This window comes from Manis pentadactyla, chromosome 9 (assembly GCF_030020395.1).
Source record: "Manis pentadactyla isolate mManPen7 chromosome 9, mManPen7.hap1, whole genome shotgun sequence".
NCBI classification, from domain to species: domain Eukaryota; kingdom Metazoa; phylum Chordata; class Mammalia; order Pholidota; family Manidae; genus Manis; species Manis pentadactyla.
In genome coordinates, this window is record NC_080027.1 from 91,750,637 (window position 1) to 91,892,235 (window position 141,599).

The 141,599-nt window shown below is 47.9% G+C and overlaps 4 protein-coding genes and 1 long non-coding RNA gene across 18 annotated transcripts; 3 read left to right on the forward strand and 2 right to left on the reverse strand.

Annotated features, from left to right (window-relative positions):
- Positions 1–10,260: 10,260 nt before the first annotated feature.
- Positions 10,261–14,524, forward strand: LOC118920846 (left-right determination factor 1-like). Its single transcript, XM_036902325.2, has 4 exons — positions 10,261–11,665; positions 12,468–12,714; positions 12,865–13,107; positions 13,442–14,524. The coding sequence occupies exons 1-4, from the start codon at positions 11,416–11,418 to the stop codon at positions 13,812–13,814; spliced, it is 1,113 nt and encodes a 370-aa protein (XP_036758220.2). The 5' UTR covers positions 10,261–11,415; the 3' UTR covers positions 13,815–14,524.
- Positions 14,525–15,776: 1,252 nt separating this feature from the next.
- Positions 15,777–45,339, forward strand: TMEM63A (transmembrane protein 63A). Of its 9 annotated transcripts, none has more exons than XM_057507802.1 (24): positions 15,777–16,012; positions 18,968–19,126; positions 20,615–20,825; positions 22,700–22,779; positions 24,620–24,686; positions 25,617–25,654; positions 28,261–28,403; positions 29,130–29,181; positions 29,556–29,664; positions 30,333–30,403; positions 32,326–32,406; positions 32,646–32,769; positions 32,853–32,986; positions 33,926–34,063; positions 35,211–35,364; positions 36,984–37,090; positions 37,217–37,303; positions 37,701–37,763; positions 39,583–39,799; positions 40,473–40,578; positions 41,711–41,878; positions 42,733–42,848; positions 43,179–43,241; positions 44,511–45,339. In XM_057507802.1, the coding sequence occupies exons 3-24, from the start codon at positions 20,628–20,630 to the stop codon at positions 44,667–44,669; spliced, it is 2,475 nt and encodes an 824-aa protein (XP_057363785.1). In that variant the 5' UTR covers positions 15,777–16,012; positions 18,968–19,126; positions 20,615–20,627; the 3' UTR covers positions 44,670–45,339. The 9 variants fall into 9 exon arrangements, 8 of the variants coding, with proteins under 8 accessions (XP_057363785.1, XP_057363784.1, XP_057363786.1 ...); XM_057507801.1 differs by having other exon boundaries at positions 18,992–19,126; XM_057507803.1 differs by having other exon boundaries at positions 19,030–19,126.
- A 520-nt stretch (positions 45,340–45,859) lies between these two features.
- On the reverse strand, positions 45,860–77,398 carry EPHX1 (epoxide hydrolase 1). 5 transcript variants are annotated; one of them, XM_036901893.2, is made up of 9 exons: positions 77,256–77,398; positions 58,829–59,016; positions 56,981–57,161; positions 50,651–50,878; positions 50,097–50,226; positions 49,418–49,626; positions 48,642–48,750; positions 46,792–46,917; positions 45,860–46,207 (listed from the first exon to the last, which is right to left on the reverse strand). In XM_036901893.2, exons 1-9 carry the CDS (start codon positions 77,329–77,331, stop codon positions 46,006–46,008), a joined length of 1,449 nt encoding a protein of 482 aa, XP_036757788.2. In that variant the 5' UTR covers positions 77,332–77,398; the 3' UTR covers positions 45,860–46,005. The 5 variants fall into 5 exon arrangements, with proteins under 5 accessions (XP_036757788.2, XP_036757867.2, XP_036757947.2 ...); XM_036901972.2 differs by lacking the exon at positions 77,256–77,398 and adding an exon at positions 72,817–72,967; XM_036902052.2 differs by lacking the exon at positions 77,256–77,398 and adding an exon at positions 65,520–65,541.
- On the reverse strand, positions 76,276–90,004 carry SRP9 (signal recognition particle 9). 2 transcript variants are annotated; one of them, XR_008999308.1, is made up of 4 exons: positions 89,804–90,004; positions 84,204–84,272; positions 77,256–77,762; positions 76,276–76,433 (listed from the first exon to the last, which is right to left on the reverse strand). XR_008999308.1 is itself a non-coding variant. In XM_036902463.2 (3 exons), exons 1-3 carry the CDS (start codon positions 89,873–89,875, stop codon positions 80,521–80,523), a joined length of 261 nt encoding a protein of 86 aa, XP_036758358.1. In that variant the 5' UTR covers positions 89,876–90,004; the 3' UTR covers positions 78,514–80,520. The 2 variants fall into 2 exon arrangements, 1 of the variants encoding a protein (XP_036758358.1); XM_036902463.2 differs by lacking the exons at positions 76,276–76,433; positions 77,256–77,762 and adding an exon at positions 78,514–80,640.
- Positions 89,991–99,985, forward strand: LOC118921062 (uncharacterized). Its single transcript, XR_005028190.2, has 3 exons — positions 89,991–90,250; positions 97,839–97,983; positions 99,615–99,985. It is a non-coding gene; the product is annotated as an uncharacterized LOC118921062 (long non-coding RNA).
- The last annotated feature ends 41,614 nt before the right edge of the window (positions 99,986–141,599 follow it).

The window sequence follows — 141,599 nt, forward strand, 5'->3', positions numbered from 1 at the left end:
TCCCCAAACTGGGGGAGGAAATAATCGCTCAGACCACGGAAGCACACAGAACTCCCAACAAAGGGACCCATGGAGGACAACACCAAGACACATAATAATTAAAATGGCAAAGATCAAGGACAAAGACAGAGTATTAAAGGCAGCCAGCAAGAGAAACAAGGTCACCTGCAAAGAAGGAAAACCCATCAGACTATCATCAGACTTCTCAACAGAAACCTTACAGGCCAGAAGAGAATGACATGATATAGTTAATGCAATGAAACAGAAGGGACTTGAACCAAGAATACTGTATCCAGCATGATTATCATTTAAATATGAAGGAGGGATTAAACAATTCCCAGACAAGCAAAACTTGAGGGAATCTGTCTCCCACAAACCACCTCTACAGGGTATTCTAGAGGGACTGCTCTAGATGGAAGCACTCCTAAGGCTAAATAGATGTGACCAGAGAAAATAAAATCACAGCAAAGAAAGCAGACCAACCAAATACTAACTAAAGGCAAAAAATAAAATCAACTACCCACAAAAGTAGTCAAAGGAAACACAAAATAGGACAAAATAAAACACCTAACATATAAAGAATGGAGGAGGAGGAATAAGAAGGGAGAGACATAAAGAATCAGCAGACTGTGTTTATAATAGCTCAATAAATGAGCTAAATTAAACGGTAAGATAGTAAAGAAGCTAACCTTGAACCTTTGGTAACCACGAATCTAAAGCCTGCAATGGCAATAAGTACATACCTTTCAACAGTCACCCTAAATGTAAATGGACTGAATGCACCAATCAAAAGACACAGAGTAACAGAATGGATAAAAAAGCAAGACCCATCTTTATGCTGCTTACAAGAGACTCACCTCAAACCTAAAGACATGTGCAGACTAAAAGTCAAGGGATGGAAAAAGATATTTCAGGCAAACAGCAAAGAGAAGAAAGCAGGTGTTGCAGCACTAGTATCAGACAAAATAGACCTCAAAACAAAGAAAGTAATAACAGATAAAGAAGGACATTACATAATGATAAAGGGGTCAGTCCAACAAGAAGATATAACCATTATAGACATATATGCACCCAATACAGAAGCACCAACATATGTGAAACAAATACTAACAGAATTAAAGGAGGAAATAGAATGCAATGCATTCATTTTAGGAGCCTTCAACACACCACTCACTCCAAAGGACAGATCCACCAGACAGAAAATAAGTAAGGGCACAGAGGCACCGAACAACACACTAGAACAGATGGACCTAATAGACATCTACAGAACTCTACATCCAAAAGCAGCAGGATACACATTCTTCTCAAGTGCACATGGAACATTCTCCAGAACAGACCACATCTAGGCCACAAAAAGAGCCTCAGTAAATTCCCAAAGATTGAAATTCTACCAACGAACTTCTCAGACCACAAAGGTATAAAATGAAGTAAATTGTACAAAGAAAGCAAAAAGACTCACAAACACATGGAGGCTTAACAACATGCTCCAAATAATCAATGGATCAATGACCAAATTAAAATAGAGATCAAGCAATATATGGAAATAAATGACAACAAGAACACAAAGCCCCAACTTCTGTGGGATGCAGTTCTAAGAGAACTGATTTCACTGAATCCCATATTCTATATATTCTAAGTATATAAGTATATAGCTATCCAGGCATATTTGAAGAAGGAAGAACAATCCCAAATGAATAGTCTAATGTCACAAGTATAGAAATTGGAAAAAGAAGAACAAATGAGGCCTAAAGTCAGCAGAAGGAGGGACATAATAAAGATCAGAGAAGAAATAAATAAAATTGAGAAGAATAAAACAATAGAAAAAATAAATGACACCAAGAGCTGGTTCTTTGATAAAAAAAAAACAAAATAGCTAAGCCTCTAGCCAGACTTATTAAGAGAAAAAGAGAATCAACACACAACAACAGAATCAGAAACGAGAAAGGAAAAATTACGACGGAACCCACAGAAACACAAAGAATTATTAGAGACTACTATGAAAACCAATATGCTAACAAGCTACAAAACCTAGAAGAAATGGATAACTTCCTAGAAAAATACAACCTTCCAAGACTGACCAAGGAAGAAACACAAAATCTAAACAGACCAATTACCAGCAAAGAAATTGAATCAGTACTCAAAAAACTACCCAAGAGCAAAACCCCCAGGCCAGATGGATTTACTGTGGAATTTTATCAGACATACAGAGAAGACATAGTACCCATTCTCCTTAAAGTTTTCCAGAAAGTAGAAGAGGAGGAATACTCCCAAACTCATTCTATGAAGCCAGCATCACCCTAATACCAAAACCAGGCAAAGACCGCACCAAAAAAGAAAATTACAGACCAGTATCCCCGATGAACATAGATGCAAAAATACTCAACAAAATATTAGCAAACCAAATTCAAAAATACATTAAGAGGATCATACACCATGACCAAGTGGGATTCATCTCACGGATGCAAGGATGGTACAACATTCAAAAATCCATCAACATCATCCACCACATAAACAAAAAGAAGGACAAAAATCACATGATCATCTCCATAGACGTTGAAAAAGCATTTGACAAAATTCAACATCCATTCATGATAAAAACTCTCAACAAAATGGGTATAGAGAGCAAGTACCTCAACATAATAAAGGCCACATATGACAAACCCACAGCCAATATCATACTGAGCAGTGAGTAGCTGAAAGCTTTTCCTCTAAGATCAGGAAAAAGACAGGGAGGCCCACTCTCCCCACTGTTATTCAACATAGTACTGGAGGTCCTAGCCATGGCAATTAGACAAAACAAAGAAATACAAGGAATCCAGATTGGTAAAGAAGAAGTCAAACTGTCACTATTTGCAGATGACATGATACTGTACATAAAAAAACCCTACAGACTCCACTCAAAAACTACTAGAACTAATATTGGAATCTAGCCAAGTTGCAGGATACAAAATTAATACACAGATATCTGTAGCTTTCCTACACATTAGCAATGAACTAATAGAAAGTGAAATCAGGAAAACAATTCCATTCACAACTGCATCAAAAAGAATAAAATACCTAGGAATAAACCTAACCAAGGAAGTGAAAGACCTATACCCTGAAAACTACAGGACACTCTTAAGAGAAATTAAAGAGGACACTAACAAATGGAAACTCATCCCATGCTCTTGGCTGGGAAAAATTAATATCGTCAAAATGGCCATAGTGCCCAAAGCAATCTACAGATTCAATGCATTCCCTATCAAATTACCAACAGCATTCTTCAACGAACTGGAACAAATAGTTCAAAAATTCATATGGAACCACCAAAGACGCTGAATAGCCAAAGCAATCCTGAGAAGGAAGAATAAAGTGGGGGGGATCTCGCTCCCCAACTTCAAGCTCTACTGGAAAGCCACAGTAATCAAGACAATGTGGTACTGGCACAAGAACAGACCCACAGACCAGTGGAACAGAATAGAGACTCCAGACATTAACCCAAACATATATGGTCAATTAATGTGTGATAAAGGAGCCATGGACATACAATGGGGAAATGACAGTCTCTTCAACAGCTGGTGTTGGCAAAACTGGACAGCTACATGGAAGAGAATGAAACTGGTTTATTGTCTAACCCTATACACAAAAGTAAACTTGAAATGGATCAAAGACCTGAATGTAAGTCATGAAACCATAAAACTCTTAGAAAAAAACATAGGCAAAAATCTCATGGACATAAACATGAGTGACTTCTTCATGAACATATCTCCCCGGGCAAGGGAAACAAGTGGGACTATATCAAGCTGAAAAGCTTCTGTACAGCAAAGGACACCATCAATAGAACAAAAAGGTATCCTGCAGTATGAGAGAATATATTCATAAATGACAGATCCGATAAAGGGTTGACATCCAAAATATATAAAGAGCTCACACACCTCAACAAACAAAAAGCAAATAATCCAATTAAAAAATGGGCAGAGGAGCTGAACAGACAGTTCTCCAAAAAAGAAATTCAGATGGCCAACAGACACATGAAAAGATGCTCCACATCGCTAGTCATAAGAGAAATGCAAATTAAAGCCACAATGAGATATCACCTCACACCAGTAAGGATCGCCACCATCCAAAGACAAACAACAGATGTTGGTGAGGTTGTGGAGAAAGGGGAACCCTCCTACACTGCTGATGGGAATGTAAATTAGTTTAACCATTGTGGAAAGCAGTATGGAGGTTCCTTAAAAAGCTCAAAATAGTAATAGCATTTGACCCAGAAATCCCACTCCTAGGAATTTACCCTAAGAATGGAGGATCCAAATTTCAAAAAGACAGATGCACCCCTATGTTTATCGCAGCACTATTTACAATAGTGAAGAAATGGAAGCAACCTAAGTGTCCATCATAGATGAATGGATAAAGAAGATGTGGTACATATACACAATGGAATATTATTCAGCCATAAGAAGAAAACAAATCCTACCATTTGCAACAACATGGATGGAGCTAGAGGGTATTATGCTCAGTGAAACAAGCCAGGTGGAGAAAGACAAGTACCAAATGATTTCACTCATATGTGCAGTATAAGAACAAAGAAAAACTGAAGGAACAAAACAGCAGCAGACTCACAGAACCCAAGAAAAGACTAACAGTTACCAAAGGGAAATGGACTGGGGAGGATGGGTGGGAATGGAGGGATAATTATGGGGGGAAAAAAAAGGGGGCATTACGACTACCATGTATAATGGGGGGGCACGGGGTGGGCTGTGCAACACAGAGAAGACAAGTAGTGACTCTACAGCATCTTGCTTCGCTGATGGACAGTGACCGTAATGGTGTTTGTTGGGGGACTTGGTGAAGGGGGGAGCCTAGTAAACATAATGTTCCTCATGTAAGTGTAGATTAGTGATACCAAAATTTTTTTTTAAAATGAAAAAGTTGTAAGGCTTTATAGCTAGGCCCTCTGAAAAGACTGTGTGTGTTTATATGTCCCAGAAGAAATAAAACAAAATGACAGTAAAAAAAAAAAAAAAAAAAAAGGGAAGGAGAGGGAATGATTGGTTTATTCTGATCCGCACGAGCACGTGACCACCGTGGAGAAACTGCACAGTTACTTCACTGTCATGGACACAGATCCCCGTGGGTATCCATGGTGCCCTTCTCCACCCATTTATTCCTCATAAATGAACTGTAACTGCTCCGGGTTCCAGAGTGGACCAAACCTTCAATATTGAGACATGTGATTCCTCAGTCATCCCATCTTTTTGGGTTGCTTTAGTTTTCAATTAGGGATAAAAGTCCCAAGAGGTTCCCCAGAGTGTCCCCTGGTCTCAGACATAGTCTTCCTTGCCTCCACTGTGTAGCAGTAACCTACCTCCCCCCCTCCCCTGTCATTGGGATCAGTCACACCAGCCAGCAAGTGGCTCCTTTTTTTAGCCTTGGGTCAGTGCATAAGGAGCCTAAAATGGCCAGGTAGATGGCACATGTCCTGATTCTGGGGAACCATTGATAAGTCCCCTTGTGGAAGGGTGTTTTGCTCCATGTAGGACAGTGGGACTTCAGTAGGAAGATGTACAGGTTTTAACTGTAGCAAATGTTCACAGGCAGGCAAGAGCCAGGTGTTTACTCAGCATTTATTGAGCCTGTGGTATGCCTGCCACCATGCTAGATCCTGGGGTCTATCAGTGAGCAATTCAAGGTCTTCCTTGCAGAGCTTGCTGTGGGTGGGCAGGGGTGGTGTGGGTGGAGGAATGGTAGGAGGAGGTTAGACAAGTGGGAGCTAAGAGGGAGGGAGCCTGGGCCTTGAGTAGAACATCCGGGATGCCACATGAGGCCAGTTCTCTGACCAAGGGCCAGGGTAAAACCCTCTGAGTCTGGGGTCTCAGAAGGAGAGCTCAGGATAAAGGCTTTCCACAAAGGCTGACCCAGTCACTCAGGCTAAGAGCCAGGCCCACTCTTTGCCAGCCCCAGGGGAACAGCAGTGTGTGAACAGTTCCCCCTCACCCTGGAGCCTGCTTGGCTATGAGCAGGCCATACATGGATATGGGTGCGGGCCCAGGGCTCCCGTGGCGCTGACTCCCCTCATCTCCTCAGGTCACTGGTAGGTGGGGGCAAGGGAACAGTAGTACAGTATGTGTATTATTGATAGTACAAAAAATTGTAATTGTATTACAAAGCAGTTAAGAAGGAAACTGACAAGTCAAAATCACTGCTAGCCTAGTGACATTTCCTAAAAAATTTGTGTATACAATGACCACAAATACTCTAAGTGAGCGACTAGAGAAAGAAACTGGAAGTGTAAATATTAGAAACAAGAAGCAAAATTATCATTATTAGCACTATTTTTTTCTTTCCTAAGAAAACACAGATGTATCTCCTAGGAATACATCTCTAAACACTATAGGATGGCCTCATTTGATTCTCAATAAATGGGATCATACATCTTTCATATCTGGCCTCTTCTGCTCAATGTTCTGTTTGGGTTAATCACTAATGTTATATATGGCTTTGGTTCATATTCTGTGTAAGACTAGACTACATTTTATTTACCCATTACACTGTCAATAGATGTGTTTGGTGAGTTGTTTCTGTTTAGGCTCTTAGAAATGGTGTGGCTGAAACCATCTGTGGACATGCATTTGTGTCCAACTGAGCAGGCTTTCTAGGTCTTTGGGTAATGTGGCATCTTGAACTGTAGTAGATGCTGCCTGGGAGTTCTCTGGAGCAGCCACAGCACTTTACACTCTCAGCAGCAACACAGGGGAGTTCTTGCTGCCCCAGATCTTCACTGATCTTCTTCAATGTCCATTCTTCATTTTATAAAACTATTTTGGATACTTCCTTAACATGATAAAATGCATTTATTTCAACTGTAAGACTCACGCTTAGTGGGGAACCAGGAGTCTATTAAAACCAGCAACAAGACAGTGATGTCTACTATCAGCACTCTTCCTTAACATTGTTCTGGAGATACTAGCGAATGAAATAAGAAAGAAAGCAGAGGGATAAACTTTGAAAAAGAATTAAATTATCATTATTGGCAAACATTAAGATTTTGTACCTAGAAAAAATAAAAGAGAAGCAACTAAAACTACTACAAATGATAAGATTATTCAGAAAGGAGGCTGGGTTTAAATTGGTACAGAGAAATCAATAGTCTTCAGTGATGCAATCAATACTCAAGGAGTGCCATGGAGTAAAGTTGCCATTTCCAATAACAACAAAAAATATAAATTACCCAGTAATTGATTTGACAAGTTACATTTAAGATGTAAGTAAGACCAAGAACAATTTTTAAAAAGACAATGAATGAAGAAAAGACAAACTGTGTCCTTGGATGGGAAGATGTCAATGTTTCCTAAATTAATCTATAAATTTAGCACAGTTCAATAAAAATATTACAGTGTGGCAAAACCCAGCAAAAACAAGTCTGATAAACCAGAGGGAAATACTTGTAATATTTGCAACAGAGAAAGGGTTACATCCCTAAATCAATAAGAAATCTATCTATAAACAATAAGAAAAAAGGGCAACTCAATAGAAAAATGGACACAATGTATGAACAAACAGTTCTCAGGAATGGAAATATAAATGGCTTTAAATGTGTGAAAAAAAGCTCAACCTCAAAATAATAAAATAAATGCAAATTAAGACTACAGTGAAGTGCTATTTTTCATCTATTATTTCAATTATATTTAATTATTTTCATCTATTAAGTTTGGTCTTTAATGACTATTAAAACTTGAAGTTTTGGTCTTTAATGCTTCTCTTACATTTTATATGTACTGATGAGGCTGTGTTCTCATTTGTTGCTCATGTAAATGGAAGTCAATTTGGCAATATCCCTGAAAATGAAAAATACTATTATCTTGTAACCAGTGTATCCACTTGTAGACATTTATCCAAAAGATACATTCATAAATATATAAGGCTGCATTTATATTAGACGATTTATTGCATCATGATATGTAACAGCAAACAGTTGGAAACAATCGTAAACAATCTGAATAACCATTTAACGGGATTTTGTTACATAAATTGTGGTACATCTATACAAAGAAATTTTACGTAGTAGTAAAACAAAAGCCAAGATGAAGCAGTACTATAGGGAAGGTTCTACAAGATGTTAAGTAAAAGAGGAAAAAGTATAAGACAGTATGTGTAGTATGCTACCCATCAAGTTATAAAAGAAAGGGAAAAATGCATCTGCTTGTATGTGCATAGAAAATCTCAGAAGCAGTAACAATGGTATTTCCTCAAACCCAAGTGCTCCCGATGCTGGAGCTTACTTTGTCCGATCTGTGTCCTCCATAAATCCCTATTTTGAAGTACTAATGCCCAGGACCTCAGAGTGTGACTGTATTTGGAGATGGGCCTTTAAAGAGGTGATTAAAGTAAAATGAGACGATTAAAGTAAAACGAGGCTGTTAGAGTGGGCCCTGATCCAGTATGACGGCTGTCCCAAGACAAGGAGGTTTGGATGCAGGGACAGCAGGGAGGTGTGTGCACAGAGGAAAGACCAGGTAAGGGCACAGCGAGAAGGTGGCCATCTGCAAGCCCAGGAGAGAGGTCTCAGAAGAAACCAACCCTGCCAACCTTGGACTTCAGCCTCCAGACCTGTGAGAAAATCAGTTTCTGTTGCTTCAGCCCCCAGTGTGTGGTTATCTTGTTCTGGTAGCCCAAGCCGGCTAATATACCAAGCGTCATCAGAAGGCTGCTGCACTGATGTGTCTCAACTGTCACCTGGCTGGCAGCAGGTGAGGTAAGTGATGAGATAAATTCTGATGTCAAAGAGGCCAGGAAAAACAATAAGGCCCTTCAGATCAATTGAACCAATAACACTTGCTGTCTCTAGAGAAGGTGGGCCAGGGGTGGGAGAGACTTTCCACTGTACCATTTAAAAAATAAAATTATCATGATAAAGTAAAATTATAATTTCAAAAAGAGGGTATAGGTCATGTTGATAGATCAGTAAGGTTTATGTGGTGGGAAAAAATATTTGTATGTTTCTTTGTAAAGTGCAGCCTGTCCAGGGAAGTGAAATGGCAAATGAGAACAAAGAAGAGAGATTGGCCTTTCATGGCTGCCTTTCTCCACCTTGTGATTTTGTACCAGGTGTGTTAATCATAAAAATAACCAAGAAACATTCTTACATTTTTAAAAAGGGAAATATAAAAATTGATAATGGTGTGAAAGGCTCCTATTTCTTGAGCACTACTGTGTGTGCTGGGCACTCTGTTGGCAGCTCCATTAGTGCAGCCAAGCTCCTTGCAAAAAGGTAATTACCTCCATTTTATAGGAGGACACATACTGAAGAGAGTTGAAAACCCACCTGAGGCCACAGGCCAGTACCGGCCTGCCAAGGACTGGACCCAGGACTCAGCCTTGCCAGGAAAGGCCCAGTGAACTGAACCATAGGCCTTATTTCTGACCAGGGAGCCCCAGGGAAGGGCCAGCCTGCTGAGCCCAACTGCTCTGGGAGAAAGGGGGGCCCACCCAGGGCATCTGAAGACCCTAGGGAGCCACATGGGCCCCAGGCCTGGGGTCAGGGAGGCTAATGGGTGGGGTCTTGGGGCAGCCCAGAGTAGTGTTTGCTCCTGGCCAGGAAGGGGACAGGAGCCCCCCTGCAGCCGCCCAGATCCAGATCCAGATCCAGATCCAGACTCTGGCTGTGATCCTGACATGAACCTGCTCCTGGGCTCCAACCTTCACTGACCTCAGACCTCAGAGTCCCTTTTAGTTCTGAGGCCTGGCCCGGGTCCAGTTTGTCCTCCACCCGTGGAGAATGACCTCTTCTCTGACCTCCACGTTTTCTTGAGCCCTCACCAGGCAGCCTGGACTTCGGTTGGGGTCAAATCCCGGCCTAATAGGGGCAGGAGGGTGGTTATGGGTACACGGCCCTGCTCCTCACCTGCCCCAGTCCCCCTCTCTCCAGGACTATGTGGGTGCTGAGCACACCCCAGCACAACCAGGCCACGGCCCCCTACATTGTCTTCAGCTCTGGGCCCAGAGCCAGGTCCACGTTGGATCTCAATCAGGGGTACTGGCCCCCCCTTCCCTTGCCCCCTCTTCTCCCTCAGGGCAGCCTATTTACCATCTCCAGCAGACCTGACCCAGCAAAGAGTTGGGCCAGACAGGTGGGGGGAAGTGGGGGAAGCTAGCTCTCTCCTCTACATGACAAAGGGTGGGGACTACCCTCCCCCAGACAGCTAATCAGCCCATTGTAAAATGTCTCCCAATCCACATTTGCTTTCTTCTTTTTGACCTCTGGCTAGGGTTGCTAGATTTAGTAAATAAAAATACTGGACTCCCAGTGAAATTTGAATGTCAGATAATCAACAAATAATTTGTTAGTCTAAGTGTGTCCCAAATTGTATCCTGTATTATATCTAGCAGCCCTGCCTCTGGCTGATTGCCCAATTGTTTTATTTCCCTGTTAAAACTCATCAACCATCTGCAAACCCACATTCATGTTGGGGAAGCCTCAGGACACTGGGGTACTAGCCCCCTGCCCCCACCATTTGAGTCCGTTTGGTTAGCCTCAGGGGTCAGGGAGAGCTCAAGCAGGAAATAGCTTGAGGGTGTGGAAAGAACTCAGGCCTGGAATTGGAAGACCTGACTTTATGCAGGCATCCACCGTTAACTGTGTGAACTTGGGCAAGTCATCACCTCTCTGAGCCTTGGTTTTCTTGGCTCAAAAAATTGGATGAGGCGGTGAACTGGAAGGTCATTTCAACTCTAATCTCTGAACACATGAAAAGCCAGGAAGGGGGAGAGGACGGTGTTCGTCATTCGACAAAACCCCGTTGGTGCTAAATTATCCCAGACTGCCTTGCCTAAGAAGGTCCCTCAGAACAGTGGGAAGCACTGGATTTCCCAATGGTGAACAGCCCAAGCTCTCACAGCCCCAGAGGCCCTCTGAACAATAAGCCAAACCTCTTTTCAGGCAGTATTGGCCCCTGCTGGGAGAACCCTGGTGCTGAGTGGGCAGCTTAGTTGCAGCAAAGAACAGAACTCTGGGGCCACACATCAGGACTCTAGTTGGCTCTGCCTGTGGAGACTAGGAATTTGCCAGAGCATTAGATCCCTACTTCTACTCCAGGAAACAAGCTTTTTTATTTAACTGGTCAGACACCCTAGAGCAAAGTAGAGGTTCATGACCACTGTACAGATGGCAGCAGCCAGCTGTCCACGTTGACATAGCCCTCTGTGCCCTTTGTAGACAGCCCCCTCCTCAGGCTCATGGACCAGTCTGGCTGCTGAGCTCCCAGGAGGTCTGAGGGTGTGACTTCCCTCCCCCTCAGCCTCCCTCCCTCCACCCACGCCCAGCCCAGGGCTGCCTATAAAGTTGGCCAGCCTGGCTCTCAGCAACCCAGCTGGGCCCCTCTTGGAGCCTCTTCCAGGGACACTTCTGCTCCGTTCCTGCTCCTCCCGAACGGCACCATGAGGCCCCTGTGGCTCTGCTGGGCACTCTGGGTGCTGCCCCCGGCCGGCCCCGGGGTGGCCCTGACAGGGGAGCAGATCCTGGGCAGCCTGCTGCAGCAGCTGCACCTCAGGGAGGTGCCCACCCTGGACAAGGCCAATGTGGAGGAGCTAGACACCCCTGGCCACGTGAGGGCCCAGTACGTGTCCCTGCTGCAGCGAGGCCACGGAGCCCGATCCCGAGGGAAGAGGTTCAGCCAAAACTTCCAAGGTGAGGCCTCCTCCCTTGCTGCAGCCTGGTCCTTGCAGGGGGAGGCTGCCCGAGGGCCAGGGGCCACGTGGGTGGGGGGAACCTCGGCCTCTGAGGTGGCTGAGCGGGGTCCCTGGTCTGGTCTCTGCCTGCACCAAGGGCCCCATATCTCAGGGTCGGGAGGAGGTGGGCCCCTGGGACCCACTGCCCAAGTGGAGGATTCAGGGAAGAGGAGGGTGGAGAGGATGATGCAGCCCGGTTCTGCCTCAGTGCTGGGGGGAAGCCAGGGTTTCTGGGGTTCCCTGACCTTGAGCAATTGGTTTTAAAATAAGGCTCCCAACCTGCTCACTTCTCTGCAACATTGGTATGACAATGTCTGACTGGTCTTCTGGGGCTGTGACTGTAAAGTGCATGATCATGGAGAGATCATTCATGGGTAACCGAAGAATTAACTACAGTGTAACACCTGCCACTCAGCAGTCAGGGACAAGGCTGGCTTGAATTCCATTCCGCCTATCACCCCCTGGGCCTGGGGCTCACCTCCAGAGCCAGCCCCAAGGGCAGGTGCCCCAGGTGAGGATTCTGACACTTAAATGTCAGCTGAGGTAGGCCTGTCAGCTCTGGGTTCCAGAGCGGCCCCTGCCTGCTGCGGGTAGACTGTACGAACCGGGTCCCAGACCCGAGGGACATGCCCATGTAAAGGCTTGGCCCAGGGAGACAGAACAGGGGCCGGTTTCTCCCGCCTGGCCACCCACTCTGTGGCTCTGCCATCCTCACACCCCCCGAGTGCGGAGGGCTCCTCTGACCCCGGCCCTGTCCCCAGAGGTGGCTGGCAGGTTCCTGGCGTCCGAAGCATCCGTGCACCTGCTGGTGTTCCACCTGGAGCAGCGGCTGCCGCCCGAGAGCGAGCTGGTGCAGGCCGTGCTGCGCCTCTTCCAGGAGCCGGTCGCCAAGGCTGCGCTCCGCAGGCACGAGCGGCTGTCCCCGCGCAGCGACCGAGCGCGCGTCACCGTCCAGTGGCTGCACGTCCGCGACGACGGCTCGAACCGCACCTCCCTGGTGGACTCCAGGTGGGGCGGGGCAGGTCCGGGGCGGGGCCTGGAGGGCGGGGCCGGGGCGCGAGGCGGCGCGGCCAGGACACCCCGAGGGGCGGGGACGCCACCCAGTCCCCGCCGCAAGGGTCGCCCTCCGCTCAGGCCTGTGTCCGTGTGGTGGTGCAGGCTGGTGTCCGTCCACGAGAGCGGCTGGAGGGCCTTCGACGTGACGGAGGCCGTGCACTTCTGGCAGCAGCTGAGTCGGCCCCGGCAGCCACTGCTGCTGCAGGTGTCAGTGCAGAGGGAGCACCTGGGCCCGCTGGCCTCCAGCGCCCACCAGCTGGTCCGCTTCGCCTCGCAGGAGCCGCGGGCCGCGGGGCAGGGCGAGCCCCAGCTGGAGCTGCACGCCCTGGACCTCAGGGACTATGGGTAGGCGTCGCGGGTCAGCCGGGAGCCCACGGGCCAGCTAGCGGGGAATTAAGCCGGTTGGGGCGGTGTCTCCGCAGGTGCCCTGGGGAAGAACTAGCACGGGAAAAAGGTCTCCTCTGCCTCTGAGGAGCGGTATCACTTAGGATTTACTCTTTGGTTGTTTCTAGCTGTCCACCCTCATCACAAACACCCTGCAGTTAGGGGCACAATGAGAGATGGATCATGAATCTCACTCCCAGACGGTCCACTAGCCGCGCCCCACCCCTCAACTCCCGGGGCCCTTGACCTCGGCCCTGCCAGCTGACCAGTACCCCTGCCTCTCCTTGCCCCACAGAGCTCAGGGCAACTGTGGTCCTGAGGAGCCAGGGCCCGTGCGCACCCGCTGCTGCCGCCGGGAGATGTACATTGACCTGCAGGACATGAAGTGGGCTGAGCACTGGGTCCTGGAGCCCCCGGGTTTCCTGGCCTACGAGTGTGTGGGCACCTGCCAGCAGCCTCCGGAGCCCCTGACCTTCAAGTGGCCGTTTCTGGGGCCAAGGCAGTGCATCGCCTCGGAGATGACCTCGCTGCCCATGATTGTCAGCGTCAAGGAGGGGGGCATGCTCAGGCCGCAGGTGGTCAGCCTACCCAACATGAGGGTGCAGAAGTGCAGCTGTGCCTCAGATGGGGCGCTGGTGCTAAGGAAGTTGGAGCCGCAGGGAGGGTAGTCCTTGAGGGATCTGATTCCTGTTTGCCTCAGAAGTGTTCTGAGCACCAGGAGAGGTGGGGATTACCAAATGGAAAATGGGCAAATGCTCTGTCCTCCAGCTGAGCGCTGGACTTGCTTTCTCTGAAGTCAGTTCCTCTCCTAATTACCACATCCCTGGAACAGGACGCCTTGGTCACTGGGTAGCTCCCACCCAGTATTCTCTGCTTTAAAAATTTTTTACTGCACTATGTCCTAAGCACTTACCTGTGTAGATTCTCTAACCTAAGAGCAGAACCCTTGATTTGGTATTGTTTTCTTGTCCTTTCACTGGATCCTGGCTGAGGTCTGTGCTGTGGGTGGGAGATCCAGCTGCCACTCTGGGCCTAGGAGCTAGGGTCATGTATGGGTTGTCATTTCTAGCCCAGATAATAGCATTTTGCAAGAAACAAACAAAACACACTTAATCTGTATTTCTCTGTTTTACCTAGAACCCTGCAAATTGTGAGGGGACAGAAAGTTCTATAGGTATTAGGTCTCCCTGATTAGAAAACTAGGGAGATGGCTAAATGCAGGAAGCCAGGATTGACATGCATTCAGATTCTAGTGTACCCATCTCTTAAAACCGAGGCAGAAATCTTGTTATTGTTGACATTTTTACTTTTCTGGGCAGAGTAAGTGGGCTTTATTTCTATTCTGTTTGCAACAAAATAAAGTCTGTGATCCAAATCATCCCTACTGCAAGAATATGAGTCATTCCTTTAGATTTTGGGGCAGGTGGAGGGAGCAAATGTTGAAAGTGTTGGGTGTAACATTTTAGAATGTTAAGATTGCAAGGGCTTTTAAGCTGTGACTTGGATGTAGGAGACATGTCAAGGCATTTGCTGGGAGGGACAGGGACAAGGGCTGAGCACAGGGTCTACTGGCAAACTTTGGGAAACAACTAGTGGCTGGAGTTTGGGGGGTGAGGGGGGTAAGCCAGATGGAACAGAAAAGACGGAGAAGCAGGAGGAGACCCCCCAACTCCGCACTCCAGAGAGCCGCAGGCTGGTGCTAGAGTCAGGGCAGGAGGTAGGGACAACTCCTTTACCATTACGATGAAAGGCCAAGCCCAAGTGGGGAAGAGAGACCAGAGAGCCTGCACAGCAGCACCTGTGCGGGTGAGAGCTGGTCAGGACTTAGGGACTTAGTGCTGGTGGGGACCTGAGGTGAGTTTGGGTCCCAGACCTCACTCACAGATGGGAAACCCAGGCCTGAGGGACAAGGCATGCAGCGGTGTGCGTCTGTTCCTCTGGGCGCGCGGTCCTCGCTGACCCAGGTCTGCCTCCTGGCCTGAACCGGGTTCCACGCCCTGGTCCCTGCGACCCCTGACCCCTGACCCAGAGCTTCCCGTGTCCCGTGCCTCATTGCCCCGCATCTTTCCCGCGTTCTTGTGCTCCCGGCCCTGTGTGTCCAGGGCGCTCCCGGCCCCGCTTGCAATCCAATCGCGGTGGCTCATTTGCGGTCTTGCAGGAAATGCGCTGGTGCCCACCAGGCAGACACGCAGCGCTCAGCTGGGCGCCGCGCACTTGTGGGACGGTCGGGGCCAGGGGAGCCTCTGGAACCAGCCCCACTTCCCCTTGGGGACACACATGGAACCACCGGGCCTTCGAGTTCCTGGCTGCTTAGAGCGGCGGGGAAGCGGTCCGGTAGCCGCGGGGACTGGGGTCCCGTCGAGGAAATTCAGAGCCCTACAGGGACCAACTCAAGCTTGCAGAGGCTGTTCCCGCGCGTCCCCGGGCCGCGCCCACACTGAGCTTGGCCCGGGCCTCCCCGAGCCGCTCCCGCTCGGGCTCTGGAGACGTGCCGAGGCGGATGACAGGACCCCTCTCTGGGGACGCCCCCTTGTCGCAGGAAGCGAGCCGGCTGCGCGGGGACTGCACCCACCGCGAGGAGCTCAGGCTCGGCGGGGCGAGGACCGCGGGGCCGGGGGAGGGGTGCGGCGAGGATCAGGGAGCGAGGCCTGTGAGGGAGCCCCGGGGATGGGGAGCGGCAGGGGGTGAGAACCGGGACGCGAAGGGCTTCAGGGTCCCCACGGGGCAGCGCGGGTGCAAATTGGGCAGGCGGCGCCGCAGCTCTGCGCATGTGCAGGAGGCGCCGGAGTTTCACTTCGTAACTTTTAAGAAGTGGGAACACAGCCCGCCCGGCCAAGTGAACCGGACAGCCACTTGCCCGCCGCAGGTAGGTGGGAAGGGGCGCCGAACGGCACTGCTCCTGCTTCCCGGACCGGCTAGACAGGGCTCTGCGAGGGACGCTGTGCCAAAGGTCCGGCCAGAGACGCAGCCCCCACCCACGAAGGCGCCGGCAGCTGGGAGGTCGTCTCCTCCCGGGCCGCGCAGAACCTCGATCCCCGCCCCCCAGGCTTCCTGACAGCCTCTCCGGACCTCCCTCCGAGGCTCCACGGGCTTTCCGCTTTTAAGGCTCAAGCCTCCCTTCTCCTACCCTTCCTTTTAAGCACTTGTCAGCGGGAATCCGAATTCCAGCCTTGCCGGGGGTGGGCCTTCCTGCTCTTCCTTCCGGGGCTGTGCGCGGGGCAGGCCTGGGAAAGGTGGAAACCACTTGGGCTGCCCCTCAGCAATCACTGGCACCAGCCCCAGTGGAGTCCTAGGAAGCAGATGGGGGCCTGAGGAGGGGAGGGGAGGAAGAGCTCAGCCAAGAAACCAGAAATGCTAGGTTCAGGGGCCTGATAAGACTGGCTACCTGGGGTGAGACCTGTGGCGGCCTCCATCTTTCAGTCTCAGGCAGTGTCTGGAAGGGCAGGACTGGATACCATGGTAGACCCCATGACCACCCGGCTTCCTTACACCCTGAAGTTGTGTGGCTGTATTCCGGTGTTGGTGGCTTCAGGCTAAGCCAGTGGATTGTGCTCACTTGTGCAGGAGCAGTGGGCATCAGGGGCTGGGGGGCATCCTGGGGCCTTTCTGAGGCCCTGGCTCCTGCAGGGTCATGGGAACTCACCCAGGCTGAGGGAAGACTCCAGGTCATCCCTTACTGGAGAAACAGCCCAAATTTCTCCCTTTTCCCTCCTGCATGCCCCCTGTCTTTCTCCCTTCTCCTCTCCTGACACCTGTCAGGGTCCTGAGTCTGCTTGTCCTCGATGTGAACAGAAACTGAGGCCTCCTTTCCCTTTGCACCACCCTCTTGTTTGTTCAGTGTTGGGGGAAAGATCTCTTTTGGCTGTTCTTTGGGCTCTAACAGGGAAAAAACATCAGATGGGGTCCTGCCATTAGCTGGAGGGGTGACTTAAAATGAAACCAAACAGCTTTCAAGCGATCACCAGGGCCCGGGCCTGGGCGAAGGGCTTTGTGACATTGTCTCAGGTGTTTGCTTCCCACAGCCCTGTAAGAGAAACATCTTTGGCCTATTTTATGGAGCAGGAAGCCAAGGCACAGAATGGTCAAGCCACCTGTCTGAGTGACAAGGTGCCGGGACCCTAACGCCAGAGCCTGTTCAGGTGACTGCCTGGCAGGTACACTGCCTCTACCTGCAGCCAGAGGCAGTTGCATTTCCTGGGTGCTCCAGGGCAGAAATGTGTGGAGGCAAACAGCTGGCCCTGTTTGGTGGTGCTTTAAGGAGAAGTTTGCTTTTACTTGGCAGCCTTCTGCATCCGGAGGGACAGCATTAACCCCTGTGGCAGGAGGGCTGGAGCTGCTTGTTGTTTCCCTGTTATCATAACAAAACCGGAAGAGATTGCATGGTGCCTTCTTGCAAGAGCCAGTAATACTCACACACTCCCTGCAGCATTTCTGGAAGGGTGGCCTAGGGGTCATCAAGTGCGTGGCCAGAACCAATTCAGGGATTGGTAGTTTACTTGGTGGTGGTACATTCGAGACCAGCTGTTGGATTCAGCTCTCTGTCCCACAACCGGGGTCTGGGGTGCACATGGGCTGAATTTTGAGTTGGGGGCTGAATCACCTGCTGCTCACCTGGGTCCTGGGCCTGGGTCCTTGGCTTTTCTACCCTGGAGGAATTGTCTAGGAATGAGATGACGAATGGAGAGCTCTGGAAGGCAGGGCTAAGTGCTAGGCCTTCACATATGCATACACAGCAAATGTGGGATGTAGAGTCCTGTGGAGGGGAGGAGCAGAGGTGTAAGCCAGGCATGGCACCTGTGACCTCAGGGCCTACTTGCTGGTCTGGCCCCTGCCCGACACCATCAGCCTTTTGCCCCCTGAGCCAGCTCCCCTGGTCACTGTCAGGTGAGTCCCCTCTTTCCCTCCTCCCCCTCCTCAGCCTGGCAGGCCATGCTGTGGTGGGTGAGTCCCAGCTGCCCTCCCAGGGTGTGCCTGTGCAGGAAGATGCAGCAGGGCTGGCCTGGAGGGATGGCCATGTCTCAGCAGCATCTGGACTTCACATGTGTTCCATGCGGGGACAGGCTACCTCTGGGCTGGAGGGTCTCAGAGAGACAGCAAGCCCCCAGAGCTGTGCCCCACCAGTGTGCCTCACCTGGAGGAGGCAGATGGGACAGGCCTCTGTCTGGGGAGACCTAAAGCTCCCTCTCCAGCTGGCAGTTTGTGCTGGCTGATATCACACTTTGTAAAAGTTCTTATCACACTTTGTAAAATCACCCCTGGGAGCCTGTTTGTCAAGAGGAAAATGACTCAGAGGTGTGACTGGTGTGGAGGATGAGGGGCCCAGGTACATCCTCCAGGGGGCCCCTGCTGTCCTAGAGCTGAGGTAGAGCAGCCTTGGCCAGGGCAGCACCACCCCTTGTGCCACTGCACCACCACCCATCAGGGACAAGGCTCCCTCTGTGAGCATTTTATGGGGATGAGGTTTTCTCTCCACTTCCCTCGTCAGGCCTTCCTTGTTTGGTCTGTGCTCCTTTTCCCTGGTTCTAGCCCTCGGCAGACCTTGGGAAGCCTTTGGGCACAGCTGCCCTCTGGCTGGCTGTGTGACTCTGACCCAGAGTCCACAGCCCCACTTTGGTGGGGAGGTGCTCCAGGGGCCATAGGGCCCCACTGGAGAAGAGGGGGAGCAGGCAAGTGTGGACCTGGTCTTGTTCTGGGGGATGGGGAGAGAGCCAGGCAGAGGGAGCCCTCTGGGAAGAGCCAAAGGCTCCATATGAGATGAGTTCAGAGATGTGGGTATGGGTGTGCTGGAGTGCTCAGGCCAGACTGGACTGGGAGAGGGCAGTTCTGTCCGTACCTATTCCTCTAGGGAAGTCTGTGAAGGCTGGTGCCCTTACCACCCTGCAGGCAGGAAATGAGCGGTGGGCCTGAGGCAGCTTGGGAGGTGGCCAGAGTCAGCGCCAACTGAGAACCTCTCCAAGGGACACATCCACAGGCCTGTCTGGTAAGTGTGGGGTGGGCAGCCTGGGTGGGCATTGGCCTCACAGTGGCCTGGGGCCATCAGTTGGGGTGGTACCCCTGGAGGGGTTTAGAGGAGGGGAGTCTCCCAGAGGGAGCTTTCGTGACTCTTTAGAGCCCTCAGCTCAGTGGCTCTGGTATTACACCCTCCAGCCATTGCCAAGTCTCTCACAGGAGCGAGTGACTCAGCTTTCTGGGTCAGGCCCAGGACCCGCCAACCCCCCGCACTTTCTGTCATGTGTGTGTGAGTCTGTCCCAGCCCAGCAGTCCTAGTGGTCAGAAGTGGGAATTCCCATTCCCACCCTACACATTAGCATTGCCGGTGGTTCAAACAGCTGTTTGTGTTCCCCACAACTATGCTTCTGGTCCCCAAGATTTTGCTCCCTGTAACAGGTAGAAAGACCGTCTAGACCTGGCAGAAGTCTCCTGGGAATCTAACCAGATCTGGGGAGGTGGGAGCTTCAGGGAGGGTCTGCTGAGCATTTTTCCTGGCTCTTCAGCCACAGATAGTGTGAAAAGGGGGCCAGCACTTGGGCACTAATTCTGGGCCCTTTGCTCTAAGGAGACAAATCCTGGAGATTTCCACTGGCTGCACCAGGGATGCCAGGAGCCTCAGAAAGAAAAGGTCAACAAGCAGCCCAGAGCGATATTTGCTTTGGAAGTGCTAGGCCTTCCACTTAGACCAAAGGTAGCTAGGAGTGTAAGGGTGAGAGGACAGGGCTGTGGGGCATCCCTGAGGACACCCGGAGACTCCCTGCCCCTCCACCCCTCCCCTCTCTGCCTTCCCTGTCTTCCGTGTTCCCACAGCTGCTCCCTCCCCAGAGCAAGGTATAGTAGAGAGCGAATTGGGAGTGAGAGATTGGATCTGAGCCCTGATCCTGCCCGACCCGTTCCTTAATCTTGGGCAGGGTATTAGCCTCTGAGCCTCAGTTTACAAGTGTAGGGAATGGGCCTCTCTCTGAGGTCCTGGCCAGACATTCCATGCACAGTGGGAGCAGGGTCACGTCTGTGGCTCCAATGGGCCAACAGTTGGGTACTTGGATGTCTCTTCTTCCTTGTTTATCATTCCTGGGTCCTCTTCCCTGCCCTTGTCTCATCTCCCTCCTTCCCCTGCTGTACTCCAGATCTTCTACTTGCTCCCTGGAGTGGCTCCCAGCAGCAGTCCTTGGGGGCTCTGCAGCAGCCCCGTGCCTTCCTTTCCTCCTGTCCACCCTGACTCCCCACCCAGTCTAGAGGCTGCCCTGATGAGCCTTCCACCATGCCCATCTGATGGATTGATCCTACAATGGGGCTGTTCTCTGGAGACTCTGCCAGGCAGACGAGTCTGGTGCCTGCCTCACCCCAATTCCTTGCTGCTAGCTCCCTGTGCCCCTCCAGCCCCTGGGAGAGACACCTGCTTTTGGCTCTGCCAGCACTGGCTTGAGGGACAGGGAGGAGCTGGAGCCCTGAACATCTGCCTGATCCTGTTCTCCAGGGAGGTAGGCGCAATGACTGACCCCCCTTTCCTGGAGCTGTGGCAGTCCAAGGCTGTGTCCATCCGTGAGCGGCTGGGCATTGGGGACCGGCCCAACGACTCCTACTGCTACAGCTCGGCCAGAAACAGCACCGTGCTGCAGGGAGTCACCTTTGGTGGCATCCCTACTGTCCTGCTCATAGATGTCATTTGCTTCCTGGTGAGACACCTTGTGAGCCCCCCAGCCCTGCCCCAATTACTTGTTTGTTTAACCCCACCTCCCACCCCACCCCACCCAGGGTCTTTTGGGGAACTCAGGTGAGTGGCCAGACATACCTCGGTTTGAGTCCAGCTCTGCTACTTGACAGCTCTGTGGCCTTGCTGTGTCACAGCTGCTTTGGGCCCCTGGCTTCTGCTCTGCAAAATGGAGGTAAAAAAAAAAGTGTGTGGAAAGAACATGCATTGCTGGTCCTTTGATTGTTGCTATCAGTACTGAGTGATCAGCTTGTGTCTTCAAGGCTCTTGAAGGGTCAGTCCCCGGGGAGAAGAGGTGTGAGTGGACAGCAGGGCTGGGAATTAGAGCAGTTGCAATTCCCAGCTTAAGAATGTCAACTCCAGTTTCCCACCAGGGTCCCTGGGCCTAGGGTCAGATCTGGGATCAGATGTGGGAAAAGGAGAAAACTGGGAAAAGGCCACCTTCTCAGAGCTGACCCTGTAAGTGGCCTTTCATGTAGGCCTCCTTGCTCTAAAGGATCCCCCGATTTGAAACGTGCTGTTTGCTTCCCTGTGCTGACTCAACCCTGCTGGGCAGGGTTGCTGGGACAGAAGTGCTTCTCTGCGAAAGCACTGGGATGCTGGCCCTGTGTTGCCTTTGCTGGTACTACCGAGACATGTGAGGAAGGGGCAGGAGGGCTTAGGGGCACAGGGTGGCAGGAGGCCCCAGGCCCTGAGGGCAGTAGTCCCAGGAAGGGTAGAGGGAGTTCTTCCTGCTCATCCCAGGTTCCCTCCCTAGAATTCAGGACTAAATTGTGGCTTTAGAAATTTACCACATTGTTGGTCTTTCTGGGCCCCTGTGGGAACCTGGTCTGGGCCCCTGTGGGAACCTGCATGCTACTCATTTGCTTTTATGTAAAGGAGTGTTTTAAGCGCCAAATCACCCATTTCTTGGAGCTAAAACCCATTTGTAGGGTGAGAACACAGTCGTATCTACCAACCTTGGCAGAAAGGGGAGAGTGGACAGGATTGTGGTGATGGTTGGTGAGGTTCATGGAGGAGGCAGTCCTGGAGCTGTGGTCCAGCAGCCCAGAGTGGGAGGGTTCCCCAAGGTGAGCAGGCTGTTGGGGACTGGTTGGGGCCCTGCCCCAGGACAGCTGTGGCTGGAGCAGGGTTGGTTGAGAAGAACGAGTCACTCTTCAGTGGTGTGAGCTGATGGGGGCAGATTTTATTGTAGGAGGCGATGGGGGGTTCACATAACAGCCAGAGGGGCCTGGAAAGTATGGACAGGTGAGCAATGCCCACACCTCAGAAGCCAAGAAGGTGGCATGGGGATAGAGAGGGCAGGCCCTTGCTGAGAAGCCTTGTGTTATCCTACGGCTCACCTGCCTTTGAAAAGATGTCACCAACTTCCGATCCACCTTGAGAAAATTCCACAGGAACTCAACCTCTCGAATTCCCTTTATGAAAACAGGATACATGTTTAAAACCCCAGTTCCTGACTGATGCAGGCAGGGAGATGCTAATGAAAATGTTTCTCTCTACTTTCCTAAACCTGGAAGGGAGGGAGCCTGTCAAGGGAAGGGAGAGAGGCAAGAACCTACCAAGTGGAGGGGTAGGGCGGGAAGAGACAGTCTAGAATTTACAGATTTTTTAAGAGCTAAAACCAGCTTTGAGAGGTAAGCTGAGGGCCCAACTCATGGAGGCCAAGCCTGCTGGAGCACCAGGTCCTCACGTGCATCACAGGCAAGCTCCACGCTGGGCACCCAGAGGGCTTATCTCCGGGATAACCAGACTCCCTTCCAGGCCCCACTGAGTCTAGGCCCCAAGACAAGTTTCTTCTAATTAGAAGTCAACCAATTTGGTTTTACTTGGTTTCTTTTCTCCTTTTAGATTTTAGTATTGGTGTTTTCCTTCATAAGAAGAAGATTCTGGGATTACGGCTGTATTGCCCTGGTGTCAGAAGCTGATTGGTAAAAAAGACACAGCACCTCCAGTATGAGAGAGAGAGAGAGAGAGCGAGAGAGAGCGAGAGAGAGAGAGAGTGTGAGTGTGTGTGTGTATCACTGGTGTGGGCTGGGGGCTTGTGAACCCACCAGGCAGGGCTCACACATGATGCTGACGTTAGATCATGTTCACTGAGTATACCTGGCAGGCCTGTACCAGAAACTGTGTTGTCTCTTCACCACAGACCCAAGAGGTCCTCCTTATTGCCCTTGTAGTGCCCGTGGGAAAGCCAAGGCCCCGGGCCCAGCTATCTTGGCCATTGGCCTGGCTGTGGCCATGAACTTTGTCGGTTCAGGCTGTGGAGAAAACCTCACTGCTCCTCATACTTAGGGCTTCATACTTTGTTGAGGAAGATGCCAGTTTCCTTTCTCACCTTGAGTACTTTCAAGTGTATCTTTGAAATGGATGAGTTTGGGGCCAGGGCTGAGGTGAGGCAGATTGAGATGGACAGCAGGACCGTGGGCAAGCTGCTCCTGCCCTCCCTCCGGGCAGGCCAGCTGATGGCCCCAAGTCAGCCAGCTTCTGATGGATCTGGAGAAAGCACAGGCTCCCTTGGCCAGGCCTCAGGTCCTTCTGGTTCCACCCTGGGCTCTGACTGTTCTCAGCTCATGTCACCTCAAGGGGGTAAATGGAATCTAGTTCTGCACAACTGGAATTTCCAGCTGCAGCTGGCTGTCACACACCCCAGGATCCTGTGTCAGATACAGCAATAGGAAGCATGTGGGGAAACACATGGTTGGTCTGTGCTGCTCCCCTGTTGCAATGGTCCCAGTGGGAGGGGCAGGAGTGTGTCTGTAAGCACCCTGTCTTTCCCCGGGCTCTGCTCTGGCATTTGCGACCCTTGGGCTAAGGTGGTGGTCCCTCTTGCTTCAGCTGTGTTGGGGCCTTAGATTCTTTGGGGATGGAACCTTTTAGGGCTTCTGATGCATTTTCAGCACATTCACTACTAGGAGGGGCCATGGACACACTAGAATAGAACACTTGGAAGTCGGGAGGCCCACCACTTCCCTGGTTGTGATCTTGGTCAAGTCCCCAAATATTTTGGGGTCTGTCTCTTTCTGTCCTCTCTTCTCCATAGGTCAAATGAGTCAGGCCTCTAGAAAGGCTTTGAAAGTTAAGTTTCACCATGTCATGTGACATCTGAAATAGGATGGTGCAGCTAGGAGGAGGAAAACAGAGGCCAAAATTAAAATGCTGTAAACACCTGAAATTCTCAAATTCCAGCACATAGGACAGCCTTATGGATTACTCAGAAGAAAGGATCTGATAAAAATGCCACAGTATAAAATGCCATAGTTTATCAACTCTAAAATGTATTATTTAAAAATTTTCTCATCTCTGAAATGAGGATGTAACTTATAATCAGTGCTGGTCAGTTTAACTGGCAGCATTTCTTCTTTCTCAGTGGTTCATAAAATATATGCCCCTTACAGCCAGTGGTGTCTTAGATTTGTTAAAAGTACAGTATTTATTCCAAATTTTACCTGATATCTTGGGAAGTAAATTGTACACAGGCAACATTTTGATGTCACTTTCAGTCCCAGTGCCAGGGTTCTGGGCTGTGGGGCACAGGGCTGGGCTACCCCGTGGCATAGTCCCATGTAATGGAGGCCTCTGTGTCATGCCCGATGCAGGAATGGTCACGGCCCTTGTCTGTGGCTGTCCCAGGGTGAGTTCTGTTTTGTCCCAGCTTCTGAGGAGGGCTAATAACTTTGGTCCTGAGCTCAAAGAGACAGCAAAATACTGGACATGGTATTTAGACTTCTTAAAATAATGATCTATCATTCTTTCCTACTGTGTTTTTAGTGAGTCCAGATTCCAGAGATTGTCATCATCTTCCTCCTCAGGCCTATGTGACTTTGAAAGCGAGCTGGTTGGTGTCTGGGGATGAGGGGCAGCTCTGCTTTGGCTGTGGGGTGGGCAGGGGTGGGGGGCACTAGTGACCTGGGTGGGCCAGTTGGCTGGCCGACAGTGCTCTGGATATTGAGTGGCAAGTGCTGCTGAGAGCTCTTTCCGGCATGGACAGAGGCCCCTGAACTTGGGAAGAACCATGGGGAGATGGCAGCTGGTGGCTCAGGATCAGAAGATGTGAGTGAGTCTCAGGCAGAGGGCTGTGGAATCCCCCATCCCCAACCTGTGGTCCCAGCTCTTGTCTCCTGGGATGGTTAATTATTTACTTGCCTATTAGCTTGTGGACCAGATGTGGGCAGGAACTGTGTCTTATCCAGCTGTGTTCCCACCACCTGGCACCCAGTAGGTGCTTAATGATTGTTGAATGAGGAGCAAACAAATATTTGTCTTTCCCAGCTGGGTGACAGTCAGCTTTAGGGAGTATTCAGTTTGAGATGCAATGGACAATAAAACCTACAGATACCCACTTTCTTCTCAAAATCCCACTCCAAGGGACTGTCCAGTTAGCTAGGCGTGTTCCCTCACTTTGTCCCACATCTCACACAATCATTGTGAAAAAGCCGACAGAAGCCCGTGTTGGTTTCTACAGAGCTGGCCTGCACTTTCATGAGCCCTTGATGCAAGTTTCAGGCTGTGACACTGGAGCCTGTATGATTCCACAAATTGTCAAAACTTGGGCTGTTTTTGCAAGAATTCCAGGCACAGGGTGCATATTACAAAGGAATGGGAGCGCACAGACTCCTTTGGGGCAGGGGGGAGCTTGCTGATTGGGAACAGAAGTGCTGTTTTTATTACAAGAAGGGCTCAGATGGGTGTTTCATGTCAAAGATGATTATATCTCCCTCCCAAAGACAAAGGTTTTTGAAGCTAATCCCAGATATTCTGTTTCCAGGGATGCTGCCCCTGGCTGACTGCTATCTTCCACCTGCAGTGAGTACAGCATGAGTGACCCGTGTGTGTGTGTGTGCACGCGCATGTGCGCATGTGCACCTGCCTTAGGGTGGGTGGGTTTCTTTGGGTGTTTGGTGATCAGGAGGAAAGTGCCTGATTTTGAGATGGGATCTCTTGGATACTTTCCAGTTTGGGTCCAAAGCAGTATGTGGGGCTGAGAAAAAAGGTGGCCCAGGCAGCCCTTGCACAAGCTAGTTGAAGCGAACTTTTGCTCTAGGCACAAATTATACCTACTTAGCGTTCAACAGCAATATATTTGGGTGGCAGCTCTTCTAGGCAGTTGTACATGTCTTTGAATTAGTGAAAAATGGATGAATAATTGCTTAATACATTCGGCTCATTTGGTTAAAAGTTTTCTCATTTTCAAAACTTGGGGCCTGTGCAGAGAAATTCTGAAAGAGGTACTTGGTGACGAAGAACCAATCAGTCACCTCCAGTGTGGTGGAAGGACCCAGGGTGTGGGTCTTGGCTTTGCCACCTGATACTGTGTTACACTGAATCTGTAAAGCATCATTGTAAGATGCACATTATTTTTCATACACTAAGAAGGACATCTTCATGGTAGTTACAGGATGTTGGGTAAGACCGTCTCTCTGGGCCTCAGTTTTCCCAACTGTAAAAGCAGCTGAGGATAACACCTGCTCCCCTAATTCAGATGAATTTATACATGTCACAGCATATTGTAAAAAGTGGAGTTTGGTGGGACTGGTTCCCAAGGGACCTGTCAGGAGGCAGAGTTTCTATAGAAGAAGCCAGTGGTCTCTGGTCTGGAGCAGGAAGAAGCAGAGGGGGGATTCCAGGGAGGGAGGAGACCGTGGGAGAGGCAGATTTGCCAGCCCTTCCCTGCCCACCATAATCATGTCACTAGGATGTGTTTCCTCCTGAGGTTGGAAGTAATACTCTGCAAAAAGTCCATCACATGCAGAAAGAACCAGTAAGAAGGCATTTTAGGTCACCGTGACCTTCCCTCTCAAAGATGCCCATGCACACTTCCCTCTGCTTGGCCACCCTACATGGCCCCTGCTGGCTGGGGCTCAGGCCACTCCACCCACCCCAGGGCTGTGGACCCCACCCTCAGTCTGGACTCTGGGGGGCAATACGGGAAACTGTGGCTCATTGTTTTCTTGGTAACTAGCAAAGGCTGTTGGCAAATGCACCAAGTCACTGCCCTCTCCACACCCGCTGTTTGCGTTGTGCCCCGTCCCCTCCCAGTCCCCCAGCGTGGATCTTCTCTCCTCATTGGTGGGGCTGCTGATGGCACAGCCGTGTATTCTGCTGTTATTCTGAAGCTGTATCAGACATATTTTTCCACTTCAACTCCTAGTGTTTTATCTCTTCTAATCCTGCCACAGAAAGGACTACCCTTTGACTTTTTTGAGGCTGCAATTAAATTTTAACAGCTGTTCACAGCCAACATTACAAGTGACATTTAAAAAGACCTCTCAGTTTCCTTCTGAAAGGAGTCAGGGGTGTGTCTCAAGAAAAACTGTTGATGAAAACTGCCCATTTGTTGGGTTAAATCTTCACCAGTATTTGTTTAGTAAGCACTCATTGCAGCAAAGCCTGTGCATTTTGATAGTTTATTTAGAAGTGCAAAGAGTATAGGCTGATGTGTAGTGTCATCCTCCAGGTAAACAGTAAGGGGAGCAGCATTAGCAGATGCGCTCCCGAGCACCAACCAGGTGCCAGGGCAGCCTGGCTCTTGGCTCTTGTGTTCCTGGCCAAGTCACAAGGTGGCTGTGGGCAGCCCTTCCTGGCCTTAGGCCCCAGTCTCAGGGCAGTCCCAGGCCAGCACCCCAGGTGGCTGAGCTGGGTTCCACCCTGGTCTGTCTGTCTGACAGCTTGCCTTCAGCCTCCTCCTGTTAATGCCACACAGTGTGCTTCCCTGAGCAGTTCCTGGCCTTTTGGGAACAGGACCCTGTCAGGACAGTGGGGAGAAGGGAGACCTCCCTTTTCCCTCTGTATATTGGAAGTCTGGCTGTCAGAACCCAGAACTGTCTGGGTCCAGAATTACCCAGAGCCTCCAAATACAGCCAAATTGAGGGTGGGAAAGGGCGGAGCAGGTCACCTCCCGTCTGGGCCTGGCAGGGACACAGGGAGGAGGTGGGGCAGGGGTGGCCTGAGCCTTGCCCTGTTTATAGCAGGGGCTCCACCATCTCCCGGCTTGCCCGTGGAGAGGCGGAGGAGGAGTGGGACCCGAAGCTGGCCACAGCCTGCTTCCTTCAGGAGGTTGCCAGAAGCCCCCTGGTCTGTGGCTTTGCTTATTCATAGAAGCAGGAAAGGGCTGTGGGGTAGTTGTGTTTGCACACCTCACCCACATGTCAGTGTGGGCACAGGTGTTTCTGGAGACAGACGAGTGGAGGAGGGTGGGCTCTGACATCCTCAGTGCGGCTCTGCTCTTACAAGCTGTGCAATTGTAAAAGTTGTGGTTTTTCTGTGCCTCTATTTCCTCATATGTAAAACACTAGGAGAAAATTAGAGCCACCTCATAGGATGGGCATGAGGATTAAACAAGACATCCGTGCAGGGGCCTGGGGCTGGGCCATTCCTCCTGCTCACTAGGATCCCATATGTGTCTTCACCAGTGATGACCAGATCCTGGAGTGGTGTGGGGAGGACGCCATTCATTACCTGTCCTTCCAGAGACATATCATCTTCCTGCTGGTGGTGGTCAGCTGCTTGTCCTTGTGCATCATCCTGCCCGTCAACCTCTCAGGCAACTTGCTGGGTAATGACTCTCCATCCTTGTCTGAACTGAGCCTGGGCAAAGGAGCGGAGATGGGCTCATGGTGGATTAGACTCCCAGGATTCATGTCAGATTCAGAGGCAACTTTCTCAATTCTTCCATCTGATTAAAGATATGGAGAAGAATCCATCCCAAACTGGGCCAAGAGCTGGGCTCCTAACACCAATTTCTGCCTCTATCTAGGAGGGGGGAAAAGCCCAAGATTTATAGAATAAGAATTTCAGAGAGTGTCTTATACTTTCCTGCCCCCACCCAAATCAGGAGGCCACAGCTCGTGGATCTGGAAGATGTTTGTGATGCTCAAAGTCAAAGTCAGTGCAGGGAATGATATTTCCAAGCCAACTGCAGAAATCCAGCTTCCAAAATGCTATCATGGGTCTAATTCTTGTGCCCAGTGACTCCCAACCATGGCTTTGGGAACAGCTTAAGATGCTTCTAGATTTCTCATGGGATGCCACCAGCATTTTAAAGAAACATGAATTCAGAGTTTGACTTTACTTCCATGGTAGACTGGGCAGTTGTCAGGTGGTGTCTTGGGGGAAAGCAGAGGCTGTGGCCAGTGTGGCTCTGAAAAGCCTGGGTGATGCCATTGTTCTCTGACCTGCCTGACTGTCTTGTGCTCCTCCTCGAGCTCCACAAGCCAAGGCTGGTTATGTCCCCCTCCTGCTTCCCTCGTATGACCCTGGAACTGTCTCTGCTTCTCTGCAGACAAAGACCCTTATAGCTTCGGGAGGACGACGATAGCAAACCTACAGACTGAGTGAGTGTGTGTGGTGGTGGGTGAGACTGAGAGCAGCCAGACTCTGGAGCCTGGGGAGGCCAGAGGTTGTCCAAAGTGAGCGGGCTAACGTCTGAAAGCATAGTGCGTGCTGCAGGGCCATGCGTTGGGCATGCCCCGGGCAGCTACTGTTTTGCAGTGGTATTAGGAAACATGCAGGGCCTTGTGGGTCAGGGCTCTTGTCAGGACAGTGCCCTCTCCAAGGGTCACTGGCCACACAGCCCCTCTCCAAGGCATCTGTTGTCATGAAGCCATTGGCCCTCAGTTCTGTGCCATGAGAGAATCCCAGCACAGCCCTAGCACCCCTGCCCACTGCCTGGAAGCCCAGCCCTGATAGCAGATGGTGTCCCCCTCAGCAATGACCTCCTTTGGCTGCACACCATCTTCGCTGTTGTCTATCTCATCCTCACTGTGGGCTTCATGCGACACCACACCCAGTCCGTCAAGTACAAAGAAGAGAACCTGGTGAGTGAGGCTGGAGGATGGGGCACATGCTGGGGAGGGGCTCAGGGGGCAGCTAGAGAGAAACAGCACCCAGGCTTACTCCCAGGACCAGACGGCAGGCAGCTCCTGGGGAGGAGCAGCAGGCTCAGAGGAATCTGCCTTTTGCATATTTGCACTCAAATTGGCATTATCTTTTTTTTTTTCTGATAGATTGTTTTAGGATTTGGATCCCCCATTTTTCCAGCTAGCCCTTAGACTTGTGGGTTTGGGCTTGTAGTTAGGGATCGAAGTGACTTTCAAGAAGCTCAGATTGAGAACAGCCCTTTATCCTGGAAGCCAACCGCTTTACAGGACAATGGGGGAGCCTCTACTACTTGGTTCAGGCCTGGGTCGTGCTCTGACCTGCTGTGTGACCCCACTGAGTCACTTCCCTTCTCTGGGTTCTTCCACAACCCCTTGTCATGTAAAGGAGGCTCATAGAATGGCTTTGGAAATTATTCTTTGTACAGCCTGTAAGAAGATGCTATGGAAAGAGCAGGCTGTAGGGTTCTGCCCAGCCACAGGAGAACCTCTGAGTCTCTGAGCCCCCATTGTTTGCTTTGGGGAGGCTTGAACAGGTGGGAAACCTGGGCCCACCCACGGACTGGTTTGTCCTGGTGACTTTTCTCCCTGGTGTATCTCTCTGGCAGGTGAGGCGGACACTATTCATTACTGGACTCCCGAGAAATGCCCAGAAGGAGACTGTGGAGAGCCACTTCCGGTGAGCAAGCCCCCTGCACAGGCCTTGGCTGAGCTCTCTGTCTCCCATGTGGGCACCCAGAGATATCCAAGAAGAACGTGGGCCTGCCACATGAGCATGGCAAGGGCTGCTTGTGCCAGCTCTGCTGGTGTCAGGGCTGGGACCCTGTCCTCTGCCAGCAGCCATGGCAGCTGCCTCATGTGACTACAGTGGCCAGAGTCCAGGCCAGGGAGTAGGTGCAAATAAACAGCTTGAGAGCACATGAGACAGGAACATGATTCACCCTGGGCGCCTCAGTGTCAGCCTTGCAGAGTAAGAGATACAGGAGACAGAGCCAGTCTCTGAAGGGGAGGGACCTGTAACAGGCAGAGTCACTGGTTCACAGTCTGCTCAGCAGGTGTCTCCTGAGCAAGAGCTGTGTGTCTGAGCCTTGTCCTCACAGAGCTCCCATCAGCCAGCCCAGGCTCTCCCTGGCAGGGCCTCCTTTCCAGCAAACCCCAGTGAGCACTGCACTGAGGGTTCCTGCGGTTGGCAGTTGGCGGCTGGAGGAAGGGCTTTCCTGCCAGAAGGGATTGTGTGTCATGAGCCATGAGCTCAGGCTTCATGTGGAGTGGCAGGGAAGGGGGCGGGTGGGCAGGCCAAGGCTCCTGGACCCTGGGCTTGTCCCCAGCTGGGAGCTGGTTTCATTCTGTGTCCTTCCTTATCAGTCAGCAGTCATTGGTCCAGAGGCTGGCTGCGGTTTGATTTTACACTGTTTATGAAGAACACTTGCTAAGCAAATGATGAATAGAAAAAGAATTGTAAAATGAATTTTTAAAATTTATTGACTCACCTCTTCTTCTAAGACTCCAAGTAATTGAGGATTCTTTTATATAATAAACACTGGATACTGGAATCATTTTTCTCTAGTCTTGAAATACCTCTCCCGAGTTGCCTGCTAGGTAACATTTGGAAACAGTATTTCCACTTAGTCCTCACATTCTGACACAAACACTGAATCACACTTTCTCCTCTTATAGGGAACTTTTCTCTCCCTTTTAGTAAACACCATTGCAGTTCATGGAATCCACATGTGGCTTTGCCTCTGCTGGATTCTCTTCCTCAGTGCTCTCACTGGGACCTGAAATTTCCCTGATGGGTGGAATGAATGACGTCTCTATGGGCTTTCGCTTTCTCACTAAAACGTAAACTAACCCAGGCTCCATCCCCAGTACCCAGAGCAGTGCTTGGCACTTAGTAGGTGGGATTTACCTAGCCCAGGAATGCCCCAGGCTGTGTGTGTGATTTTGAGTTCATGGTGGCTACCGGCCCTGGAATGCCTGGTTCACATCCTGGCTTGAACATTACTAGCCATGGACCTTGGGTACAAATCATGTAACCTTTCTCACTCTTATTTTCCTTATCTATAAAATGGGGACCAAACCTCACAGGTTGTGGTGAGATTTAACTAAGTTAACACTGTAGCAGTGGCTGGCCAATGGTAAGCCTATGTACAGCATACTTAGTGATTGTTACCCTGTGTGTAGACCTTTCTGGGCTGAGGGTCCTTTGCTGTCATTAAAGGTCTGTGATCTTCGAAAGGGTCACAACCTGCGCAGGATTCAGTGAGTTCCAAGGTAGACAGGACCTAGAGCAAATAATAATTCTCTCCCTTTGGGTGGGTTGAGGAGATAATGAACAGTGTTAATTTTTTCCCAGGAGAAGTGCCAACCAATTTAAAGCCAAGTGGGTACAAATGTGTCAGTTTCAGGCAGTCACTTTCATGCTATTAAAAAAGGCCTCTTTGTATTAAATTTCAAAATTTCCCTTCTTGGTAAAAGAAAGGTGTCTGTGGGTACAGAAGTGAGCAGCATGGTACTCTGTTCCCTTGGAGCCTGGGGTCTCCTGCCTGGGGGTTCTCTTTCCAATGGCCCTCTCTTGCCCCCGGCCCTTCCTGCACACAGGGACGCGTATCCCACATGTGAAGTGCAGGATGCCCAGCTGTGCTACAACGTGGCCAAGCTGATGAACCTGTGCAAGGAGAGGTGAGGGAGGCTGGTCGGGGGGAGTGCGTGGGTAAGCCGGCCTGCAGCTTTCAGACCCTCCCCTGTGAGCTGCCCGCCTCCTGCCTTGTGGGCCTTGGACCCCCCGCTGGGCAGGGAGGTAGCTCTGTCATTCCCTGTTCAGAAAGCTGAACTCCCTGTTTGGGGGGTGACCCATGGTGGAAGGGTGGGTGTGGGGCTGCACCACAGGACTGAGTCTGAGTTCCCTCCCACCCCTGCAGAAGACAGATTGAGAAGAGCCTGACCTATTACACACATCTGCAGGTGAAGACGGGCCAGCGGACCCTCATCAATCCCAAGTCCTGTGGCCAGTTCTGCTGCTGCGAAGTGCCAGGGTGTGAGAGGGTGAGTACCCATGCAGGGGTGCGGGTGCTTGGGTCCCCCCCGCTGCCTGGGGCCATGTCATCATGGAGTGTGCCCTCTGGTAGGAAGACACCATCTCTTACTACACACGCATGAAGGACAGGCTGATGGAGAAGATTGCAGAGGAGGAACGCAGGGTCCAGGACCAGCCCCTGGGGATGGCCTTTGTCACCTTCCAGGAGAAGTCCATGGCCACCTAGTGAGTGTGTGCATGCACCAGCCCTTCTCGTGACTGTCGCTTGTCTCCCAGATAACTTACTGTCCTAGCTGGATAGAGATGGAGCTTCTGAGTCAGCACAGCTGGGATATCTTGGTCGCTTTTCCATCTCCCTCCCATGGGCGGCTGGGAGGCAAGCCATCCATACCCACTCCCTTGGGAGCCCAGTGCATGTCTGTGCCACAGTTGGGCATGGGCAGCTCTGGCTGAGCCCCTGTCACCCTGCAGGGAAGGGTTCACCTGCTCAGCTTGGGGTTCAGCTCTCAAAGTGCTCTCAGGCCTGGGGTCTAGGGCCAGCCCCTTGAGAGTGGCTGGGGTGGGGTTGTGGAAAGGAGGTGGCCAAACAAGTGCCCTTGCCCTGTGCCTCTGCCTCGGGCATCGTGGGCCCTGGGAACCGACTCCTGGAGGTACCCAAAGTCCCCTGAAAGGGGCTGGGGGTCCAGAGGAGAGAGGAGGGAGGGCATTCTGAAGCAGGCCTAGGGTGGCTAGTGAGCTCTTCACAGGAGGAAAGCAGGAAGGAGCAGACCTGCAGAGGTGGCCGGGGTCAGGGATCTGGGATTGATGGGGAGGAGGCCAGATGTAGGAGACAGAAGCGGCTGTGGGGCCTGGTGGGGCATGGGGCAGGATGGCCCAGGAGGCCTGGAGTCAGGTGGAGCACACAACCTAACTGGGGAAGCCTCAAGTCCTTCTCTGTGTAATCAGATTTGCAGTCGCTACTCTCAGGTTGTTCTGAGGATTAAACAAAATGCTCCACACAGTGTGCTAAGTGTAGCCTCTGTTCCATGTGCTGCTGATAAGAAGCAATTAATGAAGCACCGGTCCCATGCCAGAGGCTGCCACCCTTACGGGGTCCCATGTGCCATGTGTGAACGTGGTGCACCAGCTGCTCTAGGCCCTGGTCATTTCCCTATTACCTGGCAGCATCCTGAAAGACTTCAATGCCTGCAAGTGTCAGGGCCTCTGCTGCAAGGGTGAGCCCCAGCCGTCTTCCTGCAGCAGAGAGCTCCGCACCTCCAAATGGACCGTCAACGTTGCTGCTTACCCTGAGGACATCTGCTGGTGAGTCCTCAGGCGGGAAGGGGTGGGAAGAGGCCTGGCACCTGCCAGCTGGAAGCATAGGCGCGACCTGGCATTCTGGGAGATCCACATGTCTCCTGCACTGCTCTGGGCCAGGGGTCAGGGCTGATGTGGGGCCATGTCCACACTCAGTGTAACTCCTGGCATTAGCCATGTCCAGTAGCAATATAATGTGAGCTATGTATGTAACTTTACATTTTCTTATAGCCATGTTAAACAAAAAGAAACTGTGGAAATTAATTTTAATAGTCTTCCTCTTATATCCAAAATAGTATCATGTCAACATGTGATCAGTTTTCAAAAAATTGAGATGCTTCTCATGCTCCTTTACATTCTTAGTCTTTGACATCAGTGTGTGTTAATGTTTCGCACATCTTGATTTGGAGCAGCCACAGTTCAATATGTCCAATGGCCACGTGAGCCTCATGGTTACTGATTGGACAGTGCAGCCGTAGGTCAAGGATCAGCACTCTCCAGCCTGGGGGCGCACTGGTGAGCTATGGTATGTCCACGGGGCCCATTGGCAAGCCCTGAGCATGATGCCTGGGTGAGGGTGGCAGACACCCTGCATGGCTGGCCTCAAGTCTGCACCCAGCGTGCTCATCTCCACAGGGCTTGAGGTCTGCCGCTGACAGTTCTGGTCTTTGGTTCAGAGGGCTTTCTACATTTGGGATTGTTGGTCCCATCTTGGCGGAGGTGAGAGGCCAAGCCAAGCACCTTTGCACCTTTGTCTCCTGCCTCCCTCCTCTTTATACCTCAGGCCACAGCCCCACTGGGGACAACATGTCAATAGTCATTAGGCATTACAGGCAAGTTTAAGAAATTCCATGTCAGAGCCCATCTGGCTGGATTGGGTGCTCATGGCTTTGCTGTGGGAAGATGCTGGTCTAGCAGAGAAGCCGTGTTAGCTGTTATCCCTCTGACTTCAGAGGGACCCAAAATCTGACCTTCCCATAACTGAAGGTCACTTGCCTGTCCTCCTGAGGTCAAAATGAGCCCTCAGCCTAGTCTCTTGCCTTGCTAGCTTTGACCTTCTGACCCATCTCAGCTAGGGCACGTGTATCCACATGTTGATACAGCAGGCAGCACACTGGGAGATAATCCTCCAGGCCGTGTCCTCCCTCTGCAGGAAGAACCTCTCTACCCAGGGTTTCCGCTGGTGGTTCCAGTGGCTGGGCATCAACTTCACTGTCTTCCTGGGGCTGTTTTTCCTGACCACCCCCTCCATCATCCTGTCCACCATGGACAAGTTCAATGTCACCAAACCCATCCATGCACTGAATGTAAGTGACCATTCCACAAGGCCCATCCCAAAGGGACTGGGGATGAGAGGGCGAGCTGGGTGGGAGGGGGCTGGAGAAGGGGTGCTAGGCCAGGGGCCATGTCACTCAGCTCCTTGCTTCTAAGCCTCAAGTGGGCATGGCCACTTTTATTACACTGTCTTTATAGTAATGACATGTGTATATACATATTTTGTGGAGTCACTCTAAATGTTCAACAGAAGGGGTCATTTAAGTTGAGTGAGGTATATTCAGTCTGTAGAATGTTAAGCATCCATTAAAAAATTGTATCAACTTTGTGGCAGACAAGGGGGTTTAGGATAAATACAGAATGTAACTTGTCTCTGAGCAGTGGTCATGGTGATAACATGTATGATGGGTGCTAAGGGGAGCAGGCAGAAAGGAATGAAAAGAGCTTCTTGATATGGATGGTGGGATTGTTAATTAATTATTTTATTGTTTCAGTTTCTGCTAATCTTGTTATAAAGTCTGATAGTAGGTAGGGAATGAATGATTTTTTAAATCTTAGTGAGTGGATAACTGCTAAACACTCCCCAAATTGACATCTACTTAAAAAGATGATGGTTTCTCAAAATTAGCTTTGTTGAAATATCAACCTAAGTCTTTTTTTTTCCAGTTCCACTTGGCATTTAGCTAATCCTGCTCTGGGGATGCACACTGGGCTGGAGGGCCTGAGGTCCTGGTCCTCACTCTGCCATTCCTTAGCTGATGAATTCTGAGCCTTGCTTTCCCCCCACAAAACTGGAGTAAAAATACCTGCCATTTTATACTCATGGGGCTGTCATGATTATCATAGGAGGTACTGTGGGTTAAAGCTCTCTTCTCTGGTTCAATCTATAATAAAAAATAGTATCGATTCAGCAGTTTGGTTTAGATTTAAAGCATGTAAATGTTCATTCTTGTGTCAGTCTTGATATATGTCAAGGCTTGTTCTGTGGATGACAGACCTGAGTAGAGTTCCCCTTTGTGTATTTTACGTAAACCACACCCTTAGTTCATTGTTTGCCATTCCAATTTAGATTTCTTACAGTAAAGCAATAATTTAAAGACTCTAAGCCAGTCTAAGTATACTGCCCTCTGAGGTTTTATTTCCTCCTTCCACAGTTGTCTTCCTCTTCTCTAATTGAACAGCATTTTTCACAAATTAGCCTTTATCAAGTCTTAACATAGTATCCAACTCAGTTTTTGAAGAAATTTTCTCTCTATTGTTATGATCATTTTATCAGGGAAAGTATTCAGATCATGTGATTACATAGTAAGTACAAGGGGCACAGACAGGCTTGGAGCATCCCCGAAGCAGTGGGAGCTGAGTGGGCAGGCCAGCCGGGGAGGGGCCGGTTTTCTGTAGGGAAGGGAGGAGGTTATCTTTCTGGCCAGTAGGGCAGGTGGAGTTTGGTGGTATGTGAAGTTGCTGTCTTGTCTATTTGTCCAGCATTATGAAACACCTACCCAGAAGCAGGCACGGTAGTAGTTCTGGGGGTCAAGGGTGACTAAAATCTGACCTCAGGAGCTCATTGAGTTGCAATGCCAGCAGTAATGCGCTCAAAGCCTCCGTGGCTCACAGCCCTTCCACTCGCTCTTGTGTGGACTTCATTTTCCAGGACCCAGTCATCAGCCAGTTCTTTCCGACACTCCTGCTGTGGTCCTTCTCTGCCCTGCTCCCTACCATCGTCTACTACTCCACACTGCTGGAGTCTCACTGGACCAAGTGAGTGCCCAGAGCCCTTCCCTGAGGAGGGCATCCCCCCCAGGGCAGTGGGCACACAGCAGGGGCTTTTCTGGAGACAGCCGGAGCATGTGCAGGACGCGAGGGCTCACCTCTGACTCCCTCTAGGTCAGGGGAAAACCGGACCATGATGACCAAGGTCTACATATTCTTGATCTTCATGGTGCTGATCCTGCCCTCCCTGGGTCTCACCAGGTACACCCCCCAATTCCTGATTTAAATTCAGAATCAGGGTCACATCTGGAGGGCTGTGTGCAGGAGAAATGGAAACGTTTCCGGAGTGTTTGCAAATCCCTAAACAACATTGAAACCTATCACACCCACGTGCAGGGCCCTTGTGCTGGCCCATTGACTCCCTGGACATATGATCTCTCCTCCTTTAAAAAAAAAGCTTGAAAACCTTCCTGTCACAGATCTTCCACTTACAGGGAGGGTCTAATCATGACTTTGTTTACTTCAAGGAAGGAAGTTTCTGTTGAAGCAGGCCCTTATCAGTTACACTGTTGTTAGTGGCATTTTAGAGAAAAGTGAAAACGTAGTGATCATGTGGAGTGTTGGAATAAATTCTTATGGGATTCATTTTTCTTTTCAGTTTGGATTTTTTCTTCCGGTGGCTCTTTGACAAAACTTCCTCAGAGACCTCTATCAGGCTGGAGTAAGTATTGGTCGGCCATGTTGAGATTTGGGGCCAAGGCCCTGGGTCAATGCCCCACAGGGGCTCAGGCTGGGGCTGCATGGAGGGGAGGGTTGTCTGTGCTTCAGAGCCAGTATTTTCCTTCCTGAGATCGCAGGGCCTAGGACTTCCCACCTCCAGGGCCTGGCTGGGTGGGGCCAGGCAGAGCCTGTGGCTGCCCGAGGGGAGCTGCCCCACTTTGTGCCATGCGTGCAGAAAGGTGGTTAATCTTTTGGGCTCACACTCCATTAGCGGCGATCTCATTCATTCTCTGAAACTTACTTACTGAAAACAGAGCCACTAGGGGAGAAGAACTGCTGGAAGTTGCTGGTGCCTGGAGGGGAGAGAATAATTACAGTGTGACCAGGATGCCTGCCTGGGCTGGGTTATCTTTGCTGGGAGAATGGAGTTAAACTTCTTTCTGACACGTGTCCTTTTGGTGTTTGCAGCTTGAACCACACCATTTAATAGTAATACCTATCATTTAAGAAGGCTCTATGCTAAGTGCTTTATTCTTTTTCTCAATTAAACTTTACAACAAGCTATGAAGTAGATATTACTATTAGCATTTCTATGAGACTGAGGCCCAGAGATGTTGAATAACTTGCCTAAGTTTACCCAGCTAGTTAAGAGACCGAGCTGGGATTCAACCTCAGACCCCACTGTGCTATAGTTCCTAATAAATCCCTAGGTCTTGGGATTGACTTTTCCAAAGCACTGCTATAGGGAAGGCTGGCTGTGCTTACTTGGAAGGATAGGGTGAATTTTAATGGTCTCTGGCTGGATGAGCAGAGGACTTGGGGGCGGTAGCCACAGAAAGACACAGACAGCCGAGCCAGCTCTTTCTAGGATGCCAGTGACTTCCAGACTGCCATGTGCAAGTCGGCTCCTAGGCCTCATCCTATGTCCTGTCCCTGCACCACCTGTGGTGCTAACCCTTCTGTCCTCCCTGAAAGGCTGTCCTCGCTCCGCTCAGACCTCATATTGGTTCTCCCATACACGCGTCTGCTCCACGCCCACTGGGCGGGTTCTGCATCCCCAGGCTCTGTGTATCACCACCTGCGGGCTCAGCCCTGGGTCCTCTCCCACATTCCCTCAAGGCAACCTTGGTACTCCTGAGTTAGAATGGCTGTTGCACGTTCAGCTCCAGTAGCCTCTCCTGGCTGCAGCCCCGGTCCTAATGGGCATTTCAGACTTTACCTGCCCCAAATCAAACTCCTGACTTTTATCCCCAGCTCTGCTCCTCCCACAATTGCCCCCAGCCATGACTGTTTCTGGCACAAGTGCCCTGGAGTTCCTGCCTTCTCTCCCTCCCACGCCACACAGCTCCTCAGCAAACACACCCTCACAGACAGACCCAGTACCCCACTGTTCCCGCCCCCTCCACAGCACAAGGGCCGTGGCACCCCCTCAGTCTCCTGCCCGGGACCCTCCTGCAGTCGGGGCAGCTCAGGGGCCAGCATCCCACATGGGGCCTGCCCCCTCCCTCCCTGACCTGCAGCTCCCCACTGGGCGTGGCTGATGGCCCCATGCCTCCCCTGAGAGCCATGATCTGTTGTCCCCCAGCTTGGGATGCTCTCTCCCAGGTTTCCAGGTGACTCACTCTTACCTTCTCCCGTCCCACACACATCCGTGCTCATCAGCATGCCCTGCGCCACCTTTTGTCTCCGTGTGGTACTCAGCACCTGGCACGCCTCTTGTTTGGCTTGTGGGCCTGTGAGAGCAGGCAGAGGAGCCTGGAGCCGGCTGGGCTCACGAAGGGGCCACATGGGGCCTCTGGCTTCTGCTCTTGCATGCCCAGCCTTCGCACTCTGCGGAAGAGGCGCTCCCAGCTCTCAGCCCACCCGCTCCCCAGGTGCGTCTTCCTGCCAGACCAGGGTGCCTTCTTCGTGAACTACATCATTGCTTCGGCCTTCATCGGCAATGGCATGGAGCTGCTGCGGCTGCCCGGCCTCATCCTCTACACCTTCCGCATGATCGTGGCCAAGACAGCAGCTGACCGCAGGCATGTCAAGCAGGTACAGCTGGTGGGAAAGCCCCACTGTCCCCTGCCGGAGCCTGGCTCTGTGCCCAGTGTGTCTTAGTGGGGATACAGGAGTGCTGCATGAACACGCCCATCTTCATAGCTCTCCACGCTTGCTCACAGCTTCAGGAGTGAGTTCACAGTTTTGCACCTTAACTGGTCACGTTGCACACATACAACTAAAATCAACATGCTCCTTTTCCATGGGCATGCACTGGCATAAGTTCCCAATATTACCACAGATATCAAAGGCCTCTGGGCAAGCTTTCTTGAAGTTGGGTGGTGGGGTCCCTATTCACCTTCCTTGGCCATTGTGGGCACTGTAGAGGAGAGTTGGGAAGCCTGCATGCTTCCATCCACTCCTGAGAGCCCCGGAGGTGAGCCCTGCAGTACCCCTGCTTGGCAGGGCAGACTGGCCATTGGAGGGAGAGCATGGGCCCTGGACGCGAGGGGCAGAGCTGGCATGGTCTCACGCAGTGCCTGGTGGGGGTCACTCTACCATCTGCGGACCATTGTGAGGGAGGGAAAGGACCTTAGGAGGCAGTTCTGGGTGTCTCCATTTCCAGAGCCCTTCTCCACGCTGCACTCTCCTTTCTACCTGAGGAGCACTGGGGTGGGACGACTGGGGTAAATGAAGCCGTAAGTGCCTCACTGCCTCCTCCTCCCAGAACCAGGCCTTCGAGTATGAGTTTGGAGCCATGTATGCATGGACACTGTGTGTCTTCAGCGTCATCATGGCCTACAGCATCACCTGCCCCATCATCGCGCCATTCGGTGAGTGGCTCTGGGGGTGGTCCCAGGGCAGGTGGGTCCCACTGCCAAGTGTCTCAGAGAACCATCACCAGGGCCCCATAAACAGAGGACCTCCTGTGGCCACAAGAACCACAAGCTGCTGAGGAGCCACAGGTGACCCCAATGTGATCTCGCCTCTCCTGAATTCCTTCCACATGACGGCCTCTCCTAGTACTTGTCCTGGTCTGAGGTTCTTGGCCAGTTGACCACTTTGTTCTCAGTTGGTTCCCCAGTAGCAGCTGAGAGGTGCCGGAGGTAGTGACTGAGGCTCTTGTGGCTGTGCTCTCTGGCTGGTTGCCTGTTGCTTTCCACATGGGTAATCCCACTTACTTCTCACACTGCCGTACAGGCAGAACTTGGTTGTTCCCTGTTTTCACAGATGAAGCTCTTAATACATTGTTCATAGGAGAGTCAGGATTTGAACTTAGAACCACTTGGTTTAAAGGTCAAGGTCTTGCAATTAAAAGAAAACATCAGCAACTGGGAGACAATGGAAGACTCTGGAAGGAAGTAGAATACCCAAGACACTGTCAGCAGGATACCTGAGGTGTAGGAGTACAAGGAAGTTTTAGTTTTCCCTGTACACACTCTCCTGCTACTTTAAGAATCCACAGTATTACTCTTTCACAACAACAAAAATTTTTTAAAGAAACTAACATAAGAAAAGACAGCACCCATCCCTTGTGGCAGCCTCAGGCATCTATTGACTATGATCAGTGAGGGGGTCAGCCTGGGTGGGAGAAGGGAAGGAAAATGGAGAGTGGGGGGCCCAGCCTGGAGGCACCTAGGGAGAAGTGAAGGCCAAGCATCTGGGTGTAAAATGGCCTTTTTCCCCAAAATGATACTAGAATTTCACTGTTCCATGAGGACAGAATCACAGACACTTCTATTCCTTTGGGCCAGAAAGAGGCTGGGAAGGTGGAAGGGAGGGAGAAAGGAGAGGGAGAGAGCAAGCGCGTGCCAGAGCGAGCACCAGAGCGCTGCAGCAGGTCTTATTATCAGCTTCAGCTCCTCAGTTGAAAGCAGTGCCAGCCCCAGGCACAGCCACCCCAGAGGAAGTGGGCAGGGGTCCTTGTGGCCAGGAGGTCTCCAGCTCACAGCCTTGTCTCTGCAGGCCTCATCTACATCCTGCTCAAGCACATGGTGGACCGGCACAACCTCTACTTTGTCTACCTCCCGGCCAAGCTGGAGAAGGGGATCCACTTTGCAGCTGTGCACCAGGCCTTGGCCGCTCCCATCCTGTGCCTCTTTTGGCTTTTCTTCTTCTCTTTCCTGCGACTGGGTGAGGGCTCTTCTGCCTTAGAGTGGGGGTGGGGGCAGGAGGAAGCCCTCACCTCACATTCCTGCATCCACACTGCAAGTCAACTCCTTCCCTGCTTTAATAGCATCAACTCAGTGTCCAATCAGAAGCCGGGAGCCAGGGTGAGGGCTGGTTAGGCGTCCAATCAGAACGTGGTACTCAGGGTGAAGCTGGTTCGGTGTCCAATCAAAATGTGGTATCCAGGGTGAGGGCCAGTTAGGTGCAGCCCAGTTCCCATGCTAGCCCAAGCTCAAGTGTAACTTGGTAAAGTCCAGATTGATTGTCCAGTCCAGGTTTATAGAGAAGATGTTTCCTTTATCAGCTATGAAGAGGCGGAACTAGAGGTGGGGAAGTTGGTCCAGAGTGCTCTTTGCGTTGTCAGTGGATCCAGGTCTTCACACTTCACAGTATAGAGGAGGTGGGACATGTGGGAGGGAAAACTGACGCTCTTGAGAAGAAGAAAAAGGCAGAAGAGATGTGTGGCTCTCCCCAGTCAGGTGTGTGTGGGGGGGGACGGGGGTCTCCATCCTACCTAGCCCAGGGCATGGAGACTGGAGAGAACTCACCCAGCAAGGAAGCTGGCAAACTGCCATTGAACCTGAACTCTGGCCAGGGATAAATGCCAGCTGTCCAATGGGTCACTGTATGCTTTTGGCTATGAAGACCCCATCCCAGCTGCTGGAGGGATAGGAGTTGGTGCGTTCTCTTTATTTTATGCCTGAGGGAGAAATCTCACAGCTGCCGAACCAGGTGTGGCTCTTCCTCAGCAGGGTGAAGGTGAGTGCTGGCAGGGCAGACCCCGCCCCCTGCCAAGACTGGCACCCCTTCGTCCCCAGGTTTGAAGGCCCCTGCCACGCTGTTCACCTTCCTGGTTGTGCTGCTTACCATCCTGTTCTGTGTGGCCTACACCTGCTTTAGCTGCTTCAGGCACCTGTGCCCTCTGAACTATAAGGTAAAGGGCCCTCCCTGCACCACAGCCCAGCTGGGGCCTGGGAGAAGCTGGTGGGCTGGTGCTCCACCTCCTCCACCTCTACAGGTAGCAGATCAACAGCCCTCTCCAGATTTTGTTCATCCCTGGAGAAGGCATGGGCAGTTGGGTGCAGCGTGGCTTCCCTCCTACCCCCTCCCCTGCTCCCTGCACTGTGCCCCGCCTTGGGCTGCTGCTGGGAGCCTGGTGCCAGCTGGTACTATTATTCTGGGTGTTAATAGTCTGTTTGTTTGGAGGGTGGTAGCAGGAAGATCCGTTTTGTTTATCACTGCAAGTTTTTGCTGTTATCTGCAGACAGAGGAATCAGCAAATGACAAAGGAAGTGAGGCAGAGGCCCGTGAGCCTCCACCCTTCACGGTAAGGTGCTGCCTTCCTGAAGTGCGGTGGTTCCAACTAGAAGGGCCCTGCAGACTAGCTTTGACCTTTTCTTGTTAAGATAAAAGTCCCTTGATCCCATGGCAGGCAAGATTCTGAATTAATGTACCTTGAGAAGGAATCTCTAGTACCTCTGGATGTTTTACATTGCATTTGTGAAGCTACATCCATCACTGAGAAGAGAGTTAATTTTGCCTCCATGTCTGCCCATCCCCCTTGGTTTCAGTTCCCTGATCACTTTCTTTCTCTGCATCTTTAATGCCTGGGGAGTGTGGGCATTCAGTGAAGCACTACCACAAGGCCCTGTGGTTTGATGAAGCTTTATCCTGAATGTTTCATCAGCACCTGCCAGTGTGAGGCCCTCCGCCAGGCATCAGCAGAGTGTCAAACTAGTGCCCCTTTGAATTCTGCAAATAAACACTGCAGCTGCTTTGGAGGAGGGCACCATATTAGAAAGATACCAGGAGGCCTCTCCTTTCTGGTTCTCCCTCCTTCCAGACTCCAGGGACCTGCCCCAAGGGGTGCTGGGAAAGGAAACAGAGCCATGGGATCCCAGAGCTGGGCTGCCAGCCTTCCTGACAGAGCCGGGGCAAGGACAGTGGCCAATCCTGTCAGCAGCCTGCTTCCCAGTGGCTGCCTCCCAGGTGTCAGGCACTCTCACCAGTGTCTGTCCTTGGACCAGCCCCAGAGAAGATTCTCAGAAAGATGCAGTAGCCTGGGGCACACCTGTGACCATGCCTGCCAGACAAGGGAGGAATCAGGCAGGTGGAGGGTGTACATCCCTCCTCCTCAGCCTGGGTCTGGGGAGGAACAGAGGAGGGCTCTGTCCAGTGGGCAGCTGGGGCCTGGGCTTGGGAGGAAACAACCTTCATAGACTCGCTCAGCTCCACAGAGGTCCCACTGACTACACTCGAGGCCTGCCCTATGTAGAGAGGCCTGTTGCCCATATAAAGAGGAAGGCTCCTAGACTCCAATGCCAGGAAAAGTTTTGTCTCCTCTGAGAGATAGGTATGCTTCCTTCTCTGTGATCATGAGAGCCATTTGACTGTGTTTTCTGTTTTGCTCTGGCTGCTAGGAAATTCTGCAGTTGACATATTTTATGGGGCAATGTTCTGAGTTGATGCCATTATTTCTTTATGTGTCCTTTTTGAGCATGGTGTGTCCTCCAGTGAGGAGAGGCAGAAGGGGAGAATGGGATACAGAATCTCATGCCCACCCCACCCAAGCACTAATGCCCCCATTTGCTGGCAGCCCTACGTGCCCCGGATTTTAAACAGCTTGTCCTCGGAGAGAACAGCTCTATCCCCGCAGCAGCAGACCTACGGTGCCATCCACGACATCAGTGGGGCTGTCCTGGGGCAGGGCCTGGCCCAGACCCCTGCAGACAGTGAAGCCTACCAGGAGGTCTGAGGGCGGTGAGGCTAGGACCAGAGGAGACACAGGTGGAGAAGAAGCTTGATTTTGACCTCTGTCAAGTTCAGGACTTTCCATCTATGTTAAGCACAACTGCTCCGAAAAGATGGAACCAGAGAAGCGATACAGCCCTTGGCTGAGATTGGTGGGGGAGAAGGACTTCCATCAGGGGGTGGTCTTTTCCAGTCACAACAGCAGTGATGGGAGCAGGGGCAGCTCTGGCTCCTACTTGCATATTTCCAATTCCCTCTCCTGCTCAGGCATCTAGCTCTGTGGTTGGCATGAAGTTCCCAGTGACTTTTAGCAAGACCAGGTGTTGGAACAGTGCCCCTGCACACCTATAAGGAGGGGAAGACCTCCCTTCTCCTGAGCCCCAAGTGTGGCCCAGCCCTCTCTAGGAACACATGGCTAACCTAAGATGGGCCCCAGATGGGGTCCAGGTTCATTCCAGTGCCCCTGCCCCAAATTAAGCCGTTCACCCTGCACTCCCCCACCCACCGCCCCAGGATTGAGCTTGGGGGGACAGGAAGCAGCAACTGCACACACCCCTCCACATCCTCACTGGTTGTTCCTGTATCATGTTTCCAATGACACTTGGCTGGGTCAGGGTCACCCTGCAGTAGGCAGGGGCCGTGAGGACCACTAATAAAGTGCCCATTCATCCAGACCTGAGGGATGCAGCCTCGCCTGCCTCTTCAGGGCCGTGCGTGGGGCTCCGACTTCAGCCCTTGACTCTTATCTGTCTACTGCCTCCCAGGTGGAGGCAGGTGAAGTGCTCAGGGTCAGCGCGGAGCCTGAGAACTGGCAGAGCCTGGGCCGTGCAGCTGGGGTCTGGGGTGGGGCGGGGCCGCGTAATGGGAGGATCTGGACGGGGCGTGGGGAGGCAGGACTCAGCTGGGGCCAGATGCAGGAGGGTTGGGGTTGGGGCAGGGGTGGGGCGTGGGGGGCGGAAGCTGGGCTGGGGTGGGCCTGGCACCACGCCGAGAGCGGACAGCCGGCTCCTTTTCTCTCCCCGAGGCCCTTTTGGCACGGTGGGCCTGCCTCCGCGGGCCTGCCTTCAGCCTCAACCCGGCGCCGGGACGCACGTAGGGCACCTTGAGCCCGCGGGCCCTCTTCCCCAGCCCGGAAGGTGGTTCTGCGGGGAGGGCGCCCCCATGGCGTTGGGGCGCCAGTGTCTGGGTTCCAGCTGCTTTCAGAAATAAAGCCCTTTATTCTCAAAGCCGGGCTGCGGGTAGAAGGGTGTCTTCCCGTCAGCCTGCTGCCACCGGAGCGGGCAAAGGCACTGGGACTTCGGATAAAAGGGCAGGTATCAGCGAGGGGGCCGGACCCGTGCTCACTGCCGCTCCAGGAGCCCCACAAACTTGCAGATGTCCCGGGCAAGCAGCTCCGGCTCCTCAAGGGCGGCGAAGTGTCCCCCACGGGGCATGTATGAATAGGAGATGAGTTTCCGGTACTTGAACTTCAACCATTTTTCTGGGACGTGTAGTAACTCACAAGGGAAGGCAGCAAAACCTGTGGGCACGTGGACCTTCATCCTGGAAGGGATAGACTCCACTGAGAGCTGCGCCTGCACTTGCACCCCACAGCAGGGGCCTTGGGCCTGGGGTGGGTCAGGTTGTCCACCCACACGGAGCCATGAAGAGAAAGACCCAGAGCTTTCACCCTTCTTCCCCCTCAATGCCAACCCACTAAGGGCCTCCTCCCTGAAAGGGCAGCCCAGGCTGGAGAACATAGCCACAGTGTGATGGGAAAGCCTCTAAATGCCCTCTCTGGTCCTTTTCCCTTGGCTGCCACCTGAGTGTTTCCTTATAAGATTTAGAAAGGGCAGGAGGGAACCCCAGAACCATCAGGGCAGCCCAGGCCAGCATCTTGTTCCTGGGAGAGGTCCAGGAGGTGTCTGGGGGCCAGTCAACTCCATGAGCTGACTTTAAAAGGTTTCTCTGAATAGTCCTGATCTCTGTAAAAATTGCAAATTACCCCTGTGCACACCACAGGCAAGGCTGTACTTTTCCACCATCAAACAACCTCCCTTGAGTTTAAGACCAGGTCCTGATCACACCCTGCCCCTAAAGCTCTGTCTTGGAGCCCCTCCTCAGAAGCCACTGCTCAGGTGGCTCACCGTTCATGCTGGATGGCCAAGAAGTTCTGACCCATGTTCTCCTTGTAGAAGCGCTGGGAGGAGGTGATGGTGCCTGTTGTCCAGTAGAGCATGATGTTGGTCAGCAGATCATCCAGGGAGAACTTCCTGGGAAAGCAGAACCGGAAGGCCACTGTCAGCCAGGGATATTTGTACAGCAAACAGGATCTGCCGCTTTCAGGCTCCAAGCGTGTGCCAGGCCCCTGGCCACAGGCAGGCTTGGCCCAGGGTCACCAGCTGCCAGGATGACAGGCAGTGCAGAGTGCTGACCTGTATGAGGCTGGCTATGCTGGTTTCCACCATCACCCTCGGTGCTGGCAGCTTACCCCCTCCTCCACCTGCTCCCAGAGGTTCAGCCCAGGTGGGAAACAGCAGGTGGGGGGTTGAGGGTGGGAGTGCAGGGAGTTTGGGCTGATCACTGCTAGGCATCTGGGAGGTGTGAGTAGGATGCTGCAAACGCTGTGTAGATGTGGGAGCCTACCCCTGGGACCTGAGTACAGGCCAGCTGTCCTCCAAAACCTGGCTGGGCCCGGCCCTGCCAGTCACTAGGCAGAACCTGCTCTTCAAGTAGCGTTTGGATTCCCTGGACCTGCTCTGGCCAGGCACCAGTAGCAGCAGGGCTGGCAGCTCCTGAAGCACTTTTATTCACCAGGCCCTAGCTTGCCAGACTTGTGTCATCCTGGAGGGAGCCATGGGGACCCTGCAGAGACCTCCCACTGGGCATGGGATACCCCTTTTTTTCCAGCCTGGGACTGGGAAGCAGGTGGACCCCACCCAGGCCGCAGGGCCCCACATTCCAGGAGGAAGCAGTCACTTGGCTCTCACTGTTGGAGCCTGGGCAAGTGTCCTGGCCCTGCCTGCCCCTCTGTCTCTCTCCCCATCCTGGTGCTGGGCTCTGTCACCCTAGAGTCCCCGGAGCCCTCCATGGCCTCCAGCTGTCCACCTGAGTGTCCGTGGATGTGCCCCCTGGGTTTGCACTTCCTCTCTGATGCTGCCTGGCTCACCCTCTACCCGACCAGCCTCCACCTCTGCTGCCTCAAACAGATTCTCCCTGTCATTCCCTTTCCCTGCCCCATAGACGCAGCAAAACCTCCTTTTTCTGGACTTGCACAGTCCTTTGCATGTATCTTTAGAACTCATTTATCCATAAATATTTATTGAGTATCTACTATGTGCCTGACTGTTCTGGAGCTAGGTGGGGTGCAGTCTATATCACTACTCCCTACCCCAGCTCTGTGACAGGTGGTCTGTATGTCACTGGAATAAAGGAATAAAGAAATGATGGGCCTGGAGAAGACAGGTCAGGGCTGACCTGATGAAGCCTGCATTGGGCCAGGGGCCTGGGAGTATTGAGCCACAGAGGCTGCAGCCTAAAAGGCTCCCCAGTTGCTGCAGCTACTTCCAAGATCAGCGTCCACAGTGTATGTGGTCAGGTGGCCAGGAGGCCAGGCTACCAGGTCAGGAGGTAGAGGCCTTGCTCCTGCTGCCTTTTGGCAATAAAGGGGCGCTTCCTGCTCTATGGACTTCCTAATCCCAGGAGTGTCTGTCAATCAGAGCAGATGGTCTCCAGCCCTCCATTCTGCTCTTGACCACTCCACTGTGAAGCTTGGAGCCAGTCGGCAGACCTCTCTGTGTCTCAGTCTCCTCACCCAGAAACTGAGGCTACGCTAGTCACAGGGTGAAGACGTGTGGGTCATCCAACAACAGATGGAACTTGCCGACCATCCCACCCAGAAAGAGCAGTCAGATATGAGGCTGGGGAGCAGGGGAAGGATGAGTGAGCAATGGGGCTGACAGGACGGGGCTGACTATAGGGGTGGATGGGGTCTCACCTCTCTAAGCCTCCATCCTCCAGATTTCGGAACTCTGCATTGGTCCAGGTGGAAAACTTCTCTAGAATATAGGCAGCCAGTCCCACAGGAGAGTCATTCAGAGCACAGCCTGGTGTGGAAGGAAACAAGGGAGGAGGAGCTCAGGCCTGGGACTAGGGAGCCTGCCGCCCGGAAGAAGGGGGTGTGGGCGCCGTGGTGGGACACAGTGCTGCCCCACTGGTTCATGGGGTTCACATGCTGTACGGGTAGCATACTTCAAACTGAAGGGTCCCTGGGTCTGGGCGTCAAAGAATCGTATTTCAGTTAATAAGTTAAAACCTCTGACACAGGTTCATTTTATATTTTTATTTGTATGATTTTATTTTTTTCTTTTAAAAAGATCCTTTAACAGGCCCTGGAATCAGGAATGGTTTCTGGTCCCCCATCAGTGCTTGTGGGGAACTCCCTTCCAAGGCACTGGGGTTCCCCTGCACTCCACTCAGTCCCAAAGCTGCCAAGCCCCCAGGTTTCCTCCTCTCTGTCCCTCTGCTTCCTACTGTAGGATTTAGGCTCGGAGTGGAGGGATCAAGGGTTGAGGGTCACTATAAATATTGAATCGTTTGGGTTTGGATGACCATGCACTAAATTACTTCTACAGAGAAATGCATGTAAGGGTCCAAGAGCTCCTGCAGGCAGTGTTCCTGAGGGTGGGTAGGCTTCCCCAGTGGGAGCCTTGCTGACCAGAATGAGTGCACCCCATCCCCCACTCCCTGCAGTGGAGAGGCCCCAGCACTCACCCACGGTGTCTGGCTTGGTGCACTGGATGTGCATGTAGCCACTCTCCCTCAGTGTGCTGTAGAAAATCTTCTCCTTGACGGGGTACAGCAGCTCCACATCCCTCTTGGTGAAGCCAAAAAGCCTCGGGAAATGCCGTCCCAAGGCAAGGGTCAGGATGTAGAAATTTCGTATAATGAAAGCCATGTTCAAGTGCAGGCCTTTCACATGGCTGACGGCGGAGAGAGGGGCCATGTGAGTCAGGGCTGGCATCAGTCAGGTAGGGAGGGTGATGTGAAGGTGGAGGCCATGGGGCTGAGGAACACAGCTCCTCCTTCAGCCTCTGCCCATTTGGGTTGCCAAGTGACAGGGAGGATGGGGTTGGGGGGAAAACACAGAGTCTCTAGAAAGCTCTGGTCGGGCCTCTCCCAGGACTTGGCCTGTCAGAAAGGCCCACTCTCTGACTTCCCCTCCTCTAAGTGGCCCTCTGCCCACACACCTGAAGCAGAGTCACCAGCGCTGTGTGGCACACGTGGAGGCAGGGCCCCTGTCAAAGAGCTCCAGGCACAGCCAGATGATGGGGACCCCACCCCCTTCTCTCCCCTGGGGCTTCAAACATCCTGCCTGGGTGACCCTGTCCTGCCTGCACAGATGTCCACTTCGTAGAGGGTATGCACACACACACCTGAGGGTCACTCTCACCTGGGCACCAGCTGGGCTATGTTGGTGCAGATCAAGGAACCCCAGTCCCCGCCTTGAATATAGAATTCCTGGAAGCCCAGTCGCAGCATCAACTTATAAAAGATCCTGGCGGTGGCCACTGAGTTCAAGCCTGGTTATGAAGGGGAAAAGAGAACAGCATCTTTGGGAGGTCACTCCCTGGGTCCCCTGGTCTCCTGTGAAGTCCCTTCCACCTCTGGCCCCAGGCTGAGATGTCGTGGGAGAGGACCAGTGTGCGCCATGGTGGAGAGGGACTGTGAGGCGTGTGCTGGACTCATACCAGCCTCCACAGACTTCCGTGGGCCAGGCTGGTGGCTTTGCTGGCTTAAACAGTGTGGTGCCTGGATACAGGGCTGCGCGGCAGAGAAGCCTGAGAGCACATGAGTCAAAGGCCCTGGTCCCAACAGTGGGGACTGCTCCTTGGCCAGGCCCTTGTCCTTTGGCATAACAAAGACACCCTGGGGTTCCAGGCCCCTCCTTCCCCAACCCCCCAGGCTCTGAAAGAAGCTGTCCCAGCCTCTGAGGAGGGCCCTTACCCTTCTTGGAGGAGGCCTCTGAGAAGCCATAGCCAGGAATGGAAGGGCAGATGACTTCAAAAACGTGTTCATCATTCAGTCCGTGGTTCTTGGGCTCAGTCAGGAATGGAATGATCTTATAAAACTCATAGAAGGAGCCAGGCCAGCCATGCACCATCAGCAGGGGCTTTGGGGTGCAGCCATGGGGCTGCTGAGGGGGCTTCACATGGATGAAGTGGATGTCCAGCCCTGGGGACACAGCAGTCAGTGTAGGGAAGGGGAGGAGGTCCCAAGGCTTGGAGGCTGAAGTCTCATATGTCAGGGCACCTGGCAGAGCCAGAAGGGGGCCTCCCACCCCCTGGCCCCACCATCCCCTGGCCCTATGGCCCCATCACAGCAGTAAGTGCCACTATGGGCTACATGGCACTCTGGCCCAGCCCTTAGACCTGCAGGAGGTCCCGTGACTATGCCCCTTTCACAATGAATGTAGGCTCTGTGGGGCCAGCTCTGTTGTTCCCACAGCCCAGAACAGTCCCTGGCTCATGGTGGCACTCCATGAATACTTGTAATAATTCAAAACCTGGGGGGACAAAAGCCCTATATATCCAGCAATAGAAAATGAAATAGATTATAGTTTAACAGTGTCCTGTAATACAACACAGTTATTTGCTACAGAATAGAGGTATATTTACTTAACATAGAAAACATTTCTGTACATATATTGCTAGATGGTAAAACCAAATTACCAAGCCATATCCATTGTATGATCCAATTTCTGTGAACAATCATATGTATGCATATGTTTATACAGTGTGTATATGAATTTTAAAGTCTGGAAGGATAAACTGCAAAAATGAAAAAGTTCTGAGCAATAGAATTTCCAGTGAATTATTCTTTTTTGTGTTATATATACTTTCTAATTCTTCAACAATGGACATATACTAAATGCTAACATTTTTTTTAAGTGGAGAAATTGTTTCAGGTAGAGTGTTGGGCACTCAGAACAGCATACTAGCCAAGGGCAGGAATGGATACCAGCCCCTCCAGAGACCCTCTGGGAGCAGCCCCTTCCTGGTGCAGTGGCCTGGGTAGCACCTGGGCATTTACGGCAAACATGGCCAGGGCTGCTGCCACACCTGAGGGCCAGAGTTGACAGTATGGTCTAGCTGAAGTTCTGGTCTGCTGTTAACCTATTATACAAATAATACATGTTTACTGTAGAAAACAGATTAAAAGGGAAAAAAAATCACTATTTCAAGAGAACATTGTGATGTCCATCCTAATAATTTAAAAACAAATTTGTTATTTTGGAACAATTCTAGATTTAGAGAAAAATAGCAAAGGTAGTACATAAGTTCCCATATACCTGCACTGCTTCCCCTATGATCTTACGTTAGTGTGGAAACTGATAAAAGAGAACCTCACTGCCATGGCATCGGGAGGCCTGCAGGGCAGCTCTCATGCCCACAACTCCTGGTCAGTGGCAGACCCCACAGGAAGGCAGACACCTTACAACACAAACTATTTTGGCCCCTTTACTGCCCAGTAGGAGGCGGGGAGTTTCTGCCTCACCCAGCAATAGCCTGGCAATGGCCCAGCCATTGAAAGACTGTCACAACTCAGCCAATGAGCAGCCATGACACGGACGACTCCCAGTTTCCTCCAATGGGCTTTTTGCTTAAAACAGCCCCCACCCCTTCCTCTGTAGAGGAGCCTCCTCTCCCCTGTTCTCTGGCTGGGCTCGTGGCTTTGCTGTACTTTGCTCATCCTAAATTCCTGTTCTCTGCTGTTCCTGGAACACACCCATTTTTGTTGGTACAATAACTGACAGCTTTAAGGTTAACTTTAGTAAGATACATTTGTTACAACACATGAGTCAGTACTAATATATTAATAACTGAAGCCCATGTTTAATTCACCTTTCCTTAAGTTTTTAAAAAAAGTTTTCAAATTTTATAGTGGTAAGGACATTTAACATGAGACTTACCCTCTTCACAAAATTTCCAATGTGTAATACAGTCTTGTTTATAGGTACGTTGTTGGACAGTGGATCTCCAGAACTTAACTGTCCTGCATAGCAGACGGTCCACACACTGAACCAATTCCCGGCTTCCCCCACCTGCCACCCCTCAGCAACCACCATTCTACTCTCTGCTTCTGTGAGCTTGACAATTTCCATACCTCAAATAAGTGGAATTATGCAGTATTTGTCCTTGCTTATTTCGCTGAGTGTAATGTTCTCACGGTTCAGTCATGTTGTCACACATTGCAGGATTTCCTTTTTTAAAGGCTAAATAATATTGACAATGGAGAATTGCTCAGATATCCTTAGTTTTTGCCCGAAGTCCTTTCTGGCTTCCTGGACCCCATCCAGGGACCACATTCCATGTAGTAGTCATGTTGCCTAGGCTCCTCTTGACTGTGACAGTTTAGACTCTTTTTTAAAAATACTTAGAGAACACAACTTTCTTTTAACAAAAATAGAACCCTGCATACATTCTATTTTCGATTCGATCTTATTTTTTTTCACCTAATATATCCTGGGTGTCCTTCTGTGTTGCCAAATTTACTCCTATTCTGAAGTTCATTTTAGTAGGTAATCTTACCTCCTTTGGAATGCACTGCAGGATGTAATTATTTTTTATTCAAATTCTATCACGTTAACTTTTGACTTTGAATTTAGGAAAACAGCAGGCACACACACATGGCTGTGGGTGCTTGGGTTATCCCTGGGAGGGTGTCCTTAAGAGTAGCATATACTCCCTGGTGGGACACAGGGGAGGGCCGGAGGGAGACATTATTTTCACTGTGTGTCCTTCTGTACTTTATGAATTTTAAAATTTGAATTTTGAAAATTAAGAAAAATTTTAAGAGCCCATACTTCCTAATTTTCCCTATAGGGCCACCCTACTTTGAGGAGGAAATGGTCTCCTGGTTCCCCTATAAGTATGTGGTGCTGGCAGGAGGCTCCACACCCAAGCTGCTGGGTCAGAATCAAGGAGGTTCTGAGTGGGGCTCAGAAGGCAGCACTGGGCTTGGCTGGTGGTGAGCCAGAGCCTGAGGTGGGACAGTGGCCAGAAGTGAAGGAGAAAGGGACAGGCTGTGAGTATGGAGAGCAGGGTTCTGGCCCTGGACCTCCAGGGCTCTCAGGTGATGGGTTGGGCCTGCCCGAGGCCTCTGAAGGCCCTGCACACTCTGTCTGAGAACAGAGACTGGGCTGCAGTGGGAGGCCCAGGACATGGGTGAGAGCCAGAAGCTCACCACAGAACAGGGGAGTGACAGGAGCAGGCAGGCCCAGGAATGAGGCCAATGGGGATGAGGGCAGAACAAGGGGGTGTCAGTGGTTGAGTCTTTAGCAACCTGGACCTCAGGGGTCAGTGCAGTGCAGACAGGACCCTGAAAAAGTCCAAAAAAATGTGAGGGAGAAGGAGGCAGCAAATGTAGAGTGAGCAGGAGCGAGGCCGTGTTAATGGCTTGTGGAGCCGGGCTGGGGGTGGAGTGGCCAGCTCAGCACTGTGGAGACTAGGCAGACGGCCTCGGAACCCTGGCCAGCAGGAGGACTGAGACCCGAAGGGACAGTCCCCCAGGAGGAATGTGCCCTCTAAGGACAGATCAGCTGGCACACCAGCCAGGGGATGTGACTGAACCATGTGCGGGTCTGCAGTCTCTGACAAACTCAGTTTTGGGACACTGGTACCTGAGAGAGGTCGTGTGCTATGAACATTCAGTGTCCTTAGGCTCCCCAGATGGGCCTTAGGGTGAGGCTTTCCCAAGCTCACAGCATTCAGGAGGCAAACAGCCCTTTAGTGCCCTTGCCTCTGGTTTTAAACATACTGAAAGGCTGAAGCAACCCAAGTGCTCACTACTGGATGAATGGATAAATAAAATACACCATTCCTATACAGTGGGATATTGTTCAGCCTTAAAAAGGAAGGAAATTCTGGTATTTGCTACATGGATGAATCCTGAGGACATTATGCTCAGTACAATAAGCCATTCACAAAAAGACAAATACTGTATGCTTGCACTCCTATGATGTATTTAGATACAGAAATCATACTTAGATTCATAGAGACAGAAAGTAGAATGGTGATTTCCAGAGGTTCAGGAGAGGTGGGAATGGGGAGTTACTGTTTAATGGGTAGAACTTCAGTTTTGCAAAATAAAAACGTTCTGAAGATAGATGATGGTGATGGTTGCAAACAGTGTAAATGTACTTAATGCCACTGAATTGTAGCACTACACTTAGCAATGTACTCTTAACAATAGTTAAAATGGTCAAAAATACATAAATTTAAAAAATAGTATGATTTTGATTTTCTTAAGCATTTCTATATTTGATTCTAAATCTTTCTGGGGTTAAAAATGCTTTTCCAATAGACAAACAGACCAATGGAACAGAATCGAGAGCCCAGAAATAAATTCAAGCATATATGTCAACTAATATTTGATAAGGGAGCCAAGAATACCCAAGAGAAAATATAGTCTCTTCAATAAATGGTGTTGGAATAAATGGATATTCACATGTCAGAGAATGAAACTAAACCCATACCTTCTATCACTCACAAAAAGTAACTCAAAATGGATTAAAGACTTAAATGTAAAACCTGAAACCATGAAACTCTTAGACAAAAACATTTATGCTCCTGGGCATAAGTCTTGGTAATTATTTCTTGGCTATGACACCTAAAGCACAAGAAACAAAAAATAAACAAGGGGACAACATCAAACTGAAAAGCTTCTGCACAGCAAAGGACACCATCAACAAAATAAAAAGAGAATTATGGAATAGAAAAAAGTGTTTGGAAACCATTTATCTGATAAGGGGCTAATATAGACATTTTTCCGGAGGTGATACATGAAAGGCCAACAGGTACATGCAAAGATGCCCCACATCACTGGTCATTAGGGAAATGTCACAAATCAAAGTCATGATGCCATGTCACCTCATACCTGTTAGAATGACTATTATAAAAAAGACAAGACCCAACAAATGTTGGCCAGGATGTGGAGAAAGAGAGTATTTGTGTGCTATCAGGAATATAATTGGTGCAGCCACTATCGAAACAGTATGCAGGATCCCCCCCCAAAAAAATAGAATTACCATATAAGCCACTTCTGGGTGTTTATCTGAAGGGAATGAAAACACTAACTTGAAAGAATGTCTGCACCCCCATGTTCATTGCAGCATTATTTATGGTAGTCAAGACAAGGAAACAATTAAAGTGTCCACTGATGGATGAATGGATTATTCAGCAATAACAGATGAGGAAATCCTACCATTTGTGACAACATGGATGGACAGAGAGGGTATTATGTTAAGTGAAATAAGTCAGAAAAAGACAAATACCGTATTCTCTCACTTATATGTGGAATCTAAAAAAACACGACCAAACTCATAGAAAAAGAGATCAGACTTATGGCTAGTAGAGGTGGAGGGCGGGCGAGGGAGAACTGGAGGAAGGCAGTCAAATGTAGAAGATGAATAAGCATGAGGCTGTAATGCCCAGCTCAGTGACTGGAGCCCACACTGCTGTGTGACGTGCAGGGAACTTGTTAATAGAGTGAATCCTAGAGTTCTGCTCACAAGGAGAGTGTTTTTCTTTCTTCTTTCTTTTCTTTTTATTGTGTCTCTATGAGATGCTGGGTGTGAGCTGATCCTGTTGTGGGAATCATCTCATGATGTGTGTGAATCAAACTTTCATGCTGGATGCCTTAACTTACAGAGTGATGTATGTCAATTATTTCTCAATAAAAAACTGGGGGAAAATGCTTTTCCCCTAAGGAAACTACTACCTCATCCCAAACGATCTTGAGGTTACCTTCCCAAGAACATCTTGAGAGATACCTTCTCTTCCTGGTGAAGCTGTGTGACACCCTGTGGGACATGAGGTCTAGAGCTGCACACAGACAGGACAGTTTTTCTTAGGCCCCTGACTGACAGGCTGATTACCCTTAAATAGTCATGACACTACAGATGCCAAGACCTCAAGCAGGGGTGGAGCTCTCCCTCCTCTCAGAGATTGTTCTATCACTGGACTGGACACTACCTTTCTTTGGTTTTTAAATTAAGGATATGCTTTCCTGTCTAGCTCTTAAGACCATTGAGTTAGTTGGGATGTTGCATTACTTCTGAATCCTGGTAGTGTCATGCCTTATAAATTGATCTCATTGGCCAATGATTGGATTCTGGGTCTGAGTCACATCCAGTGTCTAAGAAGGCCATCCCTATGATATATGTCCCCTGGACAATGATCCTCACGCTGCAGGATGGCTGCATGGACTGCGTGCGATCATGAGTAGCTGACATGCAGTGGGTGCTTCGTCAGTGCTGGTGTTGGGGAAACATACCTTCAATCTTAGTCTTGAAGTGAGGGTATCTGTTGAGAATCTCCACCTGCTTCTTCCAGTCAAATTCATTCTGCCAGTACGAGATGATTTTCTTCAGATAGTTGGAGTTGAAACCATAGTGGAAGTGGCTGTCCTCCAAAGGTGGGGTTATCCGGGCCTTCTCGATCCTCTGGTGTAAGTCCTGGAGCGAAATGTGGGATGTGGGGTGGCGGGGGCAGTGCACAAAAGCAGGCCTGTTTCCAGAGGGCTGGGGTGCAGCCAGGCAGAGGCAGGCCAACCTGCCAGGGTGAGGGGGCACCTGCCTGCCCCTTTGCACTCACCCTGGAGGCCAGGCTGTTTCCTAGGGAGCTGTTTCCAAAGCACATGCTCCTTGCTTTCTCTTTCCCCTTTACTGCTCATGTTTCAGCTTTTACATGTATAAAGGACATACATCTTTAATTTGTCTGGGCCTATATATGGTGGGGCCCTTTTTGTAAAGGCCAGAGAGGACTATTTTAGGCTTTTCAAACTGCAATGTGGATGCAGCCATAGACCATATAGCCTGAACGGGTGCAGCTGTGTTCCAACCAAACTTTATTTATGGACACTGAGATTTGAATGCCATCTAATTGTCACAGGTCATGGGATATTCTTTTGATTTTTTCCAACTGTTTAGAGATCTGAAAACTATTCTAAGGGGCTGCACAAAACTCAGTGGCAGGAAGTGTTTGTCCCCAGGGCTGTGTTTTGCTGACTTTTATGTGTGGCCACAAGCAAGAAGGCTAATGGGCATACATCTGCCTAGAGAGTAGGGGACTCCCTCCCAGAGGGCCCTCCCAAGCACCTCTCTCCCAGATTTTAGGAATCTTAAGACTCTGGGTCTGAGAACCCACATGGGAATTGTCCTCAAGGCTGTCTGTCTGAAATAGCCAGGGAGCCTCAGCCTTCTCCCGGATGCAGCCCAGGTTCTGCTTTCTCATCCCTTCCTCCTCAGAACTCTTGTGACATTTTTGTGGACTACAAGCTGTTTGAGGGAAGAACCCCTCTTCCTCTCAGCACCCAGCACAGAGCAGATGCTCCTATACCCAGAGAATAAGAGCAGGAAAGGGTAGAGGTCTCTCCCACCCTCCTCACACTGCTCAAGCCTAGCTCTTAGGTAAGCACCCCCCAGCAGGTCCTTCCTGATGCCAGCCCTGTGCAGGGGAGGGAGGTCTGAGTCCAAATCCTCCTATGACCTCAGTCACCCTGGATCAACTGCTTTGCTTCTCTGAGCCTCTCTTTCTGCATCTGTGAGATGGAAACAACGGCTCTCACTCAGTGACAACTGTGGGGACTCTCTGTGACCATGAGTGGCTGACATACAATAGATACTTCCCCAACACTGGCCCCGTTGCAGGTCCTCTATGCTCCTGCACTTTCTGTCACCATGGCCCTGCTTTTCACCCAGGATCTCTGCCCCGGCTCTGATGAGAACATGCTCGCTGTCTCCACCAGGCTCACTCCCCAGGTTTCAGGTGGGGCACAAAGGAGGTGGAAACAACTGCTTTCTGTGAACTCTGATGCACATAGCTTGGTCCAGCTGGCACTGCCTGGGCACTGCTGGGCCTTGGGTAGGGGAAAGCGGGAGGCCAAGGCAGGAAGTGGGTGGGCAGAGTGGGCAAGCTGGGCACACTGGTCTGGAGCAACCTGAGCCTGCCCAGTGAGAGGAGCAGACTGAAAAACACTCCTAAGAGGCACCCTGGCCATCCCCAGCCCTCACTGACCTTTCCTGACCCCAGTGCAGCCTAAAGTTCAACCCATCTCCCAGAAACCACAGAAGGGGCCTCCCCGCCTGCCCCCTGCTCAGCCCTGCTGGGAAAGATGTCTCACGTTGATCTCCTCATCTGACGTCTCCACTTTGAAAGGGCGGATGCTCTCATCCTCCTGAGTTGGGGGCCTCGGCCCAGGCCCCCACCACCCATCTTCAAGAGGCAATGTTTCCTCCTTGTCCCGGGAGACAAACCAGTAGATGACAAAGCCCAGCACTGAGGTGAGGAGAATTTCCAGCCACATGACTCCTACAAGAGTGGGGAGAGCCTGTCAGCTGCCAAGACACCCAGCAGGCCTGACCCTGGGTCGCCAGGCCTGACTGACCCTGGGCCACCAGGTCTGACCCTAGACCAGAGACATTGAATCCCCAACTCATCCCCCACTGAACCCCTGATTTTATGTGCTTTTGACCTAAAAATATAATACGGACATAGCATAGAAAAATTAGAAAACAGAAAGATACAAATCATGAGCTATGAAATCCATTAATCAGATTGGAAAATATGAACCAGTGTTGGTGTCCACGCAGCTCTGGGCTGGGGGCTGCATTCCTGAGGCCTAAGGTTTCTCTGAAGGACCTTCTGCTTGAGGCTTCTGAGAAGCTTCTGTCCACCTTTGACTCCCTCCCCAGAGTGGGCTCAGGAGAAGGGTGGGGTCCCAGCTCAGTCCTGGCTGTCTCCCTGAGAAGAGCCTGTCCTCAGGAGGTTAATGAGAGGCAAAGGGGGGTTCACTCTGGTGTTCAATAAAGGGTGAGGGAGTGTTAGGCAGCCCAAGCATGGCTATGCATCTCAACTGTATTTTTTAGGCAGCTTTACTGAGATACCATCACATACCATATAGTGCACCCATTTCAAGTTACAACCCGATGGCTTTTAGTATATTCACAGGGAGCACAGTTTTGGAACATTTTCATCATCACAAAGAGAAACCCAAATGCTTCAGCTATCACCCCCATGTGGCCCCCTCCCCCACCTGGCCCTGGCTGTGGCCCTAAGCCACTACTAACCTACTTGCTGTCTCTATATTTATATCAGCTATTTTAACCCCTACTATCTGACTCCCCTGTCTTTTTTCTCAGAAGAGTTAGAAAGAGCTTATTGGTTCCTGCAAACAGTACCCGGCCGGAAGACCCAGGCACAGCCTTGTGCTTTGGCTCCTCCTTGTCCCCATTCCTAGGGACAGAGCCCACCAAAGGCTCATGTTCAGAAACATGTGCATGAATATGGATGTGGTCGCCTTGGAGGATCAGTGGGGGGTCTGCAGGGTGCAGTGTAGTTGGGACCCAACCGGAGGAGAAAGCATCATGAGAAGATGTACCAGAGCCAGCTACTAGCCTCTTGGTATCTGAAGGCAGGACCAGGCTCAGGGACTGTGGGGCAAGTGGGGGATGTCTGGGAAGAGGCAGAGGGCAGAAAGCAGGGCTGGCCCAGAGCAGGAATGATAGATGTGAGGTCTGCAGCTCGGGAAGGCAGGGCCTGGGTCTGTCCTGCACCACCCTACCCCCTGTGTGACGGCTGGCACAGCAAGGCACTCTGCCAGTAACCGTGCGATCAGTGTAGGCAACAGGAGCAAAGGAGGCAAATTTTGCACAGTGCCAAGGGAGCTGCAATCATAATGGACAACGAAAGGGCGCCAACCTCTTCTAACCTCCCAAGCGAACTTGACATACCACCTCCTTGCCTGACTTCCACTAGGAGAGGCTGAGAGCACCCTCACCACTTCCCTCTGGGATACAGATGCCTACTTTCCCTCTTCTGGGCAGAGTGATCCTGGTGCTTTGACCTGCCCCGTGGGCTCTGAGTTCTGGCCCTTGGATCACCTCCTGGAGAGCAGTTAGAGAAGCAGAGCTGTGAGCTCTCGGGGCTGCGGGGTAGGCGGTGCAGGCTGCAGGCTGCTGTCCCCCACCCACCCCAGGAGCTACCAGCTCTGGCCATCGGATGTGTGTGCGGCCGGGTTACCGCCTCTGTATGTCACACCCCAAACCAAGCCACACTGGCCCAGAGACAGGGTTAAAACGATCAATGTTCAAGTCCCATCTAAACCAGGGAACCAGAACATGATCGTTAGGGGCCCAGCACCACCCAGGGCGAGGCAGAACCACTGGCTCCCTGTCCTCAACCCAAACTGCTCGGGGGCACAACTGGCACTGGGAGCAGCTAATCTGCCATGAAGGTGGTCCTGTGCACCCCGGCCTCTGCCCACTGGATGTAGGTAGTGCCCTCTTGCCCAGCTGTGACAGCCATGCTTATCTCCAGACCCTGCCACATGTCCCCTGACAGGAGCTGCCTTCCATTAAGAACCCACGTGTTGATAGTGGTTCAACTTTGGGGCACATCTGAGTCACCTGGTGGGCTTATTAAACTGGTTTCTGATTCAAATGGCCTGGGTGGGGCTGGAGATTTTGCACTTCTTACAAGTTCCCAGGTGTGCCATGGCTGGTCTGGGCCCCGACTTTGGGAACCTCTGCTCTAGACCGGTCTATAAACTGCACAGCAGGCCATCTGTCTTGCTCCCCAAGGTGTTTCCATGAGCATTGAGCCCAGTCTCGGCAGATGCTGGGGTCCCACCAACAGCTCTTGAATAAATATGTGGGCCCGACATGGGGGTGGTGGTGGCTGTGGCCCTTCCACAGGATCAAGAAGAAAGGCAAAGAGAAACACCATCTCCAAGCTGCTGGGTGAGCCGACACCCCCCGAGCCCTTCTTTCTGCAGATTGGCCCCCCGCAGAAGGCTGTCCTCTGGCTAGGACCTGCTGAGGTGACCAACCCATGCCTCTGAGCCTGAAGAAGGCTCTGCCACCTACCCCGACTCTCTCCTCCTGGGGGGACCCTGAGAGGTCCCACACCTCTCGTCTCACAAGCTGCAAGACACTCTGAGCTCAGCCAGATGCCTGAGGCACCCACTCTGTAGACCGAAGCCACACAGGAAGCTTCTCTGTCCCCTGCAAACAGCCTTCTGAAGCCCAGGACACCCTCCACTTCCCTGGCCAAACGCTGCTCTTCCTCCTTCAGAGCCAGCGACCCCTCCTCCGGGAGCGCCCTGGCCCTGCAGCTGCTGCACCAGCAGTGGGGAGCACTGCTCTGAGCACTTGGTGCCACTCAACTCACTGAGCCCCTAACTGGTTAGGTGGCCGCCGCCCAGGCCCTGCATCCCTCCCAGCCCACCTGTTCCTTATGCTTCGTTCCCTGGGGGAGGATTTCTCTGTAGATGAAACTGTGCTTCTCGAAGGTGGGGATCGTGTCCTTTTCAGTCTGAAACCCCTACTGTGCCCTGTTCATAAAAGGGGGCGACAAACCAGAGAACCCAGCACTTAGCCAAGCCCGTCCTGACAAAGACCGTGGCTGAGGCTTAGGGAACCGCCTCTGCGTCGCCGGGATTCGTGCCAGCTTCAGCCTGAATGTCGTCCCCCTGCTCTCAGGGCCTCCACCAGGCAGAGGGCTGCTTGCTGCCAGCACATGGCCATGTGCCCAGGACAGGGGGACTTCGCAGAGCTGGGCAACAAGCTGGGCATCACTGTGCCTTCCCAGTCCCCACCCTGCCGGCCATTCCCATCGTTCCTCCTCCAGCTAGAGGGCAGTCTTCTTCCGTCCCTCCAGGGCTGCCAGCACAGCACCTCACAGGCCACTTGGCATCACTGCAGCCACTCCCATGACGCTGGGAGGCTGCGGGGTCAGGCCCGCCACTGGAAGACTCAAGTGAGACACTGACCTTTAAGGGGGCAGAGTAGGTGGAGGGTCCCACCTCCACTGTCATGGAGGAACTCAAAATACAACCGGAACCTTTCATATAGTCACTCCGGAAACTATTTGGCAGAATCGATTAAACTGGACAAACACAAACACTATGACTCAGCAATTCACTCCTGGGTATAGATGCAATCTAAACGTGTCCACATGCTTGCCAAGGGTTACAGACCAGAATGTTCATACCACCTTCTGTAGAGGCTGAGAACTAGGACGGGCCCGTGCGCCCTTCCAGCGCCTGGGTGGCGCGCTCACACAGCAGATGCCTCAAGCTGACAGTGGATCTTCTGTAACTACACACGACAACAGGGGTGGTCCCACTGCAGTGCTGGCCGGAGTGCAGGCTCCGTTTACAAAAAAGACAAAGATGAGCAAAACTCATCTGTAATGACACATCAAAATGGTGCTTCCTTTGAGAAGGGGTGGGGGGTGCTCTGCAGTGATTATGAGGTGAAGGGTGGGGATGGGTCTATAGGTAGCCCAGACAAGGATACCTGAAGAGAGGGGTGGAGCAGGTGCCCTGTCAGGATTCCAGGAGCGCTGGGAGCATGTAGGGATGCACCCCCCACCACACCATCAGAAGTGGGGGGCAGCCATGGCCACAGGCCTCTCCAGCCTGCATGCTGCCCGTCAGCTGTGGCAACCCACTGAGTTCTGATTCTTTACCCAGCAAGACCTACCCGATTGAGGAGACAGCCCCTGTAGCCTGATTCTGCAACGGGGGTGTGCTGGAGGGCAGACCTCACCACTGGGTCCTCAGAGGCGAGGCAACTCATTATCTCCTAGTCTCATCACACATTAGGTGAAATGCAAAGATCTGAGTTTGGGGAAGAACAGTGGCCCACCTTACATTTGAGGAGCCAGCCTGGCTTTCCCAGAGAACCCATGGGACCCCCAGACGGCAACTCTGACTGCCTCTGACTTTAAGAACTAGAATATTTGGAGTTTACAATATGGGGGCCTCTACTTTTCAGGTAGTTCAAATCCAGTTCCCCCATTTACCAGCTGAGGGGCTCTGGGCAAGTCACCACACCACTCTTTGAGCACCTGTGGCCTCGCCTATAAAATGGGATCATAATGCTGACCTCATGGGTTGTTCATGAAGACTGCCTGGCTCAAAGCAGGAGCTCTGCCGATGTGTGCTCCTTCCCCTTCCCCTAAATCCCTTATCTGGGTAGGCTCTCAGGCGGCTGAGACCCCAGAGAGCCCGTCCCACCAGCTCATGAAGCCTTGGGGCCCTGCCGCAGCCCAAGGGCATGAACAGGCAGCAAGCAAGAAGGCACGTGGCGTGGGCCTCTGTGGTCTGGGAACAGCTGCCATCTTCCCCAGATGTTCTTATTGAGGACGTGACTTGGGAGGATGGAGGAAGCACAAGGCGAAGGGCCTCTTTGGCCACCAGTGTTTTGCCAACACCTGTCTGGAGAGACCCCTGCTCTGCTTTTCTATTGGTCCCGAAAAGCTACATTCTCAGCATTAGGGAGAGGAATTCTGTTTGTTAAGCCTTTGCACTTCCAAGGAAAGCTATATTGATCTCTTCCATGTGGTTAGCTCCTGCTGGTGTAGGAAATACTCTACCCACATCAAAATATCAACATTTAAGAGACACTAGGAGAAGTTCAAAGTAATACAAGTGCGAGTGCCCAAGTTGTTGTGCTGGCACTGAAATTAGAGCTGAAGAGATCTACTTCTCAAGTCCCAGAAATGTGTTTTCTAGTTAAGTTGTTCTGGTCTGTTTTGTTGTAACGCACTTTTCCAGAATGCTGATTAAATACTTTGCTGGAAGAATTGGAGTGGAACCTTTCTGAATAAAAGTATTTTAAGGAGCCACGGTATCTTTCCTGAAAAAATGCCTAGATTAGCTTGCCTAGTAAGGAAAATGTAGTTTTTGTTGTGATCCAGCCTGATTTTTTTTAAACACAGTAACTGGAGGGCAGTGGTCATGCAGTTGTAAAGCTGAGCTTCCAGGGAATCCTGATGAACAACAATTGGCTGCACTGGTAAGAAATGAGCTTCTGTGTAGCTTAAGTCCCCAAATTCTATTTTGAAGTCAAGTTCTTCTGGACATATACTTATGAAACTCGGGAAAAAATAGGGAATGACTTTAAGTTGAAGTTAGTTTAACAATATGGTGACCTTATCTTTAAAAGACTAATGTAAATTGTCTGAAAGGACAAATATGCAAGTGAACTGATTTATTAGTTTATTTTCTTTAATCTTTCTGGTCTGACTGACAAAGTCAATTTCAAATATGGGAGGTCAAACAAAGTAGGTGCTTAGTTCCCTGGCACTGTTAAAAGCAACATTAGTCTTATCATTTAACTGAACATAGTTCTGGTATGCTTGGGACAAAAATACAAGTTTTCAAACATGCAATTAATTTTAAGATTGACACTAAAAGCTCAAGTGAAATCTTTTCTTGTAACTTGAATGTGGTCTGTAAAATATCAAGAACTCATTTGTTTCCTTTAAAGTAAATGAGAGGTTTGGCTTGAACCTTGGAAAAGGAAGTATAAATTTGTTTTTGCACCAGAGGGTCGTTCAGCAGACACTACATGTGGCTATAAGCTGGCTTCTTTGCAGGCACAGCCCTGTTCCTGCAGGAGCTCTCATGCTCTTGTAGGAACAGACAGGTGAAGAGAGAACACCCTTGTAGTGATGGATGCAATGATATATGTATGCAGATGGGAGAGCAGTGTGTAAAGGTGGGAGGTGTTAAGTCTGCCATAAAGGTTTCAGAGGAGGGGTCACTAGGCAGGGTTTTAAAGTATGATTAGGAGTTTACCAGGCGGAGATGGTGGGATGGGGACACATCTAGGGAGAAAAGAGCATGAGCAAAGGCATGGAAGTAAGAAAGTGCATGGTGCAGGCAAAGAACCATGGGAATCCACAGCCACTTTCAGGGCAAGAGTTGATTATTATGAACTTGAACTTCTGAGCACAATCATTTCATTAATTTCTGTGCTAGCTGAAAGGAGTTGCTACCTTATCTCTTATAAATTGTTACTTACTTCATCATGGTGAAGCTGACCCAGGAGTTTTCACTTAGAAATTGTGTTTGCAGTTCAGATGACCCTTCTGTAAGTTACATGCCCTGCAGAGTGAGGTTGGGAAATATGCATGCGGATGTGAACATTTCCTTGCTTGAGAAAAAAGTGGCCTGGACAGGAGACTACTCAAAACTCTAACACTCCATCCCAGCTGCTTTAGTGAGCTGGCCACTCGAGCAGATGTGCTGTCAGATTGAGACCGTGTGGCAGGCTGCCAGCTGTGCTCTCCACAGCCTTCTTAGCAATGGAATTTTTATTCTGGTTGGAGAAACCCAGCTAAATGCTGCATTCTGGGCCCTTACTGCAGCCCAGAGTGATAGAGAGGGCAGGTGCAGATGAAGAGCTGTAGTGTAGTTGAGGCACAGCCACCTGTGGCCCAGACAGTGCCTTTGTCTGAATTAGGAAAAGACACCCATTCCTCAAAACACTGTCAGAAAATTAACCTAATATACTGCTTTTGTTACAAGACACCTCACTGTCATCTGCTAGAAAGTACTTGTAAATAAATACACAAACCTATGATGTTGGTGATGTGAACAGCATTGTCTTAAATTTGTCCAGTGTACAACGTGCACAGCAGTTTGTGGGTCCTGCATGTGTATGCAAGACTTTATAAAGAGCCCTGACTCGGCTGGGAAGCATGTACCTTTTGCCCTTCCCCTTCCTCCTCCATGCTTCCTGGGACATAGACATGATGACTGGACCCTGGTAGCCATTTTGGACTATGAAGTGATATTGAGGATGAAAATCAGTGCTAGAATGACAATGAAGACAGACAGAAGGAGCCTGGATTCCTGCTGACCATGGAGCCACCAGCTCAGTCCTAGACTGCTTACGCCCAAAGTTCCTTTGTATGACAGGGAAATAAATGTTTATATTAAGCTTAGTTATTTTGAATTTTCTATTATATAAAGTCTAACATAATCATAACTCATTGAGAAAGTCAGGGGGAAAAGAAAATAGTCCCCCAGGGACAAACTCTCAACAACAAATGCTCAGTCTTCTGGAACATCCAGGCTACATTAATGTTCCACCTCGGAAACACTTATCTGATAACTAAACGTTTTCCTCCTGCTCCAGTCACATAGTAGGTATGTTCTTAAGGAGGAATGCACAGTGTAGTAGGAGCCCCTCCAAGAGGTGTTGTCAAGGATGGACCCATTCCTCTTAAGCACAGAAAAGGGGGTTCTCCCAATTTAGCTCTGGGTATTCAGACAGCTTCTTTAGATAAAAAACTGGATGAAAAGTGATTTTTAGTATCTGTCAAAATGTAAAATGCAGGGCCTTCAACTCTGCAACTTTAGTTCTAGGAATTTATCTCCCTTAAATACTGATTCTACATTTATGTGAAATGTCACATATACAAGGAAAAGGAAAAGGAAGTATACAAAAATAACCACTGCTTTTTTTTTTTTTTGGTAAAAGCAGAAGATTGGAAACAACCTGAATTTTCATCAGTTGGGGACAGGTGAAAGAAACTGACACATGCAAAGAATGAATATTATGCAGAAGGTAAAAAAGAGATAAATCTACCAGCTGATAGGAACAGGTCTCCATGATATGTAGATAAGTGAAAAAAGTAGGGTGCAGGAAAGTGTGGATAATTAACGGGTGCCCTTTGTGCAGACCAAAGGATGCACACATCCATGCTGGGAACCCAGACATGGGGACCATGGCCACTTACAAGAGGGAGGGAACTCTCACTAAACAGGATTTTGTACCTTGAAAAAAATCTTTTTTTTCTACACAAATGTACTATCAACTCAAAAACAGATCCCTTTTTAAAAATATGAAAATCTCTAAGGGTGACACAGCCTTCCCAGAGATCCCACTTCAGCAGTGAGTCAGATGCCCTCACAAACAGCAGAGCTGCACAAAACACGCTCAAGCAGCTGTGGCTGGGACATCTGCTGTGTGAATTTCTAGTGGCCAAGAAGCCCCTGGGACAAAGGGTCATCCGCACCCAGGGCCATCTGAGGAGCAGGGTCCTGGTGAAAATGTGCAACTGGGCAAACAAAGCAGGCTGGGCTGTCAGAGGACAGTGGTTGCCAGAGAACCTGTGTCCAGATGGAGCTGGGCCATCATTTCTGTAAATGTGGCTCCCACTGCCACCCTGCCCGGATGACAGCCACATGTGTGTCTCTAACCTAGGCCTCCTCTGTGCTCCAGACCCATGCACGCACCTGCCAACTCAGCTGTTCCTAAATGTCCCAGAGCCTCTGGTCACCTGAAACGCAGGGTGGTCTTGCCCCCTAACTCTGTCTTCTTCTGGGTTCCCTCTCCACTGTAACTGGCACTACCCACTTTTCAAATGCCAAGCCACAAACCCAAGTCATGTCCTTGAAACCCTCTTTCATTCCACCCACATCCAGTTAAGGGGAAATAATGGCACTGCACACCCCTCTGATGCCAGGCCAGAGGGCAGGCTGGGGCCCTGTGTGCCTCCTGAGGCCAGGCCCTCCCTGTCCTGCCCAGGCCTGCTGCTCTTCCCTAGAGGAAGACAAAGAGAACACCCAGCAGAGAGGGCACATAGCAGGCTTCCCCTCCAGTGCAGGGCCAGCCTGCCAGGCACTCCTGCTGCCAACCTCCTACCATGGCACCCGAACCCTCAGGCTCCCAACAGCGGGAACACCACAACTGCAAGCCCAGCCCTGCCCAGGCTGCCTTCCCACCCTCCCAGCCAGCCTTCCTCCCTGAACCTTGGGCCCTGACTCCAGAAGGGCGAGGCCCAGTGCAGGAGGAAGCAGAGCAAGCCAGGACACAGGCCTGGTCTACTTCCTGCTAGACCTGGAGCCAAACCCTGGGAAAGCAGCCTAGGATTGGCACCCAAGACAAAGGAAAAAATGTGGTTTGTAGACAAAAACAAAGCAGTGTTAAAGCAAAGTACAAACTGTGCATATTTTTGGCGGGTGGCGTTCTTGTGGGGACCTGTCCTGGCGCCTGAGGAAGGGACATCACCGCTTTCCTGGAGGGACGTCCCCACCCCCTGACTCTCTATGAGCCTGGAGAGATAGATGGAAAGAACATACTTTGTGGTGCGGGTCTGACGAAAAGTGCAGGAGCTGCTGGGTCACAGCTCTGCCACCTGCTCGCCAGGGAACGCATGTCTCCAGGCCTCACCATGTTGGAAGGATTCTATGAGTTAGCTTGGGGGAAGTGGCCAGCACCTGATTGCTTTCACAGGCATTTACTGTCTTTAGAGCTGAAGAACACTAAAGGTGGAGGAGAGGGACCCTGTGAGAGGCTGGGGTACCTTTCTGATGAGGTGCAATCAGAACCAAGATGAGAAGTTTGTGATGGTCTCTGTCAGAGAGAACAGCAGAGGGTTCCATGGGGACATGACATCCGGAGGCCAGTCTGGCTGCAAGGCAGGTGTGGGGACAGAAGGCCTGGGATATGGAGAGGACTCTCAGCTCGCCCTATCGGCACCTGCCTGGAGGGTCTGGATGGGTGAAGGGAGGATGGTGACGGGGGATGACGGCTACACAACCTTCCCCACAGGCCTAAGTGACATAGCATGGAGGAGCTTCCCACCATAGGATTCATGAGCACAGGCTCAGGCAGGCCCCTCTGAAGTCCTGTTCCATCTGCTGATCTGCCAGTTAAAATAAGAGCTGTCAAGTTTTCCTTGATTCTAAATTACCGGAGTGGAACACAGTCCACTGTCTATGAGGAAAAGTCATTGCCTTCCGTGGGATTCCAATACTTGGTATTCTCTACTTGAGTAGAGGAGTCCAATTTCAGGGGACAATAGGAGTGGGCCCTATGACTCACTATTTGATTTCCTTTCCACCACTGACCCCACTCTGCCCTGCCCTGCCCTCCCCAAGTCTGCCTTTCCTCAGCAGCATGCTCCTGGGTCTGGAAGCTTCAGCTGTGGTAAGCGGACAGCACTGTTAGCTGGGCCTTGGCTGAAGAACTTAAGCCGGCTTCCCTGTCTGGCCCGTGGTGAAAGGGCCATGGGCTTCACGGCCCTAAGAACTAGAGTTCGAGTGTGGGGGAATGTTTTAGGTTGTTGATTTTGGTGGGGTTAGTCTCCGTGCAGGATTGTCTAGATTGCAAAAAGGAATAAAAAGTCTCAAAAAGGCTAAAATATTTCTGGAATTTCAATTCAAGGTCCTGCGAGCAATTCTGAAATTAAGATATTCTACCTTGATGGGTGTCCCTATGATTTGGAGAACAGCCCTGTCCCTGTGGGAAGTGAGTGCCTGGTGCCTTTCCCCCTTGGGCAGCTGGGTCTGCTCGCTCCTGCCTCCTCACAAGGTAAGGGTAGGCAAGGCACAAAAGCTGGAAAGCTGGAAAGTACATGCATTTGCCCCAAAGAATTGATTAGAGCTGGATTCCCTGAGCCACCTATCACACAGGCTAATCACGAGGTTCAGCATGGAACCAAAATGTTTCTCTTACTTCCAAAAGGCTGGAAGAGGAGCATGCTGGAGTCACCAAGCAGTGTGGCAAGGCCGCACACTGCACAGGGGAGCCAGTAGCAGGCTGAGCTGTGGGGCACCTGAGCTTGTGAGCCCCAGGAAAGGGTGGTGGCCCGAGGGGTCCTGCGTGGCTCTCTGACTTCACTGGGGCTTGTGGACCTCCTGCTCCAGGTGTTGGGCCTCCCCCAGACTCTGAAGCCAGCTGCGGGCCCATGGCGGGCACGGTCCTATTAAGGCATCCTGTGTCTGAATGCCACAGCCTCTCATGAGGAGCCCAGGGAAGGCCTGGACCTGACACAGATATGGGCAGACCCTTTAAACACATCATCCCCTGTACTACAGTAACCCTGGGGAAGTGAGGGGAGCATTTTCTGTTTTAAAGAGATTCAAAAATGAACCTCAGAGAGACTAAGTACTTGGCTCGAGTTAACCCAGCTAAGTGCCAAGAAGAATCCGAATCCAGTCAGACCATTTATCAATGCTCCCAACGCTAAAGGCAGCAAAAGCTTTTGTTCCTGACCTGGGACAAGGCCTGTGGTCCCCTATGTGAGTCAGCTAGAGAATTTGACCTCAGAGAGAAGAGCATTTTTTCCCTTGCACAAGCACTTTCATTAATCCTTGGAGAGCCTAATGGCTTTGCTGCAGCTATGCTGGGCACTAAATCGGCCCCTGATGAGATCAGCACCCACCCACCAGGCAACCCAAAGGAAGAGACAGGCCGTGGGGGTCCACTGGGCATGGGGGCTCCCTCCAGGTGTGAGCCCAGAGGACCTAGCTGTAGGCTAGACTTCTGAGGGTGAAAACAAACACTCTGGTGAGAGGGGATGAACTATAGCCTCTCAGGAAAGCAAATAATCCTTGGTGGTAGAAAAGGCCACTTCAGTTTGAACCTGAGCTGTTTGCATAATTATGTTTAGTTATGTAACCAAGGCTAGGATTGCATAGTTCTCTCCTAGAAGAGGAGACCTCTTCCTGGAGCACCCTCCACTCCTCCCTTCTCAGGGAAGAGGGGCTGGAACCCTGGTGAAGCTTTGGTTCTCTTTTGGGGGAACTGTAGGGGCACCCTCCCTGCTTAGGCTTCCCCTTTGACCCACAAAGTCCCCTGGATCCTCTACTCTGGATCCCCCAGGCCTAGGCCAAGACTGCCCACAGGCGGCCCAAATGACCCCAGAGGCCAGATGGGCTAGGCAGTGACCCTTCTGCCTCAATGCTGGGCTCCTGCCCTGTGGGGGCTGCCCTGAGCCCTGGACGGAGGCCTCCACTCTCCTGGAAGCTGCCCTCAGTGACCTGGCATGGGCTGTGGGCCCCATCAAAACCACCTGCTCCCACTACATATTTCTTTTCCTGCAGATTGCTTTGGATTTCATAATCACAGTCATCACCTAGTAGAGCTGCACAGATACCTGCAGATTGGATAGTCCAACATCTGAATTTTATGTATGAGGTCCAGGGAGGGGGCATGTTAGTGGCAGAGCAAGGACACGAGCTAGGACAGTGTAACTCTTTCCTATGCCAACTCTCTCCACATCACCTCTCAAAGCAACAAATCACCAATGATGAGATCCAGGTCCCTATCAGGACTGGGTTTTGAGCATGAATCCTACAGGCCCCATAAGTCACCACATGTCTGCTCCATTTGTGCTCACCCTGGCCCTGAGTGGGTATGCTCCGAGCTATTTCTTTAGCAGTGGCAACGAGCTCAGAATTATCCTCCATTATTCTGTAAGCCCAGCTGTGTTCCAGGTCTCTGAGTGCCTTGGCTCAAGAATGGAGAGGAACCTGGGAAGCCCTGGCCTTCACATGTCTGAGCCAGGCCAGGATGTTAGGAGGAAGAGTCAAGGGACCAGCTGGGTGGTCAGGGAGCCAGGGGCATGTTGGGCTCAGGTCGGTGGGAGGGGCATGGGCCCCTGTGAGCTCCAGCTGGTGTGGGTTTAGACAGCCATATGAACCAGGGTGCCAAAGAAGGAGTAGGGGAGACATTCAATTTCCCCCATGGGTTGGAGGGCCCTTCTCCTAAAGGTCTCTCTGCCCAAGGTCACTCAGTCTTTGCCCACAGCCTCACCACCCCGTGAGTCCACCAGCCAGTGTGTAATGCAGCTGGGATCACACAGGGAGCTTGTGGGTTGGAGCAGATAGTGTTACGGTTCACCCAGCTGCCTTGCCCAGCAGCTTCCTTTCCTGGAACTGGGGGTGAGTGGAGGCAGCACAGGGTTCAATGCCCTCTCTGTCCCTCTACAGTGATTTACTTTTTTCCATGGCGCACGTCATCTCTAACATACTTCATACTGCAGAAACTTGTTTTGTTTATTGTCCATCTTTTCCCCAACAAAACTCCCAACCCCATGAGGGCATGTCCCCTCTGAGCCCACAAGCCTGGGGGAGAGGACAGTCCCTAAGCACTGCCCACACTTCCTCAGGGACACCCAGAGGAGTCATCACACAGCGTGCAAGTCTGGGAAAGAAAAACTTTGCTCAACACTCCCAGAGCTTTTTTCTAAGTCCGACCCAGTGGGGCTAGTGACAGGCCTCCACAACAGCCCCAAGCCCCAACTCCCTAAAGGGAACGACCATCACACCAGAAAACAATGTTATATTCTGGAGCAGGCTGGCTTCCTTAAAGTATTTACGTTCAATTGTGCTCAATTCCGAGGCGGCTGCAGAGGGGCACCGAGGCAGGAACACTGTCCAGCGTCCTCGGCAATCTCCTGAAACCGCCCACCAGTACAAGCCACGGCTGCAATGGAAGCCGAGGTGCCCAGGGTATGGCAGCCTTCTCCCCACCTCCGCCCCCGCCAGTTCCCGCGCGCCCCGGCGCTTACGACTGTCCGTACCCGGCTGCCGCTCGGCTCGACTCCCGCTGCGGGCCTCGTTACCCCTGGGTGCTGGCTCCACGCGCAGACCCCGCCCAGCCCCGCCCACGCGGCCCGAGGGCAGAAACAAAGCTGAACGCAACTTAATAGCAGAGCTCGGCTGAGTCGGGAATGGGACCTGAAGCTGAAGCTCCTCCCCTGCTTCTCGGCCTCCATTTCTGGCTCTCGCACAGGACCGAGACCCCAGCAAAGGCGTCCTCCTCGGAGTCCAGGGAGCGCTGGGGTCGCTCCAGCCGAGCCTCCGCAGCTCTCCCCGCGGCCGCCGCGCTTTCTCCAGGGGGGCTCCGGGGATGCGTAGGCGCCCGGCGCTGCACTCTCGTGACCCCGCCCCGCCCACTGCCATCACTCTCCCGCCTCCTCACACCCCCAACCCCTCTCCAGTGTGCTGAGGTGCAGCTCTTCCCACAACCGGATTCCAGCCTCTCAAGCCAGACACAGTCAGGCCATACATCAAAATAAGGCTCACCCCCTCGGCTCGGACCTGGCTGCTCACCCTAGCCCAAGAACTCTCCATTTCAACGGAGACCTCTTCAGGCCAGCAAACCCACTCCGCTCACTCCCCCATCCGAGTCTGTGCTCTCGCTGGACAGGAGACACCCCCTCCTCCCGCCCGCCGGTCCTAGTTCTACACCCTCCCAAAAAAGCCGCCCCTCACCGCACAGCCTCTGGCATTTCTGTACTCCCTCAAAACTTGCATTTCCCCCAAATCTCAAACAGAAGCTCTGTCTCTAGCCATTTCACCAAGGGGTTCAAATTTGTTATCCTTCATACAGTAGTGGTGAACATATATGGTAGTGTTGCACCACCACCAATCCGCGAATACACTAAAAATTACAGAGGTGTGCGCCTTAAAAGGGCAAACTTTATGTAAATTGTATTTGTGAAGCTGTTACTTTTATAGATAACTGCAGTGAGATTGTAACCTCCTCACTTGCGGTTGGATCGACCAAGCAACTCAGCAGGACAAAATGTAGATAGTATTAACTGCTTTTAGTCCAAAGCCAATTAAAGTTTTGTGGAGCAAAATAATGGGTTTAATGTGATCTCTAGAATAAAGAATATATTTTTAAAAAATCGGAACATAGGTTGTTCTACAAACTTCTGGAGAGCTTCCAGGTACATCAGATGGAATGAAAACCATGGTGGAGGGCAATTTTAGATAAAAATTATAGACCAATTCCTAATTGACCAGAAACTGCCAAATTCTTATTTTTATACCAAAAATGTACAATGTGCAGCTAATTATGGGGAAATAGCAGACAAACCCCAAATTAAATAACATTACACACAACAGCAGGCCTGTAGTCCTCAAACATGTCTAATATCACAAAAATGATGTCCTGAAAGACAGAGAAACTTCCTGATTAAAGGGGATGAAAGGGTCATGAGAATGAATCACAATGGACCCTGGACCAGAAAGTGTCTATAAAGAAATAATAGGATTACATTAATGTTAAATATCTTATTTTCGAGAACTGATTTTTTCCTAAGTGAGTATCCTTAATCTTAGAAAACACACACTTTGGTATATACATGGGAGGAAGAATTATAAGGCAATGCAGCAAAATGTTAATGAGTACTGGGTAGAGTACAGTTCTTTGTACTATTTTACAACTAAGTTTGAAATTATTTTGAAATAAAAAGTTCAAAGAGCTATGGTTCAAACATACATTTATCTCAGCTCACTGAAAACATCATGAAAATAACTAGAGAGAAAAAAATGCTACCCATTCCACAAGAACAGTGACTGGGAAAAAGAACAGTAGAAATGTCGGCAATTTATTTTTTCTAGATGGAAGGTTGGGTGATTAAGCAGAACAGATAAAGCTAAGACCCTTTTACAATCAGAAGCAAGCTGGGTGAGTACACTATAGCCCATAGGCCACTTCACCCATAACCTGTTTTTTTGTAAAGTTTTCTTGGAACAAAGTCACTTATTTACATATTGTCTATGGCTGCTGAAAGCCTAAAATATTATTTGGCCCTTTACAGAGTTTGTCAACCCCTGCTTCAGAGGCCAGCAGTCTTAGGAGCTAGAGGTTATCAGGAATCTCTGAAGGAAGGGATATGGGTGGATGTACGAAGTATAATCTTCCCTACACCCTAAATGTGCCTTTATGTTCATGATGGGTATGCCAAGAATGCAAGGCAGACTCAATAATGGGGTGTTATTGCTTGCTGAGTATAGAGTGATGGCTGCACAATATGAATGTATTTGATACCACTTATATACACACTTAAAAATGGTTGAGATGGTAAATTTTATGTTACATGTATTTTATCACATTAAAAAAAATGTAACAAAGGTAAAAAAAAACCCAGGAGGATTCAGGTCTGTATTAGAAGTTACAGTCCCTGTCCCCTGCTCTCACTTCCCACCAGTGACTAGCTCTCCCTCATTCTAGCAGACCAGGAGTTTATTTTCTGTACACTTAACAGAGGCCTCCAACTCGTGGGCACCAGGCACAAGGAGGACAGGGATGAGGTGCCTGGCTGAAGGCAGTAAAACCAAGCGAAGTCTTCACTGAGTCGCTCTGCAGCCCCTTCCCACTCTCCACTCACAGAACACTGCCTCCAGGTAATAACACCCCCAGCGGGCTGTCTGAAATAAATGTGCAGCCCTGAGAAAAGGGCCACATATAATGCCGTTTAGGGGAACAGCTGGGCGGGCCCCCATCTAACTATCTTCTATCAAGTCAACAAGGCTGCGGCCCCCCAGACAATCAGAACTTGCAACTAGTGTTTTAGTGCCTCACTCCTAAATAGTAAAGATCACATACTTAGGGAAGACTCAGACATGAAAGGCATAGAGGTATGCTCACAGGTAACTACATGGTCAGGGACAAGATGTGAACTGCATCTATGACACAGGAACTGGAGGCAACTTAAAAAGTCAGAGAATTAGAAAACCCTTAAAAAAACAATCGGAACAGAAAGGTCAGAAGAGACTTGAGGAATACTCCCAGAAAAACAGAACACGAATCAAAGAGACAGTGAAGGGGGAAAAAGGGAAAAATCAGATCAATCTAGGAAGTCACCCAACTAACATGAGTCCCCTGAGAAAAGAGAATAGAGAGGGAAGGATATTAAAGCAGTAATCCAAGAATATTTCCCAAACCAAAGGACAGGAGTCTCAGAATGAAAAGACACAATAAAACACCAGGACCACACCAATGCAAGTCACTGTGAAATCTCAGAACACCAAGGAAAAAGGTAAGAGCCTAAAGCCTTCTAGAAGGAAACAAAAGACAAAAATAGGTCAACACAAAGACTCAATCATCGAAATGTCATCAGCCTTCTTAGCAGTAACACTGGCTACCAAAAAATAGTAAAGCCTTCAAAGGTTGTGGGGAAATTATTTCCAGCAAAGAATTTTATAATGAAGTGAAAACAAATTAAAGACATTTTCACACATACAAGGATTAAAAACATTTCTACTTCTCTTGAGATATTACTGCTCCAGAAAACAAGGGAGTAAAATATGAAAGCGGAAGACATGGTGTTTGGGAAGCAGAGGGTCCAACAGAGAGGCGGCATCAGGAGCCCCACACTGAGAACTGTGCAGCTCAGAGAGCAACCTGAGGTGAGAAGAGGGAGACAGAGGGCATGGGAGGAAGATCTCCAGGGAAAACGTGGAATTAATACAGCAATTGATATGTTAAGCTTTTGGAAAATAATGTGAATAGACATTTGTCAGATCTGCTAACCTATTGGGAAAAAAATTAAGGAAATGAACATAGAAAAATTAGCAAAGGAAAATTGTATAGCTACAGGAAAAACAAAGTTGTTTGAAGAAGGAAATGTAACCACAGTACACTGTTTGGCTCTGTAGTGAACAATACTTATATAGTCATAATTATGTAAACACTATTGACTTAACAAAAAGTTATTACTGCTATATTGGAAGGATGCAGTGGGAGCAATAGGGGTGGTGTAAACTTATATCTTCATCTACTATAGAGAAAATAGACTGTCTAAAATGGACAACCCTAGAAATCTGCATTGTATTATTCAGATACACAAAAATGCCAAAAGATTTGAATGTGGAATGGGGAAAATGGAGGACAGAGGAGTGCTGTACTTTATTCTAAGACTGGATTATTTTTTTAAAAACCATGTACATGAATACAAATACAAATTAATCTAAAAATATTGTTTTCTGAGGTCATCAGACATTCCAGATTCATTGCTTTCTCTAGATTCTAAAGTGTGTCTTGTGTGTTTTTAAATTCCAGGCTCAGATCAATTCCAGTTAACTGCTGTTTCTTTCTCCTCCTCACCTGAAGCTTTTTCTTCACTCTCATTCACCACAGGGCACCTGGTCCCGCACAACCCGCTGTCCAGACCCTCCCCACACTTACCAATAAACCCCTTTCTAAGGCTACAGTTACCCTGAATACCTTTACCATTGTGTCTGCATCCAGGGCCAAGCAGATGGAGGACAGAGCAAAAATGCAATGGGGGTGCTTCCAACATCTTGGAAAAACAGCTGTACTGGAAAGGAAGGGTCACCTTCCAGAGCTTTGGCTCCTGCAGCTTCCCACTGCCAGTAGTTGATGCTATCACCACCACAGGATTGTTTGGGGACAGCAGGGTCCAAGAGAACACAGAAAAGGGAAACAAAACAAAAAGATTTCCACACTCTTGAGTTACCCTTCCTCAGGCCAGACTGAGAACACTTCTGGAACTGTCTGTGCCCCAAGACTCACTTTCCAGGTTTCCAGTGTGTTCAGTTCAGGCAGGGGGAGAAACTGAGACTCATCACTGATCCGGTGGTGGTCTTCACCAATCCCTCTGCTGGTGTCAGGGCTCTCACACGGTGCTCCATGCAGTCACAGCTATGCCCAGCTCAAGAGCCACGGTGGCATGTGCTTACTCCATCTTACCCAGAAGCTGCCTGACAAGTACTTTTCACGTACGAAAGAGAAATGAAATATTCTGACTTTCTTTACATTATCATAAATTTTAACTGCAGTACAAGAGGAGCATTTCCCATATTTTTTTTAACAAGAAATAACACTAAATACTATGATACTGCCAATATGGCAACAGGCATTTTTTCCTGGAAGAACAAAAATAGGGGTGTAATAAGTATTACATATGGATTTGGTTTTGCTACATTTTTAGTAGGCAGAGAGGACCTCTTACTGTTCCTGGGCAATTTGCTTTCCATTTCACTCATTAAACTAGTGTTATATGATACTGACAAGACTATTCCCATCATTGGCTGTTAATGTTAGACTTTTCTAAGGGGAACAGAAGACACCAACTATAAAGCACTGCCAACACTGCTGCTTATCAGTAACTTAAAGGTATGACTAAGAGGTTTTATATTTCTAAGACAAAAAGTTGGCAGGTTAGGTACCCCAAATGGGAGAAACCAACCCTTTAAAACAGAGAACATATGTAGCCTTACAACAATGTTTAATGTGCTCCAAGGACAGTGGGTCTTTATAAAAGAACAAGTTATTTGAACTGCTAACTATATCTAGAATATCGATTACTACTATGGTGACTTCTTTTGTATTACATTAGAGTCAGCAGTATTTGATCAAATATATCACAATTTGTTAAAAATTAATCCATGGAAGTGTGATTACAGTATCCAGAAATACTTCCTGATAAGAGAAAAAAATCAGAGCATACAGCACTGCAATCTTCAGATTATACTATGATTCAGTGTTTTATTTATATATTGTTTTTAAGAGATTTGATACTTTTACCACCAACTAGTTCTCTTAGTAGTTTTACTTTGTGCAGACACAAACAAATACAAGTTTTAGAATTAGAGTTCAGTTTCTCCCCACAAAAAGATACTCCCCAGGGGGGCAATCTCAATTTGCTTGCCAAGTGCCAAAAAAAAGTCATTTAATAATAGACATGGCTCAGCAAAAAAAGCAGACATTACCTATAATAATTTAATTAAAACTATGAAAACACGAGCTGGCTACTTATACCCTTTTCCCCTGAAAAACCAACACTCATAACAATACTAGCAATAATAACAGCTACAATTTATTGACCTTTACTACATTCCAGGGATTGTGCTAAGGGCTTAAACTAAATCACATCATTTAACTCTCCCAAAGTCCTCTGAGTACTATTGTTAGCCCAATCTCCAGAGAAGAGAATGGAAGCTTAGAGAAGTATCTTGTCTAAAATGACAGAGTTACGAAGCAGTAGACAAGACTACAGCCCAGGCAGTCTGCCTTGGAGCCTCTGTTCTTAATGACTGTGCTGTAGGCTATAAGAACTCAAATACCAGTCTTTCCCTTCCAGGTTATCTTTATAAAGTAGTGTTAAAAAGTGGAAGACGTAAATGAGAAAGAAAAAGGCCAAAAAAATGCTCCAGTAATCCCATTAATTCTGGGGGGAATAAACTCCAAACCCAAAAAACTCTTACACTATTGGATATTATTTTCCTTAATCAAGAAAACAATTTTGCCATCAACATACAGTCCAGAGAAAGTCCTCTAATAAAAAAGTACTAAGGAACAAAATAGACAGTGAAATTACTTCCATCACTTTACAATAACTGAATACAGTACATCCCGTCAAGAAGTCAGTAACTCTTGTGAAGTTAAAAACCTTGAGAGAAATAATATATATTCATTTAATATTTTACTTACAGACCTCTCTGAAACATGCCAAAATTCATATGGCTCACGGAACTTTGCTCAACACAAGAGATTCCTGACAAAAAATATATTAATGTAGGCCTCAAGATGTGACCATTACATTTAGGTATATAATTCAGGTTCCAAATGTACGGTGAGTATCACGTAATATCATACTTCTGGTTTAATGGAAAATATAACATTTGTGACAGTCATGCTTAACAATGGTTAAGTAAACAGGGAAATGGACAAGGTACCATTGAGGTATGCAAAGATTTAACAGTTCAAATAATCAGCCCTTCTGAGAAAATATTAATGGGAAATACGAGACAAATATTTCTGTAGATGGTAGTTTCAGCCCATGAGTGATCATTCTCTTCATGCATTTAAAGTAACTTTAGTTGTTTGTGAGCACTAAAAACCAGATTCAAAGTAAGTCTTTGCTCAACAAGGTAATGATACTACAATTCCTTATATTAAAAAACATAGTTTGAATTTGGAAAGTTTAAGTTTTCATAATTACTTTTAGATATAATTGAGACTATATTACAACAGATCATCAGTTATACTGCTGTGCACAGTCAATTCCAGTTACCATATTTATATTTGTTGGTCACCAACAGCACAAATTTTATGGTCCAAAAGAAATATATCAACTCAGCAAAATGGTTACATTCAATTTTCTTTTAAGGAAAGATTAAGTAAATTTAGGAAGAATTGGCTTTTCTTGGTCTCATTTTCAAATTACTGATACAAATTTACCAGAGAATAATTATGTATTTTTTGCGTAACATCAAATAATCTGCAAAAAGTTTCCAAGATAGCTGCATTTCTTGTTCAATTTCCAAAAATAAATAAAGGCTTTCTGACTGAAAGCATTTACATTCCTAGTTCTCTAAAGTAAACATTAAAAGGCAAAGTACACAAGATGACCTCTAGGCTTTTAAACAGCCTGCTTAGTTACATAAAGTATTCTCTGTTCCAACACTTCCTCATACTCAAAAGATATTTATTTCCTAATAACATGACAGTCTTCATTTCAAACCATTCAGTCCGTTTCCATGGCAACACTGCGGGATTCCTTGGCTACCATAAGTCGCATTAGTTGACTGTGGAATTTCTCAATCTTCTTTACATCTTGAGCTTGGTCTGTTCTATACACCAAACACTGTCAGGAATTTTAAAAGTACACATTAACTACGCAATGTAGCAAATGTTTGATGGGGTAACAATCTGAGTGTCTTTCCTACCACTGTTTTTATTTATTCTCTCTGGAGGGCATACTAAGGAAGTAACACTGAAGTTCCAAGGCCCAGCAATTACATTCCTGAAGTACAGTATTTTACAGTATTTTAAATGCCACTGTTCTGTATAAAAACTAAATGAACTCTACAAGAAGCTTCTCAAAAATAACCAGTTCATATGGCAGATTCTGCTATTGGGTCTGATCAGAACTCGAGAGTTGGAATTAAATATTTTCTCCCTGGGATCTGCTCATAAATAAGAGTTATATTGGAAAAATCAGGGAAATCTTAGGATCCTTTTTCCTACTTGTGAAATTGGGGGATTTGGGATTACAGCCAGTCACCAGTCACTACCTAAATTAAACCAGATACATCTGTCCAACCTTGATTTTCCTAAGGTAATCATAATTTTTAAACCAAACCAAATTCTTCCTTGCTATAAGTTAAAATCTTCATTAGACAGATACTTAAGATCTGTTTAGTTGACCAGAAAACCACTTGTTCTAGATCTTCAAAAATAAATTTAAGCAGGCAGCCCTTTTCCTCACTTTGTAATATTTATCCATTTTTCTTTAGCCCATCTTAAAGGTTCACATGAGTTTTAAATAAGACAAACTAATGGACCTGCAATCATATTCATCAACTTCAGTAATTTGGAGCTCAATGTCATCTTCCCCAACTGGTCTGCATTCATTCAGCGCTGAAATCACTTAATAAACTTTTATCCACACATTGTACAAACTTGTGAAACAGTCTTCTAAAGAGGGCATAATAATCTCCGTCATTTCCATTTTAGTGTATGCGCTATGGAAGAATGTATATACCTTCTACAAACTACAGTTCTACAGAAAATATTTTAGGTCCATAGAAGACACTATTATAAACCAGTCATGGGATTGGAAAAAATGATGCATAAATGGGATTACAAAAAAGTTAAAGTCACATGATGAAAATAATAAATGAAGTTTAAGATTGGGTTTTCTCTAAGAATTATTAGCTATCAAAATGAATTAGTGAGGGAGGTGTACAAACTTTCCTTTAAAAAAGTCATTAGAAAATAGATGTTTACTGTTGGAGTTGATTGATATATTTACTATTTAGAAGGATGAGTCTGATCACATCTTTGGTCCCCTTTAGATATGAGCTAACTCTCAGTAGTTTTAAGAAAGAGAATAAAAAACATTTTTCATATTTAGATCTCGTCACAAGAATCATCAATGCTAAAGAGCATTCTTCCCAATATTGCTTACCATGGATCCTTAACTACATTTAATCATTACCAAAGGCAAGAAGTCATCATCTGGAGAACAAAGCCTTTCACATTAAAGCCAATTCTGCATTTTTCCTATTTTTAGAACATACTAGTTTCTCTTTAGCACATATAGCTAGCTACCCATTTTGTGATCACAATTAAAACTTGTCTCAATGTGAATGTTCAAGATTCAAGTATACATTTACTGAATCAAAGTGGCAAGCACTAATGCTAGGTACTGTCACATGCTTTACTTTCCACAACAACCCAATAGGTGAGCAGCTATCACTATGGCACTTTACAGATAAGGAAATGGAGGCCCAGAATGCGAACTTGTCCGAGGCTGAAATGTTAATGCATGGCTAAGCCAGGATTCAAATCTCTTGAATCTAGGTCTACACCTCGATTTACCCTTCTTTGCATTTTCAGTTATTTCACGAAACTCAATTGGTTCTTGGAAGACATACTAATCATTAAAAGATCTGACTTCACGCAACCTCACAATGGAAACTTGAACACAACACATACAGTATATGACCAAAGACAGAAAGTGATTTTTAAGGTCATTATGAAATTTTGAAAGTATTACTGTATTTAAAAAATGCTTACTAAATACTCTCTGGGTCAACACACCATGCCAGTCACTAGATAAAAGAATATTACTTACCTATCTATATTGTCTTGATGCTCACAATTAATAAAAAAACAAATGTGATAAAACAATTGTGATCCAGCACAAAGAGCCAAAAGAAAAGCAAGGGATGCAGCAATCCTTTGGGCTGGGTTTTGAGAGATAAGCATCAGTCTTTCCCTAGTGGGGCAGAGGTGGATGGGATTCAATACTGCAAAGATGAAACCAGAACGTTCAAAAGCACAGAGACGTAAGGTATAAGATAGTATGGCATATTAAAAGAGCTCGTAAGTAACATAGAAAAGACAGGGATTAGAGGAGACTGTGGGGGAGTCCACATCATGAGTGGTGAGGAGCCACTAAAGGTTATAAAGCAAGGTAGTAAACCAAATTTGTTTTGAGAAATCACTGTGGACAACTGAAGGATGACTGAGATAGGCAGGGACATAGGAGACTACTCTAATAGTCCAGGCAAGTGATGACACCACGACCCTAGACTTAAGAGACTAAGAGTGAAAACAGAGAGATGAGGGAGCTTGAATAGGTAATGCCCCAATGCCTAGCAAGTGTATAAATGTATCAGAAGATCAAAATACATGCTTTTGAGATGAAGGGAAAATGGACATGAGAATGACAGAAAGGGAGGGCCTGAACATGATCCCCAGGTTTCTGAGCGGGCAGATGACAGTGAGACTGACACTAGGAAATCAGAGAAGGAGCCAGGCTAAGAAGAGATAATGAGTTCTGTTTCTAACACAGGCTAGCTCTGTTGAGCAGTGAGGTATGCTCGCTCAGCTGAGAGCTAGTCAAGAAGTCAGAAGTAAAACACGAGTTGGACATACAGATTTGGAAATAGAGATACAATCAGGCAGGACTGGACTGAATGACAGAAGAGGCATGAAAAGATGGCCAAGGACAGAATCCTGGAGAAATCAGTATTTATGGGAGCATGTCAATGAAATAATTAGCAAAGAAGAATGAAACAGAAACACAAAAAACAAGATAAAACCAAACCACTGATGCCAAAATAATAATTTTCAGAAGAGGATTATTTTCTGTTACCAAAAGCAGCATGGAGGTCAAGTAAAATATGAACTAATGAGACTACTGGATTTGAAAATTTAGGGGCTCTTGCTGAACTCTCGGCAAGAGCAGGTGCAGTGGAATACTACTGCACGGGGAGGCCAGAGGGCCAGAGGGCCAGAGCTAAGGAGGGAATGGTGGAGGAGGTGACAAAAGGGAGCAGACAGGGAAGGAGATATAACCATAAAGCTTGTAACTTGGGTTCAAATACCATCACTTACTCCCCAGAGACCTACGAGGAAACCTTGTATCCAGTTTTGATCTCTACAATCCTCCTGCTTAAGATCTGAAGAGGGCAATTATTCAACTACAACTGACATACTGCATTAATGAAGCAAGTTAAATTATTTCCCCAAGAGCCTATCAAAGTAGCTTCTAGAATGGGGTGCTTGGTTTTGGAATGGAATGCAAAATAAGCATCCTAATGAGTAATCTGCATATATTCTATGCAAATAATTTCAAACAAATAAATTAACTCAAACAAATCTAAAAGTATGCAACAAATAAAAATGTATACTTACAACTAAATCATCTGTTACTTTAATACACAAACTCCCATCAGAATGCCTATATTTGAGAACCACACGTGCCTGAAATAAAAATACATATTTAGAAAGAGTGAAGTCAGAAGACATTTTTCACAAATAATTTAGTCTTCAGGTAGGCTAAAAAGGATCCTTTTAGAAATAATAGCCAAAACATGGAAAGGCACCTTTACCACAAACTTATCATTATTGAAATGAGGTTAAAAGAAAACACAGCATTTTAGTTCATTCCTACTGCTACCATTTTTTCTAGAAGACTCAAAAAGTTGGATATTCTTTGTAGCCAGTTTGAAGAGATGTATTGAAAATCCCCATGACACATCCATATTCAGAGAATGTCTGAAACTCTTAAGGTGGTTTGGCATTTCTTGCCAGAAAGAATACATAAATCTTCAACTTAAGATGGGGTTATGTCCCAATAAATCCATCCTAAGTTGAAAATACTGTTAGAAAAGGCATTCAGTATACCTGACCTACCAAGCATCCTAGCTTAGCCTTGCCTACTGTGAGCTTGCTCAGAACACTTACATTAGCCTACAGTCTGGCAAAACACAGTCTATTCTATAACAAAGTGCTGAATATCTCCTGTAAATGACTGTTACTAATACTGTCCTGAAAGTGACAAACAGAATGGTTGTATGTGTATTGGTAGAAGACCCTGGTGATTGCATGGCTGACTGGGAGCTGTGGCTCACTCCCCTCCCAACATCGTGAGACATGTACTGCTATCACTAGCCCAGGAAAAGATCAAAATTCAAAATTGGAGGAACAGTGTCTACTGAACTCATATTGCTTTCTCATCGTCATAAAGTTGAACAATCATTAAGTTGAACCATTACGTCAGGTGACACTGAAGGGGAACACAGCATACCACCTCAAAATATGCCACATTGGCATAGGACTGTTTTGAGCTCAAGGCAATTCGTTCCCTGTCCTTTCTGCCGAAATGCAGGACATAAATTAACTTTTGTAAAGGTGATATAAATTTCCAATTCCAAAGGTGTTCCCCTTTCTCTCACTGGGAAAAGGAGGGCTCTTACTGCTTAATGAATATTACTACACAATTCACATTAACATACACTTCCTAGTCACCTTCCCACAACCTACTGCTCTCTTAGAAGCTCCAAACCCCTTTTCCTTTGTCCAACTTCTTTCCCACACTTCATCACCCTGTGTCATGGGCCCCACATTCTAACTGCCTCAAGTCACACTTCTTTGTGAACTCCTATACATGTCTGTAATTTTTCTTCTTCTCGTTAATCTGTCTTTTGTCAGTTTAATTTGCAGGGCCCCAACTATTAAACCTAAGAGAGTAAAGAAGAAAGGTTTTCCTCCCGTATGATATCGACATTCCTAGTAGCCACAGAGGAATGATAGGAAAAGGGGGAAAATTAGCAGAAGTGGCTACTTAGTCCAAATCCATTCCTCAGGAAACAGTACTGCAGTCCCAAGTTATACTTCTCACTTGCCCACAGCTCTGAGGAGGAGGGCTAAAGTATTCAGCAAAGTCACATCTTCATCATAATGGCACAACATGACTCATTACATAAAAGCAGAATTCTATCTTGAAAAGAAGTCTCAATCAACAACTTTTCCAAATCTAGGATAACTCCTTCATTGCAAGGCAAGGTACACAATACTTTCTGTTGTTCCATATTCTACAGTGAGGTAGCCAAGAAAATGACTTAGATATCAGCATACTACAATAAAACAGGCCATCTTCTGAAAGAGTTCTCAACTTCCATGATTATTTCCTTCTTTAAATGATGGATTCAAAAGCAATTACAGCAGTCTTGCTAACCAATAAAAATAACTAACTAGCTAAACAGCTAGTTGTTTTAAAAAGTGCTAAGTATCTATAAGCAACATAATTTTAAAATGGTTACACTGTAGCACCAGAAGCCTCAAGACAATTCTGGAAACTAAATAAAAAGGGCTGTTAGAGCTGTCACCTACAGCTCTTCTCTTCATGCTCTGTCGTCCTGGGACTCCAAGAAAAGAAGTCATGGCACCCTATGAGATTTATCTTGGTGAGGGAGGAAAGGGAACTCACCAAGTGCGTAAGTAGATAGAAATACCAGCAACTTGGGTATCTTTGGGCTCTCTGATTCTATTTACTGAGCTATTAAATTCAGATTTACATATTTCTAAAAATTCAGTTCCCCAGAAACAAAAAGAAACAAACTTCAAAAAGTACTAAGCATGACAATTATGTAAAGTTTTGACTCTCAGTTAAAAGAATACTCAGTGCCTTCATTAGGAGAAAGGGAGGAACAGGTCTTTGGAACCATAAAGAGGGTCCATTTTGTAACTGAGGAGGCACCTAAGACACTGTGTCAGATGCCATAAAGAGAGAAAAAGAAATCAAGGTTCGTGTTCTCTTGGAAACTCTGAATTCAACCAACCAAAATAACCAAAACAGAAACTGTGACTTAAGTCCTATAAAGGTATGTATAAGTAACACACTAAAAGAGGTAAGTAATTTAGATTGCAGGAAGGGGCAGTGTACACAGGCTTCTTGGAAATGGCTTTTTAAGTCCTTTTTTCTCTTTTAGGGAAAAAGGAGAGGAGAAAGGCTTAAGGACCACTGTGAATGAAGATGGGATAAATTCTGTGGCTTTATGAGACTAGAGCTGAGGATGGTGGCAATGGTGGGAGGCAAAACCAGAAAGACAGGAGAGGGGTGTCAGACTGTGGACTGGGAGCCTGGACTTTACCCAGCAATCAATGAAGAATGAGTTTTTAAGTGGAAACGGAGAGAATTCACTTTTGTGTGGCATTAGAGTGAAGGAGTTACACAGGCAGACGGATTAAGAGGTTATTACACGGTCCAGCAGTAATCCCATCTTCAACTTGAGTGATGCAAGGGAGAATGGTGAGGCGATGGCTACAACCAACAGATTCAGTGTAGTGGGGAGAGAAGACAGATTTCTGTGAGAGTCCAAAAAGTTCTGACAGAATTTATTTTATTTTTCAGTCCTGGCAGTATGGGCTGGTAGAACAGCATGGACTTGGGGTATAGAGAGCTGGGTTCAAATTTCAGCTTCACCTCTTCAAGACTAAGCAAATCATTTAATATACCTAGGAGTGTTTATTCATCTACCTCAAGGGGTGGCCTGAACTGTTCACATAAATTATACGTGTTAACATATGTAAAATGCCTGTCACACAGAAGGCACTCAGTAACACTGTTAGTCATGCCCCCTCTCCCCACTCTTCCTCTCACCTCCCTAGCAAAAAATAAGTCGATAATCAGTAGAAGGCTCTCATGAGGAGGCAGACGTTTGAGGCCACAGGAATTTTCTTTCTTTTTCTTAATTAAGGCATCATTGATCTACTCTTACAAAGGTTTCACAAGAAAAACAGTGTGGTTATTACATTCACCCTTATTATCGAGTCCCCCCCACCCGTACCCCACTGCAGTCACTGTCCATCAGTGTAGTAAGATGCCACAGAATCCCTATTTGTATTCTATGAGCTACACTGTCTTCCCTGTGACCCCACACACACCATGTACACCAATCATGATACCCCACAAACCCCTTCTCCCTCCCTCCCCACCTGCCACTCCCCACTCCTCCCCTTTGGTAACCATTAGTCCCTTCTTGGATTCTGTGAGTCTGCTGCTGTTTTGTTCCTTCAGTTTTGCTTCATTGTTAGACTCCACAAATGAGGTAAATCATTTGGTATTTGTCTTTCTTTGCCTGACTTATTTCACTGAGCATAATATTCTCTAGCTCCATCCATTTTGTTGACAAATGGTAGGATTTGTTTCTTTCTTAAGGCTGAAGTATGTACTTCACTGTGTATATGTACCACATCTTCTTTATCCATTCATCTACTGATGGACACTTAGGTTGCTTCCATATCTTGGCTATTGTAAATAGAGCTCCAATAAACATAGGGGTGCATATGTCTTTCTGAATCTGAGAAGTTTTCTTTGGGTAAATTCCTAGGAGTGGAGTTTCTGCATCAAATGATATTTCGAATTTTAGTTTTTTGAGGAACCTACATATTGCTTTCCACAATAGTTGAACTAGCTTACATTCCCACCAGCAGTGCAGGAGGGTTCCCCTTTCTCTGCATCCTAGCCAGCACTTGTTGTTCCTAGTCTTTTCTATGTTACAGCAATTTTCTGACTGGGTAAAGAGGTGAAAGGTTCCCCTCTCCTGCCCATTCTAGACAAGCTTTGTTCACAGCAATGCTCTGTAATTACCATTTTAGCTTTGTTTTCCCTACCACTACCTCCACATTCTTAAAATATGATTACTCCTGATGTGAATTTGTATATTCTTTACTGTATTTTTAGTTTACATTGTGAGCATGTCTGGATCAAAATCCTGTATTGTCCTCATGGTACCCTGCTTGAAATCATGTCATACACAAAGTACTCAATTTCAAAAAAATCTAATTCATTCCATCATTTATTACTACTGTTATCATTTTATTTTAAAGAATGGAATTAAGAATGCTTTATAGCTTCTTGGTACTTACCTAGGTCTAAAAAGTTAGGATTTTTTAATTAACAAGGAGCTGCTTCAAATAACTTAATGTTTCAAATTAAATTTTACTCACTTATTTTTGTGAGTGCCTTTTTATTTTGTACTGGAAGCACATACAATAAAATGCACAAATTCTAGTGTACAGCTCAATGAATTCTGACATGCTCATGTAACTACTGCCCAGATCAAAATATTAAACATTCTCAATAATTTAATTTTTTCGTTCTTCACCTATTTCACCCATACCCCCCACCATGGCAACCACCAGTCTGTTGTCTGTGTCTATGAGTCTATTTCTGTTTTGTTTGTTCGTTTTGTTTTAAATTCTGTATTATCAGTGAAACTATATAGCATCAAATAACTTTGAGATATTACAAAAAAACACTCAAGAGGAAGAAAAATCAAGACCTGAATGCCAAATTCCCATCACTTGGACTTCTTTGCTTTTTAATAATGAGTTTATATAACCTCTGGCATCCACTTACAATTTTTGTGGGGCCCATGAATGAATTTCAGGGATCCATGAGCCCCCTAAAATTGTTTGCAAACATTTATGTGTTTAAGTTCATTTTTTTGAGTAAAGGGTGCAAGGATTCTCACATTCTCAAAGGGGCACTGACCTGCAAAGGGTTAAGAACCACTATTCTAAGGGGTGTAGATGCCTCCAGAGTGGGGTCTTTCAAGCCTGTTCCGGCGGCGGCAGAAAAACACCGCTGCTTTACTTTACACAAGGGAACTTACGCCCTGGGAGTACGGGAAAAGGGCATCAACACAAGGGGACAGAAGGCCGAAACCGCAGGGGGAGGACCCTTAGAGACACGTAAACCAGTTAAAACCAAAAGGGAAGTTCGGGATTGGGGGCGGGGAGGTAGACGCAGAGCCGCTCAGGGCCCTGGAACGACCCTAATCTTGCCCGCTGCTGAGCCTTGCCGGGCCGTTAATCAGGAAGGAAGCAGTAGGAGCAATCGGATGTGGTGGGGCCTGTCTCCGCTCGCCCCAACACCACCGAGGACCGCAAGGAAGACGCCCTGGCTCTGGGCCAAGGCCAGACGCACCGGCCGGCCAGCGACCTACCTTCATAGGGTCGGCGAGGTATAGTTTCTCGGCCGCGCGACTGAACTCCTCCCAAGTCTGGTACTGCGGCATCGTGGGCCCGCGGCGGAAAGCGAGGGGAGGCAAGGCCGGAAGCCGAGGCCGCACGACCCGGCCCACCCACCAACTCACCAACCCACCTAGCGCCTCACCTCAAGTCCACCAACCCCGGCAGGGCCCACTACCCGAAGATGGTGGCTCCGCCGTGTACCAACAGCTCGTGCCATTGGGCGGCCCGGGCCACCCTCGCCCAATGAGAAGGAGGGATGTTGCTAAGTGGGCGGAGCCTGAGCTGTGCCCCCCGGGAGTGGGCCCGGAGAAATCGAGCTCTGGGGGACAGATGGGAGGTCGCCACAGCGCCTCCTGCAGGCCAGGAAGATCGGGAGGCCTGTCCGTCCGCCGCCTGGGCTGCTCTGCAAGGAGGCCCAGGTTCGTCGATAAAGCCCGACAAAGCCCGAAACCCAGAGACGTTGGAGACCGCTGAATTGGGACGACAGGGTCCAGCTATCACACCCACAGCCTAGGAAAGGAGGGGGTGGACATAAACACGGGAGTGCAAACGAAACTTGATGTGACAGACGTTCATGTCCGGCCAGAGGAGACAAAAGTGACCGCTGTGGGTCGCGGCCAGCTCTAAATGGCACAGGCAGGGGCCAGACACCTCCGCCAACTTCAGATCTGGGCAATATTTTCTGTGAGGGATGTTCAGGGCCTGGGGGCAGAGAAGCAGCAAGGGAACAAGTCGGTATAATCACTTATGCCAGGATAAGGAATTTGAACTTTGTTCTCCAGGCAATGGGGTGACAGGGGACATAGGTATGTTTCTTAAATCAGGGTTACTGAGGTATATTTTACCTACAATATACATGCTGGTTTGAAGCATACAGGTAAATACATTTTGACATATATATGTCCCTATTAGGTATATACCCAATCAAGACACTGAACATTTCTTCATGGTCAATTTCCTCATCCCCACCCCCACCCCCAGACAATCACTGACCTACATTCTGTTGTAGATTCGTTTATCTTGTGCACTGAAGAGCTTTAAGCAGATTTGCAACTTATAGGGCTCCAGCTGTACACCAAGACTGAACTGAGGTGGTTTGTGCAGCAATAAGGGCCTAAGAGCTGTGGATCTGATTAGGGCACTACCTTAGGAATCGGTGGAGGGTACAAAGTCACAATTCTTTTTTTTTTTTTTTTTTTTTATTGAAGGGTAGTTGACAACAGTATTGCATTACATTAGTTTCAGGTGTACAACACAGTGATTCAACATTTATATACATGATGATTCTAGGTACCAGGTATCACCATACCAAGTTGTTACAATATTTTGACTATATTCCTTATACTATACATTACATCCCGGTTACTTATTTATTTTACAATTGGAAGTGTGTTTATATATATATATATATATATATATATATATATATATATATATATATATTTTGTGAGGGCATCTCTCATATTTATTGATCAAATAGTTGTTAACCACAATAAATTTCTGTATAGGGGGGTCAATACTCAATGCACAATCATTAATCCACCCCCAGCCTAATTTTGTCAGTCTCCAATCTTCTGATGCATAACGAACAAATTCTTACATGGAGTACAAATTCTTACATAGTGAATAAGTTACATGGTGAGCCGTGCAAGGGCAATCATCACAGAAGCTTTCGGTTTTGTTCATGCATTATGAACTATACACAGTCAGTTCAAATATGAATATTCATTTGATTTTTAAACTTGATTTATATGTGGATACCACATTTCTCTATTATTATTATTTTTAATAAAATGCTGAAGTGGTAGGTAGATACGAGATAAAGGTAGAAAACAGAGTTTAGTGTTGTAAGAGAGCCAATGTAGATGATCAGGTGTGTGCCTGTAGACTATGTATTAATCCGAGCTAGACGAGGGCAATAAACATCCATGTATGCAGAAGATTTCTCTCAGAACATGAGGGGGGAGGTTCTAAGCCTCACCTCTGCTGCTCCCCATTTTCTCACCAGATGGCCCCCTGCGACTGTGCCTGTCTTAGGTTGTTCCTCCCTTGAGGAATCTTACCCGTCTCTGGCTAACCAGTCATCTTCCGGGGCCATACAGGGAAATGTTAAGTTGGTAAGTGAGAGAGAAGCCTTATTGTTTGAAAAGGTTAGCTTTTTACTTATTTGCATATTTATGCCCTGCGAAGTCACAATTCTTGAGAGTATGATGTGGGTTAGCAAGAGAGGAAAGCATAGTATGACTCCCAGATCAGTGGAGGTGGTGCCATTGACTGACAGGAAGAGGAAGAACAGGTTTGGAAGATGGGAAAAGTGATGCTTTCAGTTCTGGACTTGCTGAGCTTGAAGTATCTGTGGGACATCAGATAGGACACAGAGCTATCTGATAGCTCAGTTGCATATCTCTATCAGAAACTCCAGGAAGGGTATGAAATAGGAGACTCCAGCAGACAGGTCTTAGTTGAGCCTTCCTGGGGAAAGGACATAGCATAAGATAAGACTAGGGACAGATCATAGGGAACAGCCACATGTGCAAAGGGTTTGAGTGAGGGAGCCAAGTCCACAAAGGAGGGAATTATTGGGGGATCAGAGGAGACCAAGAGTGTATGGGAAATGCGATGAGAAGAGGTTTGGGGAGGAGCAGGTAGTTATGTCAGATGGCAGTTAGGGCCCCAAGTGCAAGGAGTGGGAAATGACTCCGTTGATTTAGTCACCAGGAGGTTGTTGGTGACCTAGCCAGAGGAACCTCAGCCAGACAGCATGGGTGGAACTGACCGAAATGCTGAAGTGGTGGGAGGGAGGAAGCACTGCTCTGTGTTCTCAGAGCCCAGGCCATGGACAGGATGGGGGACGTGAGATGGCCCAAAGACAAAGGTAAAAAAGGAATGCTGTTCTTTAATTTGTGCCTGTTTATAATGCTCAGAGAAAGGATCATGAAATAGGGAGGTTAAAAGTACAAGAGAGAGGAAAGCAAGGTCTCAGGAGAAACAAGGCCCAGATGCCTGAAAAAAGGAGGCAGGTCACCACTGTCCTTGAAGGATGGGCCAGGGGGCGAGGACACAGGGAAGTATGGAGATAACAAGGGCAAGAAGGTAGATTTTTTTTGCTACCTGACGGGTAGGGCCGTCTTCTAAGACAGGAGGGCAAGAGTGGTCTTGCAGCTTTGAGAAGATTTGGAAAAGCCATTGTAAGAAATGAGTAAGGAAGTCAGCCAGAAAGTCAAACAACATGTATCAAGAAATGTTCAATTTATCTGAGCATTATAAACAGCAGAACCAAAGGCCCAGATGGACTGCAGGTCATACTCTGGGGCAGATAGTCCCAGTCTGCACATTTTAGGGTCTGTCTAGCACTACCCAGCCCCAGCCCAAGCCTCTAAAGAGAGAGATCAAGAGGAGAAGAGGTTAGGAGGCTTCCCTCGGTCATTCGGATGCATCCTTTAAACTAACTTGTTCTCTGCAGAGGTGGAGAGATGGCTTCCGAAAGGCTGGCCCCTTGGAAATTGCTTACACACCACATGCTGAAAATGAAAAGTCCTTTTCATTCCCAGTCAAGAAGAGCAGGCAGGGCCACTGCAGCCCTGTGGCTACGGGTTTCGTCCTTTCACATGCTTATCTCCTCTGAGCATTCAAACGGCCCTGCAAGGGGACGCCATGAGCCCTCGCCACAATTCTGAAAGACTCTGAAAAACAGTATCTCTGTAACGCCTTTGGCGGAAAACCTGACCTGACCCTTCATTAGGTTGTTTGCCGTCTTTATTTGTCCCACTTGATGTGTTTGGTTACGTGGTGGGTCCTGGTCTCTGCTGGTGGTGTTATGTAGCATACGGCATGTGCAGCATACTAACTTTCCAGAATCCAACAAGCTCTGAATTCCAAAACATGTGTGGCCCCAGGGATTTTGGATAAGGGATTATGGCGTATCCATTATAGGTGATGAAGAAACCAAGCCTGAGAAATAAATTATACTAAGCCGATTGGTCCTGGACTTTGCTCCTGCAGATGTTAATCGTAACAGGGGGTTGTGTGATTATTTTTGATGTCTAGAAAATGTAGCTTCTCAGCAGTAGGGAAGCTGGGTTGGTGGAGCAGAGCCTGGGTGCAAGGTCAAAACCTTTGCTCTGTTGCCTCCAGTGATTGTTTTCATGTCCCCACCTCCCATTCATTCCCATTCCCACCACAGGGGCTTCCCTCTGTCCCCTCCACCCCCGAAGCTGCCTCATGAAGTCACTGCTGCTCTCATAGGTCACAACTTAACTTCATGTTGCCTGATCAGCGGATGGCTCTCGATCCCTCGTTTCTCTGGAGGGCACTCTCCCTTGCTCCTCTTTCTTCCTGCCTGGCTCTCTACCAGCCTCCTTGGCACCCCCAGCCCATCTGGTCCTTCAGCCTTGGGTACCAAAGAACCAGACTTCAGTTTCACCCTTGAGTGTTCTCCCTGGGGGAAATTCTTTGGGTTTTTGCTTCCACCCGCATGCTGTGTGACTCCTGGATTTCTGCTTGGGCCTTCCCTGAGCTTCAGATTCTCATATCCAAATACCTGCCAGGCTCTGGGCCACCCTGAGAGTTCAATTATGGGAGGTAAAACAAGTTTATCAGCAAACTGAAGCAATTTATGAGCAATAAATGTGATGCCTCCTTTTTCTACTTATTTTACCATTGCCATTGGCAAATTATTAGCTATTCATACTATATCTGACTGCCAGGAATTCAATAACCATGTACTGCAGACTAGTAATTGTGCTGGACCAAGTATTTCTATGCTACTGAGGTCAGGAGCAGAGATAATAAGGCGAAATCACAAATACCAATAATTAAAGACCAGAAATGTTCTGCAGTGAGGATGAGAGCAGTGGGTGCTTACTCTCCTGTCCCTTTGTCTTTGCCCAAAGGAGAAAGGTGGTGGTGTTTTTCAAGGTGAAGAGAAATGACTGATTGTTGTGAATTCTTCTGCTTAATGCTTTTCACCCCTCTTAGTTTTCCTTGGTTGTCTTCTCAAAACTGTCAGAGCCATAGCTGTTCTGGGTAAGAGCAGGTGTAGGTTCTTAAAGGGGCTGTCATATTCATGTCATAATAACAGCCACAGTGCCTCTGCACACCAGGAACCCTGTGTCATTGCATTGATTTTCCCTTGTTATGTTTATGGAACTCACCATATGCCAGAGTCCAAGAAGCTGCTGTTCTTCTTGTACCTTCCCAGGTTTCAAAAAATGGATTCAGTGCAAAGCAGTCAGGGTGAAGCAAATCTGGGAAGAGAAGTCAACCAAGAAACCGGTTTGCCCAGTAGTTGTGTCCCGAATGGGGAGGGCAGGAAACCTGAGGATGTCCTGCCAGGGACAGGGGCCTGGGATAGCTTTGGCTCAGTGTCCAGCGGAGGGCAGTAGTGTGCAGACAGTCACACACAGATGCCCCTGACTTCAGCCTCTCCTAAAGGAGAAGGTTGCCCAGGGAGCACACACTAGGTTAGTTGGGAAGGTGTTGGTGCATTTGGTTATGTTTTGCTCAATCTCTACACTTCCTTTCTGGAGAGAGCCTCAGCTCTTACTTGACTGCCAGAAACTTCCAATCCAGTTTAAGTCACTGTTACTTATACTGAGGATGTCTGATGTATCTGTGTGGGGAAGTTGGGGTTCCTATGGCCAGGATCCTCACTGAACTTAAAGCACCTGATGATGTAACTGGCCTGTTGCTGGGCTGCCGCTTCCACACCTGTAGGCAGTAAGCTATTATTACGCTGTATAGAGAGCTCGGCCCAGTGCTCTGGGTGGAGGCAGAGACGCTAGTGCTCGACCTACCGCTGGAGAACAAGCCGGGTAATAAACCCTTTCACCCCAAGAACGTTTTGCTGTCGATTTATTTGGTCACAGTGAATCCATAGCGAACTTGCCCGGGGCTGAAACCCATTGGCAAGACAATCTGTCACCCTACCAGGTATGCCACAGGGAAGCAAAGATGTGCACAAGAAGTTCACATGCTAATGAGGGCAAAGGAGGGTGCAGGGGTAAGGCAGCTTTACACATCATCAAACTGAAGGCAGAAATAAGCATTTGTGGAGCACCTACCACAGGCAGGGCACAGCGAACTGGGGATTCAATCAGGTTGAAGCATTCCCTGCCCTCCCAGTTGGAGGGGGGCACAGGAGGTAAAGACAAGACAATATAAGGTGTGACTGAAGTGCCCAAAACAGTTCTCCCTGGTAGTCTGTGGGTGCAGCCCAGAGCTGACCTGACCCTCAGGGACCCACATCAAGCATTCCTGGATTCTTTGACCAGCCCTAGGGCCTATAAAATTACCTTGAGGCTGGGGGCAGGGCTGGAAAGGAGGGAGAGGCAAAGGCAGAGAAAGAAAGCATCCTGAGTGGGGTCCCACCCACCCCCAAGCCACACTGAGTGGGGCTCACAGAGCAGAGAGTGTGTTAGCACCCTCTGCCCACACCCACAAGGCATCCCCCAGGGCATCTTGGAGTTCCCTGAGGCTATCTCTGGCTGCCCAGTGGCATCCCACTCCCAGAATGCTGGTATTTCCATACTTTGGGCAGGTCATGATCCCTTTAAGGTGAAACAGATTTAAACTGAATGAACACATCTCAAAAAATAACAGGGAAAGAAGCCTTGCTTTTTCCAAGGGTGTGATTGTGCCTTGGGGATCAGAAAGACCACCGTCAGTGCTGCCTCCTCTGGGGCAAGCTGGGTCAGGCCAGGTCAGACACTGCCCAGCCCTGCCACTCTGTCCTGGAGGCCAGAGGCCAAGGCCGCTGGAGAGTCCCAAGGCTCCTGGCTTGTCAGTTTCATCTGAAACTGATTGAAATGAAATGCAAAGCCAAGTAGCTGGGAAGAAGAGGTTCAGAATTTTAGCCCTACCTGCTCCTCTTGTCCCTTGGTGGCACATTACTCCCTGGCCTGGGCCCACCGCTGCTCAGATTTCCACCTTCCCTGGGCAGCCCCAAACTGCCCATGAGCCCCAAAGAATGGCCCCATTGTAAATGAGACAAACCAAAATAGCAGCATCTTCTGTTCTCTGCATAGGGAGATTCACTTAAAACCCCAAAGCCCCAGATGTGGATGACAATGGAAGCTGTTGTTGCAAATTAGTGATCCCGGGACACAGGAGAGGCAGGTAGTGGAAAGCAGCCAGCTCAGTGGGTTGGACTGTGGAGAGAGAACAATTACAAAGTTACTCCATTAACCCAATTAGCAATCACTGGCAGGAATTCTGTTAATCACCAAAGCCCGGTGGGGAAGGTGGGAGAAGGAGACAAGCAACAGGAAGGGGGACCACAGGGGCTGAGAGGTGGGGAGCAATGATTGAGAAAAGGGCTAGGAATAAAACTTCAGTTATTTCTAGGCTGGTAAATGCTATTTTTATCATTTTTTAAATGTTCTGGAAATTTTTAAAAATCATGCCTTGGAATTCTTGGATGAACAGTGTTTGTGTTAATTAATAAATCAGATGACATCTCCACTCAGCAGCGGGCTCTGCCATGGAAACTCTCTGGGTGGCCTGGGAAGTGGTGACTGTGGACTTTTGATTGATCACAGCTGTCATGTCCTTAGTCATTCAGCCCAACAGATCAGCCAACACGTCTGAGCGTCTACCTGGTACTCACTTGGTTTTGTGAAGGGAGGGGGAGCGGGTGCAACACGAAAAAAGCAACATCTGGATACCCAACCAGCTATAATGAGTGATATTTACAATCATGTTACAAAATTCTGCTGAGCAGAAAAGAGACAGGTTAATGAGGGGTGGGAATTAGGAAAAGAGGAGCAGGATTTTGAATATAAAGGTCAGTTTATGGTAGATGAACGGCCAGGGTTTTGGATACAGAGAGGGTGGGCTCAAAGGCAGGGACTAGCTCTTGAGGGGACAGCACATTTGGATACTGCGAGCTTAGTGCATAGATGCCTAAAATGACTAGTTGAGACCGAGGGCATTGGAGTAGGTAGTGACAGCTGCAAACATGGTGAGTAAGGTCCTGTCAACACCTTGTCTTGACTTTATCTTTTTTAGAGGCCACACCTGGGGCTGCAGGAACTTGGGTATGAATAGCTACAGCCTTCATCAGTAGGCAAAGGAGAAAGGGAAACCTACCAGGCACAGGGCACTGGGAGGACAGATGGAGAAGATGAGCCCAGCCCCAGGAGAATAATGCCTGGTAGGTGCCCACCCTGTCTCCTGCCCTACTCAGACCTGGGAACCACTGTCCCTCCAGGGCCCCCAACCTCTCACTACGCTATCACTCTCAGCCCATGTCATTACACCCACAGTCTCTCCTTTGCTCTCATTCCTGTCTCACCTTATCCAGCCTTCCAGGCACTGTGAAAGAGAAAAATAGTAAAACACCCAAAGCTTTTGTCTTCAGTACAAAGATGAGGTGTTGTATGTTCCCTGTGTTTGGCCACTGCAGGCTGGGTGTCTGGTTGTTCAAGCTCTTGGTAGGCTTTGCCACCCTCTAGGTCTGTCTTCAGGAAGCCTGGGATGGGGCGGGGACATGCAGTGGGGGGCAGGCTCTGACCTTTGTAACCAAATACCTCAGACAGGATCATGCAGACAGTCCTGCTCAGTAAATATTTGCTGATGACCAGCATGATGACGATACTACCTCCTACCAAAGTTTTTAGGAAAACATTCTTCTTTATCATTGACCAGCAGTGCTTCTGTATCCCCAGAGATATCTCAGACTTATGGGTTGAACTCTATAGGACCAACATATGCATAGGGGTAAAGGTTGGGAAATATGTCCACCTTGGCTTCTGGGCCTCCTTTCCTCTGGGTACAAGTCACCAATGCCCTCACAGGCACAGCCTTCCTTCTTTCATTCCGTCTGAAACCACCAGGCTCCTGGAAGGCCTTCCCTCCCTCTCTGAGGCTGGGACTGTGTTTGTGTAGGAACTGAAAGCTATTGTAATATGGCCTCTGCACCCACCACACAATGCCTGCCTGTTTGCAAAGCACCAGCCCTAAGTCACTCCAGTTTCATAACTGCTCTGCAAACTGCACCTGGTCCTTCTTCCCCTGGGGCTGCGAGGCTGGAGGCCAGTAGGTGGCTGCCACTCACTCTGCTCCCTGCAGGTTGAGGGCCCTGAGGCATGTGGGGTTTTGGAGGTTGACTTACCACTGTGCGGGGCTCTCTGGGCGTCCTCAGCAGGGAGCTCCTTTTGTCCAGGCAGGAGGAGACTACCAGGTCTCCAGCTCCCCTGGGGGCAGATATAGGACAACTGCTTTGGAAGGGCAGAGAAGTGTATCTGGACAGTGGTATGGCACCCAGACAGCTTCCCAATGTCTCCTTGGGAGCCCCTGGCCCATCTCCCAGTTTTGCTCAGCCATAAGGCCTAGACTCAGCTCTCAGCAAGCCCAGACCGACATGGCGATGGAGCTCGCCCTGACCTTGGAGTTTCCAGTACAGGCACAAACAGGCCTTTAAAACCTCCTAACTTCTCAGGGTGGGGGTACAGTTGGGGCAAGTGATTGTTGATCGCTGCTGTGTCATTTTCTGGTGCAGTTCCAGGTGGCTGGCGCCGCCACCTCTCTGTGGTCCAGATGCAGAAGCCAAGGGGGCTCAAAGGAGAGAGCTTTGAAGTTCCTGGCATTGAACTCCTGTGCCCTGTCTTGGTGTTGGGAAACCTTACAGCTGCTCTGGGCTAGCAGAGCCTTCTCTCGCTGACTTGGGGCTTTTTGGATCAGGGTGTTGGTGAAGCAGAGTTCTGGCAAGAGCCTTGCCAGTGGCTGCCAGGAGAAGGCTGAAGGGAGATGATAATTAGACCTAGTAATTGGTTTGCTTTTTAGTTTTTCACAGGCATTGGTGACCATGGCTGAGAAGAAGACACAGAAGAAAGTTGTCCCTCCAGGACCACAGGTAAACTGTCCCAATTCTGGGGTGAGCTGCTGGGCCTGGGCCAGTCCAACCCTATTTGTCAGGTCTTGCCTGGCACTTCTGTCTCACTGTGACAAGCCTGTGCACCCCACGCTACCCCAACAGAGCAGTGCAGGCTTACCCAACCTGCACCCATGCCCTGTGCTAAGCCTGGGACCAGGCATCTTAGAACTTTGAATCCAAGGGTAATCTGTAGAGGGAGTTACCCAACACTGGCTACTCCAAGAAGAGCTTCTGGAAGCCTGTCGCAAAGGACTTCATTAAAGGCTTTTGTTTCTGGGCAGAGCTGACTCATCATTTCCCCCAGAATAGTTTGCTCTCTGGGCAGTTTCCAGACCCCCATCCTTCCAGTTGGCCATTTTTCCAGACCAGATGGCTCATATTATATCTCAATTTGCAACTTGCTACCCTTCGTGTGCACATGCTCTGGATTTGTCCCAGCCTGAGCAGCTGATTCACTCGGATGTTCTGCGAAGCTCTCACCGTTTGGTTCCATCTCAGCACATCGGCATGGAAGCTATGGGTCAGATTTCCAGTTTTGGTGGGGAGCCTAGAAGTGTCATCCTGGGAGATGGAGGTTGGATCTCAGACTGGGTCCCTAGGAGCTCTGCATCAGGTCCTGCGAGCTCATATTGTCTTTCGAAGGGCTGGTTACCCAAAGCCCATCCAAGGATGGACTATGTTGGGATCAGTGATCTGTGTGTGTGGCTGTTTAATATCTTGGGTAAAAGCAAAGGAAAGAACTCATGATCAGTTTGGACTCTGAGGGTTTATGTTTAAACAGGATGACCTTCCTCTGTATTCTTTCCTTCCAGCTGCCCACGCATGTATTCATAGTTATGTGCCAGACATTGTGCTTAAGCTCAGGACTGAGGATAAAATGACAATCCTTGCCTTCAAGGGCCTTGCAGACTAACATCTGAGCTAGGCAGACACTGAGAACAAAGTAAGTGGGAGCTGATGTAATGCAGCCATCAAGGATTCAGACTCGGGCCAGGCCACCTGGACTCATGTTCCTGCTCGGCTGCTTACATGCAGTGCAACTTTGGGCACATTACTTAACCATTGCATGCCTCAGCTTCCAAATCTGTAGAATGAGGATATGATGACACCTACCTTAGTGTTTCAAGAGGATTAAATTAGTTAGTAGATTTAAACTTCCTGGAACTGTGCCAGGAACAGTGAGGAGGGTACACATTTGAGGTGTTTTGAAACCTGTAGCATCCACAGGACTAATTGTTGAGGGACTTAAGAGGGAAGCCAAGGTCACCTTTATGTAAATCTCAGGATGCTGGGATCAGGTCATGTGCAGCCAGGAAAGCTGGAGCCTCGGGTCCACTTCAGTATATATATTTAATCTTAAATAAGTATTGCCTCAGTTGTGCCTTTGTAAAGTGGGAATAATAATTTCTCCCAATCCAGCCTCATTGGGAGAGGAACAGAAACCAACATTGGAATCTACTGTGTACCAGACAGCTTTATTCTGAAGACTGAGAGAAATAAGATACTTAAATGTGTTTATATTAAAAACATACATTGTAAACCATAAAGTATAGCATCATGTAATTGGGACCCTCTGGTCACCCCACCCCGGGCCCACAGCCTGGAGAAGAGGCATGATAGCAGGTGCACTGTGATGCACCGGTGTCTGTGCTATTTGCATCCTGTCCAGTAAAGTCCCAGGATACCATATGGGGCTGAGGTCCTCAAAAGGAGGACCAGGAAGCAGCGCAAAGCACAGGGTGGTGAGCTGAGCTACTTGGAGGAAGTCTTCTGAGGTGTGACAGGAAGGGTGGAGCGCACACATGCCTAGTGCAGACCCGCTCCTCTGGGTCCTGAGCCCCAGCCCCAGGCCCTCAGCCCCAGCTCCCACAAGCTTGTCTGTGGCTCAGGGCTCCTGCGGAGCAGGCCCTGCATAAAGGATGAGCTTGTGCACATAGGTGGGTGAGGAGGCCTTGTATCCTCTGCTGAGGGAGAGGCCAAATGGGAAAGGGGGTCAGCCTGGAGTGTGCTGCCTGTCAGTTCTTGCCTCTGCTTGTCTCAGAGAGATGGCCTGGCCAGCTTTCAGAGCTGGCCAGCCACCAGGATTAAGGCCAGCTGGCCCAGCAGCTGTGTATGGGGTTGTCCACACCAGAGCCCCTACGTCCAGGCCTGTTTGGGAGACTGGCCAACACTAACGGGATTACCAGCTGATGCCCTGATATCTGCCAGGAAATTGTGAAATGGAATTCCAAAGACCCTACCACAGAGTCAGAGCTGTGTGGGATGACTCGGCTGAAAGCAGAACCCTTGGGGCACTGGTCCATTACCTAGAGTTCCATTAGTCTCCATAGAATAGAAAGTCTGTCTCCAAGACAGGGCCTCAGGCTCCAGGAGTTTCTCTGCTCTCTGCCTGCTGCCTGTGGCCAAGGGAGGATAGGAGAGGTGGTGCCCCAGTGGGGTAGGTGGGGGTGCCAGGACAGAAGGAAGGCCTGGCCTGCAGCCTGGAGCCAGTGATTGATTCCCTGGTGCTCTCCTCAGCCTTCCCCAGACCTCAGACAACCCTGGACTCAGGTCATAGAGCTGACCTCAGGACACCTGCATCCAGCCTCTCAGTGGAGGGAGGATCACGATCTTGAGCTTGTGTCCATGTCCTTGTTGGAGGGCCTGCTCAGTCCCTTAGCCACTCTGAGCCTTACTGATCTCTGCTTATCTTGCAAAGTTCTGTGAGGATCAGTGGATACAATGCATGTGGAAATTCTTTGTAAACTGTAAAGAGCTTTATACACGAGGAAGTGCTCCAGTTGCAGAGGCTGAGATGCTGAGTGGAGTCTTTTGGGCCTGGCTTTCCGGCTATGCGAGGCTAGCATTTATCTGAAATTAAGAGCAGAGACCTTTCATTTCGACCTTCTTTCTGACTTTGTCCAATAGGAGCATCCTGGTCCTCATTGGTGGGCTGGGATCCTAGTGAAAAGGGGTTTGTACAAATCACAGAGCTGACTGGTTTTCTTGTCAGGACAGGTGTACCTGTGACCCACAGCCACTGGCCTTCAGGACAGCATGGGGATTCTCCAGTCCAGGGACCACCTGCTTTTCAGCAGGATTTGTAAGCAGGGGCTTACAACACAACAGTGTCTACCTTTTAACAAACAAGAGTGAGTAATCTATTTGAGATATTTAACAAAACTCAGACACATTACCTCACTGGTGTCTTATCCAGGGCTGCTCCAGTCTTCCCATTAATTCCAGTGATTTGGGGCTGTTGGCCATGTTAAACTGTATAGGGAGAAATTCATAGACTTTTTCTCTGAGTAAAGGGATTCAGAGAACACACAAATTTGAGAAGACCCATTCTAGTATTTGTGGTTGAGTCTTTTCTTTCCTGAAGTAAATGTCTGTTTTCTTCTGAGAGCACAGTAGAGGCATTAACCCCATGCCCATCCCCCAAACCATCCTGGCTCTAATGGGGTTTCTCTGGCTCACCTCTTCCCCAAGGGATGAAAAGGGTTTTATCTGCCAACTTCAACTGGCTTCCCAGGGAAGCACTGGGACACCCGAGCAGCAGGCAGACCACCCTCCCCAAGGTGGATGGACAGAAGTGTCTGAGAGATGGTGGCTCAAGGCTCGCAGGCTTCGTAAGCTGCTGCTGGAGGTGCAGACTGAGCAGGCATCCCAGTCTCCCCCAGATGTGAAAGGCCTGCCCGCTTCCTGAAAAAGAATCTCTGAGAGGTCAGAGGTAGAATCACTGTGGGTCTTCTCAATTAGAAAGGACAGCTTTGGAACCCCAGGCCAGGCAATAGAACATGTGTGTTTTGCAGTAGCAAAATTGAGGCCCAATCAAAACATCCTATGTGTCCCAAATCACTGCAAATTCCTGCTGTTATGAAGGTCTAACGCTTGACTCGTTAGGTGTCATCATGGCATGACTACATGAGAAGATGTCTGTTGTTGCAGAGATGCCTACTGAAGTACACAGGAGTGAAAGGATATACAGTCAGGGCTTTGCTTTAAAATACATCAGCAGGAATATAAGAAAAATAACTAGATAAAGCAAGTGGGAGAACACCTTGTTAGTGGCTGAGTCTGGGGAATGGGTAACATAGGTTCATTTTACTGTTCTCTCAGCTTTTGTGGTTGAACATTTTCATAATAAATAATTAAAGACATGATGAACTGAGTTAAAAGGCAAGCCATACAGACTGGGAGAAGATATTTAGAGCACATACTACGGACAAAGGATTCCTCTCCAAAATATATAAAGAGCTCCTACAAATCAGTTTAAAAACAAAAACAAAAACAAAACCCATCAGCCCCATAGGAAAAAAAGGGCATAGATTAAAATAAGCAGTCCCATTCCCAGGAGAAACTTGAATGGCCAATGTCCACACTCACTGGTGATCAGGAAAATGCATTTGGAACACACTCAGATGTCTATTACTGCATTGTTTATAATAGCTGAAGCCAGAAAAAGGTGGAGAAATAGTTCATGACATTCATTTAATGGCATGTTATATAGATGTTAAAATGAATGTATTTAGATATATATATTTGGATGATTCTACAAAATGTAATATCAATATTGAATGAAATAAAATTGCAAAAAGATGTGTATGTTGTTGGGGTATCATGATTGGTGCACATGGTGTGTGTGGGGTCACAGGAAAGATAGCGTAGCTCAGAGAGGATAAACAGGGACTCTGGCATCTTACTACACTGATGGACAGTGACTATAATGGGGTATGGGGGGGACTTGATAATAAGGGTGAATGTAATAACCACATTGTTTTTCTTGTGAAACCTTCATAAGAGTGTATATCAATGATATTTTAATAAAAAAAAAGATATTTATGTTGTTACACCATGTATGTAAATAATTTAAAACACCTAACTTGAAAGTTTTTGGCTCTTTCTCTGTATGTCATAAGAGTACAAAAATAATTAGAAGGCCCACAAAAGCCAAAGGAGTTGAATCTGTCATATCTCAGTTGTATCTGTAATGTTTGCTTTTTCTGTAGGAAAAATGTAAAAAAAAAAGTCTGAAGCAATTATACCAAAAGAGTGACATGTGCATGCCAGGTTGGTAGGTAGGGAGCATTTGCTGTATTGCTCTCTGTAAGACTCTACATATTTCAAATATTTTGTAACTTAGAAAACAGTCTCTTAATTGAGGTCCTAAAGTTCCCCCTGTCTAAAGCTCATCTTCTCCATGACTTCAGAACCCGTCCACTCTGCTTCCACCTCTATGAAGACCATTCCCAAATCTCAGTTTCCATCCTTTTGCTCCCCAGCATCATTTCTAGGCCTCATTTCTGTCTCTGGCCACTTAGTGGTTAATTCTTCCATCATCTCAAATTCACCATCCACTTTGATTATCTCTACCTCTGCTGTCTCCAAACAAGTCTTTTAATTCCCTGCCTGTGGACAGTGCCCTCAACAATGTTAGTTCTTATCATTAGTCCTTTCACCTTTCCCTGGGAACTCTCCCTACACAGAACTGCCAGTTTGTCTTCTTGAAAGTCTGTTTTTTTATTTTTTCTGAACTGTTTTTTTCTTCCCTGAAATGTTGTTTACACAAGTTATTCCCAAGCTCAAAACATTTCTTGCGGCCCCCTGCCAGCTCAAGAAGGTCCAATGCCTGAGCCATTTCTGTACTACCTGGAAGTCTGCCGCCTGCCTCCTCCCGCAGCTTTGTAGCCCGCTGGCTGCTATCACTAGAAACACCCACGCTTTCTTGGCTTCTTGCATTTTCAGTTCTGAGATGGTCTTAACTTAAGCTCAGATCAAACGCTTGCCCCACAGAGCCTTGTCCAGCTCTGCCGTCCGCCCCATTCCTGGAGCAGGCTCCTAGCTGCTGCAGGGACAGGCAATGCTCTTTGGCAACGTGGGGCTCCATGCCTCCTACTTCCCCCTGCTCTCTGGGTCCCTCTCCATTACTACGGAGCTCCGTTATTTGGCAGACCTGGGAAGCAGAGGTAGATGAATAGCCGTGCTTTATCCACACGGGGTCTCAGCCGTGTAAACAGTAAATCCATCTTTCCCATCCTTTCCTGTCTCCTGTTTTTGTGTGATATCAACTATACAGCAGGCTGGCCTCTCCTCAGACTTGCAGAGACTGTAGGGTGCTGTTCTGTGACTTATGGCAAGAGCCTGAAGAAAATGTGATTCCTCTAAGTATAATATTGTATTAGTTCTAAGATGCACATTTCTCCCCACATTTTAATGTCTCTGAAATCAGGATGCACTTTACAGTTGGTGGAAATTTTTCTTTCTTTCTTGGTAGCATACAAAAATAAAAGTGCCTCTTATATTGATGATATCCATAATTTGATGAGATAAGATATATGGGAAGGTATTTAAGGTGCCTGTAAAATGCAAATAAACAGCTTTTACTATTTGATATGAATATTAACTATAAGTGTTAAAAACGAGGTTTCAAAACTGTTCTGGACATGCATACTTTTCAAAAAATGGTTCCAGAGCAGGTTTCCAGCACATTCCCTCAGCACTGTATACATGTCTTACCTGTTTTGAAGTATTTTGTAAACTATTAGAGGGCAGAGACCCACAGGAAGATATATCTTGGTCTTCTCTATACAAAAAGCAATAAGAAAGTCAAAATGTCCTATTTGCAGATGACATGATACTGTACATAAAAAACCCTAAAGACTCCACTCCAAAACTACTAGAACTAATATCAGAATTCAGCAAAGTTGCAGGATACAAAATTAACACATAGAAATCTGTGGTGTTCCTATATACTAACAATGAACTAATAGAAAGAGAAATCAGGAAAACAATTCCATTCACAATAGCATCAAAAAGAATAAAATACCTAGGAATAAACCTAACCAAGGAAGTGAAAGACCTATACCCTGAAAACTACAAGACACTCTTAAGAGAAATTAAAGAGGACACTAACAAATGGAAACTCATCCTATGCTCCTGGCTAGGAAGAATTAAATTGTCAAAATGGCCATCCTGCCCAAAGCAATATACAGATTCAATGTAATCCCTATCAAATTATCAACAGCATTCTTCAATGAACTGGAACAAATAGTTCAAAAATTCATATGGAACCACCAAAGACCCTGAATAGCCAAAGCAATACTGAGAAGGAAGAATAAAGTAGGGGGCATCTCGCTCCCCAACTTCAAGCTCTACTACAAAGCCACAGTAATCAAGACAATTTGGTACTGGCACAAGAACAGAGCCACAGACCAGTGGAACAGAATAGAGACTCCAGACATTAACTCAAACATATATGGCCAATTAATATACGATAAAGGAGCCATGGACATACAATGGGGAAATGACAGTCTTTTCAACAGATGGTGCTGGCAAAACTGGACAGCCAAATGTAACAGAATGAAACTGAATCACTGTCTAACCCCAGACACAAAAGTAAATTCAAAATGGATCAAAGACCTGAATGTAAGTCATGAAACCATAAAACTCTTTGAGAAAAACATAGGCAAAAATCTCTTGGACATAAATATGAGCTACTTCTTCATGAACATATCTCCCCGGGCAAGGGAAACAAAAGCAAAAATGAACAAGTGGGACTATATCAAGCTAAAGAGCTTCTGTACAGCAAAGGACACCATCAATAGAACAAAAAGATATCCTACAGTATGGGAGAATATATTCATAAATGACAGATCCAATAAAGGGTTGACATCCAAAATATATAAAGAGCTCACACACCTAAACAAACAAAAAGCAAATAATCCAATTAAAAAATGGGCAGAGGAGCTGAATAGACAGTTCTCTGAAGAAGAAATTCAGATGGCCAACAGACACATGAAAAGATGCTCCACATCGCTTGTCATCAGAGAAATGCAAATTAAAACCACTGAGATATCACCTCACACCAGTAAGGATTGCCATCATCGAAAAGACAAACAACAACAAATGTTGGCGAGGTTGTGGAGAAAGGGGAACCCTCCTACACTGCTGGTGGGAATGTAAATTAGTTCAACCATTGTGGAAAGCAGTATGGAGGTTCCTCAAAATGCTCAAAATACAAATACCATTTGACCCAGGAATTCCACTTCTAGGAATTTACCTTAAGAATGCAGCACTCCAGTTTGAGAAAGACAGGTGCACCCCTATGTTTATCACAGCACTATTTACAATAGCCAAGAAATGGAAGCAACCTAAGTGTCCATCAGTAGATGAATGGATAAAGAAGGTGTGGTACATATACACAATGGAATATTACTCAGCCATAAGAAAAAAACAGATCCTACCATTTGCAACAACATGGATGGAGCTAGAGGGTATTATGCTCAGTGAAATAAGCCAGGCGGAGAAAGACAAGTACCAAATGATTTCACTCATATGTGGAGTATAAGAACAAAGGAAAACTGAAGGAACAAAACAGCAGCAGACTCACAGAACCCAAGAATGGACTAACATTTACCAAAGGGAAAGGGACTGGGGAGGATGGGTGGGAAGGGAGGGATAAGGGCGGGGAAAAACAAAGGGGGCATTACGATTAGCATGTATAGTGTGGCGGGAGGCACAGGGAGGGCTGTTCAACACAGAGAAGACAAGTAGTGATTCTATAGCATCTTACTACGCTGATGGACGGTGACTGTGAAAGGGTATGTCAGGGGGACTTGGTGAAGGGGGGAGCCTAGTAAACATAATGCTCTTCATGTAATTGTAGATTAATACCAAAAAAAAAATTTGCAGAAAAAAAAGAATGTGGAATTGATACTGGAGTAATCATAGGTATTAATTCAACTGAAGAGCAAATCCAGAAACAGACTTAAGCATATTTTTAAATACATGTCACTGGTGACATTTCAGAGTAAAATGGAATAAACTGTTAAATTAAAAAAAAAAAAAGCAGTAAGAAACAGAAATTCTGAACAAATGGTTTATATGAAGGACTTAAATGACCAGTGGTGCCCAAGATAATATGTGGGTGATCAAGAAGTGAACCCCGGTGCTTGTGGCTTCAGTCCAGGCTGGACTGTTTTACACCGATATCTTTATCCATGCTTTTCCCCTAGAGCAGAGAGTCTGGTTATCAGGTCGTCACTGCAGGCGTGTGTTGTGACAACAGAGGTTACCTGACAGCATGGGTAGGAATTCATTGTTGACACTTGGACACTCTCCTGATGTGGTACTCTCCGTGTGCCGTTAGGCCAGACTCTTTCATTGTCCTGTCATCTCCTCATACCACTCCTTCCAATCCTTACTGGAGGCTGGGAATCCCAACTTAGGTTACTGCCCCCTGCTGGTCACCTTACACCTCACTTGCCCATTCTGTCTGAATGACTTAGGCAGTAACAATCTGGGTGGTCTTGGGAGACTCTGGATGCAGTATGGCACTCCATGAATTATTGACTGCTATTCTTATTGGCAAAACAAGGGGCCTCTGAGTAACCGGAGAGGAAGGCAGCAGGGTTTGATAACAGACACCCCCGGCCCCCAGGATGAGTTTTCTCAGTGACTTGGTCATATGGTTTTCTGTTCTGCGTTTTCTGCACTTGACTGCATTTGTAATCATAAACAGGACTGCTGCCAACTCAGTCCCTGGATGCTCGGGCAGGGGATTGGCTGCAGAGAACTTTTCCTGCCTATGGAAGTGGCAAGGGAATTGCGGGTTCCTGCCAAGGAGCTGGTGTGACTGCAGTGATGGCCAAAGGCATCCAAGGTGATGAGAATCATGTGTTGGTGCAAAAAGGTCTGAGTTTTGTGCTTTCCAGCCCCTCCTCATGGCCTCCCAGTGCCTCCCCTCCCCTTCTCACCACAGAGGCTGGTGAAGGAGGTCAGGGAAGACTATTTTGATGCTTAGCAGTAACAGGAGGCTGCTGGAGATATCAGCCTGCTTGTGGGAGGACCAGGGAACAATAGCATCATCAAGGCTGTGCTTAACACATGCTGTTCTTTGACCTTCACTCTGGTTGCTGCATCACTCCTGGGTGTTTTATCTTTGCCAAAATCACCCCGAAGGAAGTAACTAAGACAAAGAGAGGATTGTGGTGCCAATTTCTATTTGTAGCCCATGGTTGACCCTGGCAAGTAACTTTGAGCATATTGTTAACCCCTCCTTAGGGTGATTTTATTGGATTTTAACCTATGTCAAGGAACTCCTGTGAAAATTGATAAGTTGAGATTTTTAAAGTGCTTTGAGATCTTGAAAGATATAAACGAACAATATGCCTGTGTTTTGGACTAGTGTGATGGGCTGTCCTTGAAACCTGGCTCTCTGTACACTGGCCATGTTCTCTTCTTCCCGTGGTGACCAAGTGTACAACTCGCTTAAGTTTAGTAATAAAAATAGCTAACATTTATTAAGCTTTGACTATGAGCTAGACACTTTAATTTAATGTTCACTTTAATTTAATTACCTTATGATGTATAATTGAAGACATAGATGTCCAGAGAGGTTAAGTAACTGTCCCCAGATCACACAGTCAATAAGCCAGAACCAGTATCTGAATATGGCTGCCAGAGTCCAGGGTCTGCTCTTATCCACAACATTGGAGAGAATTTAATAGCCAGGTAATTTGTCACTAGTGAGCATTTGCTGAATGGTCTGCACTGAGCGGGATGGTGTGAGATACGGAACTGTATAAACAGGAGACAGACAGGTTGCATGCTAAATTGGTGACACCAAAGTGCTTTTGGAAATCTGAGGCAAGACTTATCAGTATGGGCTGGACTTTGGGACAAAAATTCATGAAGAGAATGAGGCTTGAATACTCTTGTTTTTTGCCTTCTCAACAGAACATACAGCCCCGTTGGACTCACAGTGTCTAGAAAGATGCTGATGTTGTGGGGATAGGGACATGAAGGATTCCAGATCAGGTCTGAGACCTGCTGCGCATACTGCCCTGAGCTAATTCAGATACACTTTGGTCATCGAAATCTCTGTGATTAAAAAACTGCACACATTGCACACTTGAAACTCAATGTTACATGTCAATTATATCTCAGTTAAAAAAAAGTAACCTGCATATCTCCCAAAAGTTTTTAGCCAAAGAACACTTTTTTTTCATAGAACTTGTACCAGTAATTCATAGCCTTCCAAGTTTGGGAACCACTGATGTAAAGGAAAGCAGGTCTTTGGAAACAGAAGTAGTTTACGATTATCCAGCAACTTAACATCGGCGCCCATGTGCTTTCATCCAGTGATGAATACTCGTCTTTACAGAACCAGGATTCATCACTTATTGCTGTTTTGACATTTGGGGTTTTCTTCTCGTGTGGACCATGTGGCCTCCCTAGCCAGCTGTGAATATCTCAAATGCAAATAACTTAGCTGGTGAGTCTTTTCTATGCTGCATGGCACCTAGCCCACACCTTGTCTAAAGAAGATCAATAAATATATGTTGTTTTAAAAACAGAGCAGACAGAAGAAAATGAAGAAAAAAAACATGCCACGTTTGAAATGATAGCATTTATTGGCAATTTGCAACTGATTACTTAGTTGTTAATTGCTACTCATCAATCTGTACTCTTTCAAAGACTAGTAAATAGTTTAAAATGCAAAATAATGTAAATTTTTGTCTTGGCCTGGGTTGGAGCTGGATCAGCAGCTAGAGAGAGTCAGCTTTGGGCATAACCTCTAAAATACACCTTCCTTTATTAGTTTCAGCTGCTTTCTGCCAAACCGGCGGTGCCTGGGGTGGTTCCAGCCCATGGAGGTTTGATGCCTGGACCTGGAGGCTGGTAAAGGCTGAGGCCCCCAGGTCAGCATAACTGCACAGGCCAACAGAACGGCTTTTTGGGACACCAGAGCTTTTGGATCAACCAACCCGAGGGGGTGCTTGGGATCTGGCGTGGTCTTCTGTGAAAACATGCCTCCCTCTGTCACTCCTTGGACGCAGCACTCAGGGCTGGAGAGGGCACTGCTTGAGAGGTTTGTGGGTTGGGCTTGAAGGTTTTTCCACCCAAACCCACCCTGGGAGAAGTCATCACAAACCATTTGTTGCTGAGGGGATGCAGCACCTAAGGGGTTCAGTGCAGCAGACAGGGACTTCACGCCTCCTTTCAGTGGGAGACAGGGTGGGCCCCCGAGGGTGGAGTCCCTGCACTGCAATGAAGAACAGCTGAACACAATAACTTTGGCTTATGAAAATTCTGGCTCCTCTCGCGGGTAATTGATCTTGTTTGTTCTTTTTATTCTTCTTGGTTGAGTTCCAAGCCTGGATCTTGCAGGCGTTTTGTCCTTGGTGTCAGAATCACCCAGGCCTGATCCTCCCTGGGCCTGGAGACTCCTGCAGACCTCTCTGCCTCAACTCCCCGGAGGAGCCATGCATCCCCCTGGCACAGAGCAGGAGCTGGCAAGCTCAGGGAGCTTCCTGCAGAGCCTCTTTGGGGGGTTCCAGTTCCTGCAGCCATTTAGAAAAGACTGGAAGGAGGGGCTGGAGAGACTAAAAGCCTTGAAACCCGATCCTGTGGTTGTTTCTTGCTGAAACCAAATAGACCCCGCCTACCACCTGGCTGGTGCACCCCCTTCAAGTCAGGGCTGCGGTGACCCCTGGGGAGCTGCTGCTGGAGTGGGGGCCGGATGAGTCCAGGTTCCAATCCTCTGCCTCAGGCCCTGGTGCACCACTGTGCAGCCCGCTCCGTCCTGGCTTCCTCCCGCAGGCCTGTGTGCAGGAATGCCTCTGCCATGAACCTGCTGTCTAACCTTATCTGTAACTTCAGTCTCTATGTAACCCGCCATCCTGCCTTCAGTCTCTATGTAACTGCCCACGGGTCCCACAGAGCTTGTCCCGGGGACTCTCATGCCTGCTGCTGACGGCCTGGGGCAGGAGTTGGGAGTTAGGAGGCTGTGTGAGAGCCAGTGTTGAGGGGCAAATGTCAGAATCTTCATCCTGTCCTTAATTTCTCCAGCATCTGCTAAGGAGCTAGGGCCAGCTGTGGCCTCTGCTCCTAGCCATGTGGCCACCTGCCACGCCCCCTGGAGCACAGACCAGTTGCCTCCAGCAGGATATGTGCTTGGAATGGACCCTGAGGCTGTGGCTGCACCCACTAGCCCCAGGCTCTTTCTCCTCACCTGCTCCTCCTGACTGGTCTCAGTCTCTCCTGCCTGAAGGGGAACATGATCTGGCATGGGCAGCCTCTTCCTGCATTAAAACTTGAGGCCAAGGGGTGGGGGAAGCAGGCTGCCACTTTGGGGTTCAGGTAGCTAGCTCAGAGAGACCTGCTTCCCACCCAGGGAACAGCAGTCAGCTCTTGTTACCCTCAAGCTTCCAGAGACTTCCCAGGATGAGCAACATATTCGGAGACAACCTCATCTTGGAATTCCAATGGCTTCCACCTCCACGGTGTCATGGATTGGATGTCTTTCTCAGAGATCCTTTATTCCTCACGCATGTATTTACTGCGATCTTTCTCTGTGCCCAGCACTGCGCCAAGCGCTTCCCACAGATCATCTCATTTAATCCTCACAATAACTCTACAAGCAGGGCTCACTTATCACCCCCAACTCATTTCTTGGATGAGCTGAGGATAAAGTTACAGATGAGGTTAGACAGCGGGTTCATGGGAGAGCTAAAGTCTGATGAGTTACCAGTCTTAACAACTACACTACTATCTCATGCACATGATGGCTTTCCTTTATCCTGGATTAAAGCCTTTACATTTTAACAAATCTGGATCTTGTGTATATTGGTTTAGCACAAGAGTCATCCAACTGTGGCCTAGGGGCCAAATATAGCCAAACCTGGTTTTGTAAGGCCTGCATGCTAAGAATGGTGTTTTACATCTTTAAAGGGCTGTTTAAAATATACACAACACACTGAATTGTACACTTAAAATGGTTAAGATGCTGTTTTATTTTCTGGCTGGGCCTTTAAATGCTTTTTTCAAAAATTGTGGTAAAAATGCATAACATAAAACTTAGCATCTTAAACTATTTTTTTAAGAGTACAGTTCAGTTAAGTGTATTCACATTGTTGTGAACCAGAACTCCAGAAATTTTTTTGTCTGAAGCTGACATTTTATACCCATTAAACAACGGCTTTTCATCCCCTTTCCCCCAACTCCCGGCAACCAGCATTCTAATTTCTGTTTCTATGAATTTGACTATTTTAGATACCTCATATAAGTGGAATCTACAAATTTGTCCTTTCGTGTTTGGCTTATTTCACTTATGTCCTCAAGTTTTATCCATGTCATAGCATGCGACAGGATTGCTGTCCATTTTAAGGCTGAATAATAGTCCATTGTATGTATAGACCATCTTTTGTCTATATATTTATCCATCAAAGACATTTGGGTGCTTCCACCTCTTGGCTGTTGTGAATAATGGTGCTTTGAACGCAGATGTGTAAAGAGCTCTTTGAGATCTTGCTTCACTTCTCTTGGATGTACAGTCAAAAGTGGGATTGCAGGGTCTATTTTTAATTTTTTGAAGAACTGCCATATTGTTTCTCATTGTAGTTGCACCCATTTTACATCCCCACAGCTAGTGCACAACACTTCCAATTTCTCCACATCCTCGCCAATACTTGTTATTTTCTGTTTTTGTTTTTTTCAATAGTAACCATCCTAATGGGTGTAAGGTGATATCTCATTGTGGTTTTGATTTTCATTTCTCTGATAATCAATGATGTTGACCATTTTTTCATATACTTTTTGGCCATTTCTACATCTTCTTTGGAGAAATGTCTATTCGACTACTTGCCTATTTCCTATTTGGGTTATTTGACTTTTGTTGTTGAGTGTAGGAATTCTGTATCTATTCTAGATATGAACCCCTTATGAGATAGGTAACTTGAAAATATTTTCTACCATTTCACAGGCTGCCTTTTTAATCTGTTGATCATGTCCTTTGATGCACAAAAGTTTTAAGTTTGATGAAGTCCTATTTGTGCAGTCTTGTGTCTGTTGTTTGTGCTTTTGTGGTCATATCCAAGAAATCATTGCCAGATCCAATGTCATGAAGTTTTTTCCCCATGTTTTCTCCTAGGAGTTTTATAGGTCGGGGGGCTTATGTTTAGGTTTTTAATCCATTTTGAGTTAAATTTTGTAGATGGTATAAGGTAAGGGTCCAAATTTATTTCAATGTGGACACCCACTTTTCCCAGCACCACTTTTTGAAGAGTTATATTTTTGCTATTGCATATGGTAAATTTTAAGTTACAAGTATTTTAACACAATATTTTTTAAGTAAAAAGAGAAGGAGGAGGAGGAGAAGCAGCAGCAACAGAAATAGTATTTGGCCTGCAAATCCTAAAATATTCACTATTTACACTCTAGCCCTTCACAGAAAAGCCTGTTGATACCTGAGCAAGTACATCACAGTCTCTTAACATACCTAAAAGCATTGATGTTGTCTGAAAACACAGTAAACCCCAGCATGGTGTCTGCCATTTTCAAATTCTCTTTCAAGAATATGCTTAACAATAAAAAACTCAATGAATTCATTCTGTGCATGAAGATGGAGGTGCCAGTGGGGATTTAAAAATCTTTGGCTGCATGTCTGAGTCTGTGTAAACCTTGGGCCAGATGCCTGGCAGGGCAGCCTGTAGCCTGTTTCTTGACTTTCCTGGTTGTGAAATGGAGAGAAATTTTGGCCTTGGAATGTAAGGAAGTGGAAGAGAGGAATTTGACCACAGCTCACTGAAACACTGGCCAGGAGCCCTTCTTAGAAGGCAGAACCAACATGAAAAACAGGCAATGTTCTTATCCTAGCAAGTCTTTGAGCTCCTGGTCTAAATGTGTAAAATAATCTGCTTAGGCTCAGGAAATGTCTTTTCTCCTTTCACACTGGATGCATGAACACATGACCAATATCCAAGTTAAAGGCCACTCATGTCCCGCCTCCCACCCAGGGTGTGAATCCCAGAGGCCTGGGCCTCACTTTTTGCTTGTATCTTCTCTGAGCGCTTGGTGGTACGCTTCACACACGGGTTCTTCGTGTTTGTTTACTGCCTGACTCACATGTTAACAAAAAACCCTGACTGGAAACAGGCCTCCAGGAAGAGCCTCTGAAGAAACCAAGGCTTCTCTCTGCCCCCAGAAGGACCTTAAGGCCCAGAGTGTGGGTTTGAGCTGCCTCCAGCAAGGTATGGGGTGCCCCTGGTCTGGGCCTGCCACGGCTGTTCCCTTCCCTCCCCTTCAGAAGCCAAATGCTCAGTATTCCTACATCTTCAGCATCCAGCCCTCTTCACTGCTCTAGGAAGCATTGCAGGGGTTAATTATTTCTCTGGGCTGACTCCGAGTGTTTTTCTGTCAAAGAATTCCTTCAGCCAAACACCGTCCTGCTGTTCCCCTGGTGAGGGAGCCTCTGTGAGCCGGGTCAGGGGGCAAACCCATTGGCAGGGCAGCCTGAGCCCTGTTTCTTGGGGTGGGGTCTAGACCCAATCCCCCAGGTGGGGCAGGTTGCGCGGGAGTTGGGGAGGCCTGTGTGAGAAACCAGCTCTCCAACACTCTCGCCACCAGGCTACATTCCAGCCGGTCCCACGGGGCCACCCATGCCTCATTGTGTTAATTGGAGATTGTGTCCCTGAATAGAGCTTAATGTCCTTTTGAAATGGCCTCTTCTTTTCTTTTAAAATTTATCCTGCTTTCTCCATCTGGTTTAGATTGTCTCTGAGTCCCTAACCGCTGAATGTGGATAATGGGACATCCACATTTCCCAGGATGGTCCTCAAACACAAACCATGTGCCCTGTGAGGCCAAATGGGTAGGGGGGCTGGGAAGGAGGGAGTGTCTGGGGGAAGGAGGCCTGGAGGCATTTTCTCTCAGGTTGATGGGGGTAAGCCTGGGGTGGGGGGCAGGGCACAAACGTAGAGCAGCAAGGTGGCACTGCTGGAGAAGCAGGGCGCTGGGGATGATGGCCTGAAAGGAATCTGTGGGATTCACAGGAAGGGGGATTCACAGAGGCCGAACTGTGCTTGAGAAGCTAGATGCCAGAAGCAGGTGGGAGAAGCAGAGGGAAGAAGGCTGTGCAGCACCCTCAGCTGCCCCACAGCTAACCCAGGCTGCCTTCTGCTCACCAGCCAAAGATTCACCTTCAGACTGAGGAGAGTGCTTTACACAACAGGGTCCAGGGAAAGCAGGGCTATTCTTGTGTGAGAATGCTAATTATTATAGTCAACTCCATCTCTTCTAAGTATCTAAGGTCTTTAGAAAATTACATAGTTACAACTTGACCCTATTCCCTCCCCACCCCTGAGGAACCAATGGAAAACCCAACAGCCATGCTTTGCAAGAGTCAATAAATATTTATAGAGCAGCTATTATATGCAGGTAAGTATTTAACATATTATGTCAATAATCCTGTGATCTATTTACCAATAACCAAATGATAAAAGATAGCCAGGAGTCACAGACCAGAGGAGGTGTTAAACCCAGGCCTGTCCATGCAGAGAACAGTAGTGAGCCGTGCCCTGAGGAGTGAATGATGTGCCTGCTGGGCTCCTAGATCAGGGCTTGTCCACTACTCCTTAGCCATATCCAGGGCCTAGGAACTGGGTGGTCAGTGCCTACAAGCAGGTCTCAGCGGTGTTTGCTAAGATTCTAGACTTACCCTCTCTCCTGTGCTCTTCCCTCCCCAGCTGCCATCGTGTCCCCTTTCCCCTTCCCAGAAGACATAGAATGGAGAAGATAATTTCATTATTTTGTGTACTAGGTATTTGTGTGCCAACCATGTACCAGGCATTATTCTAGATACTGGGGCTAAGAGAGTGAAAAGATAGATTAAAATCTCTGCCCTTATGGAGCTCACATCAGCCAGGGTACAGAAACTTGTCTGAGAGATCAAGTTCTGCCTGACCTCTGAGTCTGTGCATGGATGCAGAAGGGTTTGTAGGAGTAGGTTAGGTTCTGGGACTCTGAGGCCACCATGCACAGACAGGTCAGGCCTGGGTTGTCTGCTGGTCCCTGCACCAGCATCACCCTAACTCTAAAGCAGCAGACCTAGAGCTTCCTTGATATTAGCAGGTCTGGGAGGGACAGTCAAACTGGGTCCCCAGAGTCCAGTGATCACTGGGGTTGCTCCCCTGTCCTGCCCACCCTTTTCCCAAGGCCAAGGCCTAAGAGCACAGAGTGAATGTGCAAAGTGATTTGGACATGGCCTTCCCCTCCATCTGCTCTTGGCATAGAATCAGGCTTCTGATCCCACACACTTTTTCCCTTGCTCAAGGCTCTAGAGGGGAGCAAAAACTGTGATAAAAGGAGAAGGGAAAAGGTGAACTGCCTTCTACACTGTGGGTGCAGTAATGGGGCAGCTCTCAGTATTGATCATTTCAAGGTCATTGCAAGCTTAGCAAGGATTAGCGGCTGAATCATGGTCTGTTTGCAAAGCCAAGTACAGTCCATTGAAAGGGACTGTGTATCAGCTACAGAAAGCTTCTCATTTGATGACCTTTACTCTGTGCCTGACTGGCTCCCCCTTGCCCTGCAGGCTCCAGCTTTTCCTGGGAAACTGCCCCAAGGTCAGGTCAGGTAGTCCCACCCTGCACCGTTCTTCTCACAAGACCCATTTCATCCTGTTTAAAGTTACCTGTAAGCTTCCTAAGAGTGGAGACTGTGTATCTAGCTCAGTATCTGGTACATGGTAGATGTTTAACATGTATTTGTTCAACACAGGACTGAATTCAGGCATTAATTTAGTACTACCTAAATAGCCTCCATACCTAAACTTCTACAGATGACCATATACTTTGTGCTTCCTCGCACTGTAAGGTGGACTTAGGTGTGTGTGATTAGGTGGCAGATAGAGCTCATATGGCTCAAGTGCCCTTGACTAGCTAGAGATTCCAGGACCTTCTAACAATTTAGGATTAAGTTAAACTTTATACCCAGAGGCAAGGGGTCATTCTCTCATGTAAAAGGAATCCAGAGGGATTCAGTTCTAGGCAGGAATGGTGGTTCTGTGAAGTTATCAGGAACTCCAAGTAGCTCTGGCTTTCTCCAGCACCATCCTTAGCACTGGCTTCTACCTCCAAGGTCATCTCATGGTCCAAGAGGGCTGTGGCTTATCAGCCATCCCATTTGCATTCCAGGCAGCAGAACAGAAGGAGAAGGGCAAATGGGCAACAGAAGGGTCCCCTGCTCATCTGAGTCTAAGCAGACTCCTTGAAAATTGCACATATGACCTCCTTTCACATGTCTTTGGCCAGGAAAGCCTGGAAATGCAGATTCTAGCTGGGTTTTATAATTAAGGAGAGCAGATATTACGTAGGAACTTGTAGTCTGTGCCCCAATCTTAAGCAAAATGCTCAGAAAGGGTCTTTCTCTGTTTTTTTGGTAAGTTAAAGAAGCAGTAGATCTGCAGGCAGCTCCCCTTTGCTCTGCATCTCAGTTCCCTTCCTGAGATGGGCTGGTAATTAATATTTTTACCTCCTCGTAGAGAAAGGTGCTTGTTTCTAGTATGGCTTGTCACTTGTGGTTGTGGCAAGAGACGTCCTTAGGAAGAGTCTGCCATAAGCCAGTTGCAGAAAGACTCTCCAGCAAGTAAGCATCCCTCATGAGACTGGAGGGTTTAGCCCACTGTGGCATTGATGGCAATGCTGGATGACACAGTACATCAGGGGTCCTACTGTGGAATTGGCAGGCTGGACCGCCTGCACTCAGAAGAGCGGCTTGTGAGAGATGCTCGGGTGCCCGGGCAGCACACAGGCCTGTGCACTGGTGTCCTGGGTCTGTAGAAGGACGGGAACCCTTTCCCTTCACCCTCACCCCGCAGGTAGATATCCCCAGCAGCCACACCCACAGCATCTCCCCCATGACATAGACAGAAACTTCCACAGCCCTGGGCCCTCACATGAGCCCTTCGTCAAAGTGCAGCTTTTGATCTCTCCCAAATAGCAGCCGTGTGAATGTAGGACAGCCCCTACTGAGGAACCATGGCACTGTGCCAGTGAGCTCTGGGTGGGAATCCCAGCCTGCCCCCTTGTGATCTTTATTAACTTGTTTAACTTCTCCCAGAGCTTAATTTCCTCAGGTAAAACAGGAATGGTAATGACACCTGTCTCCCAGAGCTGCTCAGAGGGTTAAACAAGCTAAAGGTGGCAGTGCATTTAGCATAGAGCCTGGAGAACAGCAGGTACTCAATAGGAGATAGTTAAGTCTACATGTGGGAAAACAGAGTGGAGATAGATGGCCACAGCCATTGTGAAGACTCAGCTCCTAAACAAAGCTTCCTCTGAAATTAGAGAAATTTGCAACCCTGGCATCTTGGCTGAAATCCCAGGAAGGGATGGGCATTTACCCAGCAAATTCAGCCCCAGCCCAAGACACCAGGCTCCCAAGGGCAGGGGCCACTCCCCACCCCAGGGCTGCCTGGCTCAGGGAACAGAGTTATGTCTTGTCCTGGGGACAGTGCACTTGGAACAACATTTTTGATTCTGTGGTTCAGGTTGTGAAGGGAGGAAGAAAAGCTGACTTCATTATATAAATCGCTTATGCCTGCTGGACTTCCCATTGAGGTGCACTTGGCAATCATTTTTATTGGTGTCTCTTCTTAAAACAGTCTCAGAGATAGCCTAGCCCTGTTTTATAAAGGAAGAAGATGGATATAACCGGCTGCAGAACTGTGGCCATGTAGCAGGAGTTCCTGACTCCTAAGTGCCTAGTGCCTACTTAACAAGGAGCTTAGCTAAGGAGCCAGGGACCTCTCTGCATGCCTACTGCTCAGATCCATCGCATCATCACCAGAGAAATGCAGACCCAAAGTCTAGTGCATATTCCCCCACTGGCTTAGAGCAAGGGGTGGGAAATGATTTTTCCAACTATGTCACAAGTGGCTCTGACTGTGAGCAAGTCCTGGAGCAGGGAGCCTGGGCTCTTCTAGGACAAGCTCTGGGCTCTGGAGAAGTGGGTAGCATCGGGGACAGTGGTAAGGTAGTCAGAGGCATCCCCTGTTTTCAGCATCGGAACAAAATCATCCCTAGAGTGTGGCCCCAGTAGGGCTGAGGGAGAGTTGAGGCATGGAACAGAAGTGAACCCAGGGGCCAGGATCAAGGCAGCTCATGCTTACACCGTACCCACTGTGTGCCAAGCCCTATTCTAAGACTATGTATAAGCAGCTCATTTCTTCTTTGCCATGACTCTATTACATGGGCAAGTCATTATACCCTTTTACAAGCCCAGGACTTGAGCTCAGACAATCTGGCCCCCAATTCCAGAATCCCTTCCATTACTTCCTCGCTACCTCTCAGGGCAGTACTGAGGTTGGTATTGGGCCTGGGCTCTGGGCAGCAGCTCCCAGCCATGGCCAGGCTGCCTCCTGACCAAGGAACTCAGACTCTGATCACAGCGGCCAAGCAGTCTGTTCCTGCCACCAGAGGAGACAGTCTCGGCACTCACTGGGTGGGTCGGTTTTCAGGGGACAGGACATTGGTGAGCTTGTCTTGAGCTGCGCCAAGAACGTGGTGAACCTACCAGGCCTGATTGGTGAGGGGAATTCGAAGGACAGGGCGGATTGCTTTCCCTCCTTTGCTAAAGCCAGTCAGTACCTGAAATCAGCCCCAAGTCAGGCCTGTCTTCACACCCTCCTTGTCCTGGGAGCAGAGTTCATCAGTTTCATTTTGATTCTAATACCAAAGCAGCCCCCTCCTCTCATTGAGGCAGAGCCCCTTTCTCTTGTCCAGAAAAATCCCTAGTATCAACTGTCTTGGATGGTTCAGTTGACCCAGCATAGCAGCTACTTATGGGGCCCCCTTGGGAGGGGCGATCTGAGGAGCAGACCACCTGCCCTGGAGCTTCTGGAGGATGGGAGGGGTTGATGTGTGCCTCTGTGCGTGTCATTAGCTGCTGGGGAGAAAATGGGCTGGTCACATCCATCTCCTGTCAGTTGTCAAGACAGGCCTCGGCAAGCAAGTGGCTTGGTGGGAGGCGTCCTTAGTCAGCCAAGAAAGGAGAGCTGACGTGCCACCCGACCTGAGTAAGGCATGTGTCACGCTCTTGCTGTTCTCTGGCATTCTCCAGTTCTTCCCAAGGCCTTTCTCAACCAGGATGGGAGGAGGAGAGCCACTGAGCTGAGGAGGCGGGGTCACTCAGGCTCCTGATGTCACAGCCGAATGCAGGTGTCTGTCCTTCCCACCGGGACTCAGCCAAATCTTTTGTAACATTTTAAAAACAGCCGTTGAAATGCCAGATGACATTTCCCTGAGAGGTTAGGAAATTGCATTTCAGCTGATGGCAGGATTCTGGGACCTGTGACAGACTTGCTTCCTGGGAGTCACAAGGGGAGGTCAAGGCACCAGGCTCCCATCCCAAAGGACCTCTTCTTTTTTTTGTTTTATGGACTAAGGTCGAGTACAGATGTCATTTGAAAGAATGTCCTATTTCTTCAAAAACGTTTATAAACTCCTGACCGGCATTTTCCTTATCCTACCCAGTAGTAGCTACACAGAGCTTTGGAAAAGGAAAAGTCAGAGCTGGAGAGGTAGTTACTCCCATGGTACAAGGAAAGGCTGCCGTTTGGGCCTCGCTGGGCATCTCCAAAGGCGTGTCAGCAACACCACCTGCGGGGTTCTGGAAGAGGCGAATTCTTGCCCAGCGTACTCTGCGAGCTCTCTTCTTCAGGAAATAGGAAGATCACAACTTGAAATACTAATGCAAAATAATAATCACATGCAAAAGATCCTACACAATCCAGGGTAAAAAAAGAAAAATAAATAAAGTCAAGAATTGCCTTCAGGCATAGGAAGAGGTTTCTAACACCTTTAAGTCCTGAAAGACATCACCACATGCTGCTTCAGAGCTAAGCCTGAGAGGAAATGGATGCTCATCAGGCTGATTTCTCTCTTCTCTGGGCAGTGTGAACCCCTGACTACGGAAAGTCTGAACCCACTTAGGCAGTGGCCTCCTTTCCCATGAAATGTGAGGCCAAGGCTCCAGCCTGTGTTGTCCTGAGGGTTCCCAGGAAGGCTTTTTGTGCTGCAACCCGGATGTGTGGCCAAATGGCCTTGGCTGGACTGTCACTGGCTCTACCTCACAGGGGTCCCACTGCTATGGACTGAGTGGCTGACTGCTAACATTTCCTCTCCCTGCTGCTTTCAAGCAGCCTGTGAGGGCCAAGTGGGAGTGTTGCAGGGCCCATTCGCCCCAGGGCTGGGTGCTGCTCAGCAAGGTAGGAAGGTTGGCGTCTGCCAATCAGCATAGCAGGGCAGAGGGTTGAGACGCCATTTCATGTCTCAGTTCATCAAACTCCTACTCTAAACCAGCGATATGAAACTGTCTGGAGTTGTGACACCCTGTTGTCACTCATTTCATCTCATCAAACACCTACCCCTCTGAAAAATGCCATGAGGCATGTATTTATTTTTAAGATTAAGGTGAATTAAAATTGGAAAATTACCTGAGAGTTTCCTAGCACTCTAACAAAAGGAAGGTTTACTAGGATTGTTTGGAAATCAGAACTAAGGACCCATATTTGACAAAGGGAAGACATTTGACCACACTGGGAAGAAGGGGGCATTTTTCTTTGATACCTGACCCCCCTCCCCCCATCACTACCACACAATTCTTTTCCCCCATGGCCCCATGGATGTCTCCTCCCCTGGCATCAGTGACCTCCTGCTGCCCTGTACCTCTCTTTGAGACACCTCACAGGACTGGCCCTTACCAGCCCCTCAGCCCTGGCTCTGGGCCCATTGCCCGCCAACACCCATAATAACACAACCCAACTCCTTCAGCAGGTGCTCTTGTAGGCTAGTCGTTGCTTTGGAAAGGGGCTAATAACTTCTAAGTCTCCTTCCAGCACAAAAATTTTAGTAGGGTTAACTGTAGTGAAAATCAGACCCTCTTTTGAATATTTGTAGTTTAACTAGAGATAATCTCATACCCAAAGGATTAATTTCCACTGGAATTTCAGTAACAGAAATGGCTGGCCGACAGTTGGAAGATTTGCTCATTCTGCCTTATGTCACATCCATCCTCGCTATACAAGTCTTTGTTTTGGGACAGTATAAATGGCACTGCATAGAAGGTAGATAGCCTGAACCTATTTCTCTCTTGGTCCAATTCAACCAGTACTCACTAAGCATCTACCGTATGCCTGGCATCGGATTAGGTACTAGGAATCCAAAGATGAATGGGATGTGTTCTGTGTCCTTGGTGAACTCCTAGCCTGTTAAGAGGCAACTAATACTGTGATAAATGCTTCCCCAGCAGTGTAGACAAATTCCATGGGAATGCCGGAGAGAGGAGAATTAGTTCTGACTGGAGAATGCTACTAAGAACCCACATTTGTACTGGGCCTTTAAGGATGTGAAGGACTTGAGCAGACCAAGAAAGTGAGATGGGGGAAACAGTGGAACAGAGTATATGACCACCGCTGGGAGGGCTGCCTGGAAGGAGGAAGGGAAGCTGCAGGCAGAATTGGAAAAGTAAGGATGAGGCCAGGCCTGGGAAGGGCTGTCCTCACTCAGGAGGGGGACCCCTGCTCTGGGGTCATGAGAGTGCTTTTGCACTGTCATGGGAAGAAGTACTCAGGAGACCACCATCTTCTCACAGCCGAAAGACAGTGGGAATTTCCCCTAGGGCTGGGCACGGCAAAGAGAGCAGGGACCGAAGAGAGACACTGAAGGTGGACAGGGGTGTGTAGTTGGCGGCTTGGATGTTGGAAACGGAGAAGGAGACATCGTGAGTTGGCAAAGGGGTTTTCTTGCATGGGCTGCTAAGCAACAGTGATTTCATTGATTGACAATAGGAGCAAGAGCCTGTGGGAAATAATAATGAGCTTGGTTTGGGGCCTGTTGGGTTCAGAGACCAGGGTGTGAAGTGAAGTAGGTGTTAATGTTCCTGAGGATATTCTTCTGTTTGTGATTTTGGTCTTCTTAAAAGGACACCAAGTCCTCTTGGTGTCTGTGCCAGCCGCATGGCCATCTCTGACCTGGCTCTTTTTCCAAAGCTGTCATTTCTTCTGTCAGCCAGTAGGAATTTTTGTGCTGAAAGGCAACTTAGAAGGTATTAGCTTCCTTGCCAAAGCAACAGTTAGCTTACAAGAGCACCTGCAGAAGTAGTTGGTGTTGTAGGAAAGAGACAGGTGCAAATTTAGCGAGTATAACAACAGCTCTGGAATGCCAGCGCCATTAATCAGAGGCCAAGCCAAATGGAAGGTTGTGGAACATCACGTCCCCTTTGAGTACAGACCTGCTTTTTCTTCACTTTTTAGACGTTAAGCTACCTTCCTCCCTTTATCTCTTGCTTTCACTTTGTCTTTCTCAAGTAATATCCTTGCCTGGGAAGCTAATTTTCCTTCTAAACTGAGGGAGGAAAAGCGAAGACCCAGTACTGGCAATAAAACAGGGAAACCGACCCCATATGAGCTGCTAATGGAAATATAAATGGTTGCAGCATCCCGCAGGGCACTGGCAATGTGGATTCAAATCTATACACCCAGGATTTCTATCTCTAGAAATTCATTTTAAGGAAATAGTCAGAGATGTGACCATATGCTTATGTATAAGAATATTCACCAGCTTTATAATAGAACACTTAAGAAAAATTTCTATCATTAGGGGATTGGTTTTTTTCAAAGTATGGAACTCAGCTTTTAGACTCAGACAGACCTGTGCTCAAATCACGCCTTGCTAGCTGAATGAACTGGGCAAATTCTTTACCTTCCATAAGCCCCAGTTTCCTCATCTGTAAAATGGGCACAGTAATCGTACCTTCTCCGAACCAAATCCCCGGGCCACTACCTGCCATTTCTCTGCTTCTCTTGGGGACAACACTCCTCAAAAGAATGGTCTGTCTGCACTCTCTTTGAAACCTACTCTCACCAGGTTCTTGTCCTCACTCTCTGGTGACACTGATGCCACCAACATTGACTAAATTCAGTGAATAATCCTCAGCTCTCCTCATACTTGCCCTTTGGGTATAATTCGGCACTGCTGGACCCTCCCTCCTTGTTGAGACACTTTCTTTTCTGGGCTCCCAGGACCTGGCACACTCCTTATTTTTTCCCCTACTTCAGGTTGGCAGCTCCTCTACCTCTGGTGGGCCTTCCCTTCTTCCTGCCCTCCTAAGGATGGAGCACCTGGACTCAGCCTTTTGTTTTTTTCTCTTCATCTATACCTTCCCCTGTCCCCGGACACACTCTCATCCAGTTTCAAGATTTTCAATGTCTATATGCAGACGGAGTCTCATTTATAACTCCACTGCAGCCCTCTCCCCTGAAATCCAGTCTGGCATGTCCCATGACTACTCACCATCTTTATTCAGATGTCTACCAGGAGTCTCCAAATTAACACCCACCTTAAATGAGGTCAGCACCCTCACTTTCACCCCCACCCCATCTGCCCCACCCATAGCATCCCTCTCTGTCTTGCTCTTCCCAGAGGTCAGAACAAAACCCCTAGAATCCTCCTGGAGTCCTTTCTTTCTGTCATATGCTCCACCCAATCTCTCGGAAATCTGTTGGCTCTGCCTGCAGAATATTTCTGGAATCAGATCTGTTTTTATCACCTTCATCACTACCATCCTGATCTGAGCCACTGTCCCATCTCACCTGGATTACGAAGTAGACTCCTAACCAGTGTTCCTGTCCCCATGACCCCATGCTTTCAAAAGACACCAGCCTGAGTGATTCCTTTATATTTTAAGTTAGATTATGTCACTTTTCTTATCAAAACCCTGCAGTGGTGCTCACTGGGAGTTAAAAACCAAATCCCACTGGTGGCCTTCAAGGTCCTCTGTGGTCTGGCTCCTGCAACTGCTCCCATCCCATCCACTCCACCTCTACAGCCTCTCTGCCTGCTGCGCCTGGATCACACACACATCCTCAGGGCTTTTGCACTAGCTGCCCTTTGCCTGGAATGATCTTCCTTCTTATTCTCTTCAAGTCTGCTTGAATATCACTGACCCAAGTCAGGCCCCTGGGGGCCACCTTGGAGCCAGAGATGGGCATGCAGTACATTCATTAAGGAGCACCCTGGGGTCAACTCCCACAGTGGGAAGAGGGTGATGCAGGGTCAGGGTTGGTCTGTGAAGCAGTCTCAGCAAAGTTGTCAGCACCCACGAGGAGCTCGGAGGCTGGCAGGCCCTTCAGACCTGTACCGAGTTAGTGAGGGGCCGGGCATCCTACCCCCGACTCGGCTGGCACTGGAGATGAGAGCAGCCCTATGAAATGGACTGGGCGACTCTCTTCCTCAGGCAAGTCCAGAGGAAGCTCGTGCTGCTGCTGCCTGCTGGCAACGCTCCTCACAGTGGGGGAAATAGGTCCCAGTCCTGTTGGGGTCACAGGTGGCATATGAAGGCACCCATTTCATCCTCCCCTCAAGGGCAGGGAGAACCTTCAGTAAGTTTGGGGGGCAGCTCCTCCAAAATTCCGGGGAGTGTCTCTCCTACGAGACACTTAGAGGAGGACGGTTAAGGGGACGACACCACAGGCTGCTGGGGCTGAAGCTGATGCTCACTTGCTCCCCTTGCTGCTTACCCACTCTCCATTCCCCTCACCACAAATAGCACCTCTGCTGGTCCTGGTGGCCTGCTTGGCAGGGTGACTCAGACCCTCATGTCTGAGGTATCTGTTTCCTGGCCACCACACCCTTATCAGCCACAGCTGCTGCACTTGTCCACGAGCTGTCAAAGTCTGTGAAGGTGCACGAGCCACCCAGGCGGGTCCCCTCCCTGCCACTATGCGTGTCCCTGCCCAGATGTGTGGTAGTGGTCCTCACCTTGCTGCCTGCCCAGTGACCATTTCTCCTCATGCGGTGGTGACTCCTCCTCTTGCCTGCTGGTCATTTGGCACAAAGGGCCTGAGGTACCCAAGTGGCAGCCACAGCTTACAGTTCATGAGGATTTTTGTGTGTCCCCTGGTGGAAGCACTTCTGTGATAACCAGGACCTCTGCCCTGTAGAGCCCAGAGCACAGGGACGGGGGCACAGACCCCTGCGTGGTCACAGAGAGTGAGAGCCAGTGGACTCGTTCTTGCCTCGGCCTCAGGCTGCCTGCTGGAGGGCATCTGTTGCCATCCTCGTGATGCCTCCACGTTGACGCTCCACAGCCTGTTCCATCACTCTCGCTGACTAGATAGTGTGCCTGGGGGATCGTGGCCATGGGCCTAGGCCTGTGCCTCAGCTGTAAAGTTCCCTGAACTTGGGTAGTAGGGCTGGCTGGGGCCCTGCACGGAGAAAAGGCAAAGAATTCCGAATTATCTTTGTAATTACTTTGTATGAATTTATATCATTCTGCCTGGGGGGCATTACTGTTTTAGATTTGCTACCTTGGCTCAAGGGGGCAGGAGTGGCACATGAAAGGGGGCTTCGGAGGCCTTCCCACTAAAAAGCTTTTATTCCACAAGCCAGGAAACCAAGATGCATCCATTCTGATTACACACTCAGAAACTGGGGAAATGACCACATAGCTGGCCAGAGACCCCATATCTCTCAGATGGCTGACACACCCATCAGGGCAGCCCCGCCACAGGAACGCCATCCCAGCTCAGCACCATGAGTGTTAGCAGTCACACTGCCACCTGTGCCTGCCTGCCTGTCCCATCTGCTGCTGTCGGTGGGTCCTCAGGCTGGCTGGGTGGCAGGTGGCCTAATCCCCAGTCCCATCCTAGCATCTCTTTCCTGGGCCACTGCTAGCACCAGTGGGCATGGGTTGAATTCCCAGGGAAGCAGACAGTAGGGCAGACACTAGTGCAGAAGAAGTCTCTTAGGAATAGCTCTTAACATCAACACCTGTAGAAGGGAGGTGGGGCAAGGCTGGGGATAGGGAGAAGTCGGTTGGACCACAATGCAGGCTCCCTGAGGCCTCAGCCATGCCCTGGGGAAGATGGTACTGAGTATGTGCCACATGGTCAAAGGAATCCCCAAATTCACCAATTCCTGGGCATGGGTTGCCCCAGAAGCCGGGTATCTACTTCAGGTGACTTTCTTCATCCAAGGCAGTTCCCAAAGAGGACTGACACTGTAGGGCTGTCAACACTCCAGCAGCTGGGGGAGGTCTTCAGTCCTGCAGGGGTACCTGCACAGTGTCAGAGCACCTACTGTGATCATGACAAACAGGTGAACAGACCTGACTATACCTTGCTTACCCAGCCAGGTAGCCCGTGCCGCCTCCACTCCATGCCCTGTCCTGCATGCCCAGGCCCCTGTTCTCCCAGACTCTTCTTTCCAAAGCACTGACTGTCTTCTCATGTGGCATACAATCAACCTATTTTACCTACTATTTACTATTATTTACCCTGTTAAAAAATAAAATTTAAGAGGACGGAGATTTTTGCTTATGTCTTTTGCTACTGCATCTAAGTACCTAGATAAGGATTAAAAAGACCATATGGAGGGCGGAGCCAAGATGGCGGCTTGAGTAGAGCAGCAGAAATCTCCTCCCAAAACCATATATATTTTTGAAAATACAACAAATACAACTATCCCTAAAAGAGAGACCAGAAGACACAGGACAACAGCCAGACTACATCCACACCTGCAAGAACCCAGCACCTGGTGAAGGGGGTAAGATACAAGCCGTGGCCCGGTCGGACCCAAGCGCCCCTCACCCCAGCTCCAGGGAGGAGAGGAAGTCGTAGCCGGGAGGGAGAGGGAGCCCAGGACTGCTAAACACCGAGCCCTAGCCATCCACACTGGAATGTAGACACACAGTGCGTGTGTGGGGTGTTGGAAACTAGGGAAACAGGACAGTAAGACATGTGAGTGGGTCCCCACAGCTGGTGCCCCTGGGACAAAGAAAAGCGAGTGCTTTTTGAAAGTCTTAAAGGGACAGACACCCCACAGCTGGATGGAAGCATCCCAGGACACTTAGCCCAGCAGCTGGGAATCACAGGGAACACTGGGCACCCTAACCTCCTGGGCAGCAGTGCAGCTCGGAGGCCCCTCACGGCGATAAACAGCCTCCCGCCTGTCTCCCCTCTGACAAAGCTCTGCCATATTGGAGCAGCAGACCGAGGCTGGCCATGCCCATAGCAACCGAGGAGCTTAATTCCATAGCAATCGTGGAGCTTAACTCCACAGCCACCAGGCAAGAATTAGAAACTTCGTCTGTGTGCAGCTGCCCAGCACAAGCTGCTAGAGGTCGCTGTTCTCCCAGGAGAGGAAGGCCACAAACCAGCAAGAAGGGACATTCTCCCAGCTGACACACAGCGCCAGCTCTGCACAACTACCTCTATCGCCATGAAAAGGCAAAAGAATTTGATACAGACCAAAATCACAGAGTCAACCCCTGAGAAGGACATAGACCAAACCAATCTTCCTGAAAAAGAATTCAAAATAAAGGTCATAACCATGCTGATGGAGCTGCAGAGAAATATACAAAAGCTAAGGGATGATGTCTAGAGGGAGATTACAGAAATGAAAGAATCTCTGGAAGGATTTATAAGCAGAATGGATAAGATGCTAGAGGCCATTGACGGAATAGAAACCAGAGAACTGAAATGCAGAGAAGCTGATGCAGAGAGAGATAAAAGGATATCAAGGAATGAAACAATATTAAGAGAACTGTGCGACCAATCCCAAAGGAACAATACCTGCCTTGTAGGGGTACCAGAAGAAGAAGAAGAGAGAAAAAGGGATAGAAAGTGTCTTTGAAGAAATAATGGCTGAAAACTTCCCCAAACTGGGGGAGGAAATAATCACTCAGACTACGGAAGCACACAGAACTCCCAACAGAAGGGAGCCAAGGAGGACAACACCAAGACACATAATAATTAAAATGGAAAAGATCAAGGACAAGGACAGAGTTTTAAAGGCAGCTAGAGAGAGGAAAAAGGTCACCTAAAAAGGAAAACCCATCAGGCTATCATCAGACTTTTCAACAGAAACCTTACAGGCCAGAAGAGAATGGCATGATATATTTAATGCAATTAAACAGAAGGGCCTTGAACCAAGAATACTGTATCCAGCACGATTATCATTTAAATATGAAGGAGGGATTAAACAATTCCCATACAAGCAAAAGTTGAGGGAATTTGCCTCCCACAAACCACCTCTACAGGGTATTTTAGAGGGACTGCTCTAGATGGGAGCACTTCTAAGACTAAATAGATGTCACCAGAGAAAATAAAATTGCAGCAAAGAAAGCAGACCAACCAAATACTAACTAAAGGCAAAAATAAAATCAACTACCCACAAAAGCAGTTAAAGGAAACACAAAAGAGCACAGAATAAAACACCCAACATATAAAGAATGGAGGAGGAGGAATAAGAAGGGAGAGAAATAAAGAATCACCATACAGGGTTTATAACAGCTCAATAAGCAAGTTAAGTTAGACAGTAAGATACTAAAGAAGGTAAGCTTGAACCTTTAGTAACCATGAATCTAAAGCCTGCAATGGCAATAAGTACATATTTTTCAATAATCACCCTGAATGTAAATGGACTGAATGACCCAATCAAAAGACACAGAGTAATAGAATGGATAAAAAAACAAGACCCATCTATATGCTGCTTACAAGAAACTCACCTCAAACCCAAAGACATGCACAGACTAAAAGCCAAGGGATGGAAAAGATATAAAGATATTTCATGCAAACAACAGGGAGAAAAAAGCAGGTGTTGCAATACTAGTATCAGACAAAATAGACTTCAAAACAAAGAAAGTAACAAGAGATAAAGAAGGACATTACATAATGATAAAGGGCTCAGTCCAACAAGAGGATATAACCATTATAAATACATATATGCACCCAACAGAGGAGCACCAGCATATGTGAAACAAATACTAACAAAACTAAAGGAGGAAATAGAATGCAATACATTCATTTTAGGAGACTTCAACACACCATTCACTCCAAAGGGCAGATCCACCAGACAGAAAATAAGTAAGGACACAGAGGCACTGAACAACACACTAGAACGGATGGACCTAATAGACATCTACAGAACTCTACATCCAAAACCAACAGGATACACATTCTTCTCAAGTACACATGGAACATTCTCCAGAATAGACCACATAGTAGGCCACAAAAGGAGGCTCAGTAAATTCAAAAAGATTGAAATTCTATCAACCAACTTTTCAGACCACAAAGGTATAAAACTAGAAATAAATTGCACAAAGAAAGCAAAAAGGCCCACAAACACATGGAGGCTTAAAAACATGCTCCTAAATAATCAATGGATCAATGACCAAATTAAAATAGAGATCAAGCTATATATGGAAACAAATGACAACAACAACACAAAGCCCCAACTACTGTGGGATACAGCAAAAGCAGTCTTAAGAGGAAAGTATATAGCAATCCACGCATACTTAAAAAAGGAAGAACAATCCCAAATAAATGGTCTAATGTCACAATTATCGAAATGAGAAAAAGAAGAACAAATGAGGCCTAAGGTCAGCAGAAGGAGGGACATAATAAAGATCCGAGAAGAAATAAACAAAATTGAGAAGAATAAAACAATAGAAAAAATCAATGAAACCAATAGCTGGTTCTTTGAGAAAATAAACAAAATAGATAAGCCTCTAGCCAAACTTATTAATAGAAAAAGAGAATCAACACACATCAACAGAATCAAAAACGAGAAAGGAAAAATCATGACAGACTACACAGAAATACAAAGAATTATTAGAGAATACTATGAAAACCTACATGCTAACAAGCTGGAAAACCTAGAAGAAATGGACAACTTCCTAGAAAAATACAACCTTCCAAGACTGACCAAGGAAGAAACACAAAATCTAAAAAAGCCAATTACGAGCAAAGAAATTGAAGCAGTAATCAAAAAACTACCCAAGAACAAAACCCCCGGGCCAGATGGATTTACCTCGGAATTCTATCAGACATACAGAGAAGACATAATGCCCATTCTCCTTAAAGTTTTCCAAAAAATAGAAGAGGAGGGGATACTCCCAACCTCATTCTATGAAGCCAACATCACCCTAATACCAAAACCAGGCAAAGACCCCACCAAAAAAGAAAACTACAGACCAATATCCCTGATGAACGTAGATGCAAAAATACTCAACAAAATATTAGCAAACCGAATTCAAAAATACATCAAAAGAATCATACACCACGACCAAGTGGGATTCATCCCAGGGATGCAAGGATGGTACAACATTCAAAAATCCATCAACATCATCCACCACATAAACAAAAAGGACAAAAACCACATGATTATCTCCATAGATGCTGAAAAAACATTTGACAGAATTCAACATTCATTCATGATAAAAACTCTCAGCAAAATGGGTATAGAGGGCAAGTACCTCAACATAATAAAGGCCATATATGATAAACCCACAGCTAACATCATACTGAACTGCGAGAAGCCAAAAGCTTTTCCTCTGAGATCGGGAACAAGACAGGGATGCCCACTCTCCCCACTGTTATTTAACATAGTACTGGAGGTCCTAGTCATGGCAATTAGACAAAACAAAGAAATACAAGGAATCCAGATTGGTAAAGAAGAAGTTAAACTGTCACTATTTGCAGATGACATGATATTGTACATAAAAAACCCTAAAGACTCCACTCCAAAACTACTAGAACTAATATCAGAATACAGCAAAGTTGCAGGATACAAAATTAACACACAGAAATTTGTGGCTTTCCTACACACTAACAATGAACCAATACAAAGAGAAATCAGGAAAACAATTCCATTCACAATTGCATCAAAAATAATAAAATACCTAGGAATAAACCTAACCAAGGAAGTGAAAGACCTATACCCTGAAAATTATAAGACACTCAAGAGAAATTAAAGAGGACACTAACAAATTGAAATTCATCCCATGCTCCTGGCTAGGAAGAATTAATATAATCAAAATGGCCATCCTGCCCAAAGCAATATACAGATTCAATGCAATCCCTATCAAATTACCAACAACATTCTTCTACGAATTGGAACAAATAGTTCAAAAATTCATATGGAAACACCAAAGACCCTGAATAGCCAAAGCAATCCTGATAAGGAAGAATAAAGTGTGGGGGATCTCACTCCCCAACTTCAAGCTCTTATATAAAGCCATAGTAATCAGGACAGTTTGGTACTGGCACAAGAACAGAGCCACAGACCAGTGGAACAGAATAGAGACTCCAGACATTAACCCAAACATATATGGTCAATTAATATACGATAAAGGAGCCATGGACGTACACTGGGGAAATGACAGTCTCTTCAACAGATGGTGCTGGCAAAACTGGACAGCTACATGTAAGAGAATGAAACTGGACCACTGTCTAACCCCATACACAAGAGTAAATACGAAATGGATCGAAGACCTGAATTAAGTCATGAAACCATAAAACTCTTAGGAAAAAACATAGGCAAAAAATCTCATGGACATAAACATGAGCAACTTCTTCATGAACATATCTCCCCAGGCAAGGAAAACAAAATAAAAAATGAACAAGTGGGACTATATCAAGCTATAAAGCTTCTGTACAGCAAAGGACACCATCAATCGAACAAAAAGGTACCCTACAGTATGGGAGAATATGTTTGTAAATGACAGATCCGATAAAGGGTTGACATCCAAAATATACAAAGAGCTCACATACCTCAACAAACAAAAAACAAATAATTCAATTAAAAAATGGGCAGAGGAGATGAGCACAGTTCTCCAAAGAAGAAATTCAGATGGCCAACAGACACATGAAAAGATGCTCCACATCGCTAGTCAGCAGAGAAATACAAATTAAAACCACAGTGAGATTCACATCACCCCTGTAAGGATGGCTACCATCCAAAAGAGAAACAACAACAAATGTTGGCGAGGTTGTGGAGAAAGGGGAACCCTCCTACACTGCTGGTGGAAATGTAAATTAGTTCAACCATTGTGGAAAGCAGTATGGAGGTTCCTCAAAATGCTCAAAATACAAATACCATTTGACCCAGGAATTCCACTTCTAGGAATTTACCCTAAGAATGCAGCAGCCCAGTTTGAAAAAGATAGATGCGCCCCTATGTTTATCGCAGCACTGTTTACAATAGCCAAGAAATGTATGCAACCTAAGTGTCCATCAGTAGATGAATGGATAAAGAAGATGTGGTACATATGCACAATGGAATATTATTCACTCATAAGAAGAAAACAAATCCCACCATTTGCAACAACATGGATGGAGCTAGAGGGTATTATGCTCAGTGAAATAAGCCAGGCAGAGAAAGACAGGTATCAAATGATTTCACTCATCTGTGGAGTATAAGAACAAAGAAAAAAACTGAAGGAACAAAACAGCAGCAGAATCACAGAACCTACAAATGGACTAACAGTTACCAAAGGGAAAGGGACTGGGGAGGATGGGTGGGAAGGGAGGGATAAGGGGGAAAAAGGGGCATTACGATTAGCATGTATAATGTGGGGGTTGGGGGAAAGGGGAGGGCTGTGCAAAACAGAGAAGACAAGTAGTGGTTCTACAACATCTTACTACACTGATGGACAGTGACTGTAATGGGGTTTGTGGGGGCACTTGGTGAAGGGGGATCCTAGTAAACATAATATTCTTCATGTAATTGTAGATTAATGATAACAAAATAAAAATTAAAAAAAAGACCATATGACTGGTGCTGAAAAAATTACTGAATAAATGAAGTGAATAACTTAGTAATGAACTAATAATGAACAAGTCAGTAACTCACTGGGTTAGTGTGAGGATCAAATTGAATTGATGAACGTGAAGTATTTAAACAGGCCAGACACACGGTAAGCACCTTGTTATGTATTATGATTACAGAGCTATTATGATTACTATAGTCTTAGGTCAAGATAATGATTGCCTCTGACAAGTGAGATTATGGATAAATTTTGTTGTTTAGAATTTTTGTATTTTCCAAACTCTCTATGATGAACACTTTGCAATCAGGAAAAAAATGGTGTATTATTAAATTAAAACAAAATTTAGTTGGAATTTTCTGGATGTTAAAGGGAATGAAGATTCCTAATGGACATCATCTCTGCAGCAGAAAGAAGTGGTTTGACAATGAGTTTCAAATAGTCATTTCTTAAGCCTAACCTCTAAATTACTGAAGGCCTAGAACTGTGGCTGGCACAGAGAGAGCTCTCAGTAAATGTTTGTTTGAAAATTAAGGACAGAGGAGATTGGCATCATGGATTTAGGAGGTACCCATTCTGTTGTTGAAAGTGAATTGTCAGACAGAGGCTGGTTTAAAAATGTGCTGCTCTCGTCCCAATTTTCCTGTCAAGTAGATGATAAATATATGTTCCCTCAACCCCCAACCTGTTAGTGACCTCACTAACACTTCAGGAATAAATACTTTCAGCACTGTCCCTGTCAGAATCCCAGGTGCCTTTTTTACAGATTGACAAAAGCTGATCCTAAAATTCATATGGAAGTGCAAGGGACCCAGAACAGCCAAAATAATCTTGAAAAACAGCAAAGTTGGAAGAGTCACATTTTCCAATTTCCAAACTTACTATGAAGGTACAGTAGGCAAGACAGTGTGGTGCTGGCATAAGGACAGACATACAGATCAGTGGAATAGAGTCCTGAGCCCACAAAAGCCCTCATACATGCAGAGCAACCTAGAATATAATGAAACATTATTCAGCCATGAAAAGGAATGCAGCGCCAAGGCACACACAGCACGGATGGACCTCAAAGACACACGAAGAGATAAAAGCCAGAGTCAAGGCAGCCTATGGTGTGACTCCACTTATATGGAGTACCCAGAGCTGACAAATTTATGGAGATGGAAAGTAGATTGGAGATTGCTAGGGAATGGGGGAGAAGGATGAGGATGGGGGCAGGGGTCATGGGATGTGACCCTTCATGGGTTCAATTTTCTTTTCAGAGTGATGAAAACATTCTGACATTGGTCAGTGAGATAGCTGCACAAGCCTGTGAGTACACTAAAGCCCACTGAATTGTATACTTTTGAAAGGCAAAGTTTATGGCCCCTCAAATGGCCATATGAATTACACCTAAATAAAGCTCTGTGTTTTTTTATTTTTGTTTTGTTTTGTTTTGTTTAAATGGTAAATGACACAAAGAACTGTGTCTTGAACTAGAGAATTGGGGAGTCTGGACTCATGCAAACCTTCAGGAGACAGGAAGTCCATGCAGGGCCACAGGGTGGCCTGTGCATGGTGCAGGTACTCACGCCCTGCTCCACGAATGACATCCTGGCCCTTGCCCTCTGTCAGGTTGCTGGACAGCTTTCAGAGCCTGAGCTAGCCAGCAGCCATGGGAGCTGCGAGCCTACATGGGCCTCTCTGTTCGAACAGCCCACCCAGAGGCTTTTGGTCCCTTGCCTAGAGCCTCTCCACCCACCTTGGTCCTGGCCCCTCCTCCTGCCACCTCTGTGGGCACCTCCCTGGCTCTGCAGGCTCTTTATCCCCAACAGAATCACAAAGGTTATCCACTTCACCAAGTCTTGTTGATAAGAACACAACCAGGGATGACTTATTTTAGACTGGTTCCTGAGGTTCCAGTCTAAAATTTCAGACCCTGCTGAAATTCTGAGTCAGTAGGTCTGGAGTGGGCCTGGGAGTCTGGAAGCTCCCCCAGGTGATTCTGATGATTAGCCAGATTTGGGAGCCTTTGATCCAGCTCACTCTCCACCCAGCACTGCAACGTCCCTGCCAAGCGGCTGACTCAGCCTTTCTGAGGAACGGTCCCTGATGCCCAGCCCAGGGAGGGGTTCCACCCCAGGGCTTTCCAACACTGTGCTTGTCCCCACCCCCACCTAGTGCGAATCATCACCACCTGTTTATGAGTCTCACTCCCGCTAGACTACAAGCACTTTGAAGAGCGGAACCATGTCTTTAATGTTTTACCCCCAGTGCCTGACTCAGTCAGGACTCAATACATTTGTTGAATGAATGAATGAAGTCACCAGACTTCTACTAACCTTGTCATTATCTAAGGTGTAAGCATTTGGGACAAAGGATTTGACAGTGACTATATTTATTTGGAAATAATATAAAGGGAATGAGAACTTGATGGATACAGAAGTTATGAAGATCTGACTGGAAGTGAGCTGCCCACTGGAGAAGTTGGTCCAGTTTTCCAGCTGTTGGTCCAGCATCATTTAGGAAGATGGGCCATTTACTAGAAGGATTTGGTGTATTTCTTGGGAACAAGAATAAGATTTGAACTAGACTTGTTGTCTGCTAGTGCTGGAGAAAAGTAAAGAAGGAGCTGATTATTTCTCAACCCTGAGAGGTCTTAGACTCATGCATTCATCCAAACAAGGGCAGATTCATTTTTTGAGCAGCCCAAAGCTTAAACAATTTTGGAGGCCCTCTTTAAGAATGATCTTGTTTTCCTAATACCCACCAACTTCCAGGGCCAGGAGCCTGACATATGCTCATTTTTGTGACACCACATCACCCCTGCTCCTTTGTGACATGCCAGGTGAGTCTTCACAGTGGGTGGTGGGAGTGCTCCTGGAAGTTGCTCCGATAGTGGACAGCTGGCAGCAGCTTAATATGCAACTTTAATGACAGCACACTGCATCCCATACTAAATGCATTCTCAAAGCAATGTCCTTTTTGCTGGGTCCCAAATGCCCGTGGCCACTCCAGTGTGACTTGACATGGCGGGAAGGTTGATGGAGGGGAAGTTGGCATAAAGAGAGAAATCTAAACTAGGTAAAATATCCTACTTTTGAAAGTTTTATAAGGTCATATAAACATGAGAGCACACTGTAGGCCCTCCTGGAGCCTTAGACAGACAGTGTAGAAGCACCCATCTGAGGCTTGCACTTACACCGGGAAGTGCTCATGCTGCGGTGCTCAGAGTGCCTGTCAGTGCCAGGCCTGCTCCAGCATTAAGAACACAGCAGTGGACAGGATCCTCAGCTCCTGACCTCACTGGGCTTATCGTCCAATCTAGCGAGAGTAGATGATTCTCCCTGGTTGTGGAGGCAGGCGCAAGGCATGCAACTGGCTACCACTGCCGGATGCTCAATGAATGTTTGTGGGATGAATAAACAGATGAGGGAGTGAAGGAAACAATTCAGAACTAAAAACTGCTATGCTGCTGTGATTTGATACATCCCAAATGGACATCAGTACAAACTACAAAGTTGATCCAAATGACAGTGAAAAATTATATAGATGGTAATGACACAGGTGCTGTGCTACTATTTTCCAGGCCCAGTGGGACTGTTGTTCTGATAGGCACTCGTGCTGCCAGGTAACCAGGGATTCCTCCTCCTCTCTGGAACTATGCTCAGTGAAATAAGTCAAAGGCAAAGACTGTAAGATCTAATTTATATCTGGAATCTAAACAAAAAATGAAAAACAAACCCCTATTAGAAAGACATAAGATTTGCGGTGATAGGAGGTAGGTGTTTTGGGGGGAATGGGAGGAAGGTGGCCAAACGTACAAACTTTCAGCTCTAAGGTAAGTGAGGACAGGGGCTGTAACATGCACCATGGTGACCACAGGTCACACTGCTGTGTGGTGTACAGGAAAGTTACAAGAGAGTAAATCCTAAAAGTTCTCATCACAAGGGAAAAACCTTTTTTTCTCTTTCTTTTTTTGTATCTCTGAGATGACAGGTGTTAATGTATGCGGTGATTATTTCACAATATATGTGAGCCAGGTTGTTAGGATGTAGTTATACAGTTATACAGTTATACAATTATAACTCAATAAAACTGAATGAAAAAAATAAAGGGGACGAGGAAGCAAAAAAGAAAAAAGAGCTTCCTTTCCCCTCCCTGCCTCCACTGCTCCCACCACCCTCTCATCCCTTCCTCCTCTTGCCCCCCCTTCAGTTCCCCACTGAAAATGCTCTCCCGAAGATCACAACCTTCTCCAGCACCAAATCCAAGGCTTACCCTTACCCTCTGTGGACATAGATGCCCTGGGATTTCTGCTTCACTTTCCCCCCATCCAACAAGAGTTTATCTAGTACCTACGCCATGTGCAGCCCTCCATGCGGGAGAAGTGGGGACCAACAAGTGTGAGACGTGGCCCCTGACTGAGCTGCAGGGAAGGTCAGTACTTTTGAAAGTGCTGTATTACGTGGCACAGATTCTATTTCCCGTTAGGGATGGAGGTCTGGGGTGGAAACAGTCAGGGTAGACAACCAAGGAAATGCTCATGTTTGAGGGGTGAGCTGAACTGTGCCTATTGGCAGGATTGACAGGGTGGGAGTGGGTTTAGGGAGCAAGAGTTGGATAAAGTAGGACAGCAGCAAAGGGCTCCCATCCCAGATCCCTTCAGATTTTTTCTTCATACTAAAGTATAAATGACTGCTAAGAGCTTAAAATGTAACCAAGATGTACTTCCATGTTACATGAAAGCCTTCAACTAAGAAGATGCAGCCATAATGATAGAATTTCAGGCATCTACCCTGAGTTGAAGAATATTAGAGTAAAAAATATATACTCATTCCTCCCTCTCTGATTGCAAATTTTCCTATATAAGAACCTGTACAAATATGCCAGCTCTGCTGTGCAAATATTTTCCTTGATATGAAGTCAGAGCCAGGTCTCAGCATGCCTTGGGCACAGACAGCCTCACATCCTCCCTGCGGGCTCTTTGTTCTCAGTGTAGTTTGATATCCATCTCCATTCAGTGTGCTTTTCTATCCCAGGCATTACTTTAATCGAAACCATGTTTTATTTTTTTTAAAGCTCTCTCTTATTTTGGGCAAAATGGCTCTCTCATGTATTGCAAGTAATAGCAATAACATCAGATTCTCATAAAGTGTCTCAAAAGGCTTTGCATGCAATTGTCTTGCTTAATCTTTCTATTATTACCCCCATTTACACATGAGGAAATTGAGGCAGTGATGAATTAAATAACATGTCCAAGTTAAATAACTTGCTCTGAAGTTAGAGAGACAGGAGCCCACTCAAGAGGTGGAGGGGGCTGTACTGCCTCCTCTCTCGGGCGGTTCATGCGGACCTGCCAGCTTCTGACGCTCCAGCAGGGGCTGAGGAACTTCGCTTTAGAGATGCCTGCATTTTGTTAGTGTAATGACGGTTTGTAGTATTTAACCTACAGCAGTGTTTCCCAAACTGTGTTGAAGAACCAGTTTTATTTTATTTTTTTAAACGTCTAAACAATGCTTTAAAATGTCTAAACACTTTTGAAATTGCTAAGAAAGTTTCTAAATGCTGAACTTCAATTTCTACACTTACCTTGTTGCCAGTTAAAAATGAGCAATTTGCAAACTAGCACCAGTTGGTGGATGATATTTTTTTTTTGGTATCATTAATCTACAATTACATGAGGAGTATTATGTTTACTAGACTCCCCCGCTTCACCAAGTCCCCCCAACAAACCCCATTACAGTCACTGTCCATCAGCGTAGTAAGATGCTGTAGAATCACTACTTGTCTTCGCTGTGTTGCACAGCCCTCCCTATGCCCCCACACACATTATACATGCTAATCTTAATGCCCCCTTTCTTTTCTCCCCTCACTTATCCCTCCCTTCCCACCCATCCTCCCCAGTCCCTTTCCCTTTGGTAACTGTTAGTCCATTTGTAGGTTCTGTGATTCTGCTGCTGTTTTGTTCCTTCAGTTTTTTCTTTGTTCTTATACTCCACATATGAGTGAAATCATTTGGTACTTGTCTTTCTCTGCCTGGCTTATTTCACTGAGCATAATACCCTCTAGCTCCATTCATGTTGTTGCAAATGGTAGGATTTGTTTTCTTCTTATGGCTGAATAATTCCATTGTGTATATGTACCACTTCTTCTTTATCCATTCATCTACCGATGGACACTTAGGTTGCTTCCATTTCTTGGCTATTGTAAATAGTGCTGCGGTAAACATAGGGGTGCATCTGTCTTTTTAAAACTGGTCTGCTATATTCTTAGGGTAAATTCCTAGAAGTAGAATTCCTGGGTCAAATGGTATTTGTATTTTGAGCATTTTGAGGAACCTCCATACTGCTTTCCACAATGGTTGAACTAATTTACATTTCCACCAGCAGTGTAGGAGGGTTCCCCTTTCTAATGGATGATATTTTGAATAGCACAGATGCATAGTATCAACAAAATCAGTTTCATGCTTTTAAAATTTCATTTCATTCATTCAATCAGTGTCTGTTAAATGCTTACTCACAGCACTTAACAAATAAACCAGTCAT

What these genes read in the sequence shown, in the direction of transcription:
- LOC118920846 (XM_036902325.2), top strand. Translation starts at nt 11,416, where the DNA reads ATGAGGCCCCTGTGGCTCTGCTGGGCACTCTGGGTGCTGCCCCCGGCC. An exon ending in GTTCAGCCAAAACTTCCAAG is followed by an intron (nt 11,666 to 12,467) that starts GTGAGGCCTCCT and finishes CCCTGTCCCCAG; the next exon opens with AGGTGGCTGGCAGGTTCCTG. An exon ending in ACCTCCCTGGTGGACTCCAG is followed by an intron (nt 12,715 to 12,864) that starts GTGGGGCGGGGC and finishes GTGGTGGTGCAG; the next exon opens with GCTGGTGTCCGTCCACGAGA.
- TMEM63A (XM_057507802.1), top strand. Translation starts at nt 20,628, where the DNA reads ATGACTGACCCCCCTTTCCTGGAGCTGTGGCAGTCCAAGGCTGTGTCC. An exon ending in GCTTCCTGGTGAGACACCTT is followed by an intron (nt 20,826 to 22,699) that starts GTGAGCCCCCCA and finishes TTCTCCTTTTAG; the next exon opens with ATTTTAGTATTGGTGTTTTC. An exon ending in CCTCTCAGGCAACTTGCTGG is followed by an intron (nt 28,404 to 29,129) that starts GTAATGACTCTC and finishes GCTTCTCTGCAG; the next exon opens with ACAAAGACCCTTATAGCTTC.
- EPHX1 (XM_036901893.2), bottom strand. Translation starts at nt 77,331, where the DNA reads ATGTTGGAAGCACCCCCATTGCATTTTTGCTCTGTCCTCCATCTGCTT. An exon ending in ATGCAGACACAATGGTAAAG is followed by an intron (nt 59,017 to 77,255) that starts GTATTCAGGGTA and finishes CCACTCTTGTAG; the next exon opens with GAGTCATGTGGCTGGAAATT. An exon ending in CTTCAAGACTAAGATTGAAG is followed by an intron (nt 50,879 to 56,980) that starts GTATGTTTCCCC and finishes CTGTGTCCCCAG; the next exon opens with GGCTGGACATCCACTTCATC.
- SRP9 (XM_036902463.2), bottom strand. Translation starts at nt 89,875, where the DNA reads ATGCCGCAGTACCAGACTTGGGAGGAGTTCAGTCGCGCGGCCGAGAAA. An exon ending in ACCTCGCCGACCCTATGAAG is followed by an intron (nt 84,273 to 89,803) that starts GTAGGTCGCTGG and finishes TTTTTATTTCAG; the next exon opens with GCACGTGTGGTTCTCAAATA. An exon ending in AAGTAACAGATGATTTAGTT is followed by an intron (nt 80,641 to 84,203) that starts GTAAGTATACAT and finishes AATTCCTGACAG; the next exon opens with TGTTTGGTGTATAGAACAGA.